General features: G+C 39.2%; 1 protein-coding gene and 1 long non-coding RNA gene across 18 annotated transcripts; one reads left to right on the top strand and one right to left on the bottom strand.

Annotated features, from left to right (window-relative positions):
• The first annotated feature begins 5,536 nt into the window (after positions 1-5,536).
• On the top strand, positions 5,537-106,593 carry Caap1 (caspase activity and apoptosis inhibitor 1). 14 transcript variants are annotated; one of them, XR_010066455.1, is made up of 10 exons: positions 5,539-5,871; positions 13,279-13,479; positions 14,240-14,324; positions 15,901-15,976; positions 37,699-37,772; positions 95,665-95,733; positions 102,052-102,141; positions 103,026-103,152; positions 105,133-105,207; positions 105,780-106,593. XR_010066455.1 is itself a non-coding variant. In NM_001034154.4 (6 exons), exons 2-6 carry the CDS (start codon positions 13,411-13,413, stop codon positions 57,389-57,391), a joined length of 702 nt encoding a protein of 233 aa, NP_001029326.2. In that variant the 5' UTR covers positions 5,537-5,737; positions 13,279-13,410; the 3' UTR covers positions 57,392-58,343. The 14 variants fall into 14 exon arrangements, 3 of the variants coding, with proteins under 3 accessions (NP_001029326.2, NP_001402884.1, XP_063144304.1); XR_010066456.1 differs by having other exon boundaries at positions 103,009-103,152; XR_005504514.2 differs by having other exon boundaries at positions 101,897-102,141.
• On the bottom strand, positions 81,013-89,743 carry LOC120102920 (uncharacterized). Of its 4 annotated transcripts, XR_005504856.2 has the most exons (5): positions 89,388-89,743; positions 89,265-89,307; positions 86,447-86,501; positions 81,349-81,447; positions 81,013-81,222 (listed from the first exon to the last, which is right to left on the bottom strand). It is a non-coding gene; the product is annotated as an uncharacterized LOC120102920 (long non-coding RNA). The 4 variants fall into 4 exon arrangements; XR_005504858.2 differs by lacking the exon at positions 89,265-89,307; XR_005504857.2 differs by lacking the exons at positions 81,013-81,222; positions 81,349-81,447 and adding an exon at positions 84,815-85,748.
• Positions 106,594-121,896: the final 15,303 nt, after the last annotated feature.

Raw genomic sequence — 121,896 nt, 5'->3', positions numbered from 1 at the left:
CATCTCTTTATGGCTTATCTGAATCATGGATTCCTGATTTCAGATCAGTACCAGGTGTTTGCTGCTGTTGCTTTTCCCAGTCATAACTCTTTGCACCTTGGCAATATAGTACTGGAGAGGTGGAAGTTGGAAGAACATGAAAACCATGTCACTCAAGCTGCCTAGTAAGATTAGTGTGACTACATGGGATCCTGACTCAAAAAAAAAAAAAAAAATCAAAGGAATCCTCAGAGCAAAGCCAAACCCACCTTAGCAACAGGCTAGGAGATTATTGGCCTTTGAGTGTCTGAGGATAACAAACATCTCCCTCAGTTTATGAATGTCTGGGCTCATTGCGAACGAGACAATCTCTTGTAGAATACCTAACCAAACCTCTCACTGTCTTTTTCTTTAACTTATTATCCGAAGTTCTCTTCATAATCAATCACTAACAAAGAAACTTCTAAAATTACTAGGAAAATATTGATGAAGATCCTTCTGAAATATGAGGCCTAAGACATTTCCAGAAAAATCAAACAATTATGTTAAAAGATTCCACATGGCTTATCAGAACTCCATGACTGTGGAGAGTTGAAATATTGGCAGTCCAGAGCCAAGTTATCTCTATTATAATTCGCTCCCTTAATAGTTATTTCATGGCAACTTCTGTGTCTGACCTAACAACCTTATAAGTATCAGGTTGGAATGATAGTTTCCATCTGAACATTTGAAAAATGTTGATTAATGAAACTGTTTTATTCTGAGATAATAAATATTCATTTAACTGGCACCTTGAGGGACATATTATGTGGAGCAGCTTGGGATCTTGCCCCTGTACACTGGTCACTCACATTTGACTCATAATAAGCAACCCTTATTATTGTTTAGGTAAGAGTTATGTTTTGCATTGACAGGATAACAGGTCTGGACACTCCCAGGAATAGGACTCACTAGTATGTATCTAGACATTTGGCAAGTACTGGCAAAATGTTCGAATCATGGATAAGAATGGCCTCATTGGAAATGAAATATATGACTAGAAATTTCTCTTCAAGCATTAAAATCACTTCTTTTTTTAATTTTTTATTTTATTATATTGTACTGTATTGTATTTGTTTTTTATTAGATATAATTCTTTATTTACACTTCAAATGTTATTCCCCTTCCCAGTTTCCTGTCCATAAGCCTCCATCCCCTCCTCTCCCCCTCCCCATACAGGTATTCCCCCCTCATACATCCCCCCTACTGCCCCCCCATATTCCCCTGCACTGGGGGTCCAACCTTGGCAGGACCAAGGTTTCCCCTTCCACTGGTGCCCCAACAAGGCTATTCTCTGCTACATATGCAGTTGGAGTCCTGTATAGTCTTTCTAGAATCACTTCTTTTGCCAGAGCTACCTGGGTCCAAGGAATCCTGTGACTCTTCATCTAGTACAGTTTTGGTTTGTTTTTGACAAGGAGTGTCATTGAACCTGGAACTTAGTAATTAAGCCAAATTCAAAGGCCAGCAATTCCCAGAGATGTTCCCATCTTTTTCCCTGAGGATGGGATTATAGGCACAAGCCATTGGACTCCTGTTCAGGCTATGCTTCCCTACCCATAGCATCGGGCTGTGATCACAACTGGTGGGTCCTGAGTGGAGAGTTGAGCCAGAACAGAGACTGAGAGGCCTCAGGCAGCAGTGAGCTTGATGAGAATGGACTCTCGGGAGGCAGCTTCAGTAAGACAGCTCATTTTAATCGGGGGCACAAAGGCTATTTAAATCTTTGGGAGGTGAGTAGGGATATGGGGGTGAGTGTACATCATTAGCTGGGACCAGGGGCCTGGGTATTCCTCATTTGCATAAGGAGGAATTCCAGGTGCTGCTGGACATGGCCTTATAAGGGAAGAGGAAGTTTAACCTGGTGTGACCTCCTCCGGTAGGGCAAAGGTGGGGGCGTAGGGCTATGTGCCAGGTCTTGTAGGGCCTGGGAAGGGACATCAATACCACTTCTGCTTATCTCAGGATGAGATGTCTAGGCTTTGGACATGCTGCAGGCACCTCCTCCCCTCCCCATGACTCCCTGGCCTCACAAACTTGACTGTTGATTTTGTGAACTTAGGTCCTCATGATGCATTACCCCAAAACAGATTGTGCTAGTTACAAAGACACTTATTTTTCATGCTGTGTGTGGTTAAATGCTCCTCAGGTCCAGTGTGAAACTGCAAAGATATTTGAGCTTACCAAAGTTGACAAAAGGTCATACTAACTTTCCAGCTGGCTTGAATTCAAGCTTTGTGACACCGGTAGCTGGTTACCCTAGGAACTGGATCTCTTTTCAGATACATAGCTCAGCATTTACTCATTTGTTTGCTTGTTGTCCTTCACAAATTATTATTGTCTTTCTTGATATCTTAGAACCACACATAAACCTACTAGAATTATGGATACTCAACAGCTGAACATGATTCAGGAATTTTTTGTATTACATGACTGAAGCCCTCACTCAGGAGACCCTTGCTATCTTAAAATTTAGTTCAGGACTTGTAACTGCAGCTTTGTGGGACAACTACATAGGAACAAGCCTTTCTAGCAACATGGTACATTCAGTTCTTAACTCTTGAGAACTATCAGTTGATTATCCCTACTTCCTAGAGAAAGATTTTGGTCAAAATGGGTAACAAAGAGAACCTGGAAAACATCACAAAATATGAGATCAGAATTCTTTAGCTCAGGGAAAACGTGAGGAATAACTGTAGTTACCTAGAATACTAGCAAGGCAGGTTTCTCCCTAGTGATGCCATAAAAGCAATAAACAACCTCAGGAAAGGCCGTTTTCCTATCACATTCCTTAGAATGGTTTCAAACATATTTTTTAAAGATTTATTTTTAAAATTGTATGATTTATATATGTTTATGTGGAAGAATGGTGGAAGTATGTGTACAAGAGTGCAGGTGCCTATGGAGGCCAGAAGAGGGTGTTGGACAACGGAAATAGCAGTGTATTATTAACCACTGAGCTATCTTGTCATGGTGAAATGAAACAAAATTCTCCTATTATCCTTGTCAGTACATGAAACTGAGACAGTTGTTTTGTTGTAACGTAATTTTTGCTTTGTAAAAAGAAGCCAATACTGTGTGGCTCCTTTAAAAAGAAGTCAATGCTGTGTGGCTCCCTTAACACATAGTGCTTGCTCAGTATGCACAAACCCCTGGGTTTGATGTCAGCATAACATAAATTAGGCAAGGGGTTACATGCCAATAATATCAATACTAGGGAAGGGGAAGCAGGAGGATCAAGCGTTCAAGCCTGGGGCTGGAAAGATGGCTCAGCAGTTCAGAGCAATTATTGCTTTGCTGGAGTTTCTGGGTTCCACTCCCAGCAACCATGTGGTTTGCAGCCATCAGTAATTTCATTTTTCAGAGATCCAAGGTCCTCTCTTGATCTCTGAGGGGACCAGGCAGTGTTGTGGTACATATGTCTATATGCAGGCAAAACATTCATATACACAAAATAAATATATCAATCTAAAAACAAATGAACAAACAAACCAAAAAACAAGAGAAATACTTCAAGGCCATCCTTAGCTGTACAGTGTTGCAGGCCAGTCTAGACTCTGAAAGACCCTGTCAAAAAACAACTGTGAACAAACACTTTTGAAAAGACCTGTCTGGCTGTGGACAACAACAACAACAACAACAACAACAACAACAACAACGACAAAAAACCTGGAAAAAAACAAAACAAAACAAAAATCTGGAATGAATCTTTGTCTAAAGAGACTGATGGATGAATCGGAATTTCAGTACTGTGAAGAGGTTGAAATTTTCTAAGTTCATAGCCTAATTACTTTATCTTGGGCTAGTTTTAGCCTTCAGGAACAGCCAGCCGTTCTTGCTCCACTGTGTATCTGTGATAAAACTGACATGACTGCTCCATGGTGTGGTTAAGATGAAGGTTTGTAATATATAGAGAGAACAGCCAGAGGCATCTGTAAGAGTTCACAGGAAAGAAAGCCTGAAGTTGGTCAGGGCTATCTGTGAGAGAGGGAAGAATAGCAGGGGTCAGAGAATAGGGAAAATGGTGAGAGAAGCAGGAATAGCACATAGGGAAACATAGTGAGAATCCCAGGGCTATAAGGAGACTGAGTATCTGGGGAAAGAGAAACCTGGAGCCGAAGGGAGTTTGGCATGGGGCAGAGGTGAGAAGGGTTAGGATGCTAGTTTTGATTTTGAAATGTGTAACAGGCATGCTGATAGGCATCACAGGTAGGCATATGTGCCTTCTGCCAGAGGTAACGAAAATGACTCCTTTTGGTAAATGGGAACCAGCCTCACAAGTTTCTGAGGAATGCTGGCATTTATCTAACTGCTAGAAACCCTCCTCTAATCCATGTTGAATTCATTTCTGGATATTTGGATTGCTTTCTGGAGTTGGGAATTTGAGTTTCCTTTGGATGTGACAATTTGAACTAACATCATGTGATAGTAACAGTAAAAGCCTCTTAGAAGCTATTAACTTAGCAGAACATTACCTTATTACTAATCCATGAGTTGAGAATGTCATCAGATAAGATCTTGGGCCTATAGAATAGTCTCCCTTCCCATCTCAATGTATCTGTCTCTTGGGTATACTCATTAATGTTCTTTAAAAGTTTCCTTGATTTATTTTTATTTTGTAAAACTATAAAAAATAAATAAAAACTTCAGGAAACTGCTTCCACATTTGGAACATAGAATTTGGGGTAACTAAAATCCAAGTTTCTTGGGCTATAGCCACTCAAAGCAGCACCAAAATAAACTCTGATTCCGTTTAATATGAGAACTGTGGTTTTTACTTCACACAGCAACAACAAAAACACACAAATTCACAAACATGAATTCAAGTTCAGGCTTCACAAGGTATATGGTGTGTGTTTCTATTTTCACCTACTTCAGAGGCAGACAGGATGATCTCAGAAACAAAAACCGAACAAAGGAATCCATCTCCCTAGGCCATTTGAGAAAGTTTTACTGTAGGCAGCTAGAACTCATCTCCACGTGGCCATCATGCAGACTCTTAATAAACTCTAAACTCACATTTTTGAACACTGTGAAATAATACCACAGGAAAGTGTCTTTTTTCCCCCTTTCTTTCCATTCCTTTAAAAGTAACAAGTAATCATGCCTCGAAATTAGTTTTAATGATACAAAATACGGAGACAGAAGACTGTAATTTTTGTAGAAGTCCTTGAAGTGAACTTAAAAAAAAAAATGCTCAAATGAGATCGTAGTGAGACGAAACATTTTTTTTTTTATTCTGAAATTCTTTTCATAGTTATATCGTATCACACGCGGAAATTGGAGGCAAAGGAAATTGGAGACTCAGCAATTTTAATTTTACCTTTCCACTTACTTGTACACTGAGATACACTAAAAAGAACTAGATCTCAGCAGAGGTTGGAAAAAAGCAATCAGCTCTGTTGGACTACACGTCACCTTTTAAACTCCAGAAAACCTCAGCAGCTGGCCTGGCGCATCCGAGCCCCTCCTCTTGAAACGATACGTAGTGAAACGCGCCGCAACCGGAAGTGACGCCAAGCCTGCGACACCAGCTCCGGCCGCTACGGAAGTGGGGTTCTGTTGCTGCAGAGACGGCCGGCTGTCGCTGATGGTTGCAGCGCGAGGACCATGACGGGGAAGAAGTCTTCCCGGGAGAAGAGGCGCAAGCGGAGTGGGCAGGAGGCAGCCGCGGCGCTCGCGGCCCCGGACCTGGTGCCCGTGCTGAGCGGGAGCGCGGGTGGGTGCGGGAGCGTTGGCTGCTGCGGGGTCGCTGGCGGCGGGACGAGTGTGGCGGGCGGCGCGGAACGAAGTGAGCGCCGAAAGCGGAGGAGCACCGATTCGTCCTCCAGCGTCTCGGGCTCCCTGCAGCAGGTGCGTGCCTCGCCTCGCGCCGCCTCCCGGAGCTGTGGCCCCTCAGAAGAGCCGGGCTGCAGAGCCGCGCGGGCGCGGGCAGAAGCTCATTGTTAGTGCCGGGGTCCCTTGGGCCGCCGGAACGCTTCTGAATCCGTTTGAACCTGTCCCCATGTATTGAACTTACACGTTTCTGGATTTACTGATCAGTACCCCTTCCCCATTAAACTTTCGCGGTTTCTTTTACTTGTGGTTTTCCCAATTTCCCTAGAGGATTTGAGGGTCGGGAAGTGGTTACGAATGCCGGTGTAAGCACTGATCATCTTTACCTATTTAATGAATTCCGATTATTTTCACATTACACACATATTAAAAAAAAACCCACAACAACAAACACCTGAGACCCAAGTTCAGGAGTTTTACCCAGTTACAATCGCAAGAATTTCAGTTTCTGCAGTTGAATTCAACACCTGGGACCAAAATGTGTTTCTTATGCATCATGAACCTTCCGCGATACCACTATTTAAAACTGTAGTTTGTAACTTACTATAAAGCAAATGAATGTGTTTTTAAAATTCATTGAACACAGAAGTAAAGACGGGTTAAAAGCCCTTCGTACTGCCACTTGGTATGCACGACTTCTGTGGCTATATAGCCACTTTTCATTGTTTACTTTTACGTATGTAATTGGTTATATGCTCACATTGAATGGGCCACCTACCATACATGGTGTGTTTTAGGTGTCCCAGTATCCACGTATCTTTATTGATGAATATTTAGGTTTTTAGTTTTATTGATTTTACATACAATACCAAATGGAACACACTGTTCATAGATCTTGGTACTTACATAGGCTTGGACTTATAGAAGTGAAATTGCAGTGTCAAAAGGTATATGCATTTAAAAAGCGATGAATTCCTCTTTCTCTGCATACTGGCACCATCTGCTATATTGACCAAATGCTTCATGCTCCCGCTACTTGGGCTTCACAACCCAAATGAACTAAACCCTAGATATGTAAACCCAAACTTTTAACATAAAGCAGACGTGTTGAAATAGAACCAAATGCTTAAAGCAAGACTTAACTGATTTATAGTTGAGATAGTATGGATGTACATCTCTGCCAGTCTTCACAAGCGTGTTATCTTCCTAAGTCACCTCCTCATCCCCCTCCCATCCCCCCACCCCCCGGTCCTGGCTAGTCTAGAACTTGCTATATGTATGCTCCATAGACCTCGCCTGCCTCAGACTTAGCATCCACCCTCCTGCCTCTGGCCTTGGAATGCTGACATTACAGGTGTGCTGACATCCCCCCCACCCCCAATCTCTGTTTTTTTCTTTTCTTTTTCTTTTTAGAGTTCTTTTTAGAAAGCTGTCAGACTGACAGACCAAGTAATTGTTTCATCTTTTTTTTTTTTTTTTTTTTTTTGAGCCAGGGCCTCACTGGTTTGGAACTCAAAAAAAAAAATTTTTTTTTTTTGCCTGCCTTTGTCTTCTGAGTACTGAGATTAAAGGCATCCACCACCGCACTTGGCTAAAATTGTTGTAAAATGTATTTTCCTGATGAATAGTTGTACTGAATATTTTTCCATTTTATTTACCCTTTGACTCTTTGTGTAGTTGTATAGATTCTTTGCTTGTTTTTTCTTTTATTCAGTGTTTCACTGAGAATTCACATACATATTTCAAATAAGTGTTAGTTTTTAACTTTTGTGTAGAGCATACAGCAAATGTTAATATAACTTGGTTTAAAGCAGTGCTTTTACTGTCCTAATGCTGGGACCCTTTAATACAGTTCCTCATGTTGTGACTCACAACCATAAAATTCTTTCCTTTGCTATTATTGATAACTGTAACTTTGTTATTGTTACTGTAAGTATCTGTGTTTCCCTATGGTATTAGGTAACCCTGTGAAAAGGTCACAGTCTACCCCCCCAGGTGTCTTGACCCACAGGTTGAGAACTGCTGGTTTAAGGTGTGATTTTTTTTTTTTTTTTTTTTTTTGGTTCTTTTTTTTGGAGCTGGGGACCGAACCCAGGGCCTTGCGCTTCCTAGGCAAGCGCTCTACCACTGAGCTAAATCCCCAGCCCCGATTTTTTTTTTTAATTTTTATTTTTTTTGTAGTGAGAGCTGTGTCCTTTTGCCTTCTAGATTTTGTGTTTTGGAGGTTCGTAAAATTTATAAAAATTCTGTATTTTTAAAAGACGTAACACATTTCACATTTATTCATTTAATCACACGCATACCCATGAGGAGTTGGAGGACAACTCTCACAGGTATTCTTTCCAACACTTGGGTTCCAAAGGATTGAGCTCTCATATTAGGGTAGTGACAAGGACCCTTCCTGCTGATTCTACTCACATACCTGCACTTATAGATTATGCATTTAAAAGAGCTTAGTTTTTAAAAATTTATTTACCTTTATTTTACGTGCTTTGATGTTTTGTTTGCATGTATGTCCGTGTGTGAGACTGTCAGATCTTGGAGTTACAGACAATGTGAGGTACCATGTGGGTGTTGGGATTTGAACCTAGGTACTTTGGAAGAGCACTCAGTACCCTTAACCACTTAACTGCTAAGCCGTCTCTCTAGACTCATACTTTTTTTTTTTTTTTAGATTTATTTTATGTTTTCAGACACACCAGAATAGGTCATTAAGATTCCATTACAGATAGTTGTGAGCCACCATGTAGTTGCTGGGAATTGAACTCAGAACCTCTAGAAGAGCAGACAGTGCTCTTTTTTTTTTTTTTTTTTTTGTTTTGTTTTAAAGATTTATTTATTTATTATATATAAGTACACTGTAGCTGTCTTCAGATACACCAGAAGAGGGCATCAGATCTCTTTACAGATGGTTGTGAGCCACCATGTGGTTGCTGGGAATTGAACTCATGACCTCTGGAAGAGCAGTCGGGTGCTCTTAACCGCTGAGCCATCTCTCCAGCCCGAAGGAGGGAACCAACTTTTTTTTTTTTTTTTGGTTCTTTTTTTTTTCGGAGCTGGGGACCGAACCCAGGGCTTCCTAGGTAAGCGCTCTACCACTGAGCTAAATCCCCAGCCCCAAGAAAGTCTTTTTTTTTTTTTTTTTTTTGGAGCTGGGGACCGAACCCAGGGCCTTGCGCTTCCTAGGCAAGCGCTCTACCACTGAGCTAAATCCCCAACCCCAGACAGTGCTCTTAACTGCTGAGTCATCTCTCCAGCCTTAGACTCATACTTTTTAACATATTACAACTTTAAATTAGGGCTCATGGATTCAATTACTTATATGATTTTCTCCTACCTAATCACATTATTTATTATTAGTCCTTTTCTGTAGTATTTCTGCTCATACCAAATTTTGACATTTTTAGCAGTTTTCTGTTGTTCATTTTGTATTATCAGAGCCTAGTATAGTATTAGAGCAGTGATAATGGGCATTCTCTTCCCATTTTGTTTTTAAAATAAGACTCTGTCCTCCCTTCTTCCTCCTCTTTTTTCTTCCCTTCTATATTGAACACAGGGCCTTGAACCTGTTAGGCAAGTGCTCTAGCACTGAGCTACACATCCAGCTCTAGTGGGAGCAGTTATAATTTTGTACTGATAAGTGTATTTGTGATAGAATGTGAAGGTGACTTTGCTCAGGTCAGGAACATTTCTTCAACTTTTAGTTCTGTGGGTTTGACTTTCTCATGTGGCTTCCTGGTCTGGTGTTGATGTGATTGTATATCTAGTTAGTATAATTTTGTTAAGTATTGGTCAGTTAGTTGATAGTAAACTATATGTGCTGTCTTGGGAGAAGCCCTGCTTGGTGTGTTGGACTTAGGAGCTGTAGAAGTATTTTTACTTTGGGGTAGGTGTTTTTGTTTATTTTTTGAGACAGGGCCTCTGCTTGTGTTGCTGGCTGTGCTCACTATCTGCCTTTCTTTGCTTCCTGAGTGCTGGTACATCATAAGCTAGGTTAGCCTATAGTTTCAGTTTTTGTAGTGAATTGAGTTTGGGAGGTTTACGTATATTTGATAGCAGTTCATAATTTTTCCTCATATGCTTATCAAGGCGTCACAGGCTTAATCTGTTTTTGTTTTGTTTTTGTTTTCAGTCAGGGTGTCACTATAAACCCCTGACTATCCTGGAACTCATTCCATAGGTTAGCCTGGCCTTGACCTCACAGAGATGGGTCTGCCTCTCCCTCTCAAGTGCTGGGATTAAAGGTGTACGTCTTCAAGCCTACCCTAAAAAGAAGTTTTTTTTTTTTTTTTTTAATTAACTTGAGTATTTCTTATTTACATTTCGAGTGTTATTCCCTTTCCCGGTTTCCGGGCAAACCTCTCCCTAATCCCTCCCCCTCCCCTTCTTTATAGGTGTTCCCCTCCCCATCCTCCCCCCATCGCCACCCTCCCCCCAACAATCTGGTTCACTGGGGGTTCAGTCTTAGCAGGACCCAGGGCTTCCCCTTCCACTGGTGCTCTTACTAGGATATTCATTGCTACCTATGAGGTCAGAGTCCAGGGTCAGTCCATGTATAGTCTTTAGGTAGTGGATTAGTCCCTGGAAGCTCTGGTTGCTTGGCATTGTTGTTCATAAGGGAGTCTCGAGCCCCTTCGAGCTCTTCCAGTTCTTTCTCTGATTCCTTCAATGGGGTCCTAGTCTCAGTTCAGTGGTTTGCTGCTGGCATTTGCCTCTGTATTTGCTGTATTCTGGCTGTGTCTCTCAGGAGAGATCTACATCCGGTTTCTGTCAGCCTGCCCTTCTTTGCTTCATCCATCTTGTCTAATTGGATGGCTGTATATGTATGGGCCACATGTGGGGCAGGCTCTGAATGGGTGTTCCTTCTGTGTCTGTTTTAATCTTTTCCTCTCTATTCCCTGTCAAGGGTATTCTTGTTCCCCTTTTAAAGAAGGAGTGAAGCATTCACATTTTGATCATCCGTCTTGAGTTTCATTTGTTCTAGGCATTTGGGTAATTCAAGCATTTGGGCTAATAGCCACTTATCAATGAGTGCATACCATGTGTGTTTTTCTGTGATTGGGTTACCTCACTCAGGATGATATTTTCCAGTTCCAACCATTTGCCTACAAATTTCATAAAGTCATTGTTTTTGATAGCTGAGTAATATTCCATTGTGTAGATGTACCACATTTTCTGTATCCATTCCTCTGTTGAAGGGCATCTGGGTTCTTTCCAGCTTCTGGCTATTATAAATAAGGCTGCGATGAACATAGTGGAGTACGTGTCTCTTTTATATGTTGGGGCATCTTTTGGGTATATGCCCAAGAGAGGTATAGCTGGATCCTCAGGCAGTTCAATGTCCAATTTTCTAAGGAACCTCCAGACTGATTTCCAGAATGGTTGTACCAGTCTGCAATCCCACCAACAATGGAGGAGTGTTCCTCTTTCTCCACATCCTCACCAGCATTTGCTGTCACTTGAGTTTTTGATCTTAGCCATTCTCACTGGTGTGAGGTGAAATCTCAGGGTTGTTTTGATTTGCATTTCCCTTATGACTAAAGATGTTGAACATTTCTTTAGGTGTTTCTCAGCTATTCAGCATTCCTCAGCTGTGAATTCTTTGTTTAGCTCTGAACCCCATTTTTTCATAGGGTTGTTTGTCTCCCTTCGGTCTAACTTCTTGAGTTCTTTGTATATTTTGGATATAAGGCCTCTATCTGTTGTAGGATTGGTAAAGATCTTTTCCCAATCTGTTGGTTGCTGTTTTGTCCTAACCACGGTGTCCTTTGCCTTACAGAAGCTTTGCAGTTTTATGAGATCCCATTTGTCGATTCTTGATCTTAGAGCATAAGCCATTGGTGTTTTGTTCAGGAAATTTTTTCCATTGCCCATGTGTTCCAGATGCTTCCCTAGTTTTTCTTCTATTCGTTTGAGTGTATCTGGTTTGATGTGAAGGTCCTTGATCCACTTGGACTTAAGCTTTGTACAGGGTGATAAGCATGGATCGATCTGCATTCTTCTACATGTTGACCTCCAGTTGAACCAGCACCATTTGCTGAAAATGCTATCTTTTTTCCATTGGATGGTTTTGGCTCCTTTGTCAAAAATCAAGTGCCCATAGGTATGTGGGTTCATTTCTGGGTCTTCAATTCTGTTCCACTGGTCTATCTGTCTGTCTCTGTACCAATACCATGCAGTTTTTATCACTATTGCTCTGTAATACTGCTTGAGTTCAGGGATAGTGATTTCCCCGGAAGTCCTTTTATTGTTGAGGATAGTTTTAGCTATCCTGGGTTTTTTGTTATTCCAGATGAATTTGCAAATTGTTCTGTCTAACTCTTTGAAGAATTGGATTGGTATTTTGATGAGGATTGCATTGAATCTGTAGATCGCTTTTGGTAAAATGGCCATTTTTACTATATTAATCCTGCCAATCCATGAGCATGGGAGATGTTTCCATCTTCTGAGGTCTTCTTCAGTTTCTTTCTTCAGAGTCTTGAAGTTCTTATTGTACAGATCTTTTACTTGGTAAAAGAAGTTTTAAGAGCCTGCGAGATGGCTCAGTGGGACTACACAAGCCTTACACTCAAGTTCCATCCTCGAAGCTGTTGGGAAAGGAGAAAACCTACTCTCAAAAGTTGTCCTTCAACCTCTACATGTATAAACTCACACACGTTATACTCACCTAATAGCAATAAACAAAATCTTAAATTGAAAAAAGAAAATTAAAATTCTTAATCTTTACTGCTTTCCCACCCCATTTGGACTTTCAAATTTGTATCTGATAAGCACGTGCACTTGTTAATAGTGTGATATGGTGTAGTGTAGGGGAAGGGAAGCAGAGAGACTATCTTACACAGAATGTATACAACATGAGGCCTAGTCTATAAAATTATTCTTGCTGACATAAACAAAACCAAAATCTTATTCTGGGTGTAGAGATCCTAGCTCCATGGCTGTTCTAATCTAGGAAGAATTATGGCCAGTGTTTTGGCAGTAGATTTGGAAGACTGACTAGTTATGGGAAATAGAAGTAAAATTGTCAGAAATGCCTTAAATTGTTGAAACTACTTGAACCTTTTGATATATGATTAAATCATGTAACAGTTTGAAACTGATAGCTTGTGGTTTGTAACATTTGCTGCTGTTTTGTTTCCTTATATGAATTTAAGTAGAATGACAAAGCATTTCTAGCTTTTGGATGAATGACCCTTGAAGCAGTTTCCTAATTCTTCAAGTCTAAAATTTTAGGAAGTGGTACATTTTGATTTGTATCTTCTGAGATAGGATTTTCTTTTATTACAATTCCTAACTGACATATGGAGAATAACATTAAAGAGTGAGGAACAACTAAATTTTCTTCTGACCTCAGACAGTTGTGCAAGTAAAAGAATTTAAAAGTGTTTAATGAAGAATGAAGAAGTGACAATAGAGTATGTCATGCATGCATTCTAAGTATTTTAAATAATGTTATTTAATAATTCCTTATTTCTTTACTTGTAGGAAACCAAGTATCTTTTACCAAGTCTGGAAAAAGAGTTAATCTTGGCAGAGCACAGTGATCTTGAAGAAGGTGGCCTGGATCTGACTGTCTCGTTAAAACCTGTTAGTTTCTATATATCAGACAAAAAGGAAATGCTGCAGCAGTGCTTCTGTATAATAGGAGAGCAGAAGTTACAGAAGATGCTCCCCGATGTGCTGAAGGTACTTTCCTGCAGTAGTAGGCCGCACACACGGACAAACAGTCTTCCTTTGTAGCAGTCATTTCACTGAATGTAGTGTGTGATTGGGTGTTCTAATCTGAAACAAGTTACTTGAAAGAATTCAAGGAAGAAAATTTAGAGAACCTTAAATAGCCTTATATATTTAAACATTTTTTTTTTAGAGAAAAATGTTTAGGCAAGACGTTTATTGACCCCATGGAAATAATTCAGTTATTTCCCAGCGGTGGTACTAATTGGAGTTACAAAGAATAATATGCTGCTGTGTAACAATCCACAGGAGTTTGTAGTAGCTTATGTTTCATCATGTTTATAGGGCTTTTTTACGTATATATTTCTATAAACTTCAGGGAACTATGTGATACTCTGATTTTACTCTGGTTATACAAAGCCCAGGCAAAGCCTAAGGACAAATATCTCATATGGTCACGCCCTGCAGAGTTACAGGAATTAAACGGGTAAATAGACTACATTTAAAGGTATCTGGAACACTGACTTTTATTTAGTTCAGTTTCTGCTTCTAATAAACATGATTTTATGCATTCCTTCAAATCTCTGAAATATTCATGTCATCTGACAACTTTTCAGATTTTATCCCATAAATTCATGTGAATATTCTTGAAGCTTTTATTTGTTTGATTATAAGATTTTGCTAATTCAAATTTTTTTATAATTGCAGTTTTCCAGTTTACATTGGAGCTATAGTACATAAATGCAATTTTTTTAAATGTCATTTTCTTTAGAACTGTTCAGTAGAAGAAATTAAAAAACTATGCCAGGAACAATTAGAGCTCCTGTCTGAAAAAAAAATCTTGAAGATTCTTGAGGGTAAGAATGAATATTTCTATCTTCTGCAAACTTAATAAGTGGTTCTCTGCATAAATACTGAGGTTTTCTTTCTCTTGCTTGAATGTGATTTTAATTTCTTTATTGAGGAATCACTGAAGAATATCTTTGCTTCTGTCTGTACTGGAAAATATAATTTACATATCAGAATAGAATTTCTAAGAAAACCCCAGATTTGGTATATACCTTTACCTTAACCAAGAAATAATGTAGATGAATCTGTTTATATAATATAATAAAATAAAAATTAAAGAAATTATAGAAGTACTGTAAAAAAACACTGAGAAGTTACATATTCTTTAAAATAAGATATTTTCTGCTTTTTTTCTTTATAACCTGTAATAAGCTATTGAGTATTTCTCCTGTTCCACCAACACCTAGATGCAATGTTAGAATTGTTTGTAGTTGGGTTGGGGATTTAGCTCAGTGGTAGAGCACTTGCCTAGCAAGCGCAAGGCCCTGGGTTCGGTCCCCAGCTCAGAAAAAAAAAAAAGAATTGTTTGTAGTTTTCAAGCATTTATTTCTTCCAAAATAAGATTATTATTTGATACTGCTAACTTTTAGAGTATTTAATTTTCAAGTATTTTTTTGGTTTGATTTGGCATATTGAGAGGATTTTCTCATTTGCATCAGTGAAGAAACAAAAAGCAAATATATTGAATTTCCAGACTGAATTTTTTTCTTCCTTTTTTTTTTTTTTTTTTTTTTTTGGTCTGGAGCTGAGGACCGAACCCAGGGCCTTGCGCTTGCTAGTCAAGCGCTCTACCACTGAGCTAAATCCCCAACCCCCCTTTTGTTTTTTTTTTAATTACTGCAAAGTAGTGGGGTTGGAGAGATTGATCAGTAGTTAAGATTGAAGTTTGGATCCCAGCATCAACATAACTCCAGCTTCACGAGATCTGCTATCATCTTCTAGACTCTGAGGGCATCCTCTCCACTGTACACAAACACATACAAATAAAAGCAATAAGTGATTTAATGGAATTTGTTATTCTGGAAAAATATTCATATACACATATACGTATATAGTCTGTTAATTACGTTCATACACATTCTTATATGTATGTAATAGGTAAAGGGAAGATAATGAAAAAACATTTAAGGGCCAGAGAGATGGCTCAGTAGTTAAGAACACTGACTGCCCTTCCAGAGGTCCTGAGTTCAAATTTCAGCAACCACATGGTGACTCACAACTATTTGTAATGGGATCTGTTGCCCTCTTCTGGTGTGTCTGAAGACAGCTACAGTGTACTTATATATAATAAATACATCTTTAAAAAACAACATTTAGAATCTAACACTTGAGGCTGGAGAGATGACTTAGGGATTAAGATAATTACTGCTCTTGTAGAGTATCTGAGACTGGTTTCTAGCACCCACATTGGATGTGTACCTATTTATACACAGATTCACACATACATACACATAAACAAAATCAATCTTAAAAAAATACAAGTAGTAGAAAATACCTTGTAAGTTTTTTTTAACTTTGCCATTTTTTTGTATACTGATAAGTAATTTTATAAACGTGTTTTCAGTAGTTCATTTTTTTTATAAGGTGACAATGGTTTGGACTCTGATATGGAAGAGGAGGCAGATCGTGGCTCTAAGGTGGCACCTGATTTAATCAGTCAGTAAGTTAAAGCACAAACACTTTCATTTTCATTACAATTTTTCTTTTTTGCTATTCCTTTGACGATCCCTGTTTTGAAAAGAAAATTGTGTGTGTGTTTGTGCGTATGTGTGTGTATACATTTGTGTGTGTATGCATGTGTGTGTAAATATATTGTCACATGTGGGTAAGAGGAGGCTAGAGGAGGACATCAGATTTCCTGGAGCTGTAGTTACAAGTGGTTGTGAGCTGCCTGAAGTGGATGCTGGGAGCCAAACTCAGATCCTTTGGAAGAACAAGAAATGTTCCTAACTGCTAAGCTGTCTCTCCAGCCTCTCTTTGAAGATTGTGATTGTTTTTCTACGTGTGTGTGTGTGTGTGTGTGTGTGTGTGTGTGTGTGTGTGTTTCTGTGTGCTATATAAAAGTTCATTTGTCCTTTTTATTTTACATGTCTGTTTATATGTGTATTGCTATAAATATGTATAATTGGAATATTTTGATGATAAAAAGTACTTGAAAGTTTGGGAACCATTGCCAATGGGCAATGACATAAATAATATATAAATAAGGTGAAGTCTAAGAAAGTAAAGCCTAAGAAAACCTAAGAAAAACATTTTTAGAGTGTAGAGAGAGCATCAAATCTATGTGGCTTGGCTGCCTTGAGAGAGACAGTCTTAGTCATGTTGTACATCTTGCTTTAAGTCATTCAACAACATAGAACATGTTCCCATTTTAAATAAGTAGTTGTAGTAGCTTTTCTTTTAAAATACTTAGTGTTAATCTTTAATGTACTATAGAAATGCACATTACTCAGCTTATTTAGCTTACGTATTTATCAAGCCTGTTACTTTAGGTTTCTTTCCCCATACCCCCTTTTCTTTCCTCCTCTTCTACCTTCCTCTTCTGTTCCCCGTTTTTTAAAATTTTAGTGCCAGGAATTGACACTAGACCCTCACACATCCTAAGAATCTGTGTACCACCAAGGGATATTCCTAGCCCTCAGTTTCTTTGGTTGTTTTGTTTCTTGATGTTACTTTTAGAACCTTGAATTTAGCCTTTGCTTGATTGCTTTTGCTTTCCCCTCCATTTCAAAGGTACTATTAAGGTGTAATTCTTTGCTGTCTCATACCTGAACACTGGTGTTCCATTTTTTTTAGTGTGGAAGCCATTTAATGGTTGCCTAGTTATAAAAGAAACTTAATTCTCTTTAAAATTACAAGGGGTTAGAGAGATGGCTCAGTGCTTAGAAGCACGGGCTGCTCTCCTAGAAGACCTAGGTTTGAATCCTGGCTCCATGGGGTCCAACATCCTCTTCTAACCTCTATGAATACTTGTTGGGTCCTACCTTGGGGTGTTTCCCTTCCCGCTCGCTGAACCTTTTAGCCTGCTATAGCAAGAAGTTGTTTACACCCTTGGCAGCTGCTCTTAGCCCCTGATTTGGGGCCGGGATTTTCCATGGCACCCTTCCTCCCCACCAAGCCTTCTAGTTTGTTGTTGTTAAGTTGTTTATGCCCCTGATTGGGCCTGAAACTTTCCACCACACAGACTTTTCCTGTTTTCCTGGTTGGGGATTTTCACCTGCCTTGTTGTTTTCCACGGCTTTTGCTCTGGTATATAAGGAGATCTCAGTAAAGCCTTGGTGACACTCTCTGAAAACGGGTGATCCGTGTATGTGTTTTCTTTCAATCCTGCAGATCTACGCCCGATTTCACACACTGGCGGTGCAGGTGCTGACAAATACTAGTCATGCATGTGGTGCACAGATATGTATGCATGCAGATCACTTATACACACAAAAGAAACCAAACACAAAACTGGAAGAAGGGCTAGCTGTGAGTTTTAGCCTTGCTTACTATGAAATATACCTGCAGTGTAACCCCTAGAACCAAAACAAAATTTAGTACTTTTGAATTATTATAATGGAAAAGTTTTACATAGCTACAAAGCCAGAGTCATAAAGGATACATTGTATCCTTGTGTGATCTACAGATAACATAGACTTTTTGTTATGTGCTGTCAGATAAACCAAGCAATTGTAAACACAGGCAGAACACCTCTAACTTAGAAATCTCAAATCCAGGATCTAGAACTTTTATGTTGGCACTCAAAAAAGTTATAATTTCTGGCTTGAGAATTTTAGTTTAGAGGTTTTCAGCAGGTGAATTGTATATAACTGTTATTTTATACAGAAACCTCCGAAGCCTGGAATTTTGCTGTTCTGAGCAGTGTTGATAGGGGACACTATACCTGTATTTGCACACATTGTCAGTATAGCCAGCAGTGGAGCTGATAAGGGCCAGATTATTGAGTTCTTTAATATTACTGGTGAATTACAGTTTTTATTTTTATTATTTCTTTAATGACTTCTTTTTTCAGATTTATTTATATTTGTGTGTGTGTTTGTGCTTATGTGAATGTATCTGTCTGCTGTGTGTATACCATATGTAGATGGGTGTCTATAGAGGCGGGAAGAGGGTGTCAGATGGTCTGGAAGCGGAGTAGTAGACTGTCTGATATGGGTGCTGGGATCTAAGCTTGGGTCCTCTAGTAAAGTTTTATATTTTACACTGATTCATCTATCACTCTAGCCCCTTTATTATTCTTGATTTATTTTCAGATGGGTTCTCATTATGTGACCAGTCTGGTTCTGAACTCTAGGACTCAAGAGTTCTGACTTCTGCCTCAGCCTCTTAAATAGCCAAGTCCCCAGTTCTATGCTACCACATCCAGCTAGGTACATTTAATTAAGTCAGTTTATCAGTGCTATGTCAAAGCCTTTGTGCATGCTAGGCAAATGCTCTGAAGCCCAGTAGTCCCCGCTTTAGTCAAACTTCCAAGCTACAGTGAACCAGAATTAACACTAATAACTAACATTGGAACAATCCAGTATTCTTCATGTGTCATCATTCATCCATTAGCTTTGAATAACAACTTTACAGCATACATAGTATCATTTTATGTGTGGGAATGAGGCCAGTTAAATTTGTGTGCCTTGGATTATAGAAATACCTATGAAAGTTAGTCGCAGTGTCTCTTAAATAGCTATAGACTTTTTGATTTAAGTGTTCTTGCCTTGGTGGCTTTGAGATACTTAATCTTCCATAATAGTCATTGTGTTCATTTGTAAAGTGAAGATAACCTTCCATAAAACTAATATTAAATGAGCTAATGTGGCTAGTTTTTAATTAAGAATGATGTAGGGCCAGTGAGATCATTCACTTGAAGACACTTGCCATCAAGTCTTATGACCTGAGTTCAATCTCCAGGTCTTATATATTGGAAAGAGAGAACTAACTCTCCAAAACCGTCTTTTGACCTCTCCACAGGTACTCACCGCAACTCTACATGCATACCTGCAAAAATAAATGCATGATCTCTCCTCTCTCTCTCTCTCTCTCTCTCTCTCTCTCTCTCTCTCTCTCTCCCTCCCTTCTTCCCTCTCTCCTCTCTCTCTCTTTCTCTCTCTCTCCCGATATGTGAGTATCAGTTGTGAATGAGGAAACATCTTAGAGTGTAAAGCAAAGGAACCAGGAAAGGAATGGAAATGTAGAGAACACTACTGTTAGCTCCTGATGCCGACTTTCCTTTCCTCCTGCTTCAGGAGCAGAATAACGTAAATAAGCAAACCTGCAGAGATAAGAAAGGAAACAGGTTTTCAGACAGAATGCATATTGGGCGTTTCATTTTCCTTCCTGCTGAACAAAGTCAGAGGCACAGAATAAAGATATATTTTCCTTTTTTCAAAGCTTGTAAAATCAGTTCAATAGGCTTTTACTGATACTATCCTTGTGGATATTACTTGGTGCTTAGAAGGTCAATTTATCTTAGAGGCAGTGAGCTGGTTGGTAGATTCATGTCACTATTTTTTTCTGGACTTCAATAAAAGAGTCAGTTTGGCGTATTTGGTACTTAAACTTCGCCTGTCCTATAATCTGCTGATAGTCTCTTTGATGAGTGCTTGTCATCTAACCAGGCTGCATGCTTGGCAATATTTAGTCATGAGCAGACAAAAAAGGCTGAAAGGAACTTAGTAGCTTCTATTGAGTACCGAATTAATAGACCACAGGAAAGAAACTTCTACAAGATAGTGAGACTGCTGCAGGAAGTAGAGCACAGATGTGATTTTGGAGCTAATGCTGTTCTGCATCTCCTATTCACTAGGCTGATGATAAAAAGATTGGTTATGCCTGGGAACTGAATCATTGCCCTGAACAGCCAACATGGGCAGATAAACATAGATCATTATGAAAAACCTCAAAAAAATGTAGCTCACAATTTTAGAAGACCTATCATGGATCTATTGGGCAAACAAAAAGCTATACATTTTGAATTTAAAAATTGCCTTAAGACCCTATAGAAAAGAATAATAAGAAAAAAATCTTATAGGGTAAATTATGTCCTGGGGATTTTATTTCTTGAGGTCTTACCCAACAATGGCTTAGAGTATATCCTTTAGCTGGGTGCTCATCAGATCTGACTGTGTCTTGATAATAAGTGAGTTGAATACACTGGAAGACAGGAGAGACTAAGCTTTGTATTCATACACATTCTAAGTAATGAAGGGACTAGAATTGACTAGGGAAACTTCTGCCTGGTGCTGGTTTCTTTCAGGGGATGCGATTAGGTAAAGGGTTTGAGTCAAGCAGCTCGTGGTTACCAGACCGAAGAGAAGGGAAGAAGAGGCAGCTCTTCTCTTGATTCTGAGTCTTCCTGTTGTACCTCCTCTTCACCTAATCTAGCAAGAAGCAAGCTGAGAGAGTGACTTCCGTTGTTAATACCACAAACCCCAGTTTAAAAGGAACATTTTGGACATGAGAGAAAAAAACACTTAAAATTAGCCTAAGAACTTCCTTCATATTTAAGAGAAATTAAAAATAACAAACTAAAAGAACTTTGAGAAAATGAAACAGCAAAGATAAAAGCTCAAAATTTAAAGAGATAGAAGACACAGAGAGCTTTAGCAATTTAGGAACTTGGTCTTTGTTCAGGCCACACATAGAGATCTTTTTGAGTTGAAGGAAGTGAAGGGCAGTTTTCTTGCAAAATACAAGTAAATCCCACAGAAGTGGGAACATAGAAAGTCGAATAAAGTTCTGTTGAAGACACACCACAGTAAGATGGGTGCGTTCATACTTGAACTGCCTCTTGTATAGTGAGCATGTTTAATGTATTCACACCCAACGAAATGTTCTATTAATGCCAACGGCTACTATTCATAGGCAGGTATATCTGTGCTATTATAAGTAATATAATACTCAGAAAAATATGAAAAGATTTCTCACTTACTTATGAATTCTGTATACTCTTAATATACAAAATCTTCTAAGTAGTGCCAGAAAAGTATATGGGATTTAGGCCATTTCACTTGTGCATATATGTTTGTGACTGTAAACAAATAGAAATATTAGCATGTAGATTCAGCTGTGTATCAAGTGAGTAACTGCACTGCTGACCATGTAGGATTTCTTTCAGGAGTTTTATAAGAAACCTTAATTAGAATATCTATTAGGATAATTTATATCACTAAATTGAAAGATAAAAATTATATTTCTATATAAGTATGTATAGGAAAGGCCTTTGGTACTGTTCAGTGATCACTTATATGTAAGGTGTAGAACACTCTGTTTTGATCCATTATGAAATGACTTTCAGGTGAGCAATAAGCCTGTCCATCACCTTGAATGCTTGGTTTTTGTGTTTTGGAACAGCATCTAAAATCCAGTTCAGTAAACTTCCTATTATATTGTTTTAACTACAGTCCTTATATTATGCATTTGATTTCTGGACTTAGTCATTCTCTATAACCTCAGCCTTGCTCACTTTGACCCTTATCCCCTTTCCTCTTTACTCTGGTAAATACTGTTTTATTCTGTTTCAGTGTAGTTGATTTTTTTAAAGATTTGTTTTTATTTAATGAGTGTTTTACCTACATGTATGCCTGTTCCATGTGCATGCAGTGCCTGAAGAGGCCAGAAGACGGTGTCAGAAATTCTAGAACTGGATTCTAGACAAAATTCTAGACAGTTGTGAGCCATCATGTAGGTGCTCTTCAAGAGTAGTACATGTGTAACTGCTGAGCCGTCCCTTCAGCTCTGTGTTGGCGGCTTCTAAGATCTCCAGTGTAATTGAAATCATGGTGCTTCTTGGCTTTCTTGTTTGTTTTGGTTTCCTTCCTTCCTTCCTTCCTTCCTTCCTTCCTTCCTTCCTTTCCTTCTTTCCTTCTTTCCTTCCTCATTCCTTTCTTTCAATATGGTCTCACTCTGACTGTCCTGGAACTCACCATGTAGACCAGGCTGACCTTGAACTCACAGAGTTCTCTAGAACTCACAGGGTGCAAGGATTGAAAGATCAGGTTCATCCATGTGGTTACAAATGCTAGGATCTCATTTTTTTGAAAACTGAATATATACATGCATACATTTATGTGTGCATCTGCATATGGTGTGGGTGGGAATGTATGTATGTGTGTATGTGTAGTAAGTATAAATATACTATTATATACTACAGTTTTTGTCCATTATTTACTGTAAGACTCATACATAGTTACTATACCTTGGCTGTAGTGAATAATATGGCAATGTAAACAAGATGTGAATGCATCTATGAGGTGCTGATTTCATTTGTTTTTTGGTATATATAGAGTTTTTTCTTTTTTAAAAAAAAAAAACAAAACTTTTTTTGGGAATGTCCATACTATTTTCTGCAGTAGTTGCATAATTTATATTCCTCCCAGCTGCTCTCAAGGCCTTCTCATTTCTTCATATTCCCACTAAGCCTTATCTTTGTTATTTTTAAATATATAATTTAATGTTATTATGTAGTGTGTGTGTGTGTGTGTGTGTGTGTGTTTTCTCTCCTTCACATTGTAGGTTGTTGTAGGGATTGTGTGTACTCGGTTAAGCCTGGAAGTGTGGGATTCTTAAATAAGTCCAAAACTCCAGAGAGGAACATTTGTATGAAAATATTAAAAATGGTTGTTTTGATTCAGTAGGTAAAAGCACTAGCTACACAAGCCAACCAATGAGGGGCTGATTCCCAGAACCCAAACAAAAATCTGGCTGCAGTACAGACAGTGAGGTAGGAAGTGGAGACCAGAGAATCACTTGTAAACTCATGACCAGCGAGCCAGAGGACACAGCACAGCAGCAGAAACATCAAAGTCTAGGCTTTAGTAGAGTGGTAACCAAGAACTGACTCCTGAAAGTTGTCCTTTAATCTCCACATGTGTACTATGTCATATGCGGGGTGTGTGTGTGTGTGTGTGTGTGTGTGTGTGTGTGCACATAAACTTTAAAAAGTAGTTGAATGTCCAGATATGTCAGAAAGCCAGTAACCTGGAAGACGTACACATAATCTCTAACTTAGTGTCAGCCCAACTTTATTGTGGGACAATTGTTTACCCATATTACTACTTTGTATTATGGGTACTTCACTGCAGTATTCAGTAACTTACTTGAGATATTCAATATTAATGTGAAAAGAGGAGGGAGAGATAAGTGGATGCTGATAAATAGATACTAAGTTACATATAAATAGGAGGAAGAAGTTCTGATGTGTTATTACACACTAGGGACTGTCTTAGTAACTGCTTTGCTGCTGTGATGAAAGACTATGACCAAGGCAACTCTTACTTATGAAAGAAAGTGTTTAACTGGGGACTTGATTATAGTTTAGACGGTTAGTCCATGACCATCATGGCAGGAAGCAGACAGGCACATTGCTAGAGCAGTATCTGAGAGCTTTATATCTTGATCTGCAAGCAGTAGGCAGTGAGAGAGACACTTGGCCAAGCATGGGCCTTTGAAACCTCCATGCCCTCTCCCCGTGACACGTCTACTTCTTCCCAAATGGTTCCACTAATTGGTGACTAAGCATTCAAGTGTGTGTACCTATGGGGGCCTTTTCATTCACACTACCACAGTGATATAGACAAGTCGATATTGTACAGTTCAAAAAATAAAAAGGTCATGTTTCCCTCCTTAGGGTTTCTCTGTGTAGCCTTTGCTCTTTGTAGGCTGGGCTGACCTCAAACTCAAGAGTTCTGCCTGTTTCTGCTTCCCAAGTGCTGGGATTAAAGTCATGAGCCAGCACCACCTGGCTGAATTATGAATATTTTTACCACAAAAAAATGACAAGGGCTAGAGAGGTGACTTAGCAGTTAAGAGCACTTGTTTTTCCAGAGGGCCTGAGTTTAGTTCCCAGCACCCATATAAGGCAGCTCATAACTGCCTCTAATTCCAGCCCTCGGGGGATCTGATGCCTCTAGTCTCCACAGACATGCTTTGCCACATATATGCATGCACAGGCATAATTAAAAGTAAAATAAATACTGATAAATGTTTGCAGAGATAGTTTAACCTGATTTAAATATTACCTGTTGGTTGTATATATGGAAATTTTATATAGTACACTATTAATGATGTTTTTGGTTATCAACTAAATACAGGCTTTGTAGATTATTTTGCTCAACTATTAACTAATGTGAATACTCTGAGCTTAGTTAAGGTAGACTAGTATAAGCTGTGATGTTCAGTTGGTTAGGTGTACTGAGTACAGTTTGAATTAATTTTTTATTTTGCCTTGTGTTTTTTGAGACAGTGTCTCATGTAGCCTTGTGTGGCATCCCATTCTATGTGGTGAGGTTGATTGTGTATTCCTGATCCTCCTGCTTCTACCTTGTAGGTTCTTGTTTTATAGTTATGCACCATCATGCCATCCCAGTATTTTCAGTTTAAATTGGAATTAAAACCATCAATACTTGACAAACAAGGGTTAACATCCTTATACCAGGCAAAGATAGACTGCACAACAAACAAGGGCTAACATCCTTATACCAGGCAAAGATAGACTGCACAACAAACAAGGGCTAACATCCTTATACCAGGCAAAGATAGACTGCACAACAAACAAGGGCTAACATCCTTATACCAGGCAAAGATAGACTGCACAACAAACAAGGGTTAACATCCTTATACCAGGCAAAGATAGACTGCACAACAAACAAGGGTTAACATCCTTATACCAGGCAAAGATAGACTGCACAACAAATGGGGAGGTTATTGATGTGCTTTGAAGCTGGAAGAAACAAGCATAAGCTGAGAAACATAAATGACCTTGTAGGGGGGACGAGTAAACAGACTTGAGCAAAGGTGTGCAGCAGTGTTTTCAATGCAGTTCCAGTCCCCTGAGGTTCTGTTTGCATTGCCGGCCTGCAGCGCTGTTTGGGAGTAGATGTATCTTGTTTTAATTTCCTAAATTCTTTGCTACAGGAGCAACAGGAAACTAATGCAGTATACTTGCTAAAACCTGGGCAATAAGCCAAAAGTTATATATAACATTTTTTTGAAATGGTTTCTTAGTTAGGGTTTTTATTGCTGTGTAGAGACACTGTGACCACGGCAACTCTTACAAAGGAAAACATTTAATTGGGACTGGCTTATAGTTCAGAGGTTTAGTCCATTGTAATCATGGCAGGAAGCATGGAAGCATGCAGACAGACACAGTGCACAGAAGGAGCTGAACGATCTACATCTTGATCTGTAGACAGCAGGGAAAGAGAATGCCATACTGCACCTAGTTTGAGCACCTGAGATCTCAAAACCCACCTCATGTAACCGCTTCTTCCAACAAAGCCACACCTACTATATCAAGGCTACACCTCCAATAGTGCTACTCCCTCTGAGCCTATAGGGCCATTTTCACTCCAACTATCACCATTCTACACCCTGGTCCCATAGGCTCATAGCTATATCATAATGCAAAATATATTTAGTCCAACTTCAAAAGTTCCCATAGTCTATAATAGTTTCAAACTTGTTTTAAAGTACAAAGTCTCTTTGAAGACTCTTGCCAATCTTTTAACTTTAATCTCTATAAAGCCAAAATGAGAAAGCAATTCACATACCTCCAACATGTAATGGCACAGGATATACATAAACATTTAAAAGTGGAGGAAAGGGAGCATGGTAGGGACAAATTGCGTCTCCATGTCTCTCTTGAGATCTCTTAACTCCTCAGCTTGTTGACTGCCATACATTTATTTCCCTTGGGCTGGTTCCAATCCCTTTTAGCAGTTTTCTTTGGCAGGTAACTCATGGCTTTTGCATCTCCAACATTTGGGGTCTCCAAGGAAGTCCAGGTTTCATTGTCACAGCTTCACGCATGCAGGAACAGTCCTGATACACACCTGGCCTCAGCAGCTTTCCTCAGTCCTGAGGGAGATTCCGTAGCCCCTTTCATCTATCCTTGACTCTGAAGTCAGAGCCATGTGGCTGACCGGGGACCCCCTCATTCAATTACATATTGACCAGCTTTCTGCTTTTGATGGTTTACTTCAAGGCCTAAGCTTGGCTGTCTTAGAATTTGCTCTGTAGATCAGACTGGCCACTGCTTTCCCAACCCAAAGTCCACATAACTCCAAAAGCAAACACCATGCCAACTTCTTTTTTTAAAGAATTAATTTTTTTAATATTTACTTTTATGTATATGAGTGCAGAAGTACGCCAGTGTGAAGTTCTTGCTAGATCTTCATGAGACCCATGGTTCATTCCCCAGAACTAGGAGAAAAGAGAAGAACTACAAACAACAAAAACCAAAAAAACATCACCACCACCACCACCAACAACAACAAAACCCCCCAAAAAACCAAACCCAAAACAAAGGAAACCCTAACTTGAAAAGCAGTTGTGTTGTCTTTTTTTTTTTTTTGAGCTGGGGACCGAACCCAGGGCCTTGTGCTTGCTAGGCAAGCGCTCTGTCACTGAAACAAATCCCCAGCCCTTGTGTTGTCTTTAAATGGGCAGCAGCACATCTTCCTTTTTTTTTTTTAAGATTTATTTATTTTATGTATATGAATACATTGTAACTCTAGAAGCGTTAGTTCCCCTGGATTTGGAGCTACAGGCCATTGTGAGTAGTCCCATATGGGTTCTGGGATTAGAACTTATCCTCTGGAAGAACAAAAAGTGCTCCTAACCTCCCATCCCTTTCTCCAGTCCTGCTTACTTTAAAGTGGGTTTATTTTACTTCCAAAGTAACAGCAAACTAGGTAATTAGGAGGTGGTTTGACACTTGGCTACTTTGATATTCATGAAAATTGGAAGTTGGTAACTTAGATTTTGTTGTTTTGGTCAACTTGGCAGAAGCTCAAGTTATCTGGGCAGAGAAACCTCAGTTGAGAAACTGCTACCATCAGATTGGCCTGTTGGCAAGTCTGAGGGCCATTTGTTCTTTGGTTATATGGGAGGCCTTTGCTCACTGATGGTGGTACTACTGCCTGGTTGTGGGTTATATAAGAAAGCAGACAAAGCAAGCCATGGGGAGCAAGCCACTACACAGCACTCCTCCATTGTGTGCTTCAAGGCCTGCCTTGACTTCCCTTCACGATGCACTGTATGCAACGAACCTAAAGCTGAAGTCAACCCTTCCTCTCCAAGTTGTTTTGGGTATAGTGTTTTTTCAGAGCAATCCAAACCTAATCGGACAGTTGAGTTTAATGGCAAATGTTCATAATTCTGGTTCTTAGGAATCTGAAACAGGAAGGTAATACATTCAGGGATACTCTGGGCAAAGTGTGTAAGACCCTACCTCAAAAAAAAAAAATAGTAACAATGTGTAGGAACTCTGAGTATCTAATATCCATAGTTTCTAAATCACTGAAAGGAAGCAAACAAGCTAACTTATATTGCAGATAGTCTAAAGTTTACCATTTCAACTTTTCTAATTAAGAATTGTATCAAAACTTATGAAATTTACAGATTAAGATAAATTGCAGAGCCCAGGAATTAGCATGGTATATCCATTTGGGGATTGACTAGAAGAAAAGCTTTATTACAGTTAAAATCACACTAAAGATGAGAATAGTTGTTTGGCCTATAATGTAATATGATTATGCTCTAAAGAATGTGTTTGTAATGAAATTTAAGTCTTGAATAGTACAGTAAAATAATCAGAATGGAGATTTTTATGTGTAAAGGATAAAAATACAAACACTTTAGGGAAATCAAAACCTAGTTTCAGAATTGTTATTGCAAAATACCTTTTTATGAATTTTAAATGAATGTGTTTTTATTGCAGAATATGTCAGTGGAAATGGATTTGTATTTCCCTATAGATAATGAGCTATGTGGAAATAGTATTGTAGTTTTAGAGAAAAGGAAAATTTGAAATTCTCAGAATAAGTTACACTGCTGGAGATATATATAAAATATTCATTCTAAAACCGTTTCATCCACTCCTCACATTCTTTTAGCAGAGGGTGATTAACTATCAAATTCAATTTTTAATTTTAACTTTAATACACAACATACACTTAAACTTTGGATATACATATACCGAATTGAACCTTTTTACAAATTAGAATTTATAAAAAGACTTGTTTTTTTCTCTTATTGGATAGTTTATTTATGTTACCCGCTTTCCTGGTTTTCCCTCTGTAAATCCCCTATCCCATCCCCCCTCCCTGCTTCTATGAGGGTGCTCACTCACCCCACTCCCACCCCACCACCCTGGCATTACCCTACACTGGGGCATCAAGCCTTCACAGAACCAAGGGCTTCTCCTCCCACTGATGCCAGACAAGGCCATTCTCTGCTACATATGCAGCTGGAGCCATGGGTCCCTCCTCCATGTGTACTCTTTGGTTGGTTGTTTAGTCCCTGGGAGCTCCGGGGGGCCTCTTAGGAGACAGCTATATCAGGCTCCTGTCAACAAGCACTTCTTGGCATCAGCAATAGTGTCTGGGTTTGGTGTTTGTATATGGGATGGATCCCCTGGTGGGGCAATCTCTGGATGGCCTTTCCTTCAGTCTCTGATCCACACTTTGTCTCCGTATTTTCTTTAGACAGGAGCAGTTCTGGGTTAAAAATTTGGAAATGAGTGAATGGCCCCATACCCCGTTTGGGGGCCTTGCCTAACCTCTGGATATGGTCTCTACACATTCTCTCTCCCCTTTGTTGGGCTTTTCAGCTAATCTCTTCCCCATTGGGTCCTGGGAGCCTTTTGCTTTCCTGGCATCTAGTAGCTATCCCCAGTTCCCCATCCCCCATGGCTACACACCTCTGTTTAATTCCTGACCTTCTGTATATCATCACTGTCTCCTGTCATACCTGATCTTACCCACTCTTTTCCCCTCTCCCTCTCCTTTCTTTCTCCCAAGTCCCTCCCTACCCTCTACTTCCTGTATTTTGTTCCCCTAAGAGACTTGATCTTTTTACAGGTTACTTTATTGGCCATTGAGAGGCCTCAGAGGATAAAGGCCTCTGCTTGTCAAACTTCATTACCTGAGTTTAGTCTCTGGGACCCACAAGGTAGAGAGAGTTGAGTGCTATACGGTTAACTCTGAACTCTACATGAGCATTGAGGCAGATGCACGACCCCTCCCACACAAGAAGAAGGACCTCAAAAGTCTTCTTTGGGTAAGATGGTTCAGTGGGTAAAGGCCTCTGAAGCCAAGTCTAGAGGCTTGAGTTTGGTCCCAGAGTCCACATGGTAGAAGTAAGACAGCTGACTCCTACAAATTGTCTCTGACTTACTTGCTATCTTTCATACATGTAGTCAAAAGAAGATACTGTAAAAAGTAAATTAAAAAAGAGCTTTATGTCTTTAATTCCAGGAGTGAGATACTATTTCAAAACAAAACAAACAAAAGTGTTATAACAACAATTAAAATACATGGTGCATTAGTGTCCTTTCTTGTTGATGTGACAGTGATAAAATAGCCAATTAAAGCAGCTTCAGAAGGGCGTGTTATTTGGCTCACACATAAGAAGTGCAGTCTGTGGGATAGGAGGGAAGGCAGGGCAACAATAGCAGGAGGCAGCTGGTCACATAGTCAGGATGCAGACAGATACTGCTGCTTTTCTCTGTCATTAAGTCAGGGAACCAGCATGTGGAATGGTGCGAACTCTTAGTGTGGGACTTCCTTCCCAACTTAAACTGCAAATACCCTCATCCACACACTCAGAAGTGAGTTCCATCTCGATTCTAATTTAGTCAAGTTGACAATATGGATTAACTATGACATAGAAATCCTCTCTCCCTCCCTCCCTTTCTTCTCCCCTCATTCTCTTCCTCCTCATTTTAGTTTTTTGTTGTTGTTTCAGTAGTTACTTAAAAATTTATTTCTGTTCTTGGTATCATTGAAATCTAATTATTATACTAGATTGCCATTTTTCTTTTGTCAGCATAATGTATGTCTATTCCTGTCACCTAGTTCTAATATTTGATGCATTTTCATAATCAGTTCACCTATTTTCTTACAGTTTTAATAAATTAGATATTTTGTTGAAAGTAATATTTTAATTCCCACAAAACTCTCTTTCTTTTATAAAACAAATATTGGGATAGTTTTCAATATCTAGGACAACCATTTCATTTTCTCTCTTTTTTAAAAAAAATATTACACACACACACACACACACCCAGTAGTTATTTTCAGACACACCAGAAGAGGGCATCAGATCTCATTACAGATGGTTGTGAGCCACCATGTGGTTGCTGGGAATTGAACTCTGGGCCTCTGGAAGAGCAGTCAACGCTTTTAACCACTGAGCCATCTCTCCAGCCCCCATTTCATATTCTCATTTTTCTACTTACAAGACCATTTAGAAATGCCTACTACTTTTCTCATTAATAATATATTGGGGAAAAGTAATTTATATTATGTATTGTCTTACCTGAATTTATCTACTTGTTCCTTCATGGTTTTGACTGACTTGTTCCTGTGTTCCTTGAATGTTCTCATAAGGTGGAACTTATTAGTACTGCATGTATTAGCTTCCTATTGCCAGTATTACAAGTTACAGATGGGATGGTTTAAAATAAAACGGATTCATTATCTCCTTCAGTGTGCTTTGTTTTGTGTTGTTTTGTGGAGGCAGGGTCTCACTGTGTATTCAAAGCTGACCTGCAAATCACAATCTTCTGCCACCTCCTGGCTGCTAGGTCTGCTGGCTTGACTGCAGGCGAGTACTATCACACCGGGGTTGTCCTTTTATCCTCCAGTTCTGGACTCAGATTTACTGGGCTAATGCTGTGTCAGCAGGTTAGCTATTTCCTTGACTTCATGGCTATTAGGTACTGCCTATCCCCTTTGGCTCATGAACCCTCCTTTATCTTCTAAGCATATGACGTTGCCTTCTTTTCTGTCTCTGACTCTTCTTGGTCTCCTCTTATGATAATTGCTGTAATTAGGTACATCAGAGCAATACATGAAACTATATTTCAGCATTTTTAAGAACATCTACAAAGTCCTCTTCTCCATGTAAACAACATTTATATATGTTTTAGAGATTAGAAAGTAGGTGTTTATTGGCCCCTATCAAAAACAAAAACAAGGAGTATATGCATATATGTGTCTATGCACATAATATACAGTGTCCAGGAGTATAATATGATAGTAAGAACCATTTTTTAAAGATATTTATTATATATGAGTACACTGTGGCTGTCTTCAGACACACCAGAAGAGGGCATCAGATCTCATTACAGATGGTTGTGAGTCACCATGTGGTTGCTGGAATTTGAACTCAGGACCTCTGGAAGAGCAGTCAGTGCTCTTAACCACTGAGCCAATCTCTCCAGCCCCAGAACCATTGTTTTTTTATCTTCTCTTGGAGTATAAAAATACTACAACAGGTGTGCAGTTAGAAATATGTTGTTTTGCCAACTTTTTACTCCAATCTTTGAAAGTATTTTGGCTTTTTGATTTTGGTCATACACTTCCTTTAGTGAAAATTTCCACTTTTAAAATAGTAAATCCATTTTGACTTGAGCATACACTACTTTTTATAATAAGAAAGAAACATTTTATTGCCTTGTAGTAAATTCTGGATAAAGCTAGGTATGGTAGTGCAAGTTGAGAGACTTAAGGCAAAAGGACTCAGTCGTAAGCTACTGTGGGCAGTATAGCAAAAATGTGCTTAAAAGAAAACAAAACAAACTTGTGAATGATAGCTGATTTTCTACTCTGACATACGTAGAGCTGTTTAATGTGGTACATTATTTTTGGTGTTATTACTTAAAAGACTATTTCTGTAAGCTGTAGAGTTTGTATAATGATACAAGTGGGAGCTCACAAGTTTAAGGGGGCCAGGCCTCATTTTAAAGAGACACTCACAGTTTACTACTAGCCTGACATTTGGCAGACTGTTCAATTTTTTGGACTCAATTTCCTCATCTGAAGAATAAAATTCTACCTCATAGAACATTATGATAATCAAATGGGGAAAGAATTGGACGTCCTTAAAATTGCCATATGGTAAACATTGAAAAATATTACTGTATTACTGTACAGTTCTTTATTATGAATCTATCACAGTAACTTTTAAAATTCCAGTTTACATTGATGAATATTGGAAACTTCCCCAATTCCTTTTGTTATGAAACCTAAAGAAAGCTGTTAAATATCTTTTTATTTTTTATGATTTTATAAAAAACAGTTCATTGCTTATGTGTCTTTTCTTCCACTTATAAAACAATGCAGCTGTGACTGGGTATGGTAGTACATGCCTTTAATGTCCAGTTTGGCAAGCATATTTTACATAATAGATGGCCATCAGCCTGTGAGAAGTAGAATATTATGTTCTAAATGTGAAGTGTCTCCCGTACATTTACATATGAATACATGGTTCTTAGCTGGTGGTGGGCTGAGGCACCTTTAGCTAGATTCTAACTAGAGAGAAGTGGTCACTTGGTGTTGGGTTCTAGGGTTATAGACTGGCCCTGCTTCCATTTTCACACACCTCCACCATCAGTTGTTACCTAATAAACACCTACTATTTGGTTCTGCTACTGTAGCCATGAGTCAATTCTGCTGCCTATCTTCCTTGCCATGATGGACAGGGTTTTTTGTTTGTTTGTTTGGTTGGTTGGTTGGTTTTGTTGTTGTTGTTGTTGTTTTGTTGTTTTTTTTTAAATCATCAGATATTTGATAACAGCAGGGAGAAAAGTAGTACCAAAGGCTCTATTTATTACATTTACAATAATACATCTTTTCCTCACAAAGGAGACCACAGCCTTCTCTGAGCTTAATTCTTCATATATGGAATAAAGAACTGACTATGCTTTTATGCAGCAAAGACTAATGAGCTGGTTATTTGTACACATTTGTGTTTACATGTACTTTAAAAATTGTTTTTAAGTCTAAAAATTAGTCTACCTACCATAGTTTACCCTGAAAAAAACAGAGTAATGTGTTAAAAAAAACCTTTAGGGAAAGTTTTATGGAACCATTGACAACATCATGATTTATAGTGTTACTTTCTATTTAGAGTATTGCCTGTTACAAAAACTTGACTTGCAAGCAGTGATTTAATGCAACATATTTTCAGAGAATCATAGGCCTGAGAAAGAACTGGCATGTGTTAACTCTTGACTCTGTGAAGTATATTATGTGGGAAAAGTGGATGGAAATGAGCTTCCCTTTGGTTAGGTAGGATTGAATGTTGGTAACTTTTGTGGAAGGGATGCAGTAGAGATAAAACTTGACTTGTTACTTGGAAAAGCTTTGTTAAAAAAATTTGGTTGTTTTGCTTCTTTGTACAGTGTTTGAAGGTTACATTTGATTGCCACTTTGCAAGACTGATGAGGATGCTCTGTCTGAACTCTGGTACCTCATAGAACAATGAGCACTAATTTACTAATCCCTGAATCATTTCTTTAGCTCCGTACATAGTGTTTTGAGGCTGGCTTTATTACCGAAGTGTATTTGGGACTCAAACATGTTTTGAATTGTAGCAGTTTCTTCTCATTGCTGAGTCATTAGTCCGTCATTCTGTGGGTGACTCAGCTTTTAATTCCCCAGGCAAGTACTTTAGAATAATGGCTTCGCAGTAGCATTCACACATTAGTCTCCAAACCACGAGAATATAATGCTTTATACAGCAAAGTAAATAGGCTTTAGATGTTAGATTAAGGACTTTGAGAGGGTTCTTATCCTAGATTATCCTTGTGGACCTGCTGTAATCATCTGAACCCTTCTTAAAAGTTGAAGAGAGAAAGAAGAGTAAGAAAAACATGATATCAAAGGTTGAGGCTTTTTAAACAAGGAAACAAATTTTGGCTCGACAACTTGAAGGAGCATGGATCTGTCCAACACCTAGAAAACAGAAAATGGATCCTTATCTAGCCCTCCAGATCCTTTCGATTGTAGTCCAGCAAGATTCATACCTCACATAAACACTTTATGGGTATTTGTTGTTGTTTTGAGACAAGGTTTCTCTGTATAATAGACCTGGCTGTCCTGGAACTTGCTCTGTAGAGCAGGCTGGCCTCAGACTCACAGAGATCCATCAGCCTCTGCCTGTTGTGTGAGGGGTCAAAGGTGTGTGCCACTGCACCCAGCAAATTTATGCTCTCTGAACCATCAGCTTTCTCGTGATTTGTTATGGCAATGATAAAAAAACTAATGAGGGCATAAGGTGGTTTCTCATTTTTAATGATTTTAAACAAAGCCCTAAGTAACATTTAAATGCAAGCTTTTGTGCTAACAAACCTGTTATTTTGTTATTAAAGGAAGCATGTAGGATCAGGATTGCTGTGTCATTTCTGTGTCCTTGCTTGTCAACATTGAGAGTTCCATTTGTTGGTCGTTTTGCTTTTAGCCTTCCTAATATGTGCAGTGTATTACATTGCAGTTTTAATGTGTATTTTGCTATTAACAAAAGATGCTGGATTCCAGTTGTTTTGTTTATGTACTATCTACATGTCTTCCTCAATTGAAGGCATTTTAATATTTTATTGTTTTCTATTATGATTTGATTTCTTTATTTTTATTTTTGCTTTTTGTATACCGTAGCCATTTTCAGGGACCTTAAAGACTTCAGCTGTTCTTTTTTTGAGTGGTGGGGGGGAGTTTAAATTTGTCATTTAAAAATTTTTTTTTATTAGATATATTTCTTTACTTACATTTCAAAGGTTATTCCCCTTCCTTGTTTCCTGTCCATAAGCCCCCATCCCCTCCCCTCATCCTCCCCCATAAGGGTATTCCTCCCATACACCCCCCTTACTGCCCCCCATATTCACCTGCACTGGGGGTCCAACCTTGGCAGGACCAAGGGCTTCCCCTTCCACTGGTGCCCCAACAAGGCTATTCTCTGCTACATATGCAGTTGGAGTCCTGGGTCAGTCCAGGTATAGTCTTTCGATAGTGGTTTAGTCCTTGGAAGCTCTGGTTGGTTGCTTGTGTATTTTTAGACAAGGTCTCTGTAGTTCAGGCTGATCTCAAACTTAGAGATCTTTCCCTGCCTCTTTGAGAACTGGGTTCTGTGTCACCATCCCCTGTTTAATTTTGATTTTTAAATTTTAAATCATTCAAAAGCTACTTTTGGACTGAAAAAAATTGTGTCTTTTCATTTTTCTGCCACAGGGTGGCGTGCTGTGCCTACTTCTAGAAATTCTGTTTTGTGACTTCAACAGCCTGATCAAACCTAACTTAAAGTAGAATTTTATACATGCAAATAAATTGTTTATAACAGTAGATAATCTTTATAGAAACTTAGCTGAAGGATATTTACGGGGCTTTGATCAGTTTTTATTGCATTTTTACTTAAACATTTTATTTGGAAGTAATTTTAGTCTTAATACATTGTAAAAATCAGACTAGTAAAGGAGAAATCTTTATAGCCTATGTCTAGATTTACTTATTAGCATTTGATCCTTTTACACACTATGTATGTATATATGTATGCTTACTTTGGAAAACTTTAATATTATTGTGTATGTGCCTGATGAGTCCATGCCTGCACACATGTGGACGTCAGAGGACAAGTCTTTCCTCTCCTCTGTTTACATTGGTTCCAGGGATTGAACTCAGACTGTCAGGCTTGGGTGGCAAACACCTTTACCTATTACACTGTCTCTCAGGCCCTACCTGTGCAGTTTTTTCTGTGTGAGTAAACATTTGAGGCTTAAGTCACAGTATGATGTGACACATTATTCCTAAATGCTACATTGTTTTTTCAAAAGAACAAACATCGTCTTTCTATAACCACAAGTATCAGTTTCAGAAAACTTAGCTTTTACAAAAGGCCTTTATTCAGCTTACCATCAGTATTTCAGTTTCTTTTTTGATTTAACTCTGTGTTTGGCCTTTACTCCCCCTCCAGTCAGGCCAACTATTATATATAATTGCCATGGCTTTTTAGATTCCTTTGACGTGAAATATTTCCAATAGCCTTTTGTATTTTATAATAATTGACATTGAACTCACCTTACTAAAAAGCATCACTCATTTTCGTGATGGTTTTGTTTGATGCTCTGTGGTAACAGAGGCTACACATTCTCAGCTGGATTGCACAGATTTTGTTGTGTTGTCTTTGGAGTCTGATATATGTCCTATATGCCTTTTACTAGTGGTACTATATTGTCCTGTGTTGCTGATAGTTTGGAGTACATTGATATTAGCTCATTTTAACTGATACCTAACACTAAAATTACAGCATTTAATGGAAGACTGTCATATTTTGGTACAAAGTGCATACTTTTTGTGATTTTAGGTGCAGGTGTGTGTAGATAAATAATTATATACCATTTGAGGATACATAGAGCATATGTTTCTTTAAATGTTGATCAGTGTTCAGAGTATATAATATTGGAGTTTTCTGGAATGCTTGAGGTAGAACATTTTAACTGTATTCCTAGTAAGCTCTGTATTTTGTCCCTGGATTACCTGGAGAATTTTTGATACCCTTCTTGGGACATGCTAGTCATTGTAGTGAAATGAAAGAATAAACTCTGAGTAGGTGACATTAGATAGCAAATAAACACTAAAAAGTGGAGTCAGGGAACTACAGAACTCACAGAAATTATTATTAGTACCAAAGCCAAATGAATTTCTTAAGATGGATATTGCTATTTCTGTTTCCTTTTCCTGTGTGGTAGAATTACTGATGTACATCACCCTGCCTGGCTCCAAGGACATGATCTTATAGTCCTTGAACTTGGGTTTGTATTAGTGATTTTTTTAAAATACAAAATAAACATATAGTTGCCAAGTACATTGGTTGTAAAGAATAAACTTGGCAAAGAAATATTTGCAATTCCATTTTAGTCTTAGGTTACTTGAAAGACTCGTTACTCTTAACTGGATGAGATAGGCTTGTGACTAGCAACAGGACAGGGATAAAGTTCTCAGAGGGAACTAAGGTTATCTTGAGAAGTCATTGCTTATCTCGCCTGAGTATTCGCAGATTTCCTCTTGACACTGAGAAGGAGCACTGAGATGGTACAGCTCTGTGCAGCTCTGCTGCCGGTGTGCTGAGACTTCTTGCCGCTCTTACACTTAATCTGTTTACTTTGATTACACATGTATATTACATATCAAATGTACTTTCCATGTATAGTAGACACCAAAGGATTTGAGGTATGAAATTAGATGAATATAAAGTGATTTGAATGTTAAAATGCCCATTACGTTTAACTGTGAAGACGGAAAGATTATCGGATACTGCTGTGAGTTATGATTTCCTCCATCAGCTACCCTACAGCGCTTTGGGAGAAAAAAATTGTCTCCGAGTTCCCCTAGGTTTTCCCCTTGATTTTGCAAAGAAGTACATTGTATAAATTAAGAACGAGTTTATAATTGCTTCTTCTGACATATGTATACATGGTTCTGAGTCTCCCTAGTACTAAATTATACCCTGGAGCTGGGAATTCATTGTCTCCCTGGCACCTAACATAATTCTAAGAACTTGGACATTAAATGATTGAATACTATTTTAAAAGTTTTTATTTTTATTGCTTAGGCAAGATACCTGTGTAGATTCTACTTCATCCCTGAGAGAGAACAAACAACCAGAAGGTTTGGAATCAAAGCAAGGTATGGATAAAATATTTAATTTTATATAGCTTTTACCAATGGCAAATTTCCAGAAATTCTGAAAATCCACCCTATTTTACATAGAGGTAAATGAAGTACCATATTTGTCCGTGATCTTCCTAGCCACTTGGTGACCTGAGTGTTGTATGATTGGTTACAGGTGCCACCAGAAGGTTTTACCATCTTGAATAGTTTTATTTCCGTGATTTCTATTATGTGTTTTAGGTTGCAAAATGGAGGTGAGTTAGTTGGGTACCTTTGGGTTATATGTGCAGCAAAGATGCTAACTTTGTAGGATAACTACCCCTAATTCCTGAGACCAGATAATTTTCCTTATTTACTTTCTTCCTTAGAGAAGAAATTCTTCAAGTCAGTTCGACATAACCATCTAGTATATATAAAGTGGTAATTTTAATTTAAGTTTTATAGACCAATGGGGCTAATTATTTAAATGCTTTAAAAATTCTCATCTTTACTAGGAAAAATTGGAAGTATTAATTTTTATTATTCAAATGTCATCTCATGTTTTTTTAAAATGATGACTTAAAGTTTCTGTTAAACTTGAGCTGTAGGAACTTTTCAGGGGAAGCAGATTTTTATTTCTTTTAGGCAGAAGTACTAAAGCGATACTTTGTTACTAATAATTGATAACAAAGTAGAATAGGTATAATTTTGTAATTTGTTATATATATTTAACACATATGTATATATAATCTAGAATTTTGAAATGCAATCATGTTTATTAATATTCCTGATGCTGTTGGAAATTCTCCAGTGTTTTTAGAAATTCTCTGGTATTAGGCTCTTAAGTTGCCAGGAGAAAATTATATATTTGTGCTGTACTATTGAGTATCCTCACATATAGAAACAGATTTGCTTCATCAGCATTTCTTTGTCATAAAAATACAAGTCATTGTTTTCAGTTAGTATAATTATTATCATTTCACTCTCTCTACATTTCACATAAAATTAGACCACAGTGAGATTGTGGCTTTTTCTTTTCTTTTTATTTTGAGACAGGGGTCCCACTTTGTAGCCAGGCTGGCTTTGAACACGTGACTCTCTTGCCTCTGCCTCTGTGAGTAGGTAGATAACTACCACATCAGCCTGCTTTTATCACTTTCCTTTGTTCCTAAAGTTCTTGGTATTGACTGGGCAGAGTATGTGAGTATGCTATTAGGTTATCTAGGGGAAGATAATATTGTATGAAGAATAGAAAAAGCTAGAATGAAGCAGGTTGATTCTGATTCCAGTAGAAAAGAAGCCAGAAACTGCACTGCACAATTTATGCTAAGGCTAATTTTCTAAGGGAAGATGTTTTGTGGCTCAGAAACAGAGTTCTTAAAAACTCCATTGCAGTATCAATAGCCTATTTTGTTGTAATTTTTGTATTAGTAACTTTAATCATTTGAAAACCAGCTATGGAAAAGCCAAGAGGAAGAAAAAAGACCCAAGTAGCCATATGCCAGAAAATGTATGCATTTTGTATTTAGGAGCCTGTAGACTACACTGAGTTTCCCCCATAAGTGTGGGAAGCACAGTGTTGTCAATAGGCAGACATAAGAAAAGTGAGGTTGGAGCATAAAAGGACTGCTGTGCAAGCTGTGCTCAGATTGTACTAACCTGTAGGAAAGAGTTTTATTCTCACCAGGTTTTTGATGTTGCTGTTTTGTTTTCTCATGGATAAGGATGGAACTCAAGAAGGAATTCCTATATGCTAAGCAATGAATTAATCTAGTTCCACCCCCTCTTAAAAGAAAACAATAAATTTTTGTTAAAGAAAATGTTCTTAAGTAAAATATAAAATTCTTTGCTGCCTAGTAAGATGAGAATGACTTATCTGGAAGTTTTATTTATGCAGAATATCTTTCAGTTAAATTGTAAATGAACAAATTGTTTTCTATTTGTAATTTGCAAAACTCTGAGGATGTAATATTGTTTGTATAACAGACCCATTCTGCTCACCATAGTTCTAAAGTTCAGTAGACCAAAATATAAAGTGGCACAGAATTTTCTGTTCGTTCTTTCAGTATGAGTCTTATTATGACCTATTGTTTCTGTATGGAACAGACTGTTAACTTAAATTTCCTTTTCAATTCTTTCCTTCCAGTTTATAAAAGGCTCAAGTATGATTTGAGTAGTTACACAGGTAGGACTCAGGTGTCCACTGTCAGTTAACGTGATGTTTCTTTGTCAGATACTGATGGGAAATAGCATGTCTGAAACTAGCAGTAGTAAGGATAAATATTGAGTTTATAAACTAACCTTTATCTTACTGATGTGAATAACTAAAGATCTACTTTTGATCTATTTTTACCATGAAAATATTTAAATACAGGCATAATATTGTTTCATTGATTGGAATGGAAACAAAATTAAAACTCTTGTGTTAGAAATCATTCATTTTCAACTAGAGGGTAGTTATATGGGCAATATGAGTTATAGTTTTTTTTTTTACCACAGTTGCGTGTATGTGTATACACGTGTGCACATGTTAATGAAATTAAACTACACCTGTATAGGCTTGTTATGAGCTTGGGACCTCAAGGTTTGCCAGAATACCAGTGATTATACTGTTGAAAACACTTAGAGCTGCTCTTAAAGTAGTTCTTTAAAATATGGGTCATTTGTGCTGGAGATTGAAAAATGAAAACTTGTGTTTGCTGAAGGTAATGCGTAGGAAACATTTTTAAATGTTAAAATCCATTTCTTGTTAGTGTATAATCAGTTAATTTTTCTTCAGACTTATGTATGAAGACATTTAGCAATATTAAAATGGAGATCTGGATGTGTAGCTTACAAATTATTGTAACTTAAAAATTAATTTAAAATTTATGTTTGCATTACATCTTTAAAGTTGTAATGTTAATGAAATTAAACCACACTGGAGAAAGTTGTTTGGGTATTTAGGTTAAGAGAAGAATTGAGAGACTTATTGTTATTTTGAGACATTTGAAAAGTTGTTAAATAGAAAAGTGACTTTTGTATTGCTCATAGGATGAAAACAGAGTAGATGGTTATCATTAGATAGAACTTCGGAGGAGTTTAATTTCTTCTTTCAGAGGTATCAGCAGGTGCACTGGATTGCCCCCAGTTCCCTTATGGAAGGTGCTTGATTGAAGATCGCGTAAGCAACCACCTGGTGGTGCTGTTGTACAGCAGACTCGAGCAATGCTTGACTGTTTGGCTTTGATAGTGAAGGTTCTTTGAAATTGTCACGCTTTGTAAAGACTAGTGTCCACTGCATTTTTTTGTACTTGGGCAAAGTGTTTAATGTGGTCTCTTACTTTTGGTTTTTTTGTTACATTAAAAAAAGGATACTTGATTTAGTCTTTAGTTTGTTTGAGGGTTCTTTGTAATATATTCACTGGCTCATCAGGATCAGTAAGGCATTTGCTGTATTTTACTTGGAATCTTATATATTCATGTTCTTCACATGAAATTAGAGATATGCATATGCACATAAAATATGTACATAATATTTTTACCTTGGTTAGGCTCATATCATAACATTAAAAGTTAGCTAGTTGACTCATATAGCTAGTTTAGCCTTTGAATGCGTGAATTAATGAATCCTACCCAGCACTAAGGATTGCTTAGATGTGCTAGGATTGTGGCTCAGCAGTAGAGCCCTAGTCTAGCATTTGTAAGGGCCTAGGTTTGATCCCCAACACTGCAAAAAAAAAAAAAAAAGTTAAATAAGAGCTTTGTAAGAGCTTCAAGAATTTGAAAGATAGGTTTGAATAGGAATATGTAAGGAAGGCTCTACTAGGAACAAATGTCAGTGGTTAAGCTATGTGAGAAGAGCTTTTATTTTAAAATAAGCTTTCAGCCATTCAGACCACCAATGCATGCTAGTCATATTTCCAGGGTTATGCTGGCAAATGCCACAATTTATAAAGTAAATCAAAACATAAGCTCATTATGTTTTAATTTTTTCTCAATCTTTTTGATTATATATCTACATATAAAATACCTACATAATTATAGTAGTATAAACCAGTTTATAAGAGTATAAAATATATGTGTTGTATAGGTGTTTAAAGACGAATTCCTTTACAGGCAGGCTAGCAGGCTGTAGAGTGTCAGAGAGCTGCAGGGACTAGAGGAGGAGAGATGCTAGCAGTGGTCCTCAACCTTCCTAATGCTGCAACCCTCATGTTGTGCTGATCCCCAACCATGAAGTTACTCTATTGCTACTTGATGACTGTAATTTTGTTACTGTTATGAATTGTAATGTAAATATCTACTGTGCAGGAATCTGGCCCCTAAGGGGTCACAACCCACACGTTGAGAAGCAGATGTCTAGCCTCTAGACAAAGGGAGAGAAAGTGTCACAGCAGCAGTTTGAATCTTAGAGTGAGTTCTGTAGTTCTTTAGGGTAGCATCATGATTTTATATCAGTGTGTTGATTGGACTGTTGCAACGACTGGGAAAATAGATCTCAAATGTATATGTGGGGTATGATAGTGGTTAGTTTAACTTATGCCACAGTTCATAGGTATAGCAAATACGATACTGTTACGTCACCTTTACTTGCCAGTCATACCTTAAAACTGGACGAAAATAATTGATAATGGCTTATTTTGTATTTCTAACATTTTGAAGTTATATAAGATATTTTTGTTTAGCAGAAGAATTAAATATGAATCTTGGTGAGGTCCTTTGAATTGTTAAGATGAGAAGGTAGTTAGAAAAGCCCAACTAATTCTTGTTGTTATTGTTGAGCTAATGTATCCTGCATTGAGAGAAACTAAAATAGGTAGAGGGGATTAAGGTTAAAGTAATGAAGAAGTGAATTTGCAGCTACAGTGGCATTCAGGAATCAGCTGAAGCAGTGCATGTCTGTTATCCCAATACCAGGCTGAGTCTGGAGGAGAATAAATTTCAGTCCAGCTTGGGCTAACTAGTGGGACCCTATCTCGGATGCCACCAGAGGCATTTATTACTTAGGAAGAGAAGGGTCATTAGCTAATGAAGTAGCATTTGTTGCCTGTAATTTTAGATATCTTCCTTGTATGTACTGCCACAGAAATCTCTGGATGGGCAAATGACGCCTTCATTCTACCTGCATGTGTTTGTGGTATGAATGTTAGAGAGTCCGGGAGACTAAGAAGAAAGTTATACAAAGAAGTCTGGAGTTGGGAGCACAGGAGAGAGAGAGAGAGTGTGTGTGTGTGTGTGTGTGTGTGTGTGTGTGTGTGTGTGTGTGTGTGTGTGTGTGTGTACTATGCCATTTTTTTAAAGCTGCTCTAATTCCTTTTCTTCTGAGGTCTTGTTTTACCCAGCTTTAACAAGTAAGTAGCAGATTCTGAATGTGAATCAATGTCTTTAAAGGTTTGATTCAGGGAGAAGAGATTTGCTGTGTAGACCAGCCTGGCAAGACCCTGTTCCTTCCTACCACCAGAAAAACAAACAAACCAACCAACTCTTATTTTCTCATGTCTTTGAGGGTTTTTTGTTTGTTTGTTTGTTTTTCGTTTTTTTAATTCCATAGCTAGTTTTTTATTCAGATAGCAGTCTCATTACACATGGTCCAAAAACATTCAAATAAGAACTCAAATTGGAAGTTAAAGATTGATCTTCAAACATCATAGCCAACAATGCCATGTTTGCCTATGATCTCTCCGATATAAAAACCACATCCACACCTCAGTAGCCACCAAACCATTCAGCCCAGCTTCCTTAACTGTAAGGTGTTTGAGGCTACCAGTTTCAGCACTGTGAATTATTTTTTTTTTTTAAAGATTTATTTATTTATTATATATAAGTACACTGTAGCTGTCTTCAGATACACCAGAAGAGGGCATCGGATCTCTTTACAGATGGTTGTGAACCACCATGTGGTTGCTGGGAATTGAACTCATGACCTCTGGAAGAGCAGTCAGGTGCTCTTAACCGCTGAGCCATCTCTCCAGCCCGTGAATTATTTTTTTAACACTCTGAATAGCTGTAGGGATTTCACCAGGGGTTGAGGAACCAGCTCAACCTTGGCTTAGTGCCAAAATGTGGCCAGTCCAGGCAGGCTTCAAGTAAGTTACGGCAGTGGCCACCATCAACAGTACCTTCTCCCCAAAGTTACAGATGAATTTGGCCATGGTCTAAGGTGTAAGGTATGTCTCTCCGAGCCAGCAGCTGAATGTCACCCCTATAAGGCTTCTGAGGGAACTGTATGTAGATGAGGCTAGCATAATATTCATATAGATCTAACTTCTTTAGCTGTCCAGATGCTAGGATTAAAAGCTTATGCCACCATGCCCAATCTCCAAATTACTTTTTATTCATTTTTGGTATATTATATGTGCATATGTGTATGTACAGTGCATGCATGCATCCACATGTGGGTGTTCACATGTGTATATACTAGTGTTTGCATTCTTTTTTGTTTGGTTTTGTTTTTTAAAGAATAACTTATTTATATGAGTACGCTATAGCTGCCTTCAGACACACCAGAAGAGGGCATCTGATCCCCATTACAGATGATTGTGAGCCACCATGTGGTTGGTGGGAATTGAACTCAGGACCTCTGGAAGAGCAGCCAGTGCTCTTAACCACCGAGCCATCTCTCCAGCCCTAGTGTCTGCATTCTTGCCTGTGTGTGCCTGCATATGTGGAGGCCCAGAGTTGATGTCTTGGTTATTTCTCTATCACTTTTCACATCTAGTTGAACCTGGAACTCACTGATTGGTTAGACTAGCCAGCCAGCTTGTTCTGGCGATTGATTCTCTCTGTTCCCTGTGTGGTTGCCATGAGTGGCTGCCAGGTTAGCCTGGCTTTTACATGGTTTCTGATGATCCAAACTTTGGTCTTTATACTTATTTGGTAAGTGCCTTTTTCCTGGCCCCATCTTCCACTTTGTAATTCATCTCTTTCTATGGTTAATAGCCGAACGAAATAATGAAAATTGCAGTTCGTATAGTTTATCAGGACTTTTTTTTAATCATTTGAAGTTTAAGAATTTTCTACATTATAAAAAAGGTAAATTGTCAAGAATTTTGGAAGCATAATGCTTTATCTTTTAATACAGGAGGCAGGGTTATGATATGTAGCTCAGGTTGGCCTTCACTATAGTCCTCCTATTTTTAGCCTCTCAATACAGGGATGACAGGATTGGACCACTATGCCTGGTGTAGTGGTTTGAGTATGTTTGGCCCAGGGAGTGGCACTATTTGGAGGTGTAGCCTTAGAGTAGGTGTGTCACTGTGGGCCTGGACTTTAAGACCCTCTTCCTAGCTGCCTGGATGCTAGTCTTTTTCTGTTGCCTTTGGATGAAGATGTAGAACTCTCAGCTGCTGTACCATGCCTGTCTGGACACTGCTATGCACCTGCCATGATGATAATGGACTGAAGTTCTGAACCTGTAAGACTTCCCAATTAAATGTTGTTTGTATGAGCGTTGGCTTGGTCATGATATCTGTTTGAAAGACCCCCCAGAGTGGGGAGACCCTCACTCAAGTCTCGGGATGACGTGACCCCCCCCCCCAAGAACTCACACAAGACCTTGTTGTAATCACATGAGGTTTATCGATAGGAACCAGTGCACTGGGGTCGAGACTCATATCCCACCCAGGGGCAGAGGAGTTCGACCCTGAGAGGCTGGGAGAAGAGGTATTTAAAGGAAGAAACCACAACCCAAGGGGCAGGGATGGCATCACCTGAAAGTGTGGAGAATACCAGTGAAAAATCACAAGGAGAAACTCTGTTTCTCAAGATTGTTTAACTTTATGGTCCGCTAGTTCCTGGGAGAAGCTTCCTGCTTCTCAAGATTGTTCTCTAAGATTTTAATCTAGATTTATGGTCAGCTAGTTCCTGGGAGAGAGTTGCCAAACCAGCTGGTATAATTGCAATTTCAGGGCCCAACCAGTTTTTTCTTCTGCTCTAAACTTTTGTCTAGGGGGGCAACCTTAAAACTTCTCTATCTTTCATGTTCACAGCAGTAAAATCCAAACTAAGACAGAAGTTGGTACCAGGGAAAGGGATATTGCTGATATAGGACTGATCATGCTTTTGTTTGGAAGAATGTGGATTTGGGGACTTTGGATTTGGAAAGCTATTGTACTGGCTGGTTTTGTGTTCCAACTTGACACAACTCAAGTTATCACAGAGAAAGAAGCCTCAGTTGAGAAAATGCCTTCATGAGATCCAGCTGTAAGGGATTTTCTCAACTCGTGATCAAGGCGGGAGGATCCAGCCCATTGTGGGTGGTGGTCTTGGGTTCTATAAGAGAGCAAGCTGAGCAATCCAAGGGAAGTAAACCAGTAAGTAACATCCCTCCACGGCCTCTGCATCAGCTCCTACTTCCTGATCTGCTTGAGTTCCAGTCCTGACTTCCTTTGGTAATGAACAGCAATGTGGAAGTGTAAGCTGAATAAACCCTTTCCTCCCCAACTTGCTTCTTGGTCATGATGTTTGTTCAGGAATGGAAACCCTGACTAAGACAGCCATGGAAATGTTTTATGTGGGACTTAATGAGCCATCCTAGTAGTAATACGGTAGACTTTGTTTCTGTGAGTGATTTGAACTGTACAGATCTGGCCCAAGAGGTTTCAGTGGAGAACTTCAGTATGTGACCTAGAGACTTTTTGTGGTATTTTGGTGAAGAGCACGGCCTTTTGCCTTTGTCTGAAGAGTTTGCCTGAGACTAAGGTGAAGAGACTCAGATTAATTTCATTGTTAAAGGAAGCCTCAGAAATAGACTTTGCTCTCTGGTTAAGTCTCATGAAGATCAGTTTGAATAAGGATAACAGGCTTAGAAAGGAAAAATATAAATACATGGCTTGAGTATTAAAGGGGCACCAGGAAATGAAATGGAGTTGAATCCTGCATCAAGGTTATTACATTGAATTAAGGGAGTGATGACCTTGGCAAGATCCTACCCAGCTAAGTTTAGGACCAGGCATGGTGTTGAATGAATTTAATCCCAGTATTCAAGAGACAGTCATGCAGATCTCTGAGTTCAAGGCCACCTTGGGTAAGAGCAAGTTCTTGGTGAGGAAAACTTAATTTTAGGAGACAGAGCCATGAAGATCTCTGAGTTCAGTGTCAGTCTACAGAGCAAGTTCCAGGACAGCCAAGCTTAGGCAGTGAGGGAGTTGGAAACAGAAATCTGGTAATAGAATAAGGGGACCATATTCTAGTCACAACAAGGGGCAGGATATGGCAGCTTTGGCCACATGGCTCTGGTGTTAGAGTCAAGAATAGAAGGGACTATGGGACAATTGATGCTGCTTAGCTAGAGCTAGGAAACTAGCGGTGATGAAGAAGAGACCAGCATCACTGAGGTGAAATCTTCTGGGAAGTGTTTTCTGAGAGCACAAAGAAACTGTGTTCCAGAGTTAGCCGAGGTTGCTGCAGCTGTACTAGGTAATTTCTAAGAGTCGTACTGGTTTTGAGGTCGTGAAGAGAGCACTTGAGGCTCTGCACTGTGACAGGCCTTGGAAGGCTATTGGTGAAGATGCAGGACTGAAAGGGTCGTGCAAAGGAGTTGAGGCTTAGCACCATGAAGAGAGCTTAAGAGAGGCTTTTGGGGAAGTCTAGTTCCAACAGACAACCCTAGCATATTGGATAACCAGTACCATAGTCTCACTTCCAAGAATGGCGGCCGCAGTGGGGTGGAGTCAATCTGAGCCTAGAGTGCTACAGATTGTAGATATGGAGAAGTGAGCCAAGTCCTTTGGAGGAAGTGTAGATCTCAGACTTTAAAACAAGAAGCTGTAAAATTGAAGTCAACTTGGAGAATCTATGATGTTAAAGAAGCCAGAGCCTTGGGCTATCTGCTGAGGAATGCTGCTAATAGGGAGAGGAGCTAGCCCAGGAGAAAGAAGTTTGTTGTAGATGAAAAAGGAGTGGAGATCTGAAGACTGCTTTTAAATCAGACATGGAGATGCAGAGTCTAGAGTTTGCTTATTTGGTTTCCTATCTTGCTTTGGGGATTTACAGTTAAGTGATTGGATGAATCTCAGAAGAGACTCTGTACTTTGGTCTTCTAACATTATTGAGACTGTTATAGACTATGGGGACTTTTAAACTGGACTAAATGCTTTAGCACTATGCTATGTTTAGGTATGGCCCCCATAGACTCATGTACTTGAACAAGCCTTTGGGGGCCAGAGAGTGGAATGTAGTGGTTTGAGTATGTTTGGCCCAGGGAGTGGCACTATTTGGAGGTGTAGCCTTGGAGTAGGTGTGTCACTGTGGGCCTAGGCTTTAAGACCCTCTTCCTAGCTGCCTGGAAGGAAGATATAGAACTCTCAGCTCCTGCTGCACCATGCCTGCTTGAATGCTGCCACGCTCTTGCTTTGATGATAGTGGAACTAAACCTCTGAACATGTAAGCCAGCCTCAGTTTAATGTTTTTATAAGAGTTGCCTTAGTCATGGTGTCTGATCACAGCAGTAAAACCCTAACTAAGGTACCTATCTTGTTTCATGGAGAATGAAATTATAGAATGTTTGGTTCAGTATTTTGAAAAATGTCTAAAGTCTTTGTTTTATTCAGTAATGTACCCTTTACACATTTGGTTCTGGGCTATGTTTTGTAGGATAAAGGCCATATGCTTACAGCACTTATTTCAGAGGCTGTACAGCATGATTTTCCGGCAGATATTTGGATCTTGTTTGGTACACTAGGTACTTTTAAGTCAGTAAGTATTTCCTGCCTCCTGAATCCATAGGACTACAGATGTATGCATTGCACCTGTCTTAGAGGTTCTTGGAGTGTGTACACAGGTACATGTGTGCGTGTCTGAGGTAAGAGGTCAACTTCCGGTGTGTTGTTTTTCAGGTGCCATCCGCCTTGTTTTATTATGAAACAAGGTCTTACTTGAAATGGCGCTTGTCAGTTAGGTTAGGTTGACTGGACAGGAAGCCCCCAGGGATTCCCCTTCTCTGCCTCCTGGTACTGGAATCATAGGTGGATGTGTTACCATGAAGAAGAAGAACTGATCTCTTCTTCTAGCACATTGTTGTTTAGTACTAGGCACTAGGACGAAAGAGACAAATAAAATAAACCTGGCCTGGAAAGAACCTAGGAAAAAGAAACAGCTCTGTCCTTTTTTTCTCCCGTGTTCACCTGTTCCTGACTCTGTATGTGCCCTTTTCTCCTGTTGAGACTGATGAGCTCTGCACTGTCAGCATCAGCCTTCTGTTCGTGTACTGTCTGTCACGACAATTATTGTCTCTGACAATATACATTTTTTCCATCTCCTACTAAACCATTCTCTCCCATTCTCGTGAACTGTTGCTAAAGCGGAGTCACCGTTGACTGCTCATCCTGACCTCCTATCTGCATTTGACCCTTGATGATTTTCCTTTTCTTGGAATTATCCTCCTTTACTCCTCCTTCTCAGTCTCCTCTTTGACCTCTAAAGAGTGTGTGGTCCAGGACTTAATCTTTGAACTTTCAACATTCTGTAGACGGTGATCTTGAGTGGAAGAAAGCCTGGCTTGCTTTCAGCACTCCAAGTGATCTTTTCTCTGATGTTGGTTTTTGCTTTCTAGTTCATAATGGGACTTTTATATGCCAATTTTATCTTGATCAAATGTTACCTGACCTGTCCAAGCTAGGTGCCACTCTCCATTTTCCAGAGCTTGTCGTAGCCCTCAGCTCGTACCTCAGCTTTCCTAGGAATTGGTGTTATGTTTGCTGGGCTGTGGTTTTAAAGAAATCATCATTTGATAACTGGCACTACACTGTTCTCTTAGTTCTAGTGCACAGCCTGTGTGATACTGATGGGAAGCTCTCAGCTGTGACTGGGTTTCAATGCTTGGCATCCAGTGTCTACATCTGAGATTTTAAGTTCATCAGTGAGAGTAGAAGACTGTAGGTAAAACCAAAACCAAACAGTTCCAAATCCGTGATGCTGCCCTGGACTTCTCTTGTCTCACCTCTTCTTGACACAGAAGTGTTAAGCACTTGATTCCTACCACCCCTGTCTAAGTAACACCTGCTAGTTACTGTTAATAACTTGACAACCAGTTAGGGGTTCTCAGGTCTTAACTGGACATGATCTTTACTCTTATTGCCTATCTCGTAGTATTTTTTATTTATGTCTGACTATCTTCTTTAAACAGAGTGTTTCATTAGATAAAGGGTTATATGTCTTTGGTTCCTTTGAGTCTTTGATACTAGTCCATAGAAATTGGACTTAAGTCAATTATTTTGGGTAAGTAAGGCGATAGATGGATAAAAGTGGTGTGTGTGTACACATTTCTGTGTGTACATGCACCATTGTGTATATGTGGGTTAAAGGGCAGCTTGTAGGTGCCTGTTGTCTCCTGTGAATATTGGGGATTAACCTCAGATCATCAGCCTTAATGAAAGCATCTGTGATGGTTTGTATATGCTTGGCCCAGGGAGTGGCACTATTAGGAGGTGAGGCCTTGTTGGAGTAGGTGTGGCCGTGTTGAAGTAGGTGTGGCCAGGTGTGTCACCGTGGGCTGGGGCTTTAATATCCTCTTCCTAGCTGCCTGGAAGTCAATATTCTGTTAGCAGCTTTCAGAATAAGATGTAGAACTCTCAGTGACTCCTGTACCATGCCTACCTGGGTGTTGCCATGCTCCTGCCCTTAGGATGGTGCACTGAACCTCTGAACCTGTAAGCCAGCCCTAATTAAATGTTGTTCTTATAAGAGTTGCCTTGGGCATGGTGACTGTTCATAGCAGTCAAACCCTAAGACAGCATCTTTACTGACTAACCGCTGGCTGGTAGTCAGTACATTGTTCTTTATACAGAAACGTAAGCAAAAATACTCTAGCATTTTCGCCAGCTGTCCCAGTGCCTCCTCAGAAAATTACATTGTTTCTGAGCTTAGTTTCTCTTTCTGTCCTCACCAAGATGATGCCATTTGTTGTTTATTGTCGTAGTCTTTGTCTTTACTGCCTATGTGATATGGCTTCATTACTAGTCTGCTATGCTGATGAATGATTATGGCTGCTTTAAAATGTGGTCAAAATAGTCACTTCTTTGTAGGTCATGTTTCTCTTGATATTTTATAATTTGGGTAATTATTGTGTTTCTTAAGTTTTATATAGAGCCTCTTTTACACCCCTAAGCTGTTGATTTCTCCACAAGAGATATGCTTTTTCTCTGACCAGTCTGGAAAACACCAACAAAAAGCTGTAGCCTATGGAATGCTTTTGTGATTTTTAACGTATTTTAAGGTGATAATTCCTTAACCAGTTCTTGTTTTTTGTCTCTTGAGGGAAAAATGAAGGTAGAAAGAACTGACCGTGGTCATTGTTTTTACTACTTCTTCATCAGAATATTCTTAGTTTGAAGAATGATTTGTGCATATTCATCAAAGTATTCGGCCAATTTTTAGCATGTTGATAATGATTGAGCTTCTTTAGGAGTTTATGAAAAGTACTTATATATTTTATTATCTTTTTCTTAGCGTCTATATATTTAAGCAAAAGCAATGCTGTAGGCAGCATGTCATGTTGAAATGGTGGAGCTGAGCACAGGTTCTCTGGACAGATTGTGTAGTACTGAGATGTTACTAGGAGCGGGTAGGAGTGTAAAGCCTGTTAGTGTTGTTCAGACACAGGGCACAGGGCTGACCGCTTGAGCAGGAGCAGCCCATGGGGGCTTGTCCCTGAAGAAAACACTCTCTCTTAGAGGTGGCTGCCTGTAGTTTTTCAACTGGGGATGGGACCTTATGAGCCCTTCCCCAGTTCATGTTGGGACGCAAACTGGTGTGGTCTTGTGCAGACAACCATATTATTTCTAGCAACAGTCATGTCCAGAAGACACAAGAGAGGTATTTTACAGCAGTTCTCCTGATCCTTAGCCTCTTAGAATATTTCCATCTCCTCTTCCTTGATGTTCCTGGATGTATCCTTAAGATAGTGGTGGTTTTTATAGATGTCCCACTTTAGAGATAGGTACCCCATAGTTATGTACACTTTGTACCTTGACCACTTGTGGGTTTCTCTAATACTTTCTATTAGTTGCAAAACTCCCTGCTTTTCTTTACTTTATTGAGATGAGGTCTTACCATTGGCATTGAACTCGAGATCTTCCCTCACTTCCCAAATTCTGAATTAGATGTTTCCCACCACTCCTTACTAAAAAGACATTTTTTTGGTTAGATTTAAAAATTTTTTGTATGTATTACATGTATGTCTGCTCCCCATGGAGATTAGAAGAGGACATCAGATCTCCTGCAACTGGACTTAAGGGTGGTTGTGAGCCACAGTGTCAGTGTTGGGAACTGAACCCAGCCCCTCTGCAGGAGCAAGCAGTAACCACTCAATCTCTAGCTCTGTTCCTTCCCTTACTTTTGTAAAATTTCTATTTGTCAATGTGCTGTATTCCCTCCTGCCCTGCAGAAAAGTCCTAGGTTTTACCAGTCAGTAAGACATAGGACTTTTGTTTGTTGTTTTTTTGTTTTTTTTAAAGACAGATTTGTAGGTGAGGTTGGCCTCGAACTCCTGAGTGTTTCAGTTAAAGGCATGTACTACCTACCATGTCTGTCTTAAAAAGCAGTATCTTTTAAATTTATGTTAATTAGAAAATATGTTGAAAAACATTTATTGTGGTTCTTAATTTGTAAAATGCCTGACCTGTTGCTTGCTATCCTTTGTTCTTATGTCTGGTTGTTTCTGAGTATACATACATACATACATACGTACGTACATATATATATTACATATATATATATACACCCAGTATACATACATATATATGTATTTCTATATTTTTCTATTTATAAAAATATTTTGGTAGTGTTTTCCTGAGTTCTGTCCCTATCTAAGAAATCTTAACTTTTTTCTTTTTCCTCTCCTCTCCTCTTCTCTTCTTTTTACAGTATCAGGGATCTACCCAGGACCTTGCATGGGCTAGGCCAGTACCTGATACTGAGCTGTAATTCTATCCTTGGATTTTGATCAAAAAACTTCATTGTTGTTTCTCTGTGGGTTTTTCATTTTTCTTTTTGCTTAGGAATGACTCATATTTACTCGTCTTCTCTTCAGTTAATTTACATTTTCGTGCTATTATCTTTTAGGTATTTCTCTCCTGTGTGACTGGTTGCCTTTTGCAGGCATTTGCACAGCTGTGTAAATACTCCCTCTCCTAGGCTTGTCTCTAGTCTTTATGTAATGTACTATCAGAAGGTTTCACAAGCAGGCTAGCTTTTTGTGTTACACATAAGAACTTAACTAACTAGAATATTATAAGCCCTTATAGGTGTTAAATACACTAATGTAACTTAAAGTGGCTTTTTAGCCTTGATGAGCTACATTGTGATGTCATCAGTGTTTTTATGTTTACTTGCTTGTATTAGCTGTCCTGTCTAAAACACATTTAAAAAAAAGTCAAGTTTATGACATGAAATATTTTCCCCTTCCCTAATTTATGGAACCTTGAAACTTTCAAGCAGTAAAATTTGTTGCAGATTATAGTAAAAGATATTGCATTTTTGCTTTTTTTTTTATTTACACCCTTGGTGTGTTACTTGTGTGTGTCTCTCAGTGCATGCACAGTGTTGGAAATTGAACCTGTAACCCTTGGTCCAGATGTTTATTTTAAAGTGAATGGATATTGGTTAGTTTTCCTCTCCTTGGCAGTAAACTGTTTGAAGAACATAAGATTTTCTGTTTAGTTGTCAGATATTTAGCCTTTATGCTCTTGTCCCATGCTCATATGTGTAGCTCATCAGATAATGTAAACACACACTTCTCTGTTAAATCAGACTATTCACTTGTGTCAGCGGTCAATTTGAGTAATGATTGATTCATATGTCTGTCTAGATATTGAGTCTAGATGGATTGGTTTATTATTTAAAACTCTTTAGTACTTGTGTTCAGAGTTTGGGATATGAATCGGTAGGACAGAAAGAAGATAGCAAGAAAATGAACAAGAGAGAAATGGTGTGGTCAGAGGACAGTGCACTAGAATGTCACCGGTATGGGTTGGCTACAGCATTAGCTGTCAGAGAAAATGCTTAGGGAGTCGCGTACTCTTTAGTACTTTTCATTCCTCCACTTTACTTTGTCTTCCTATCATTACAGCCTAGCCAAGCTCTTAAGGTCCTTTCATCCTTTCCCACAGTCAGTTAGCTCCACTTCTGTTTATACTGCTTCTCTCTGAAGTGCGCTATATGGTCTGTAATATGAGGCATCACCCATCTTACTGGAGGAGCAGAGTTAATATAAGGAATATATCACAGACTCCTGTTTCCTGTGAATAAAGTTACTTTAATTATTTTGAAGCTCCATAACATCAGCAACTTGGGTCCAGTTTTATTCTTGATTTCTTTCTGGCACTGTTTTTGATTATTAGCCTTTAAGAGTTTGAATTTTTATTCTCATTATTTTAATTGCATATTTGATATTTTAACTCAGACTAAATTTTATTTTATTTTTCTTATTGGATTTTAATATCATTGGTTTATATCATGCATACATCAAAGATTTTTTTAAAAGATCTTTAATAAAACCTGAGTAATTAACTAGACTTAAGTACTAGTGCTTTTATAAAGTCCAAATATGTGTTTAGCTTACAAACTGAGTTTTGGGATTCTTAAAGAAATTCAGGGTACATGAATGTCTTCATTATGAAAAAAGTTTGAATGTAAATTTCTGAAAAGTAATTATAAAGCCTTATTAACACATCTGTTCAAGCTCTTCCTACTAACTAGAATTTTTTTCTTTTCTTTTTTCTTTGAGACACACACACACACACACACACACACACACACACACCCACCCACCCACCCACACACCCACCCACACCCTCATCCTTACCCCCACTCCCCATCATCCCTCTTCCAGGGGCCTCAAGTCTCTAAAGGATTAGGCACATCCTCTCCCACTGAGGCCAGGCAAGGCAGTCCTCTGCTATATATGTGCTGGGGCCATGGGTTAACCACTTCTTTGAAAAGAATGTATAACTTTGCCTTTTCTGCTTTGTGAGACATAAGAAAAATTCTAAAAAAAGTCTTCATTCACTGTTGAGAAACCATGGGAGCAAATTATCTTGGAAATGTGCTCTCATGTTTATAGGGGGTGATTTTAAAAAGTTGAGTTACTGAAATGTTGAAACTTAACAGTAGAGAGGCTATTCACATAATGACTTCTACAAGATACTTGCTTTTAATTTGGTAGAAAAGTACACATGTCAAATAATTTCAGGTTTGGTAACAGATGTAACCTAGGAATGCCTCCAGCAATATTGTGTTGTAGAGAACTCAAGTTACTTGAATTTAATAATTTTGAATGTGAATAGAGAGCACATTTCTTTAGTGATAGATGCACTGTTGTTGATAGAAAAGCAGAGGTATAAAGCAGCATCTTTTTTCTGTTTATGTTTGAAATACATTTTCTTGGTTTTTGTCCTTTGAGATATTCCTGTTTGCCATGTAACCATGAACTGGAAGCTAATTCCTCTCATAAGTTGTTTCAGGTGTTCTGTCATAGTCTGGTAGACTTAGTTCCATGTTTCCAGGTCTGCCTGCTGTGAGACAGAGCATTGTGGCATTGGGAACATATGGCAGAAACTGTTCGTGTGGTGGCAAGGCAGGAAGCGAAAAGGGGAGGGGGGTAGGAACAAACAAAGACAAAACAAAGAATTGAACCGAGGGGTAGGGTAAGATACCCCCCTGCAGCATCCACCTTTGCAAACCATTCCCTTGGCCCAGCACTGTGTCTACTCTTTCTCATAATGATAGCATCCCCCGCTGGAAGGTCTGTAGCATTTTATATTCACTACTTAACGCCTTCTCTTTCATGGCCATTGTATAATGCAAAACATACTTAGTTCATTTTCGGACCTCCCAAAGTCTGAATGGTTTGAACATTATCCAAAAATTTAAGCCCAGCCCCTCTGAGGGGCCGTTCAGTGGGATCCTAACCCTGCTACACAGTCCCTGGCTGTTCAGACCTCTCTTGGTGGAAGCCTTCATGACAGTGAAATTCATGTGTCCTGCACAGATGTAAAACCATGATATCTGTTTGATTATAAATGACCCCAGATCTTCTACCCGAACATTGACTTTTGAGGCCCGAACAACACAGCACATGCTTTCTTAGTTTTTTTTTTTTTTAAATCTCAAGATAGAATAATTTTATCAAACATTTTGTACAACAGAAGGATTATACATTTTGCTGTAATTATTTTCTTCATGATTGTAAATTTTTACTTTTGGGGGAGATACATGAAATGCTCTTTAGAATCTACTAAAATCGGAACCTTTTTACATATTTTATTTGTGGCAACAAAAATAATATATTGATTTTTCTACTTTAATTTTGGAACTGGAAGTGGCTTACTAATTAAAATGATTTAGAGTAAGGTCAATAGAGTATCTGCTATAAAGCAAATGAGGTAGAATTGTTTTTTTCCTGTTCATTCTGTTAACAGTTGTTTCCATTTGCCAATCAATTTCTTAAATAAGTTTTCACCACTACAGGAAAGGTATGAAAGCCAAAGGTTTGAGAATTAACTTTTAAATAATAACTTAAGATAAAATAAATTAGAATAATAAATGAGTACTGAGAATTGTAAGTGATATGTGAAGTTAGGTAATGCTCAGTGCCAAGGCCAAGATGGTTACTAGAACATCACAAGCTTCATTTAGATTAAATTCTTGACATCAGAGTTCTGCAATTATTAGTAAAATAATTGTATACCAACCTTATTAATTTAAAATGAAGACCTGTTTTTAGTCTTCGTTATTAGTAGCTTTAGATAGACTTTGATTTGTTGATTCAGAACCAAGTGCTTGAATAAGTATGTAAGAAGATTTAGGATATGTGCTGCACAGAATATCCAGCTTCTGATATTTTCCCTTTTTCTAGCCTACAAAGCAAGGTGTTTTAACTATCTTCTTGGATGACATTGTATTTTCCCAATAATGCTTGACTAAAAGGATTTTCATATGAGCCTTGATTTTGCATTGTGTAAACTTCATTGTGGTATAAGATATTATAACATTTTAATTAGGATCAAGGGAACTCCATATGATGGATTAAGTTTCCCAGTGGTCTGTGTTTCATGAAGTTAGAATGAAAACTAGTCTTGAATTTACATGAAATATACTTTGTTTTTCAAGTTGAAGAGTCAGGAAAGAAGAGAGTGCAATAAGGATTACAGATGAACTTGGGCCTTTATAGTGGGGGGTAGGTTAGGGCAGCCCCTTCATCATAAGAAAGAGGAAGCGTTGACCCAGGGCTTTGGGTTACATGGTTCTCCCCCACCCCCCTTTTTTTGTTTGTTTCAGGAAAAGGGGAAGATAGTGATGTACTCAGTATAAACGCAGATGCTTATGACAGCGATATAGAAGGCCCAAGCAATGAAGAAGCTGCTGCCTCTGCCACCGCCGCCCCTACTGCTACTGCTGTTGCTACTGCTGCTTCTGCTTCTGAGGTCCCAGGAGGTACAGTCCAGAGTGAAGCTGCTCAGATAGATGACCTGGAGCGAGATATTGAAAAAAGTGTGAATGAGATTTTGGGACTGGTAGAGTCTAGCCCAAAGGAACCCAAAGCGGCCATCCTGACTGTTCCTCCACCAGAAGACGTTCAGCCTTCTGCACAGCAACTGGAACTTCTAGAACTTGAAATGAGGGCAAGAGCGATTAAGGCTCTCATGAAAGCTGGCGATATAAAAAAGCCAGTCTAGTTTTCTGACTTGAATATTATGTGTGTTTGAATGAAGCCATGTCATATAATTTTGTATCTGATGTTTATTTGGGTATCATGTGATATTTCTCATGTAAAACTTATTAGGTAAACTCATCTTAGGCTGAAAGTATATATATTTTTTACTTTTATATTATAGATTATAGATGGATATTTAAATTCATGACAAATATAGTTGGATACCCTGGATATTTCTTTTAGTTAATGTCTGTAAATTGGTATCTTAGAAGCCAACAGGAAGGAGACAACATTTTTCCTTTGTTTTTAAAAGTTTGGGCAACAAACTCAAAAGCTTTAAGAAAGATTGATGAAGCATGTTTCTCTTAAGGCTACCTGTATTTTTCAATAGAATATTAAATTATTGCTCCTAGATTTGTTAGCAGTTTAAGAACTTTATTTAGTTTTGTGTATAATACTTTTAAGATATGTGCTGATGGAGGACGCCTCTTTGTGGATGTGAGTTTCCTAGTTAAAACTAACGGACTGTTTTGTTGTCAGGCTCAGAGATCGAACTTGCTTTACAAGCTTTTTTAATAAAGAAAAAAAATCAACTTAAGGCTATTTTTTTAACAATGTAAAGTTAATTTGTTCATGTTAAATTCCAGCAACAAGCCATTCTGGCATATGTTTGGTCTTTTGTTCACATTTTTTTCCTTCAATAAAACAAAACAAAACAAAACAAAACACATTTTCATTTACATTCCAAGCTATCAGGAAAGGGATAATATGATACAGGGTTCCGTTTGATGTCATTGTTAGAAGATCTGATATATAGTTCCATAAATCAAGATAATAAAAGGCTGTTATTCTGGATATGAAGACTTGATACTTTTCCAAAAGCAAAATTGACTTTAAGAACCTTTGATAAGTTGATGTTGTAATTAAGCTAATTTTGTATACTTTTTAATAAACAAATTAGCATCTTGCCACAATTACAAATATCTTTTGCTTCATTACTAGTTATACTTGTTTGATAACAAAATACATTTTGGTAGGGTTCCTTAAAATAAATGACTTCTTTCTAAAATAGAAATTTGAGCTGTTTATATTTGGTAACAAATGCTATGGTTAGTTTATTTATAAACACGCTCTAGAGATGGAATATGGAAAGTGTCTTTTCACACAGTTTTTAGGGATTGTGTTTCACTAGCTGACTTAATTATATGTTGATTTTGAGATGTTTTAGGCACACAGAAGACATATTTATGAGTTATTGGTATTACAGATATATTTATTGCTCCTAAACACGCCTTTAAATAATCCTCTCCTTTTTTTGCCCTCTCTGAATTTAGTGAAGCATGGAAACCTTTGTCACATGAACCCTTAGGCAGGAAGCGTGGATATGATTTTAGCCCTCAGTGCTCATTCTTAGTGCTTCAGTATGAGCAAACATTGGTTGTAGTGAGATAATTTTTCTACTCTAGCGTAAATGTTAAAATAACGAAGCAGTACAGAATAACTATTACTACTTACCAATTATAAACACAGCAGATTACATTTGTATGACTACACAAGAGGAGAAAAGGCTCTGGTTTCAGTCACCGCTATAAAGCCTTGGGTGCTCTATTTGCTATATTTGCTATAGCGGAAGTTTGAAGTAGAATATGTGTGAGAGAGAATGAACTGGACATATTAAAGATTGTTACATGCCTGATTTAAAAAAGAAACTTCTTTTTTTATGTTGAAATCTTGAGCTTCCTGAAAATGATTGAAAATAGGAATTTTGTGTTAGAAATCTGTTGTAATGAAAACATGTAATTCTACTGCTACCACATGACCTCCAATTCAGGGACAGTCACCGAATGTCTCTAGGATGTTGAGCATGAAGATGAGGGTACAATATCTTTATGTGAGTAATTCTTTTGTTAAAGTGAGGGAAATCCTTGGGTGATATTTAACTAATAATTAAGGTTTTTTTTTTTTTTTTTTTTTTCGGAGCTGGGGACTGAACCCAGGGCCTCTAACACTGAGCTAAATCCCCAACCCAGTAGTTAAGTTTTTAAAAGACCAAATTCTCCACCGAATGTCAAATAGTTCTACCATGATTAGAAAAGTGACTCAAATGTGGGTTTTATTGGGGGTGGTGTTTCTATTATGGGGACATTACCTGGCTTGTAGTCCAGGCCGGCCTCCATCTAACTTGCATTCTGCCTCTAGTTATACACTTAAGCCTCCAGGGATTAATGGTGTGTGCCACCAAGTCCGGCTTGACCCAGAACTTGAATGCTGTGTGGCAGCTGATAATGGGTTCTCAGCATTAATGAGCCATGGTCCTAAGTACAGTGTCTATAGAATGCCACCAATTCCATAGGGTTTCTAGGCTGGATAGTATAGATCTTTTGTCAGAACTTGTTTTCAGTTGAACATTAGACCCTAGGTTAGGATCTGACTAGAGGAATTCTCCACAGTTTGAACAGTATTACAGATATAAATACAGTAAAATATGCACTTTTTATTTCCATTCTCAAGCTGGACAACAAATGATTGATTGTATAATTTGAGTAGACTAAAGATGTTAAAATTTCTCAGTTCAGTTTTTTTTTTTATAAAATGTAGGAAAAGAAACTTCAGTTACTCATTTTCTTGATTGTGCCTGTTGTCTTACAAACTAAAAGATCAGTGCTTTAACTAAAATTTTATATTATTCCTCCCCCCTCCCCCATTTTACCTGTCAATTTATGCCAAGACAGTATAAGAAGTTACAAGGGTAAATATCTATAGCGTGGTCATTTTAGTCAGACAGCAAGTTGCTGCAAATCATTCAAAACCAACCAACTTCAGATGCAAAACAAGGATCAGAAAACCTGACTGGACAGTGGGTTTAAGCCATTCAGTGAATCATTGTAACTTCACTAGCCATCGGTACAGCAGATATTGTCACACAGACCAGTTCTCATTTAGTCTCACAAGATAGAGACCTGGCACTTAACAGTTCCTCATATTCTTCGCCTAGTCTGTCACATATTCTTGATTCCTTTGCCACATCATGTCCTGTCCAGAAATATGGTAGTCTAGGTGATTCTTTCCCTCCTGTCCTGTGTAGCCCATGTACTGATACCCTATGAAGCTATTGCCAGTAAGTGACCTCCAAGACTATGGTGAGGTCATTTTTCTAAATGTCAGAGGCAGTCCTGCTTCTGAATTAATGCCAGCTGCACCTTCTCTATGTCAGTTATATTCCTTTCATGGTCATTTGCCTTACTTCTAGTTGAGCAAGTTTTGGCTCACTAAGTTTATCAATAAATTCCCCCATAGAGTTACTATAATTTTTAATCCTGTAATCAACCTTACTACTGATATGGTAGAAAAGGTCTCTGGATTAATTACATTTATTTCTTTGGATAGAAAATATAAGATAAGCCCAGGTCTAAGCATATAAGGTCTTGTTACACTAGTTTTAGGATAAAGGAAAGGGAAGAATTCCTCAGGGATCTGCTTTTTCTTCATATTCAAGAAGGGGTAGTAGAGAAGCAATACACCTGGCCCTATAAGATGGCTGTGTTCTTCAGACACTGGTGGCAGACAGTACCACTCACAGCAGCATAGTCAGTCAGGTTGGCAGCCATCTTCTTAGTTTTACATTGTCATCTTATATTCAAGTAGACCTTAAAAAAATGATTTTCTGTTTTCAGTTTGTGTGTGTGTGTGTGTGTGTGTGTGTGTGTGTGTGTGTGTGTGTGTGTGAATGCAGATTCCTCTGGAGCCGCTGGAGCTAGAGTTAACAGCAGTTGTGAGCAGCTTTCTGAGTACTGGGAACCCAACTGCGATCCCTTTAAAGGGCAGTAGATATTTTACTCACTCTACCAGCTCCAGTAGACTTTTTGAGATGAACGTTTTTAAGTAAAAGTCAATTTTACTTATTTTTGCATGTGTGGCCTCACATTTGTGTGTGTGTGTGTGTGTGTGTGTGTGTGTGTGTGTGAGTGATCTGCGAAGTTGGAGACAGTTGATCACCAGAGCAAGCTGGCTACTTAGCCCAGGTACAGGTGAGATCTTGGTTCAATTGGAGAGGTCTTCCTCAGTGAGAGAGCAATGGAAGAGTTCGAGTGTCATCCTCCAGCCTCACATGTGTGAACTTGAATACACCTACTCATAATCTCACATATAACACTGTAAAATAGATGCACTGTGATGTAATGAACATGAGGGTTAAAAACAAAGCATTCAGATTCTGCACTGAGCAGCTGTGTAATCTTGTCCAAATAGCCATAAATGAGGGAAATAGCCACGTGTATAATTTTTTTACAGCTCCTATAGTCTGTAATTCTAATATAGGAGACCCTACAATTTATGAAACAGAGCCCTTAGGTTCAATTGTTCCTTAGCTCCTCCAAAGTGGTTGCTATCCTTTGTTTCTTGCTACTCCTTGGTGTGAGCTGTGGTCTAGTTGTGATTTTTTTCTTTACCCAATTAATGTCCTCAATGTCAGAATTTCTTAGTATGTATACTGCTATAATTATTCATGTTTTACCATAAACAGATTATTTTAACATATCATTTTATTGTAAGTAATCTCAAGTTGAGGTTTTTTATTTAAGTGAAATTTCTTTCTCATGCAATATATTCTGGTCAGTTTCCCTTCCCACAACTCCTCTTAGATCCTTCCTATCCAGCAAACTCCACATCAGAAAACAAACAGGCAAAGAACAACAAAAACAGGGCAGAATGTAGGAAAAAACAGAACACGTGGACACACATAGAACAGAACTCAAAAACACAAAATTGGAAACTACAATGTACATGGTGTTGGTTTTCCTCCCAATGCTTACAGTGGGAAGAACAGTTTCATTTTATCCCTGGCCTTTGCTACTCAGAGATAACCACTTTCAAGTCTTCCGCTGTCCTGCAGCATTTGCCTCTACATCACCAGATACCACGATCCTTATACTGTTCTCTGATATTTCTGCCCTAGATGGTACCTGTTCCTCTACGATGGACTATGGAGATTAAACCAGTTCCTGTACCTTTTCCCTAAATGCACACCTCCCTTCACCCTCATACAGAAGGGCTCACCTTTTCTGCTAAAGTTAGCTTTTGGTATTTGCATTAGTTTGTCTGTATAATTACTCTCCAGCAGGATTTGTGACTTGCGTATGGGACCTTCTTTGGTCCTGTTTTTGCAGTTATTCTGGAGTAATGTGATTGATTGCCTTATTGCCTCAGTTTCTGAGGGTTCTGTATAGCAGACACTAACTGAGACCTAAATATAAATCTGAATTGGATTCAGAGACACATTGGATTGTGTTCCTTCTTTTCCGTTTTCTTTTTGGCACTTTGAATGACTCACTATTGGGAGATGATCTTGATTGGTTGGTTATACCTCTCACATTGGATCTCCATTTTGAGAGCAATCTGTCTTCCTCTTTAGCTTTTGCTCCCATTTTGATGACACGCCTATTCTGGTAGCTTCCTTTTTTTTTTTTTTTTTTTTTTTTTTTTTTTATTAACTTGAGTATTTCTTATATACATTTCAAGTGTTATTCCCTTTCCCGGTTTCCGGGCAAAATCCCCCTCCCCCCTCCCCTTCCTTATGGGTGTTCCCCTCCCAACCCTCCCCCCATTGCCGCCCTCCCCCCATAGTCTAGTTCACTGGGGGTTCAGTCTTAGCAGGACCCAGGGCTTCCCCTTCCACTGGTGCTCTTACTAGGATATTCATTGCTACCTATGGGGTCAGAGTCCAGATCAGTCCATATATAGTCTTTAGGTAGTGGCTTAGTCCCTGGAAGCTCTGGTTGCTTGACATTGTTGTACTTTTGGGGTCTCGAGCCCCTTCAAGCTCTTCCAGTTCTTTCTCTGATTCCTTCAACGGGGGACCTATTCTCAGTTCAGTGGTTTGCTGCTGGCATTCGCCTCTGTATTTGCTGTATTCTGGCTGTGTCTCTCAGGAGCGATCTACATCCGGCTCCTGTCGGTCTGCACTTCTTTGCTTCATCCATCTTGTCTAATTGGGTGGCTGTATATGTATGGGCCACATGTGGGGCAGGCTCTGATTGGGTGTTCCTTCAGTCTCTGTTTTAATTTTTGCCTCTCCCTTCCCTGCCAAGGGTATTCTTTTTCCTCATTTAAAGAAGGAGTGAAGCATTCACATTTTGATCATCCATCTTGAGTTTCGTTTGTTCTAGGGATCTAGGGTAATTCAAGCATTTGGGCTAATAGCCACTTATCAATGAGTGCATACCATGTATGTCTTTCTGTGATTGGGTTAGCTCACTCAGGATGATATTTTCCAGTTCCAACCATTTGCCTACGAATTTCATAAACTCGTTGTTTTTGATAGCTGAGTAATATTCCATTGTGTAGATGTACCACATTTTCTGTATCCATTCCTCTGTTGAAGGGCATCTCGGTTCTTTCCATTTTCTGGCTATTATAAATAAGGCTGCGATGAACATAGTGGAGCACGTGTCTCTTTTATATGTTGAGGCATCTTTTGGGTATATGCCCAAGAGAGGTATAGCTGGATCCTCAGGCAGTTCAATGTCCAATTTTCTGAGGAACCTCCAGACTGATTTCCAGAATGGTTTTACCAGTCTGCAATCCCACCAACAATGGAGGAGTGTTCCTCTTTCTCCACATCCTCGCCAGCATCTGCTGTCACCTGAGTTTTTGATCTTAGCCATTCTGACTGGTGTGAGGTGAAATCTCTGGGTTGTTTTGATTTGCATTTCCCTTATGACTAAAGATGTTGAACATTTCTTTAGGTGTTTCTCAGCCATTCGGCATTCCTCAGCTGTGAATTCTTTGTTTAGCTCTGAACCCCATTTTTTAATAGGGTTATTTGTTTCCCTGCGGTCTAACTTCTTGAGTTCTTTGTATATTTTGGATATAAGGCCTCTATCTGTTGTAGGATTGGTAAAGATCTTTTCCCAATCTGTTGGTTGCCGTTTTATCCTAACCACCGTGTCCTTTGCCTTACAGAAGCTTTGCAGTTTTATGAGATCCCATTTGTCAATTCTTGATCTTAGAGCATAAGCCATTGGTGTTTTGTTCAGGAAATTTTTTCCAGTGCCCATGTGTTCCAGATGCTTCCCTAGTTTTTCTTCTATTAGTTTGAGTGTGTCTGGTTTGATGTGGAGGTCCTTGATCCACTTGGACTTAAGCTTTGTACAGGGTGATAAGCATGGATCGATCTGCATTCTTCTACATGTTGCCCTCCAGTTGAACCAGCACCATTTGCTGAAAATGCTATCTTTTTTCCATTGGATGGTTTTGGCTCCTTTGTCAAAAATCAAGTGACCATAGGTGTGTGGGTTCATTTCTGGGTCTTCAATTCTATTCCATTGGTCTATCTGTCTGTCTCTGTACCAATACCATGCAGTTTTTATCACTATTGCTCTGTAATACTGCTTGAGTTCAGGGATAGTGATTCCCCCTGAAGTCCTTTTATTGTTGAGGATAGCTTTAGCTATCCTGGGTTTTTTGTTATTCCAGATGAATTTGCAAATTGTTCTGTCTAACTCTTTGAAGAATTGGATTGGTATTTTGATGGGGATTGCATTGAATCTGTAGATTGCTTTTGGTAAAATGGCCATTTTTACTATATTAATCCTGCCAATCCATGAGCATGGGAGATCTTTCCATCTTCTGAGGTCTTCTTCAATTTCTTTCCTCAGTGTCTTGAAGTTCTTATTGTACAGATCTTTTACTTGCTTGGTTAAAGTCACACCGAGGTACTTTATATTATTTGGGTCTATTATGAAGGGTGTCGTTTCCCTAATTTCTTTCTCGGCTTGTTTCTCTTTTGTATAGAGGAAGGCAACTGATTTATTTGAGTTAATTTTATACCCAGCCACTTTGCTGAAGTTGTTTATCAGCTTTAGTAGTTCTCTGGTGGAACTTTTGGGATCACTTAAATATACTATCATGTCATCTGCAAATAGTGATATTTTGACTTCTTCTTTTCCGATCTGTATCCCCTTGATCTCCTTTTGTTGTCTGATTGCTCTGGCTAGAACTTCTAGAACTATATTGAATAAGTAGGGAGAGAGTGGGCAGCCTTGTCTAGTCCCTGATTTTAGTGGGATTGCTTCAAGTTTCTCTCCATTTAGTTTAATGTTAGCAACTGGTTTGCTGTATATGGCTTTTACTATGTTTAGGTATGGTCCTTGAATTCCTATTCTTTCCAGGACTTTTATCATGAAGGGGTGTTGAATTTTGTCAAATGCTTTCTCAGCATCTAATGAAATGATCATGTGGTTTTGTTCTTTCAGTTTGTTTATATGATGGATCACGTTGATGGTTTTCCGTATATTAAACCATCCCTGCATGCCTGGGATGAAGCCTACTTGATCATGGTGGATGATTGTTTTAATGTGCTCTTGAATTCGGTTTGCCAGAATTTTATTGAGTATTTTTGCGTCGATATTCATAAGGGAAATTGGTCTGAAGTTCTCTTTCTTTGTTGTGTCTTTGTGTGGTTTAGGTATAAGAGTAATTGTGGCTTCGTAGAAGGAATTCGGTAGGGCTCCATCTGTTTCAATTTTGTGGAATAGTTTGGATAATATTGGTATGAGGTCTTCTATGAAGGTTTGATAGAATTCTGCACTAAACCCGTCTGGACCTGGGCTCTTTTTGGTTGGAAGACCTTTAATGACTGCTTCTATTTCCTTAGGAGTTATGGGGTTGTTTAACTGGTTTATCTGTTCCTGATTTAACTTCGATACCTGGTATCTGTCTAGGAAATTGTCCATTTCCTGAAGATTTTCAAATTTTGTTGAATATAGGTTTTTATAGTAAGATCTGATGATTTTTTGAATTTCTTCTGAATCTGTAGTTATGTCTCCCTTTTCATTTCTAATTTTGTTAATTTGGACGCACTCTCTGTGTCCTCTCGTTAGTCTGGCTAAGGGTTTATCTATCTTGTTGATTTTCTCAAAGAACCAACTTTTGGTTCTGTTGATTCTTTCTATGGTCCTTTTTGTTTCTACTTGGTTGATTTCAGCTCTGAGTTTGATTATTTCCTGCCTTCTACTCCTCCTGGGTGTATTTGCTTCTTTTTGTTCTAGAGCTTTTAGGTGTGCTGTCAAGCTGCTGACATATGCTCTTTCCTGTTTCTTTCTGCAGGCACTCAGCGCTATGAGTTTTCCTCTTAGCACAGCTTTCATTGTGTCCCATAAGTTTGGGTATGTTGTATCTTCATTTTCATTAAATTCTAAAAAGTTTTTAATTTCTTTTTTTATTTCTTCCTTGACCAGGTTATCATTGAGTAGAGCATTGTTCAATTTCCACGTATACGTGGGCATTCTTCCCTTATTGTTATTGAAGACCAGTTTTAGGCCGTGGTGGTCCGATAGCACGCATGGGATTATCTCTATCTTTCTGTACCTGTTGAGGCCCGTTTTTTGACCAATTATATGGTCAATTTTGGAGAAAGTACCATGAGGAGCTGAGAAGAAGGTATATCCTTTTGCTTTAGGATAGAATGTTCTATAAATATCCGTTAAGTCCATTTGGCTCATGACTTCTCTTAGTCTGTCGACATCACTGTTTAATTTCTGTTTCCATGATCTGTCCATTGATGAGAGTGGGGTGTTGAAGTCTCCCACTATTATTGTGTGAGGTGCAATGTGTGTTTTGAGCTTTAGTAAGGTTTCTTTTACGTATGTAGGTGCCCTTGTATTTGGGGCATAGACATTTAGGATTGAGAGTTCATCTTGGTGGATTTTTCCTTTGATGAATATGAAGTGTCCTTCCTTATCTTTTTTGATGACTTTTAGTTGGAAATTGATTTTATTTGATATTAGAATGGCTACTCCAGCTTGCTTCTTCTGACCATTTGCTTGGAAAGTTGTTTTCCAGCCTTTCACTCTGAGGTAGTGTCTGTCTTTGTCTCTGAGGTGTGTTTCCTGTAGGCAGCAGAATGCAGGGTCCTCATTGTGTATCCAGTTTGTTAATCTATGTCTTTTTATTGGGGAGTTGAGGCCATTGATATTGAGAGATATTAAGGAATAGTGATTATTGCTTCCCTTTATATTCATATTTGGATGTGAGGTTATGTTTGTGTGCTTTCATTCTCTTTGTTTTGTTGCCAAGACGATTAGTTTCTTGCTTCTTCTAGGGTATAGCTTGCCTCCTTATGTTGGGCTTTACCATTTATTATCCTTTGTAGTGCTGGATTTGTAGAAAGATATTGTGTAAATTTGGTTTTGTCATGGAATATCTTGGTTTCTCCATCAATGTTAATTGAGAGTTTTGCTGGATACAGTAACCTGGGCTGGCATTTGTGTTCTCTTAGGGTCTGTATGACATCAGTCCAGGATCTTCTGGCCTTCATAGTTTCTGGCGAGAAGTCTGGTGTGATTCTGATAGGTCTCCCTTTATATGTTACTTGACCTTTTTCCCTTACTGCTTTTAATATTCTTTCTTTATTTTGTGCGTTTGGTGTTTTGACAATTATGTGACGGGAGGTGTTTCTTTTCTGGTCCAATCTATTTGGAGTTCTGTAGGCTTCTTGTATGTCTATGGGTATCTCTTTTTTTAGGTTAGGGAAGTTTTCTTCTATGATTTTGTTGAAGATATTTACTGGTCCTTTGAGCTGGGAGTCTTCACTCTCTTCTATACCTATTATCCTTAGGTTTGATCTTCTCATTGAGTCCTGGATTTCCTGTATGTTTTGGACCAGTAGCTTTTTCCGCTTTACATTATCTTTAACAGTTGAGTCAATGATTTCTATGGAATCTTCTGCTCCTGAGATTCTCTCTTCTATCTCTTGTATTCTGTTGGTGAAGCTTGTATCTACAGCTCCTTGTCTCTTCTTTTGGTTTTCTATATCCAGGGTTGTTTCCATGTGTTCTTTCTTGATTGCTTCTATTTCCATTTTTAATTCCTTCAACTGTTTGATTGTGTTTTCCTGGAATTCTTTCAGGGATTTTTGTGATTCCTCTCTGTAGGCTTTTACTTGTTTATTAATGTTTTCCTGTGCTTCCCTAAGTGTGTTCATGTCTTTCTTGAAGTCCTCCAGCATCATGATCAAATATGATTTTGAAACTAGATCTTGCTTTTCTGGTGTGTTTGGATATTCCATGTTTGTTTTGGTGGGAGAATTGGGCTCCGATGATGGCATGTAGTCTTGGTTTCTGTTGCTTGGGTTCCTGCGCTTGCCTCTCGCCATCACATTATCTCTAGTGTTACTTTGTTCTGCTATTTCTGACAGTGGCTAGACTGTCCTATAAGCCTGTGTGTCAGGAATGCTGTAGACCTGTTTTCCTCTCTTTCAGTCAGTTATGGGGACAGAGTGTTCTGCTTTCGGGTGTGTAGTTTTTCCTCTCTACAGGTCTTCAGCTGTTCCTGTGGGCCTGTGTCTTGAGTTCACCAGGCAGCTTTCTTGCAGCAGAAAATTTGGTCTTACCTGTGGTCCCGAGGCTCAGGTTCGCTCGTGGGGTGCTGCCCACGGGCTCTCTGCAGCGGCAGCAACCAGGAAGACCTGTGCCGCCCCTTCCGGGAACTTCAGTGCACCAGGGTTCCAGATGGTCTTTGGCTTTTTCCTCTGGCGTCCGAGATGTGTGTGCAGGGAGCAGTCACTTCTGGTTTCCCAGGCTTGTCTGCCTCTCTGAAGGTTTAGCTCTCCCTCCCCCTGGTAGCTTCCTTTTAAAGACAGCATGAGCAATATAATGTTTTGGGTCATTGACGTAACTCATTCTGGCCCAGTTCTGAACAAGCCTTACCAACAAAACTTTATGAGGAAAGGAATATAAACTTCAAGTCATCAGAAGCACCATGCCATGCCTGTCAGCTTAACTCTGAAGCTCTTAAGAGTCCATTTGTCACCGATTTTTGATCCTTAATGTGTATTGTCTCTCTTCCTTTGGAAGCTTTCAGAGTCTGATCTTTTGTCCTCTGTTCTGCAATTGCCTGATGAAGTGTCAGGGTGTGGATTTTCATGCCATTCAGCTTTGGGAAGCTTTTAAAGTATTACTTCTTGGGTAAGTGTTCTCTGTTGTGGCTTTATGTCTTACTGGGTTATCTGATTTAAAATTCATTTTTTTTTTCAGTTTTCAACTTTTTCCTTCCTCTTTCTCACATACTTTCTCAATTTTCTTTCCCAGTATTCTCTGTAGTAAAGAAAGATTACATTTTTAACTTCCTAGAGATCTTGCTGCTCTTACCTTGTGAATATTTCCTTTTAAACCTGACATGAAATATTTGTGTCTAGAAGGTAGTGGTTCCAGGATGGAACTTATGTCCTGGTCAGCCGTGTTGGTCAAGCTTGGACCTCAGACTGACCTTCATCTTAGTAGGGCAACCTCTGATCCTCTCAGGAGACAGTCATATGAGGTACATGTATGCAGTCAGCGTCATGGTCCTTTGTTTATTCTGTGCTTTTAATGTTTTAACTGTAATATGTTGTGGGGAATTTCTTCTCTGGTCCAGTCTTATTCAGAACTCTGTAGGTCTCTGGTACCTAAAGGCGTCTCTCTGAATTTTCTTTGATTTTCCTGAAAATGTCTCTACATCTTCACTGTGGTCTTAGTGTCCTTTTTTATGTACCTACTTTGAAGGTTAGGTCTTTTTATGGTATCCCAGAGCTCTTTTGTGTCCCATTCATATTTTAAAAAAATGTTTAAATCAGGCTTTACTGAATGGTCTGGTTCCCCACATTGTCTTTCAGTAATGTTTCTCACGTAATCCTTCTGTTGGTGAGGCCATCCACCCAAGTTCCTATTTACCTGACATCTTCATTTCCAGCACCCTTTCAGTTTGGCTTTTCTTCAGCAGCTCTACCTATCTTTACTGAATTCTGTTTTTCTACCCTGGAGTGGCCTCCACATTTCTGGGCTCATTGTTTGAAGTGTCTTTGTAAACTCTCTGAGTTGTCTGAACGTAGTTAAAATCATCCTTTCAAGGTCTGTCTGGAAGATCTTCCACAGTATTACTTGGGAGTGACTTTTGGGTGTGACAGTTTTTATACATGTTCCTGGGCCTGTTCATGCGTGTTTGTGTGTGCTTGTGTGTCTCTCTGTGTGTGTATATGTGTGTTTGTGAGTTATTTTTTTCCACCCTGAGACTTGTGTATCTGAACTACTTTGTTAAGTGCATCTTTCTTTTGCTCTAATAACATTTCTTCTTGCAATGTAGGCATAAACGGTGTTCGGGAGAGGGATTATGTTGTAAGAGGGCTGAGCTGTTGTGTTTTCTTGTGGAACTGGTACTGCAGGCTGCAGGGTGTAGCCCTAGTTTTGTTGTGAGAATCGACTACTGACTTCACATACTGTCCAAGAGTAGGCACACTCTTGACTGTTTTCTTCTGCCTTCTGATGTGCTCTCCAAGTAAGTTGGCAGTTGGTGCAAGGAGTTTATGGGAAGCTAGTAAGGAAAGCCTTGGATCCAGAGGTGCAGGGCCTGTCTGGGAGATCTGAAAAGCAAGCTTCTGGAGAAGGAAAAGGCAGCTTATAGGGAAGGAAGGAATAGGGATAGGAGACTCAACAGTAGTGAGGCAGCAAGCAGGTGTTTTGATTATAAAAGTAGAAAGTGCTTCAGATTTAAAACCTATAACTATAGATTTAAAAGGACTAATATTTTAATATTCCTTTAAAATATTAAATGAATGAATAGAATTAAAAGTACATTATTTTTATACTTGTTTATTTAGCATATCTTCTCTATATAGAATATGTTTTTTTTTATCAAAGTTCAAAAAAGATCAAGAAATCTTGTAATAGGTCTGCCCAAAGTAAACACTTTTAGTGTGAAATTTTAAAACAAGGTTTGATTTCTTATGTAATATTCAGGATCACCAGATATATTTATATTGCTTCCTTTAATGTTTGTAGGCATATGATAACATAGTTGGAAAACTAAAAACCAAACAAAACCTTCTCTGACTGAAGAGGAAAGTGTGACATACTTTTTTTTTTTTTTTGGTTCTTTTTTTTCGGAGCTGGGGACCGAACCCAGAGCCTTGCGCTTCCTAGGTAAGCGCTCTACCACTGAGCTAAATCCCCAGCCCCTGACATATTTTTTAAAATCTCTCTCTCTTAGTGAAAAAGATATCTTCAGAGTGATTATTTTATTGATAAACATTGATATAATAGCTTTTTGCAAGACTTTGCTAATAGTTAATGTAGAAGAAAATAATATATCAATAACACTAAGATAGCAAATTATAATTTGAGTATGGGGACTTTTACTTATGATATTAACCCTTTTTATTTCTACAAAAACTTTGGAATGTATAGAAAGAGAAAAGGCATTTATTGTGTTCCCTTAGTTGCAGCTAAATTTAAACATTAAAATACTGTATATTCTTATCAAATTTCATATTTATAGTTCTTCCCTGCTATTAACATTAAACTATGTAAACTGAGTACTTATGCAGTGTGTAAGAAAAAGTTTTTGTTTGACACTAGTTTATCAGATTGCTGCTCGAGTCAATGGAGAGAAAGACTAACTGTTGCATGGTTACATGTGGAGGTCAGCCTCTGATTGATGTAATGCCTGTTCATACAGTTAACATCACTACCCACTTTAAGATTCATCTTTCCCCTTCAGTCTGTAGATGGAAAATTGACTTGAAAATCTGTTTTGTCAGACATGAATTTTAGTCTGTGTCAAAAAAATCTCTCATGTAGCTTACAAGTTTCTCTGTTGAGTAAATGAAATGCACCTCTACCAGTTGCAGACTGGGGACAAGACAATTGACAATCTAAGGTCTTGGTTTTCATGACTCTACTGCTTCACGGACCAATGCTAATTGTTTTCTAAAGCTTGCTAGTCCTTAATGAAGGATAAACATGTTGTTGATGTAGTTTTGAACCTTCAAAATTAACTTCTAATTAAGCATATTGTTGTGAAATCCAGGAACTTTCAAATTATAGTTTCTCTAACAGTAAATCTGTAAATCGTCAGTGTTGAACACATTTTATTGCTAATTGGTTTGAAATTACTTGCCTTTTATTTCTGAGCAGTTGTTAGAAAACAAAATTTTGACTGGTATGTCAGAGTATAGAGCTTATCGAACTTAGGAACAGAAATTTAGGGTGAGTAGTTAGCCACTAGCCTACTTTGAAGCCGCCCTCTCTGAATAGCCATTTTATGTGCTTTTCCCCCTTTCCTCACTCCACTAGTAACTCCTTCCTTCTGAGTTTTCTTATCTTTCACTTTTCTTTTTCACTGAGACAGGGTTTCTCTCTACAGCTTTTGCTGTCCTGGAACTCACCCTGTAGATAAGGCTGGCCTCAAGCTCAGAGATTCCCGCTCTGACTCCTTGGTGCTGGGATCAAAGGCATATACCACCACCGCTGCTGCTGCTACCACCACCACCACCACCAGGCTCACCTTTTCTGTTTAATTGGTCATTGAAAAAAAAACTTAATATCTACTTATAAGTGAATACATACCATGCATATCCTTTCGGGTTACTCAGGCTAATCTAGTTCTATCCATTTCTGCAAATTTCATGTTTTTTAATAGTTGAGTAGCATGCCATTGTGTAAATAAACCACATTTTCTTTATCTACTCTTCAGTTGAGGGATCCAGTTTCTAGCTATTACAAATAGAGTTACAATGAACATAGTGGAACAAATGTCCTTGTGGGATGGCGGAGCACCTTTTGGGTCTCTGACCAGGGGCGGTATAGCTGGGTCTTGAGGTACAGCTATTCCCAATTTTCAGATTGATTTTTAGAGTGTTTGTATAAGTTTGCACTCCCACCAGCAATGGTGTAGTATTCTCCTTGCTTCATATCCTCACTAGCATGGGCTGTCTCTTTAAGTTTTTGGTCTTAGCCATTTTGGTTGGTGTAAAGTGAAATCTTAGTGTTGTTTTGATTTGCATTTCCTTGATGACTAAGGACATTGAACATTTCTTTACATGCTTCTCAGCCATTAAAGATTCCTCTGTTGAGAATTCTCTAGCTCCGTACCTCATTTTTTAATTGGGTTATTTGGTTTGTTGACTGTCTAACTTCTGGGAGCTAGGGGGAACTTTTGGAAGAGTTGGGGGAAGAATTGTGGGACCTGGAGGGGATAGGAATTCCACAGGAAGACCAACCGAGTCAGTTAACCTGAACCCTTGGGGACTCCCAGAGACAGAACCACCAACCAAAGAGCATACATGGGCTGGACCTAGGTCCCCAGCACATATGTAGCAGATGTGCAGCTTGGTCATTCGAGTTTTTCCCAACAGCTAGAGCGGGGCTGACCCTGACTCTGTTACCTGCCTGTGGATCCTGTTCCCCTAACTAGGCTGCCTTGTCTGGCTTCTGTGCGAGAGAATGTGCCTAGTCCTGCAGAGACTTGATGTGACCGGTGGATTTGTACCTAGAGCGTGCCTCCCCCTTCTTAGAGAAGAAGTGAAGGGGGATGGAGGGTTATGGGGGGGTGGCAGGGAGGAGGGGCTGCAATCGGGATGTAAAGTGAATAAAGAATGGATAAAAACTTAAAAAACTTCATTGTATTCCCAATTTGTAAATATTAAGAAAGGGGCTGGGAGTTAGCTCAGTCAGGATGAGGATCTGAGTTAGCTTCCCAAAGCCCATATTTTAAAAGCTGATGCAGGTTGTAATCTCAGTGTTGGGGAGGCAAAACTAGAGGTCAGCCTAAGGGACTAGCCAGCCTAGCCTAACCTAGTCTAATTGGCAATCCCTAGGCCTATGAGTGATTTTGTGTTTCAAAACATGGTGAATGTGTGACCTCTGGCTTCCACATTCCTGAAAATATATGTGCATGTTTACCCAGACCCACATGTGCATCCACAAGGACCTTTATATCCTTGTTAAGAAGAATATAATTAAAAACATGTAAAGTTTTATGAATTTAAAAACTTGCCTTTTAATTTTATACAGAAATTTTATAATCATAGAACCAAAATGAGATTTAAAAAATTAATTAATTATATTTATTTGTGTCTGTGGAGTCAGAGGACAGCTGGTAGGAATTGGTTCTCTCCTTCAACCCCAGGGGATTTCTCATCAGACTTAGTGGCAGGTGCCTTTACCTACTGAGATATCTCATAGACTTTGGGCCCAGGAATTCTTTTTCCTTTTTTATATTATATGTGTTAATGTCTGAGTGTGGATCTGAGCACTTGAGCGCAGTGCCCACAGAGGCCAGGAGAAGGTTTGATCCCCACAGAGCTGGAGTTACAGGCAGTTGTGCATCTAAGTCTGGTCCTCTGCAAAAGCAGGCTGTGCTCCTGACCATTGAGCCATCTCTCCAGCACTCACATTTGTTTTGTTTGTTTGTTTATTTTATTAGATGAGATCTAGTTTCAAATGTTGCATTTAATTGGCTTGTGTTAACAGACTACACTCATTTTTAATATTTATTTGAATCTAAGGGTTTTTCAGCCCACAATCATTTCAATACATGTAATTACTCAAATGTAGTTCTCTTCCTTGTATCTACCTTCCACAAATGGGTTTCAGTTATCAAAAGTGCATGAATATTCACTTATCTTGAAGTGGAAGATTTTTATTTTTTGGAAAAGCTTTGTTTCATTAATTTCTAATTTTTTTTGAAATATTGTGGATTTTTGTAACTTACATGGACAAAAGAGAATACTATTGGGCAGAGCCCTATCTAGATATAATAATTTGATAGCTGTAATGCTTTTCTTATTTCTAAGTTATACTGTTACTTAAATTAATGGTATGCACACTTTTTCCCTATGCAAATTATCCAACGACATGTATCCACACACATATGGATACATATATGAGACTCCATTTTCCAAGTACATAAGAAATAAAACAAAAAAGGAATGCTACAATCTGGAGAGAAAACATTTTCACAAATAAGAGAACCACGGGGCTGGTTGATATCCTTAAGGTATCAAGATATCCTGCATATAGTTAAGACATTACAAAGTCTTAGTATCCTAAAACACTTGCTGACTGTGGTTGCTTAATCCTCCGGTTCAGTGAATGTGGAAGGTGAGAGGTGTTGGGAGATCCACAGAGGAAACACCCACAGCAGGGAGAAGTGACATTTGGTAGTGAAAGCCACGCCAGTATGATGATGATGGCTCTTGGAAAGAAGGGCAGACAGCATTCACAGGAGTGCTGTTCACTGCAAGTATCATAACATGTACTGGATGATAATTGGTGTTTCTGATGAAGTAAGTGGGAGCAATTTTGGCAAATAGATTTTGTTATAAAAGTGTATTGTTGGGGTTGGGGATCTAGCTCAGTGGTAGAGCGCTTGCCTAGCAAGCGAAAGGCCCTGGGTTCAGTCTCCAGCTCCGAAAAAAAGAAAAGAAAAAAAAAAGTGTATTGTTGGGGAGACTTCTTCATTCAAGCTTCTGTTCTTGATTTACTAGGTAAAAGCCTCATGTTCAGGCAACTATTTGAAAACACATTATCATACACATTTACATGTTTTGGATTTGAATTGAGTCTTGGTGGCAACCACCCTCTCTGAGTTTGCTGCAAACAATGGGATTCTGAAACAACAGCACAAAAGAAAGGGATTGTGCACTTTTGGTACTTAGTCATTTCATGAACATGTTTATCACTGGAAGCTCCTAGAGGCCCAGAACTAGTCAGCTGGATTTGGTGCTTTTCAGGTATTAACTAAGACAAACATAATGTTAACTTCAGCACTCAGGAGGTAGGTAGGGACAGGTGAATCTAAGTTCAAGGCCAGTGTGGTCTACATAATGAGCTCCAAGAAAGTCAGGCCAAATAATGAGACCCTATCTCAAAAACAAAACAGAAAACGGTTGAGGAGGTGGCTTAGTGGTTAAGAGCACTTGCTACTCTTGTAGAGGACCCAAGGTTGGTTGCCAACACCTACGTGGTGCTTTACAAACCATTGTAGCTTCTGTTCCAAGGAATATGATGCCCTTTTCTCACTTTCTTAGGTACCAGGGACACATGTGACGTACACATATACATGCAGCCAGAACATTTGTATGCATAAAATCTAAAAAGAAAATCAATTCTCCCTTTTACAAAAACTCCAGCTAGGTGGGGTGAGGAGGTTGGAATGGGAGGATCTGCACGAGGGGACACTGGGAGGAGAAGGGGAGCCTGATATTGGGATATAAAGTGAATAAATAAATCTTGAAAAATTCCAAATAAATAAAGGTATAAATTCAATGAGGAACATCAGCAGGAATGACAGGCTGTTAAATCTGGCAGCTAAGTGACAGAGTTAACAAATATTGCTTACAACTCTCTTGCTCTACTTAAAGATTTCCCATGGAAATAGTTGCTATTATAGGTCTGGTCTTTATGATATAAATAAGATTTTTGTGTATGCGTGAATGATTTGGAGGCCTAGACAAAGTGGAATTTCATAATGTGCTTTTCACATAGTAAGTATGGGCAAATACTTTATTTGCAAGAGTTTGTTCACGCAGTGTTAAGTAACCATATTTTTCCTTAGCCATCAGTTTGCTGTTCGGGCTTTCAATGAGGATTCTACCAGTTTTAAATTTGAGGGCTTGTGTTATCTTGAAGTGGACAGTGCTTGTGTATGTTTTCACAGTCATCTCTGTAAGCATTTAAATCTAGAAAGTCAAAGCAGAGGCTATCTCAGGTGTACGAGAGCACCACAGCAAAATAACAAAAGCACAAGGAACTCAAAATACGAGTTCCATGTTCTAAATTTGTCTATTCTTTTAAAAAGGGTGGGGTTATAGAGAGGAGAGAATTTCAGATTTCGATGTTTAATTGCACTAACAGCATGTGTTGACAAGTCATAAATAACCTGCTCAGAGGGACTAAATAAATTGGTTTCCCCCAGCAGTGATTCATCTTCTGTCTTTCTTTGTCATCAGCCAAGAGACAGCTTCTTTCTATCAGCTGGTAGGGAAGTATGTGAGAGTTTAACAATAGCTGTCGAACCTTCTGTAGCAGTTACATTTAAAACATTTAAATGCAGTTCTTTTACTTATAACTTTGCAAATTTATAACTTCTCAGTCTGGTATTTTTACAATATCCTGGTGGAGTCAAAGTGCGTTGGGCTAGCAGAGCTCCTCGGTGTATCTCTGTTGCTTTAATCCTTCCTCGACGTTTTGTTGCTATGCCATCCACGTAAGTAAAGTTCACCCTTTAAAGGTGTACAGTTCAGTAGCCCTTACAGATTTATGGTTTGTCTTTGAGTCCAGAAAATCATCATAATCTGAAAAAGATGCATTTTCCTCATGAACATTCCTTCCTCCTTACTTTTCTCCGCCCCCGGCAACACTGATGCAATGTTTATACTTAGACTTGCCTACCTGGAGTAGCTCATATGAATGGAGCCTGTAATAGGCTCCTGACTTTGTGTCTGGCTTTTTGATTTATTGTTCAAATGTTCATATTGTCACATGTATCCGTACTTCATAGTATCTAGCCCCAGTCAGTACCGCATCATCTAGAAACACTAACATCTCACTAATTCATTACTAATTTGGATAAGTTGACTGCACTGTGGCTTGCTGCGTTTTCTTTCATTTGGGGTCACTGAGATTCTTAGGTTTGTCACCTTATTTCTTAGGTCACATTTGGAAGATTTGCGGCTATCATTTCTGCAATTCTGGGTTTTGGTTGTTTTTGAGGATGAGCAAATCCATTTCCTGTTACTCCGTTTTGCCCAGAAGTAGAACTTCCTTCATTTTTGGTATTTCCACTTAGAATAAAGTCCCGAGTAGCCTCCTTTTAGCACTGGGATGCCGTTCTACTGTCGTCTGGCCTTCATAGTTCCTAACTACATTGGTATATAAGCTGCTACTCTCTTGTGGACGTATGCCATGTTTTTTACTGCCATAATATTGGGTTTATTTTTGGTCTCTTTGTGTTCTGCAACTCTAGCTACTTGTGCATTAGTCCTTTTGACATTGTCACAAAGATCCCCAAGGCTTTGTTGAAAATAAAAAGGTTTCTCTTGTTCTGATTAGATAATTTGCTAGATTATCTTAAAAACTTGACTAATTCCTCTCAATTTTATCTCAGTCTTTCTGTTAATCCCATACGGTATCCTTTAAAGTATTTCAAATTGTATAATTCAATTATTAAATCTCCATTTGGCTCTTTTTTCTCTAATGTTTTTATTGAGATACCTGTCACTTCATTTATCCAGATAAATTCATTAAGCATGCTCAGAATAGCTGTCCTTATATCTTTACTAGTTCTAATGTCCAGGTACTGTAAATTGAACAGATATCTTACTACCATCTCTGTTACACAATAGGCATGGTTAGCCCTCCAGAAACTCCAGGGTTATTTGCATTCTGTTTATTTATCTTCTTGTATTGATTTTTGGATTCGAGAATGAGAATATTTAGGTTATATTTGGAAGGGAGATACATCGTCAGGTTTTGAAACAGAAGAGAAGCAATGAGATTCTGGATCACGGTAGTCGTCACAGCTTCACAAATTAAATTTCCCCTGAAGCGCCTGTAAACCGCCATCAGAATGCAGATCTCCAACGTCCGCCTAGGACCCGTGGGGAGATGGGTGTTTGGGAGCCATCTCAGAAGCTGTCACACTGGCTTTTGTATGTAGCCAAGAGAATAATGTGTGTAACTTTGCTTTAGACTACACACCAGAGTTTGTCTTCAATGCAGATTTTCTTGATTTTTTTTTTAAATTTCTGATTTAAAGGAGGTTATTCCAATCTTAAAATGTTTGAGCCAAGCTCACTCTTTTCAGATCTGGAGATTCCATTTACCCTGGTTTTGTCCTGATCCCCATAGCAAAGAATTGTTTTCAAATTTAGGTTTCAATCATTTTTTTCATACAATATATTTTGACCATGTCCCTCTCAACTCCCCCCAATCTCTCTATCCACCCAACTTCAGGTTCTCTGCGCTCTCTCTCTCTCTCTCTCTCTCTCTCTCTCTCTCTCTCTCTCCAAACCAGCCCACACGTTGAAAAACAAACAAAAGATTAATATAACAAAAATAAAACAAAATAAAACAAAAGCATCCACTGCTCCCTCCCCTCTCCTCTCCTCCCCCCACCAAAAACCCAAAACCATGGAGTCTGTGTTGTGGGGGTCCATTAATTATCGCTGGGCGTGGGACCTGGCCTGCAGTGTGGTTGATATAACTAACCAGTGACACTCCATTGGAGAAAACTGATTTTCCCTTTCCCAACAGCTATCAATTTGCAAATAAAATACCTTCTGGGTTAGGAGTGGGACTTTGTACTCACCTCCTCTTCTTCATGCTAGGACTTTGAACCTGTACAGGTCTGTCTTGGTTACAGTTTCATTGCTGTGAAGAGACGCTATGACCAAGGCAAATCTTACAAAGGACATCATTTAATTGGGGCTGGCCTACACTTTCAGAGGTTCAGTCCATTATCATCATGGTAGGAATCATGGCAGCCGGCAGGCAGACATGGCACTGGAGTTGCTGAGAGCTAGACTGTCTCCCAGGCAGCTAGGAGGAGGATTTCAAAGCCTCCCCAACCCCTACAGTGACACGCTTGCTCCCACAAGGCCACAGCCACTCCAACAAGGCCACACCTCCTAATAGCCCCACTCCCCGAGCCAAGTATACTCAAACCGTCCCAAGGTCTCATGTGCTCTGTCCCAGTGTCTGTGCATGAATATGTTTATCAGTCCTGTTGTCTGGAAGACACTGTTTCCTTGGAGTCACTCACCGTCTCTGGCTCTTGTAATCGTTCTGCCTCCTCTTTTAGTTAGATCCCAGAGCCTCTAGGCGAGGGTTTGATGAAGACATCTTTTAGAACTGAATGCTCCAAACTTCCTCGTCCTGCACATTGTCTGCCTGTGGATCTCCTTGTTAATTTACATGTTTCAAGAAGAATCTCTTCTGATGGGGGTTGAATGATGCACTGATCACCTATAATCAATGATTTCTCCTGCGGTGCAACACAAGTTCAAGCCGGGAGTCTCAGCAAACCAAAGGCCACTTTATTTGCTTGATAGAATGCATTGCTTATTACAATTCTTTATTCATTTATACTTCGTCTTTATGCAAGAAAATGTTTACCCTCGTTAAAACTGTCAGTGGCCCGTTACCTAACAGCTACTTGGCCACCCCTGTTTCTTTTAATAGAGTGTTTTCCCTATTCAATAGTTTTTCAAAAAGAGGTAGTTTATATTGGTATAACATTTAAAAATTTCTTTTGGGACTTCTTTACTGATGATAACATAGTATACTAACATCCTGGGTTTTTTTTTAAGTATTAAATAAGATTTGATATGCTTGTAATAGTAACAACTTTTGGCCCTTATTAAACAGCAAAAAAAAAAAAGAAGAAAAAATAGAAAATGAATGTACAGTTCTGTTTTATGCTTTGAAATAATGTTTATATGATGGTTTGATAATACAAAGGCAGATGCTAGTAAGGTCTACCATAAAGTATAAAAGTATAGTAAGTAAGTTCATTTAAAGTAGAGGTTCTCAGCCTGTGGGTTGTGACACCTCTGGGAGGGTCACATATCAGATATTTACATTATTATTCATAACAGTACAAAATAATTTTATGGTTGGGGGTCACCACAGCATAAGAAACTGTATTAAAGGGTCACAGCATCAGGAGAGTTGAGAACCACAGATTTAAAGTTTATTTTATTTTTTAATCAAATGGACAGGTAGGCAATGATCTACTACCATCTTCCTGTAAAAATTAATTGAATTAAAATAATTGAAGAGTATTCAGGGACAGTTTCTAGTCATGAAACACTTTATTTTTTTTCACATTTTCTTATTTTAATTCTCATGTGTCATGAATTTTTCATTGTAGCTTAGGCTAGCCTGGAACACTCTCTGTAGCTAAAGGCTAGCCTCAGACACATGAGCCTCCTGCCAAAGCCTCCCAGATGTTGGGATTGAAACATGAGTGCTTGTCTGATCCTGGAAACTCAGAGGTGTTGAAGTCTTCTCATCTTTAACAGGTGGTATTTCCTTCTACCTGTGAACAGATTCTATAGCCAATCAATAATGCAGCAGTTGTTTTCACTTTAAATGAAAGAGATAACATTCCTAAGAATTTATTATGTATGTTTCTCGCCACCGAGTGAGCAAGATAAATACATACCCATCCGTGCTGACTGGTTGGTAATTTCTGAAACATGAAGGCACGGCCTCTCATAAATAACAGAGTAACAGAATCATGGAGAATTTGGCGGAGATCAATCTGGAGATGGATGAGTTAGTCTGTAAGCAAATAGCGGCTCAACTTATAACTTTTAAGGATGCCCTTGTCTCTAACCTAGACGCTTGGATATCAGTAAATGTGGTAGGCTTTTTACATCAAAGGCTAATAGTTCAGCAGCTGAGCACTGTATAGGAAGACATATTGTACTATAAGTGGGGAGCAGGGAGGAGCATCCTACGCTGTTAGGTAAAAAAAAAAATCACCTTTCCATGCCATCATACACGTTAGCTATGACTGTTCAAGTGAATTGAATTTGACGTGCTGTCTTGGGATGAGAACTTGCTAAAGGCTTTGTTGATGACCCTCAAAACGCTGCCATTAAAACATTTGTCAGTAGCTGAGCATGGTGGAGCACACCTTTAGTCCCAGCTCCAGAGGCAGAGGTAGAGGCAGGCGGATCTATGTGAGTTCGAGGCCAGAGTGGTCTACCAAGCAAGTTTGGAACATCCAGGGCTACACAGAGAAACCATGTCTTGAAAAACTAAACCAAAACGCCCAAAAACCAAAAGTAAACCAAACCAAACCAAACCAAAACACCCCAAACCAAAACCAAACAACAACAACAACAACAGAAACACCAAAAAAAGAGTTGGCAGTCTCATGACATTTTTAGCCATATTTATAAGGCTATGTTCTGTGACATGTCCTATGTGTATATCAGCTAATGTGTATAAAAGCATACATACATAAAAGCATACACATGAGCTTTTGTTGTTCAACACTATTACTGGGCAGATGTGACAGCAAACCAAAGTACTGATCCCAGTAAGATCTAGTGAACTAGTAAGTCTTATTGGGGTTATGTACAGAAATATGCATGAGGGGTTACTTGAAGAAGAAATGACAAAGACAGTTGCATCATCAAGAGCCTACCTCAGCATGGTTACAAACCTAAAAACCTGGAGCAGGTTGCACAACTTGCAGGCAGCTTCGTGGGTAGGAGAGTGTTTTTTCCAGGTAGCTCAGCTGACCTGACTCTCTTCTAGGCAGCTCGTCTTGTCTGATAGTGTCTCTAAACTGCCTTTACTATTTAATTTGCTCTCAGAGTCAAGGGCAGATCTCCAACGTCCGCCAAGGACCCGTGGGGAGATGGGTGTGCATCTTGTCAGTTTCAGGGACTTCCTGAATTTTCAGAATCATTTACTTCCTGAAACTCAACAAGCTTCTTGCATGAAGGAATTTTAAACCTCTTTACCCTCCTTCTGTCTGTCCCTCCTCCCCTCCCTGCCTGCCGGCCTGCTTCCTTCCTTCGTTTCTTCCTTCCTTTCTTCCTTCCTTTCTTTTTTCTTTCTTTCTTTTCTTCCTTCCTTCCTTCCTTCCTTCCTTCCTTCCTTCCTTCCTTTCTCTCTCTCTCTCTCTCTCTCTCTCTCTTTCTTTCTTTCTTTCTTTCTTTCTTTCTTTCTTTCTTTCTTTTATGTGTATGGTGTTTTGCCTGCATAAATGTCTCTATATCACATGTATAGCTGGTAGCCTGTGGAAGCCAGAAGGGATTGGACACCCTGTAGCTGTGTTTGCTACGTATGGCTATGAGCCAGCATGTAGGTGATGGGACTGGGACCTGGATCCTCTGAAAGAGAAGCGGTGCTCTTAACTGTGGAGTCATCTCTCTCATTCCTCACCTCTCTTTGGAACAGTCTTAATAAGCTTCACTCTAACATGGGCTGTTATAGCATTTTAGCAGTCCCTCCTGCCCTGCCCCATTCCTCTGGTAAGTGCTCCACAGAAACTCCAACTTAATAGTGTTAAGACTTCCTGTTTCCTTCCCTGGAACCTGCCCACATTTCCAATTCGGAGTAAACAAGGAGGTGATCCAAAATGGAGTTAGTGTGATTGAACTTTCAAGTGAAATTCAGATGCAAATGATTTCTTTTCTATGTCCAAAGACAGTGAATGAAATGTCAGGAGATACCTATATGATCAGTGATTGGCTCTTTGGCAGGTGTCGTCAAGGAAGAAAGAAAAGTTTAAATAGTTAAACATTTGTGTCACATTTTGCATATGTATGTGTACGTGTGTGTGTGTGTGTGTGTGTGTGTGTGTGTGTGTGTGTGTGTGTGTGTGTGTTGTACACACTTCACATGTAAAGGTCAGAGGAGAACATCTGTGTGTCTTATTGCTTCCTGCCTTACTGGTAGCTTTGAGAGAGGATCTCTCATTGAACCAGAAGCTGGCAGGGTTTTGCTACATTGAGTAGGCCTTGAGTTCCTGGGAGTAGTTTGTCTCTCTTCCACTATGCTAAGGGTACAGGTATGCACAGCCATGTCCAGGCGTCTACATGGGTACTGGGGATTCAAAACAAGTCCCCATCCTTTGATGAGCTACCTCCCCAGACACCGTGTGTCCCATTTTTAAGTGTTTAACAGCAGTTTCCTCCTTGTAGTGCTTTTTCTAGATATTTTTGTGTGTTTGGAAAACCCTTTACATTTGGATAATTTTTATATCTTTTTACATTTAGACTGTTTATTGGGAATATCACTTCACAGGGGCAAAAAGTGAGTTGGGAAATAGTGTGATGGATGGCCTCACAGCACTATAAAGTGAGCTAAGTATCTTTCTGATAGTGTACAGCTTTCCCTTAAGCACCATCCCTCCTGAAAGAATTTGTTTTATCAGGAAGAAGGTAGAAACATTGGCTTCTTTTATTTGGACTGGACGTTTCTTGTGTTTGTTAATGAAAACACCATTCAGGCTATTAGAGCAGATTTGGGCTATATACACAGTAGATGTGTTCTGAAGAAGTATCTAGAAACAAAAGAGGAAAATTTGACACTGAAAAAGAACTAGATAGTGGAAGCTGATCTTTATGCATTAAGTTGAGTGTGCAAGGATAAGAAATATGAGCTACGTCTCCCTTTTGTTTTTGGACAAGGTCTCATGTACCCAGGCTGGCTTTGAATTGTTATATAGCAGAAATGACCTTGAACTTCTTCTGTTCCTCTTGCTTTCTAAGTGCTGGGATTGGAGATATTTACCATCACACCCGATTGAGGTAATTCTGAGTACTGCTTTATGCATGCAAGGAAAACACTTTACCAGTTGAGCCCCATCTCAGCCTCCCGACTGCCTTGCACATAACTGCGTGCATTGAGCACTTTGCAGACACAACTGAGATACAAAATAGAATCCTCCCGGGGTTCCAAATCCCTGGTGTGGAGTCCCGTGATAAACAATCTCTCTTCAAATGGCTGCCTCCTAATTCTAGATATCCTAACCACGACCCTGACTCTGTGTATAACAATATGAAGCACAGAATACTTTTTTTTGCATATATCAAGCTGTATTATAATAAGCACAGTGGTTGCCAAACCTAAAGAGGAGCATGAAAGAACCAGTGCCCAGATGCTTTCTCTTCGAAATCCAGGGAGAGGTCGTAAGGTTTTGTTTACTTTGAACCAAGAATCCTTTATTCTAGAAACTAGACAAATGACAGTTTGATTCAGATGTGTTTTAGATATACTGTTCTTAACTGTGAATGTGAGAGAAGAAAGCAATATTCAGTCTGGAACCCTCAGCTAGAAAAGCCTGGGGATCTAGAGTAGAATAATCTAGGTTCAGATAATGCTAGGGACAGCAAACCACTGAACTGAGAACAGGATCCCCGTTGAAGGAATCAGAGAAAGGACTGAAAGAGCTTGAAGGGGCTTGAGACCCCATATGAACAACATTGCCAACCAACCAGAGCTTCCAGGGACTAAGCCACTACCCAAAGACTATACATGGACTGACCCTGGACTCTGACCTCATAGGTAGCCTAGTAAGGGCACCAGTGGAAGGGGAAGCCCTTGGTCCTGCCAAGACTGAACCCCGAGTGAACGTAATTGTTGGGGGGAGGGCGGTAATGGGGGGAGGATGGGGAGGGGAGCACCCACATAGAGGGGGAGGGGGAGGGGCTAGGGGGATGTTTGCCCGGAAACCGGGAAAGGGAATAACATTCGTAATGTAAATAAGAAATACTCAAGTTAATAATAATAATAAAAAAAAAAAAGAAAGAAAGAAAATGCTAGGGAACAAAACTGTAGAAGTGTATCTTTCTCTTTTAGTGTATTTCTCACCTTTCCACTTGGTTTTAATTTACATTTCCCCAATGTGCTTTTATGTGGTCACTGGTGAATATATATTTTTGATTCTGAGTTTTCTCCATTTTAAGTGGGCCACTTGTCTTTCTGTTGTGTTATCACAGCTCTTTCCCATCTGGACAGCACTCATTTACCAGATACGCCTTCGCCAGCGTTTCAGAGCTTCTGTGTCTCTGCAGTCCTCCTTCATCTTCATCATGGTGTCTTTTGATGAGCAGAAATTTTACACTTTAATGTCTTTTGTGACTTAGGCATACATTCCCCTTTGCTAAAAAATTATAGCTTTAATGTTTGGACATAGCTCTTTTCTTCCTCATTTCTGTCTCACTGATTTTCATGATTTTTGAGAATAGATATTCTAAAAAGTATAAAATCATACCCAGTTAAAATTATTTTTATTTAGGAGCAAATATTTTAACAAGATCACAAAAATCCTATTAAATATCTCTCTTGAGAAAATGTATGCCGGTATGTAATTGTTGAAAAGACCAGACTATCTTCTAAAGATACATTCTGCCTTCTGGCATGTAGTTTAATAATATTAAGATGTTTTTGATCAAAAGGCAACCTTCACTTGCTTTAACATAGTTGGTTCAGGTAAGGTTATGGCCTGCGCATTTCTGGGTAACAGCCAGCACTTGCACAGGAGCCTCTTCACACAGGCAGCCTTGGAGGAAAATGAACAGGTGACCTTCCTCCTCATGGTCCCAGTGGTCCTCATACTTGTCGTCTCTACCTCCAGATCTGAAACAATGTGACTGGCTCACTCTTTCAGGCTAAGACTATAGCTTGTGTCCTAGGAAGCATGATGCTTGATCTTAGTTGTCAACATGATTGATTTTGAAATCATCTGGAATCAGACCTCCGAATGTGTCTAGATGGGTGTTTCCAGAGAGGCTTACCTGAATGGAGAGACCTGTCCTGAGTGAGAGTAGCATTATTTCATGAGCAGGGGCCCTGAAATAAACAAAAAGGAAGAGAAGAGAAACCAAGTCAAGTGCCAGCCTTTCTTGCTTTATTTCCTGTTTCGTTCTAGTGTGGAGAGTAAGGAGTCACAGCTGAGGAACACCTCCACCACTTTGCCTGTCCCACGTGATGGACTATACCCTCACACAGTGAACCAAAGCAAACCCTCCACTGAGTTGCCTTTCAGCTTTATGGTTGGGTTTTGCAATTCTGAGAATCCAGCCAGCCCAACATTGAGCCATACTCTCAGGCCTTTAGTAGCCTTTTGTCACGTTGTCAGTGAAAGGGTGAGAAGGTAAGGAATGTGGCGGTGGCCACTGCTACGTCTCCCATCTGCTGTATGAGGGGAGGAGCAGGCCACCGGATATTCTCTTCACCAGAGGGCAGCAGTTCATTTCAGCTCTCACATCACATCTGTTCTGAAAATAGATTTCCTGAAACTCAAGTGACTGTAGATTAAGTTTTGGCAAGACTGTTACAGTGGGAGCTGAGCAGAGCTTGTCACCTCAGAGCATTGGAAGTCAGACGTTGCCTCAGTTCTGCCACAGTTCTCTGCATATTGCTTCCTTTGAAATTTGCAGCCAGATTCTAAGTTTCTCACCTTTTAATGTCTGAAAATGCTGGCACCATTTGGCCATTGTTCGTGATGTCCAGGCAACACATCCAAATAAGAATGTATTTGACAAATCAAAGAACGTTCCTCTAAAAGCTTAGACCGGTGCACTAGCAGTGTTCTCCTAACTCAGTTAAACCACGGATTGTTACTAGTTTTGTGCCATTTCCACTGGTGACAGTATCCCATGGTGTGATGTCTTCCCAGAAGATTTTTCTTCCTAACTTAAAAAAGTTTCTAATATAAAGGTTGTATTATCAACAAACGCTAGTTTGAAAGAACCAAATAGGATTTTGAAGATTACCTTTCTTTAACAATGCCTTAAATTTTTATCTCCGTATCCATTCCACGTTGCTTTCTTTCTCAAGACATTATGGTTTATTGTGTCTCCAGCAGGTACCTTGCATGTGATTTACACAGTGAATGGCCCTGCTTTCAGAGCAAGTTAATGATATAATATCCCCATTTATATTCAGAGCAGTCAACACTCTCTAGCTCTCAGAATAATAAAAGCACCTGCATTTAATATACATGGAAGAATGGGAAGGCAAATAGCAGATAAGGCACAATCAGGTAAGTGTAATCAGATAAAATATCACAATATTATAGTAGATCAGCATCTGGTAATGACTTGAATTTTGAAAGACTGACAATCAGCATGGCCTAAAGCAGCCAGGCGTACTCGTTCCCAGCAACTCTTTGCAGAGCTGATTGCTCCTCTCGTGTGTTTTCTGGCAGATTAAGCAGGTAGTTTCTTATTTTAACTCTTCTAGGACTACAATGTCACACAGTAAAACATCAGCAATGTTCCTTTTGAGACCATATCAGAAACAAAAACAAGTGACATATCTGAAAGGGGAATGTTCCCTTCCCGGCAGTTATCTCAAACTGATCCAAATCAATTTTATTAAAAAAAAAAAGAATAAATATTGGAGGCAGAGGCAGAACTTTTATTTCTACCTCAATCTCTGCCTGTATGAAATTGACATTTTCTCCTTCCTCCTCTTCTTTTAAACATCAGAGAATGCTTAGGTGACCAGAACCTGTTCACTCTTGATCATAGCCATCTGGTAAACCTAGCTGTGCATACTAGGCTACTTGTGTGTACTCCATGAGCCCTTGTGTATCAGACTGCCGTGGGTTCCAGTAGAAAGTGTTGAATTTGCCAAAGTCACGACTGAAAAAAAAAAAACTAGCTTGCAGGGTGTGGTGTCACAGTTCTCTTAGGCTTTTAAGTTACTCTATGTTGGAAGCCATGGGTCTTTTTATGTAATTGCTTTCACCTTTCCAGGTGTTCCTGAGACATAGGAAGTGTAGGTTGTGAGATACGGGAGAGCCCAGGTACAGAGGGGCTGCAGTAAACATATGTCCAGCTAAGAGTTTGCCCTGATGTTGGTGCCCTTTACTGCCACAAGGCCTGACTGCCTCCTCATTTGCTGCAATTAAAAGTTATTATATGCATAAACTGAACTGCCATGTCCATCTTCTGACAAGGGCTCTGCTCACTTTCTTGTTCCTACTCTAAGGGTAGTAACCTCAGACACTGGGAAAACAGTGTCACATGAAACTTGCATAAATCTGAGTGTGGATGAGATGAAATAACCATCTGTTGCACTTAGAATCGAGACAGCCAAGTGTAGGGAAACCTTTGACTCTGCTACATAAACATCCCTTCTGGCAAGGCACATAGCAACCTGGCAGATGCCATACATATAGACCTTTACAGCCTCCACCAAGACGCCTCCACTTGCTTGAGCCAGCAAGCCCAGAAAGAGGGTCACTCCAGTCCTGTCCCTTAAGCTGTGGATGATCTACTCCTGAGTTCCACAGTCTCTCAAAGGAAACTGCAGCCTCCTCTTGGCATGCTCTTACAATCTACTGCATAGTGCTTCACCAACCCAAAGGCGAGAGTTCATGAGGAACATCTCAGTCCTGTTGTAGAGACTGCGCTGTCGGGATGATCTACTTGTCTGTGTCCATATGTGTTTAGGCCCTGCTTTATAATATCCTTTGTTCTATTGCTTACTACAGAAGAAACTTCATAAAATCAATAGCTACTTAGGAATTTGGGATAACCTAAATCTGTGGGTTTTGACCAGATTCACTCATGATTAACTCTACAATAACTATATACCCCTTACCTTTTAGGGTCTTCCCACAGTGAATTCTCAGGAAAAGGAAAAACTAGATAAATAAAATGAAAAAGAGGTGATCTTTTTTTTCTACCGGAAAATAAGCAAACACAAGCACACATACAAACACACCTCACTGGAAATCTCCATGTGGATCTAGCGATTCCAGGCTCTTTGAGTGTTGTTCAAGGACTAAAGAAACACAAGTGGCAAGGCATTTTCCCCAGAAGCCGAGTGAGGTAAAGGTTATGTATACTACAAAGGAGCAGTGAATTCTAATGCAGAGTGCTCCAGAGATGAATAGTGCTTTGGGCTCCCTTCTCTGTGGTCCAGGAGGAGGAGAGATAAGTCGCTAGGGGTTGGGTACGGGTAGCCTCTTAATTTTAATTGGTGTTCTTTCCACATCAGACATAGCCCGAAGCTTATCCAGGAACTGCAGGCAATGGGCTGGCCCAGCTAGGACTGGTTTTAGATACACCCACAGTAAGGTAAACTATGTCCTCTGTGTGAACTTTTACCATCTTATGCCTGTGCATGATTGGGAATGCATATGATTGAAATTATATATATCATGGTAAAGGATGTGTGCAATGAACTAAGGCTTACAGAACCCAAGCCTATCAATCAAAATCAGATCACTTACACCCTCCCCCTAGCAACCAACCCGTTTCTCCTAGACTCTCAAAAGGAATAGCCAGGCGTCAGTGACCGACACTCTTTTAAGTTGCAAGCCTGCTCAGATCACACTTCTTGCAGCCCATTTAACCTATATTTAATCTTTGCTTTGGGATCGAACCTCTGCTGCTTTAATTTGATTCTTCAACTCTTTGAACAAGATCCTAAACCCTGGAAACACCTGCTCAGACAGAGACTACCAGTAAAAAGACTGCTCTATTTTCTGTGGATACAAAGTCTCCGAAGAGCAAGCGTGTCTGACTGTCCACCTATCTGGTTTTGGATTGCTGTAACAAAATGTCTTTTTCTGGCCATGGTAAAGACTGAAGTCTAAGATTAGGGAACCAGCAACGGCCAGGCTCTGGAGGGTTCTGTTCCTGGTTTCTAGTCAGCAATCATCTTACGGTGTGTTTCCACAACCTTTTTTTGTGTGTGCCCAAGGACAGAGAAAGTCAGATCTTTGGTTTCTTTTTAGAGTTATAATCTCACTGTGACTAGGTCTGTGCCTGTTACAAATCTCCAACTCCAACTATCATCACAATGGGGGTTATGACTTCAACGAGTGAATTTTGAGGGAGTCACAGTTTGGTCTTTCCACAGTGCTACCCAGTTGTATCATTTTGGTAAAGTTGGTAAGGTTGAAACAGAACCGCTTTCTTCAGCAAAAGGGAGTCTTGAAGACTGTCAGTTCAGTGCATGATGGTACAAGTACCAGTTTCCCAGGAGTCCTGGCAGCCCTGAATATCTTCCATCCTCATCCACACCCACCCTGGCCCCTGCATTTACTCATCCACGATGCGATGCACCCACTTTAGTCTAATAGAGGGAGATCAGTCAAAGAGAAAGTATTTATGTTAATAATTAAAAGGAAACATGGCAGCTTTCAGGGTGGTTAGTGGTCCCATCAGTCCCTTGTATATCTGTTATTCTTTCTGCCCTTTGTTATTACTTTCTGCACAGTAACATGGACCAATTAGAATTTGGTATTGAATTAATGCAGAGGAGTAAATTAATCTATGCAAGAAATTTTCCATTATAGTTTCCATTGTATTATTACAGGTGTAAAAGGACCACGTTTCAGGTTTTGAATGATTAGAATAGAAAGCATAGAGGAGTTTGGAGAATCAGGGATTATTACCCTGCCTTCTAAGCACTCTGTTTTGTATATTTGTTTCCATATAATCCATTATTGAATGCTTTGGGGAGATGGGTTGAGATTTGCATTTTACAATTGAAATAGCGAGTCTCTTCAAGGTCAGAAGATGAGATCTAGATTATCAATTTAAACATGAATTGTACAATACTGGAGGTTGAAAAGGCACCCCCCTCTTTTCATTTTACTTCTTTGAGGCTTACAGGGAAGAATCAAAGAAGCCTATTGTTATTATTTTAAGTTGTCATTGTCTGAGTCTGGGCTGTGACAAGCAATGCTAACCATGTTTAAAAAAGACATATCACCGCTCTGGTATAGAGGAGTCATCTTAGACAAAATGTGATGGATATTATTTCATCTTTCAGATTGAAAACATTTCTGTTTCTGCTTGAAGCCACATTAACAAGTACTTTGTATACAGTGATGGTAATAGTGCAGCCAGCATTGTTTTCTGGTTACACTGGCAGGTCTCACACTCACAACCATCCTCTTGAAGGCCTGGGGAGCTACAGTAAGGAATTATCAAGCTATCTAAGGTGTGGCCCGATCATTGATCATCCTGGTTATTTAGAATGGACTGTTCTATTGCACGGCACATCTGGGTTGCATTGGGGTACGAAACATGCACTTTTATAACTGAAGACTTTGGCTTATACAAATCAGTTTGGAATATGAAGTCCTGACTTTTTTTGTTTTTTAGTCAAGGTCACATGTACTTGGGCTGGCCTCAAACTTCCTATGTAACTGAGGATGACCTTGGGTTCCTTATCCTGCCCCCGGCACTGAGTGTAATGCTTACAAACATTTACTGCCATGCCCAGTTTATATGCTGCTAGGATCAAACTTAGGGTTTCATGCTTGCTAGGCCAGCACTCAGTCAGCTGAGCCACGTCCTCTGCCCTGATGTCCTGAGCTTCTGAAAATGACAAAAGAATAAAATGTCTGTGAAAACATATGGTGTGAGGACTCCCTCAGAACTGCATGCAGTTTCCCTTTTCTATAGTTTTGGGCTAAAGATTTTTGGTGACAAAAAATACTTTCAAATTTCATTTTCAGTGATATTTGAGTCCTATTACACCCAGTGTAAAGGTGGCCCCCTTCAAGTTCTGGCAGTCAGAGATGGTGCGGTCTTCTTGTGTGTCAGGTTTTGTTGCTCATCTCGAGGAAGACATTGAACTTTTGACTTTAGTTTTCTCATGTGAGGTGGTGTCTTGCTTTTGTTTTTGAACATAGCTCAGATCTTAGAATAGCTGAGTCAGAGTTTCTAATTGTCATTAATGCGAGAAAGTTGCTCCTTCCCCAAAGCCTCAGACTGAGGCCACGGGTGCTAAAAGCTCACCCCTGAAGCAGGTGTGGGGGCAGCCCTTTTGAGCCGCAGGCGTAGAATGCCACTGCCATCACTGGAAGGACCCATGTCCTGAGCAATTGTTCCCGAGACTTGCTAGCTTTATCCTAGGCCAAGATATGATAAAAAATAAATAAAAGATAAAAGGAAAATATTATTTTTGTGACATTTTAAATTATTTCATTTAATAACTTTAGATAAATTTCAGAAATTTTTGTTATCGTGTGATAACACAATTGTCTAATAACAAAACATTAAAAACACATACATAGAATTCTTTTTATACACATAAATGTATATATATATGAAAGGTTTGTGTGCATGTGTATGAAAGTTCAACACAGTCATTCTCCCCTCCCCTCCTCTAAGGACTATGTTTCATTGGAGAGAAAAATGACTAAATATAAAAAATGATCAGTGGAGAAAAACCGTCTGAGAAAATAGTAACTTAGCTGACTAATGAGCATTACGATTAGCATATTCTACACATCTATCAATACCAGTGTTCAGTATGCCTCTGTTCCTCTCCAAAATTAATAATCACAGGTACCAGGACCTCGCTACTATTTGAATAGTTGAATAGGCATAGGCAAGTGCATAGCAGAGAGGAACGTGGTCTTCCTTCTGCGGATCAGCAGTTTCCCTGGGAGTCTTTCCTCGCCTCAGCTCTCTGGGAGGGTTTCTCTTCCCTCTCTCATTGCGTGGGCCAGTTAAATTCTCTTCTCCTTGTTTCCAAGACACTCTGAACAAAGTGTGTTTACTGGATTATGTGGATTTGCAGATGTGCTCTGTGTAGCTAAGTGTATTCGCAGGCTTCTTGATGAGAGCATCTGTACTATTTCTTCTCATGTACCTGACACATAGTAGGCACCGATGGGGCATTTGCTGAACAAATGTTCAATGAATTCTCTTCTGTTAGCAAACAGCAAACGGTCTTCAAGTCAAAGGGAGCTCTCGATGGAAAAAAATATTGTGCTTGCATTTTATAGTGTGTTTTCTTTTCTTTTCTTTTCTTTCTTTTTTTGTTTTTCTCGGAGCTGGGGACCGAACCCAGGGCCTTGCACTTGCTAGGCAAGTGCTCTACCACTGAGCTAAATCCCCAACCCCTTTATAGTGTGTAGAGTTTGCCTTGAGCTGCAGAGAGGTTTGAACACAGTGTGCTATTGGTTGGAATTCCCATTCTTCCCACAGTGGCCTTGCTCACCTCTCCACTGCTCACTCAAGATGCTCCCTATGTCCGTACTCAGAACTCTTGACCCATCGCCTGCCCCTTACGTGCAGCTGACCCACAAGAACCTCTAAAGCCTTTTGCCCTGTTTTCACTTCCTGTCCATTTAGTATCTGAGACCTTCTCACCACGGGTTTCTCTTGCCCACCTCTACTTTCATGGGATGCTTCCGCCTTCTACATGAGGATAGCTCTAAGTACCGCACTTGGAGCGCTCATTATGTATCTGTGTTATTGCAGGCATTTGTTCATACCACCTTCAAGTCTTTGCTCTGTCCCTAAAGGGTGGCCGCATTAATTTCATAGCATCCTCGGGTGGTTTAAAGAACTTGTCCATATTGTCAAAGATCACACCTGATGCAATTTATGGTGTAGCAAGATACGTGTCAGCCTCTGCACTCAGGCAGCTCTTCGTTAATCCTTCATGTCAGCCTTTTGTTTCAGAAACGATGCAGTATCACCAAGTGATAAACATGCCACAGTCTTTACACATACCGCTGCGATGTTTTATTGAACATGATTTGTTTATATTCATACCAACTTAAACTCTCAGAACAGTGTGCTTCCAGTCCTCGTTCTAACAGGCTGGCTACGAGCATTTTTGTTGTTTTAGTCTTTAATGTTGTCATTTTAATTACTAAGTAATTTTCATCAGATCGATTTATCATAATTATATGAGGTTTAATTTTTATTGCTACTGCAGAGCATTGAGAGTATTTTCATTTTGTGCTGAGATAAATGGTAATATTTATGTGCCCTTTGAAGAAAGATGCTAATATGTTGGCTTTTCACAGAAAATTTTTAATTTTCAAAGAACTCCCATGTATCTGTTTCTAGTCTAGTAACAACTAACATTTTTTACATACTGTTTTAACTAATCCTCCTTTATTTCTTGAGAATATTAGAGAAATATTAGAGAAATTTTCAGATGTCTTACCATTAACTACAATATACTTCTAGATAGGCTCCTTAACGCTTAAAGGACTTCTCTGAGGTCATCTAATGCTCTGTAACTGCCATCTCCAGTCCACGTTTAAATTTGCACGATAATAATAGATAACTTCTCATATTTGTTCTGTGCAAATTCCAGGGGTGGCCACGTACTGCACTGGGTTTGTGCATCGTTCTGCAAGGTAACAAACACATCCGTGGAGTCTCCCTACGTACCAGACCTTCACCTTTCGAGCCTCTTGTCCCAGCCTCCGAGGTGCTGAGATTGTAGGTGTTCACCATCCCCATATACCGACATTTCACACCCCCAGCTTGTTAGAGAGAAAGCAGTCCTGTACAGCATCTCAGCATCTTAACATTAACTGTCTTTTCCAGTCTGAAACTTCCCTAGCCACTGTATGTGTCTCATTGCTAGTTAAATAGAATGGATTTAATAAGATTATAGCTCGCTTTTTAAGAAAGACTAGGTAAATGTATTTTTTAAGCTGAGGCTAAGCTTAGCGGACCTCTCAGCCCATTTAACCAGATCATATGCTTTCCTCTTTCTTCCCCTAAAACCAGAGACCTAGTCACACGCGTCCCCAGGAAGGAGCATTAATGTTGAGGACCTGCAGACTCTGTGAGGAAGAGCGTCAGGGGACATGATTTCACTGGGTGGCTTTTCACTGGGAACCACATTCAAATATCTGAATTTTTCTATTTCAGTCTCTGGGATAGACTGTGAGCTGGAGATGTTGAATTTAACCTTGAGCTGTAAATACATCATTTCCTAATTCTTTAATTTCTCAGCGTTCATTTGTTCATTGCCATGGTGTAGTATAGGCAGCATCGCTAGCAGGTTAGTCACAGCAGAAGATCTGAAATGCAGAAAAGAAGACTCTGCATGAAACTTTCCTACCAGTGTCTTGGTTTACATTATTTTTGATCCCTAAATATTTGCTTAATTTAAGCTTGACTGTTAACCATTTCTCTTTTCATTTCTCTTAAGAAATGACTTTGCTATACTTTCACTATTACTAAGAATACAGTTTTTTCTCTCTCTCTTTTTCTGTCTCCAGATGACTCTTTAGACCTGAGAAGCAATTCTCTTTTATTTAAAATATCTGCAAGTGTTTGAATTGATACTGGTAAGTTATGCCCTTTTTCAGTATTCCTTCATTGATCGTATGGTACTTGTCCCTGCTGTGATAATCCTCTAATGTTTTTACCATGCATATAAGTGCTACGTGTGCCAGGAGTGATATGATGCAGTGTGTGTGTGTGTGTGTGTGTGTGTGTGTGTGTGTGTGTCTGTGTCTGTGTCTGTGTCTCTGTGTGTGTGTGTGTGTGTCTGTGTGTGTGTCTGTGTCTGTGTGTCTGTGGTATGTGTGTGCACGCACACCTGCGCAGTGTTGGTGAACTACAGTAACTGGGAGGAGGGGAGAAAACAGCATCATGCTATCAGCTTTGTTTGTTGTTGTTTTTATGTGGAACAATAAAGAGAAAAGTGAAATGGAAAGGAGGATTTGCTGTAGGCTTGAGTTGATATAGAAAACTATGATGGTTTTAAAGATCTCCTTAAATGTTCTCATTCTACATTTCTTAGGGGTAAAAAAACCCAAGTTGAAAGCACACTGTTTTATTAGACAGCCAGGCTCCTTTGAATATATATTTAGTTCTTGGTGGAACTGAAACCTTTGAGTTTTAGGCTTTGTTTGTTGTTTTTTCTATATCATATAGATATTTAATTGTTACTCTGTTTCAGTTTTTCCTCAACTTCTCCTTTTTTCTTAAATTTAGTATTTAATAACGAATATTTAATATAAGAATAACAAGAGCTGGAGAGATGGCTCAGTGGTTAAGAGCACTGACTGCTCTTCCAGAGGTCTTGAGTTCAAATACCAGCAACCACATGGTGGCTCACAACTATATGTAATGAGATCTGACGCCCTCTTCTGGTGTGACAGAAGACAGCTACAGAGTACTTATATAGAATAAATAAATAAATCTTAACAAAAAAAGAATAATGAACATTTAATATAAGATGATTAAACTAGCCCTTCCGGTTTGAACCAGTGCCCTAGCAGACCTTGGGCACTGGTTCCACACCCAGTCCCATAACACCCAGAGGGAGCCAAACTCCCAGGTGCTCCTACATGCCCCGGATCAGAGGTACTCTGAAACACCCAGGATCACAGGATCACATAGGAAGCTTGACTCCCAGGAGACCTGACACAACCAAAATCTAAGGATCACAGGATCTCAGAATTATAGAATTACAGAGACAGCTGGACTCTGAGGAATTCTGACAGGACCAGGATCACAGGAGGGACAGGCTGCAGTCAGAGACAGTAAACACAGGTAACACTAGAAATAACCAGATGGTGAGAGGCAAGCACAAGAACATAAGAAACAGAAGCCAAGACTACTTGGCATGATCAGAGCCCAGTTCTCCCACTAGAGCAAGTCCTGGATACCCCACCACACCGGAAAAGCGAGATTTGGATTTAAAAATCACATCTCATGATGACAATTGAAGACTTTAGGAAGGACATAAATAACTCCCTTAAAGGAATACAGTAAAACACAGGTAAACAGGTAGAAGCCCTTAAGGAGGAAACACAAAAACTCCTTAAAGAATTATAGGAAAATACAACCAAACAGGTGAAGGAATTAAACAAAACCATCTAGGATCTAAAAATGGAAATAAACAATAAAGAAATCACAAAGGGAGACAACCTTGGAGATAGAAAACCTAGGAAAGAGATCAGGAGTCATAGATGCAAACATCATCAACAGAGTATAAGAGATTGAAGAGAGAATCTCAGGGGTAGAAGATACCATTGAAAACATTGACACAACCTTCAAAGATAATGTAAAATGAAATAAAATTCTCAAAAACTGAATCCAAGAACAGATCAAAATGATCATCCGTCATGATCAAGTAGGCTTCATCCCAGGGATGCAGGAATGGTTCAATATATGGAAATCCATCAACATAATCTGCTATATAAATAAACTCAAAGAAAAAGCCACATGACCATCTCTGCTGAGGAAGCATTTGACAAAATTCAGCACCCCTTCATGATAAAAGTCTTGGAACGATCATAAATTCAAGGCCCATGCCTAAACATAGTAAAAGCAATATACAGCAAACCAGTAGCCAACATTAAACTAAATGGAGAGAAACTTGAAGCAACCCCAGTAAAATCGGACTAGACAAGGCTGCCCACTCTCTCCCTGTCTATTCAATATAGTCCTCGAAGTCCTAGCCAGAGCAATCAGACAACAAAAGGAAGTCAAAGGGATACAAATAGGAAGAAGAAGTCAAAATATCACAATATTTGCAGATGATATGATAGTATACTTAAGTGACCCCAAAAATTCCACCAGAAACTCCTAAACTCCTAAAATGTGGCTGGTTATAAAATTAACTCAAATAAATCAGTTGGCTTCCTCTACTCAAAGGATAAACAGGCTGAGAAAGAAGTTAGGGAAATGATACCCTTCATAGTTTGTGACTACAAATAACATAAAATACCTCGGTGTGACTCTAACCAAGCAAGTGAAAGATCTGTATGACAAGAACTTTAAGTCTCTGGAGAAAGAAATCCAAAAAGATCTCAGAAGATGGAAAGATCTCCCATGCTCATGGATTGGCAGGATTAATATACTCAAAATTGCTCAATGCAATTCCCATCAAAATTCCAACTCAATTCTTCATAGACTTAGAAAGAGCAATTTGAAAATTCATTTGGAATAACAGAAAACAAACAAAAAAAAAACAAACAAAAAACCCCAAGATAGCAAAAAATATTCTCAACAATAAAAGTACTTCTGGAGGAATCACCATTCCTGACCTCAAACTGTATTCCAGAACAATGGTGATAAAGACTATATGGTGTTGGTACAGAGACAGGTAGGTAGACCAGTGGAATAGAATTGAAGACCTAGAAATGGAGCTAAAACCATTCAGTGGGAAAAAGATAGCATTTTCAACAAATGGTGCTAGTGGTCAGTTTGTAGAAGAATGCAAATCAATCCATTCTTATTGACTTATACAAAGCTCAAGTCCAAGTGGATCTTGGACCTCCACATAAAACCAGATACATTCAAACTAATAGAAGAGAAAGTGGGCAAGAGCCCCGAACACATGGGCACAGGGGAAAATTTCCTGAACAGAACACCAATGGTTTGTGCTCTAAGATCAAGAATTGACAAATGGGACCGCATAGAATTGCAAAGCTTCTGTAAGGCAAAGGACACTGTCATTAGGACAAAACAGCAACCAACAGATTGGGAAAAGATCTTTACCAATCCTACATCTGATAGAGGACTATTATCCAAAATATACAAAGAACTCAAGAAGTTAGACTCCAAACAGCCAAATAACCCGTTAAAAAATGGGGTACAGAGCTAAACAAAGAATTCTCAGCTGAGGAATATTGAATGGTTGAGAAGCACCTAAAGAAATGTTCATTAGTCATTAGGGAAATGCAAATCAAAATGACCCTGAGATTCCACCTCACACCAGTCAGAATGGCTAAGATCAAAATTGCAGGAGATAGTAGATGCTGGCAAGGATGTGGAGAAAGAGGAACACTCCTTCACTGTTGGTGGGATTGCATGCTGGTACAACCACTCTCAAAATCATTCTGGAGGTTCCTCAGAAAATTGGACCTGAAGACCCAGCTATACCTCTCTTGGGCATATACCCAAAAGATGCTCCAACATATAACAAGGACACATGCTCCACTATATTCATAGCAGCCTCATTTATAATAGCCAGAAGCTGGAAAGAACCCAGATGCCCTTCAACAGAGGAATGGCTAAAGAAAACATCTTACATTTACACAGTGGAGTACTACTCAGCTATTAAAAACAATGACTTCATTAAATTCTTAGGCAAATGGATGAACTAGAAAATATCATCCTGAGTGAGGTAACCCAATCACAAAAGAACACACATGGTATGCATTCACTGATAAATGGATATTAGCCCCAAAGCTTGGAATACTCAAGATACAACTTATAGACCACATGAAGTTCAAGAAGGAGGAGGACCAAAGTGTGGATGCTTCAGTACTTCTTAGAAGGAGGAACAAAATACAGGAAGAAATATGGAGACAAAGTGTGGAACAGACTGAAGGAAAGGTCATCTAGAGACTGTCACACATGAGGATCCATGCCACCTGCAATCACCAAACCCAGTCACTATTGGGGAGGCCAAGAGGTGTACGCTGGCAGGAGCCTGATATATCTGTTTTTCTGAGAGGCTCTGCCAGAGCCTGACAAATTCAGAGGTGGATGCTTACAGCCATCAGTCAACTATTGGACTAAGAGTGGAGTCTTCAATGGAGGAGTTAGAGAAAGAACTGATTCACTAAGGGGGTTTACAACTTCATAGGAAGAACAACAATATCAGCCATCCAGACCACCCAGAGCTCCCAGGGGCTAAACCACCAATGAAAGAGTACACATGGGGGGACCCATGGCTCCAGCTACATATGTAGCAGAGGATGGGCTTGTCGGGCATCAATGGGAGGAGAGGCTCAGTACCCCAGTGTAAGTGGGGAATTCCAGGGTGGGGAGGCAGGAGGGAGTGTGTGTGGTTGGGTAGGGCAGCACCATCGTGGAGTCAGGGAGTGGAGGGGTGGGATGGGGTGTCTGGAGGGGAAACTAGGATAGGGGATAGCATTTGGAATGTAAAAAATAAAATATCCAATAAAAAAGAGAATGATTAAACTAATTTTCATTTGCATTTCTCACTTTCTGCCATTGACTGTAGTCTCATTTTGTAATGACTCTTAGTTCAACATTGTCACAACATTATTTTTTTGGGTAAATGGTAAAAAGTCATCACATTGAAGCCTTAGAACATCATACCAGAGAATGAATTTTATTGCTGTCTAATTTAAAATGCACAAAAAGAACCTTCACTATGTGACTTTTCCGTGAATTATTTTTCTCTTTCAAAACACACACATACACACACACACACACACACACACACACACACACACACACACACACACTGTAGCAAGGACAGAAATTAATCATATATAAGTGAATAAAGTTAGCACTTTTTTTCTCAGATGAGTTTGAACTCTATGATTCTTGGACTGAGTGTATGGAAACTGTAAGTTAGCTTCTAAAGTTGTGAATCTCGAGTTCTCGAGTGAAGACCTAGCATGGGCATAGTTCTTAGAAGAGGAGAAAATCTTTTCCATTCTTTTGTTTGATTATGAAGATTTTGACCCTTTCAAGATCGTCCTTAGAGTTTGATGCTTTGTGTGAGGTAAGATCTTCTATGTATCCCTTGTGGACCTAGACTTCCCTGTCACCCAGGATGATCTTGAACTCGTGGTCCTCCTGCCTCTTTCTCCCAAAGGGAATTACAGGAATAATTATATCTGCTGCATGAGCTGAGGTCTTACGTGTGTGTGAAGTTCTAACTCCAGAATGAGTTTTTCTGTGCTCCAGGGACACAATTTTATCTTTGTTAACACATGTCAAGTATATCTAATAATGTTTTCCTTTTGATGTATGTAATTTGTAAGCTGTGGACTCCCGAGCAGTATTTAGTCTGTATTCACTTCTTCCTACTGCATAGCAGTCTGGCTTTTAGGCTAAAAGGGAGTAAATTTTTCTCTATTTAAATAAAGTTAAAATATGAAACCTTGACTGTCCAATATGAACCATAGTATCACTTAGACTAGTCTACTATTTAATTATACCAAAAGCTACATGAATTAATCTTAATCATTCCTATTTTTAAAAATATCAGCAATTAAAAATTGCACATTTTATTAATTTTTATTGGCTTTTTTATTGGCTATTTTATCTATTTACATTTCAAATGTTATCCCCTCCCCCATTTTCCCCTCTGGAGTCCCGCTGTCCCTTCCCCTCTCCTCCTGCCTCTATGAGAGTGTTCCTCCACCCACCCACCAACTCCCTTCCATCTCCCCAAATATCTTATTATTAAAAATGGTTTTGAGCGGAGATGAAATCTCCCAAATGAAGGAATTAAAAATAAGAACAGGATAAGGCAGAGAACCATTTTTCTTCCTAAAAACTTGCAATAAATTGAGATCAAGAAATATAACACATTGTGAAATAAATCAGAAGTCTTATGACATCTCTTAATCTTTTATAACATGTTTTTGGACTTGATTTATATATTTAAAATAACTATCAAGGTATTCTTTAAATGTTAAAATATAAATCACAGACAAAGGCTTGATTTATATTAGTGGATGTGAGGGATGTGTCAAATGATTGCTGATTTTTGTAACATTCCCTGGACAGGGCGACAGATCCACAGAGCACAGGAGGAACGGCTGCTTCATGCGCCATCTGCTGACTTGTAGGTGCAGGCTGTCTCCGAAGACATGGTAGAAGCTTGATAGGAACTCGTACTTCTCTTTCGGATCTCTCCAGCTTTATTGAAATCTTCTGTGCAGGTCCCAGCCACTCCATGTCTCCATGGCAGATCAGATGCGGGTGGCTGTCTGCGAGGAGAGTATAGAACATGGAGCAGATTGTCTTCTTAGGTAAACCTTGGTTCTCTGATATTTCCCAATAATGACTACATCACCTGGCCATTAAGGCACCGCTGCAAACAGACAAACAAACAAACAAAAACAACAACAAAAAAACCACCGCCACCACCAACAACAACCAAAAAGGGCACCACTGCTCCATATTTTCCTCTTCCAATCTGAGGACCTTTTGTTGGTTTTGTGAACCATATCCATCCTCCTGGTCCTTTTGCATGGCTGTTGTCCTCCTCCTCTTCTGATCCTCCCGGTCTCCCCTTAAATATCACTGCCTTAAGAATCCTTTCTGATCTCCTTTCCTACAGAGATCCCCTTACCCACTGCCCTGTTCATTTCCTGACACTTTAAAAATAGTTCTTCCTAGAGTGTTCACTTCATTATTTGCAACAGTAGTGTGCTCTTAAAGGCAAGCAGTATGCACTCTAGAAAATTATTAGATAAGCAAATAAAGATCTGTAAGATTGCATTTGAAAAAAATTACCTGAATTTTAAAAAGTATGAGAAGCATTGCTTTAAATCAATGATTCTCATTCTTCCTTAATGCTGTGACCTTTTAATGCAAGTTTCTCATGTTGTGATTACCCCAATGAGATTATCTTCATTGCTACTTCATAACTGTAATTTTGCTGCTATTATTAATCACAATATAAATATCTGATATGCAAATGGACTTAGGCAATCCCTGTAAAATGGTTGTTTAATTCCCCAAACGGGTTGTGACCCACAGGTTGAGAACCACTGCTTTAAATGAAAATGTCCATAAACCCAGGAGATATTGTTACACATATAAGCTCCTTGTGATGGTTCAGTAAGCTGGCTGTAGGGTTCTGCACTAGAACTCACACTCATGGATGTTCTCAGTCTCCCTTTGTTTGCAGGTGCACACGGGCTGACACTCTGCAGATGCAAACGTGCCGTTGAAACAAAGCAAGAGTGCTGTGTGGCTCCCAGAGCCTTGCCTGGGCCTGCGTTTCCTCCTCTTCCACTCAAGACTCACGTTAGCAGGTAAGCTAGTGAAAGTGCGTGTAAGGCATGATAGGGACTTCCTTAAATAACACACATTTATATTAAAAGGCAAACAAATGAACCGATTATAAATATTAGACTTCTTGTGGCAGTGAATTGTGGTGCATAAGACACTGTGTTTATTCAGACACTGTCACATACCATGTTTTTAATTTATGTTTTAGCAATTGGTCTCAAACTTCTGTGGAACATTTTATTGTTTATGTAACATTTAGGGAAGAACACAGTACATGTAGTCAAGCGTCTAAATGACAGTGTGGAAAAGAAAGCTCAGAAATAATTGCAGTAGAGCCTCTACTGATGCGAGATAGATATTGCTTCAGAATGATTAACATAATGATTATTAATATTTAAGCTGCGCCATATAAATGTAAATGTCACACATTTTCCCCTTACAATGCAATCTCATTCAGTTAAAACTAATTAATTTGTTAATATTTTCTACTAGTCATCTACCATTTATCTAAAACACACTTGAAATAATTTCTAAACCTCATAAGAAGGAGGAAAGTAACTCACAATGAATCTTTTGTGTTTCTCTTGAGTCTTTTTCCTAAGACAAGTCAGTCAGTCAGTCAGTTTTGTCACCTTGCTGGCACAGTGTTAGTCTGCACTGGCATCTGTGTTATCTAGAGAGGACACTGACACACTCCAGGATAGCTTCCGCCCATAGAAGTTACCCACTAGTTGGAAGAACAAGAGACATATAGAAAAAAAAGCTGCCTGCATATGCTACATCGTTCAGTTCCTATTGTGTCTATGTGCCATACAGACACAGAGACACATTCATTTCTAGAAGAACAACAGTGTTAGCACACCAAGAGTTTCCATGTTCCTTTTGCTCAGTTTTCCCTAATCTTAATATCTTACATAGCCATAGTTACTAAACTGAGGTGTTACCGTTGGTACATTAACTAAATTGCATGTCTTTTCAGATGTAATGAGCTCTTTAAATAACGGGTATGTTTTCTTTCTGTTCCAGGGCCTAATATTATATTTAGCAAATATGTTTTCAAAATAGGATAAAATAGAATAAACACAGGATAAAATAGAAAAGAAAGATGGAGAGAATTTTATGAGCACTCAGCATCAGTACCATTAGTATTTAGTGTGTCCTCTTCCTTCTCCCGTGCACATTAACAAACACATTTTTAAGATCAGTTTTGACACCTACCTTTAAATATTTTTTTTGTATGTGTGTGACAGCATCTAACTGTGTAGCCTAAGCTGGCCTAGAACTTGTGTCATCGTACCAAAGCCTTTCAAGTGTCAGAATTACAGGAAGGTACTATTTTATATCGTCACCCACCTGCTTTTGAAACCTTTCAACGTGTGGATTCCAGGGGCGAACTTAGGTCATCACCTATAGTCGCAGATAAACTTCTCCACTGAACCATCTCAGCAACCTTCTATCTTTAATCATTTAGAAAATGACAGGGTCACCCTCTGTAGTTTTAGTTTGAAACACTTTTATGTGCGCAGCTTTTTAAAATATGGATATTCTTTTGGTTAACATTACTCATTCATTGTTCATTTCAATTTTTCTTTCTTGCAAATGATATATATCATGGTGATTTTTAGTACATGTCTATATTTTAACAGATCAAAAGGAAGAATATATCATGTGAGAATCTAGGAACCACCGCCCACTTGTTTTGTTTGATTTCAGACTTGACTAATATATTTAAGCTAAACTGAAAGCTGTGAAGTTGAAATGAACCTCCCTGCTCTTGGAGACCTGTTTCCCTGAGGGAAGGGAAGCGCCCTGAGGTCTTTAGCCTGAGGCAGCACAATGGGAATCTTTAGCATACACGTGCAGCTTCCAGCCTAAGCTTTCAGAGGTCTTCCAAGTGAGCTCTTGGAAGATTATCACAACTGATAGGTTTTAATATGTTTTGTCCTGTGACTAGGGATACCACTGCTTGGGCATTTCCTATGATTGGATATTTTTGCTTTCAGGGTTTTCCTGTTTCTAGACAACAGTCATCAGCATCAGAGAAGAAGGACTTGAATTGTCTCTGACTTTCAGAACAGGTAGTTCCTCTGCTCCTAGGCCCCTAGCCCTGTAGTGTTGAGATCTCTCCAGCTGTAGTCAGAGGCCATTCTGTCACACATGAAAGAAGCAGAATTGAGGCAAACATCTGGGATTCCTCCCACCGCCACTGCCACCTCAACCCCTCACTTCCAAGCCACAGGTCACAGTGGCTGGACATTGTGAGCTCACTCTTGCTATAAGGGGATACCCTTCCTGGACAAAAATGTGGAGAGTAGAGAAGTATTTGAAGTTAATTAAGCAGGCTTCGCCCATCCTGAATCCAGTACCAACCAGAAACCCTTTGACATTAAGTAACGCAGGCTCCATAGCCTGAGCTTTCTTGACGTTAAATGTAAGACGGCTATAGAGGTCAATCTGTCATTTGAATGATGTGAAAATGTCTGGTGTGGTCTCTGGCATACAGTGCACATTTGGATGAAAGTTTATTCAATGAAGGAGGGATGGATGGATGTACTTTCTAGCTGTTTGAACACCCCATGACTATTTGTGATAGGAAATATGATGAATATCAGAGAAATGAATTAAATATCCATTTGTTTCTCCCTCTCAGGGTTACAGACAACATAGACAAACTCCGGGGAGAATTTATTGGATGAATAGTCAAAGCCTGAGATCTAGGAGCTGGAGCAGTGAGCAGGTTGATGCTACAAACTGGATCCCGGGGCTCCCGAAGCCGAGTCTAAGGACCTTTCCTCTGCAGCTGACGCCTTCACGCCTGGTCTTTGGTGACTTGTCATCAGCCCTCAGGAAGACAGGGCTGTGCCCTACAGCACGGACACCGATATCATCATTTCTCTGTATCAGGCACTTCTCAGGCAAAGGGAATGTTGGGAGAGGAATGCAGTTTTTAAAGTTTTTTTTTAAATTGATATATTTTATTTGAACTGTTATATAGTATAGAAACATTTTGTAGAACAGCAAATGTTATTAATTTAGAAAGCGGTTTACCATAAAAGAGAGACATGGAAAATATTCATGTGCTGGGCTGGAGGAGTGCTTGGCTGGTATGTGTGAGGTCCTGGGTTCAATCCCGAGGAAACCTCCTCCCCACAAAGGAAAAAAAAAAGCAGAAAATGTTACATGATGACATTTCAGAATTCACTGCAAGTTTTTGAAGGTTCTGTGGAGGATGATTGACATAAACTCCACATATTTGAAGGACATGGTTTGGTATATTTTGGCACATATTGTACACATCTGGAAAACTGCCACCTTGATGAAGATAATGAGTTTACCTCACCCCTGGATGTCTCCTTGTGCCTTTGCCTTTGTATTCCTTCCCTGGCCTTGCTGTTCCTAAGCGCCTACTGTTTATGTCCCCTGGATTGGCTTGCATTCTTTAGAGTAAATAGGATCATACAATGCATAGTTCTCTGTGTGGCTTTTCTAATCAGCACAGCTACTTGGAGACTCACCCATGCTGCAATGCATAGCACTGCTGTTTCTTTGTATGGATGACTAACGCTGAACGGAATATATGGCTTGCTTATCTGTTTACTAGTTGGCAGGCATTTTACTTATTTCTCTTTGGGGCTGTTACCATAAAAATGTTATGAGAATTTATGTGCAGGTGTTTACACACACACACACACACACACACACACACACACACACACACCTTTTGTGTAAACTAGAAGTAGAATGACTAAGTCATACTGTAGATGTGTATTTAATGTTTTTATAAATTGCCTAGCAGTAGCGATTGCACCATTTTATATTCCTACCAGAAATGTCTGATATCTGCACTTGTTCCATATCTCCACAAACACATAGTATATGCCCAGCATTTACTTGGATAACAGTACTTTAGAAAGGGAAACAAGACAATTTAAAAAACAAAACAAAACAATGGAAACAGATGGAGAGGCTTACAGCCAAACATTAGATGGAGCTCAGGCACTTTTGTGGAAGAGATGGGGGAAGGATTGAGGGACTTGCAGAGGATAGGAACTCCACAGAAAGACCAACAGTGCCAACTAACCTGGATCCTTAGAGGCTCCCAGAGACTGAACCACCAACCAAAGAGCAATCGTGGGCTGGACCTAGGACCCTTGCACATATGTATCAGAAGTGCAACTCAGTCTTCATGCCGGTCCCTCAACAACTGGATCCAGGGCTGTCCCTGACTCTGTTGCCTGCCTGTGGATCCCATTCTGCTAACTGGGCTGTCCTTTCTGGCTTGTGAGAGGGTGCACCTCGTCCTGCTGTGACTTGATGAGCCAGGGTGGAAGGTGATGGTGGGGGGTATCTCTTCTCAGAGGAGACTGTGGGGGGGGGACTGGCAGGAGGGGGGGAACTTTTATTGGGATGTAAAGTGAGTATGTTAATTAATTAATTAAATTTAAATAACTTACCAAAGAAGATAAACAAATGGTGACAAACATATTTAAAGTATTTAGGTACCAAAGAAATGGGAAATTAAAACCGCAATGCTATGCTTATTCAAATGGTGATATGAAAATATAACTAATAATTTTATATTATTATGCTCAGATTATAGATGGAAAACTGGGTTCCGCAGAGTTAACTTAATCAAAACAGAATATTATGTTGCAGTCACTTAAAAGCTTTATAATCTCAGGTTTGAAAAGTGGGAATTTCCTTATTATTTAACTATTCCCTTTTCTGGGAAGCTAGGCTGCTCTAGTCACAGTGAATATTATGAAAGTTTTGCTATCCGTTAGGATAACACTGTTGCACACTGTAAAGATTGCCTTTGCATTGTTCAAATGCTGGTGGCAGATATGATCATGCCTTGCCTGGGTATTTTGTAAACACTCCCTGTCTCACCGTCTGATTGGTTTACTAAACCGCTGACACCTGTAGCAAAGGAGGAGAGAATAGGCAGGACTTCCAGCAGAGAGAGGAATGCTGGGAAAGACCAAAAGGCGGGAGATTTCTGCAGCCGGACACTGAGGAGAAGGAAAAGTGCCAAGGCTAGAGACTGAAAGATAATGTGCCACGTAACAGAATGTAGATTAGTATAATGGGATAATATAAGTGAGTTGGGAACAAGAGTAAGCTAATGCCTAAAGCTATTGTAAATGCCTTAGGGTTTTACTGCTGTGAACAGACACCATGACCAAAACAGCTCTTATAAGGACAACATTTAATTGGAGCTCGCTTAAGGGTTCAGAGGTTCAGTCAAGTATCATCAAGGCAGGAGTAGGCAGCGTCCAGGAAGGTATGGTGCAGGAAGAGCTTTAGGCTGCTAGAAGACTGGCTCCCACGTGGTTAAGAGGAGGGTCTCATTGCCCAGCCCCACAGTGACACACTTCCTCCAACAAGGGCACCCCTCCTAAGTGCCACTCCCTGGGCCAAGCATATTCAAACCACCACAATAAATAAATGTAAGTCTCTGTCATTATTCAAGAATGGGGCAGGCATGTTATAGCTGTCTAGTTATCCTGTCCAACATTCTTTGTCTGGATTCCTCTTGGAGAACTAGTCAGATTTGGGAAATATATGAAAATTTCACTGGTCCAACAAAGGTACCTAGTCTCCTTAAAACTATGACCCCTAAAAATCAAGTTTTTCTAAAGAGTCTTATGTAGCCCAGGCTAGCATCTACAGCTTTATACCTAAAAATTCTCTTGAACTCCTAATCCTTCTGGCTTCATATTCTGGCTGCACCGTCACCCAGTTTTATGTAGAATAAGGAGTTTAATACAAGACTTTGTGCATGCCAAGGTAACACTACCATGTGAAGTGCACCCTCAACTACTGTTTGTGTTTTTTAAATTGGATATTTTAAAATTTACTTACATTTCAAATGTTATCCCCTTTCATGGTTTCCCATCTATAAACTCCCTATCCAATCCCTCTTTCCCTTTCTTCTATGAGGGTGTTCCCCCACCCATCCACCCACCCCTTCTTACCTTCCTGCCCTGACATTCTCCTACACTGGGGGATCCAGGCTTGGCAGGACCCAGGGCTTCTCCTTCCAATGGTGCCCAACATGGCTATCCTCTGCTACATATGCAGCTGGAGTCATGTGTCTGTCCATGTGTAGCTTTTGGATGGTGGTTTAGTCCCTGGGAGCTCTGGTTAGTTGGTATTGTTTTTCTTATAGGGTTGCAAGCCACTTCAGTTCCTTCAATCCTTTCTCTAATTCCTCCAATGTGTACCCCAATTTTTAATAGGGTTATTTCATTCTCTGGAGTCTAACTTCTTGAGTTCTTTCTATATATTGGATATGTAGCCCTCTATTAGATGTGGGGTTGGTAAAGATCTTTCCCAATCTGTTGGTTGCTGTTTTGTCCTATTGACAGTGTCCTTTGCCTTAAAATTGCTTTCCAATTTTATGAGGTCCCATTAGTCGATTCCTGATGTTAGAGCATAAGCCATTGGTGTTTTGTTCAGGAGCATTCCCCCTGTGTCCATGAGTTTGAGGCTCTTCCCTATTTTCTCTTCAATTAGGCTAAGTATATCTGGTTTTATGTGGAGGTTCTTGATCCACTTGGACCTGAGCTTTGTGCAAAGAAGTAAGAATAGATCGATTTGCATTCTTCTACAGATGCCCTTAGTTGAACCAGCACCATTTGTTGAAAATGCTGTCTTTTTTTCACTAGATGGTTTCAGCTCCTTTGACAAAGATGAAGTGACCATATGTGTGTGGGCTTATTTCTGGGTCTTCAATTCTATTCTGTTGATATACCTGCCTCTCTCTGTATCAATACCATGCAATTTTTTTTTCATGAATGTTCTGTAATACTGCTTAAGTTCAGGGATGGCGATTTCCTCAGAAGTTCTTTTATTGTTGAGGATAGTTTTCACTATCCTGGGATTTTTGTTATTCCAAATGAATTTGCAAATTGCTCTTTCTATCTCTATGAAGAGTTGAATTGGAATATTGATGGGGATTGCATTGAATCTGTAGATTGCGTTTGGCAATGGATATTTTTACTGTATTAATCCTGCCAATCCATGAGCATGGGAGATCTTTCCATTGTCTGAGATCTTCTTTAACTTCTTTCATCAGAGACTTGAAATTTTTTTCATACAAATCTTTTACTTGCTTTCTAATTTTATGAGGTCCTATTTGTCGACTGTTGACCTTAGAGCATAAACCATTCGTGTTCTGTTCAGGGAAATTTTCCCCTGTGTGCATGTGTTCGGGGCTCTTTTTCACTCTCTCTTCTATTAGTTTGAGTGTATCTGTTTCTTTTTTTTTTTTTTTTTTTTTTTGGTTCTTTTTTTCGGAGCTGGGGACCGAACCCAGGGCCTTGCACTTCCTAGGTAAGCGCTCTACCACTGAGCTAAATCCCCAGCCCTGAGTGTATCTGGTTTTATGCGGAGGTCCTTGAGCCAGTTGGACTTGATGTTTGTATAATGTGATAAGAATGGATCAATTTGCATTCTTCTACATGCTGACCTCTAGTTGAACCAGCATCATTTGTTGAAAATGCTATCTTTTTTCCACTGGATGGTTTTTGCTCCTTTGTCAAAGATCAAGTGACCATAGGTGTGTGGGTTCATTTCTGGGTCTTCAATTCTATTCTGTAGGATAATGTCATTATGCAGGTGAAGGCAGGTACAAAATAGAACAAGGCCTGTCATTAGACGAGAAGGAAGGATGGGCGGAAGAAAAGTTTTAGAGAGAAGGAGACAAATCCAGGGAGGCATAGCAGCCGAGAGAACATGGAGGTGAATGTTAAGATTCCTCTCTGCACCTTTACAGATTGTTATGAATATTCTTAAGGGATGGATATGTACAGGGCTTTATATGTCTAGGTGAGCAATTATATCTTATCAACTGGATCAGAAGTTATTGTGTTCTTTCATGTGGCGATTTAATTGATTTTAAGAGAGTGTATGGTGGCTGGAGATACTGGGCTGCCATGGAATTGGGATGCATATTTCTGACATGGTGGCAACCTGCCTTTGGAACTAGATGGGTGGAAAGATTGTTGCCAGGCTCAGAGAGTACCCATTGACAATGTGATATGGGATGGAACAAAGCAGGTGAGATCCTTTGCTGACTGAGATGAAGATATCTAACAGATGTCTCGGGGCACTACGGTTCTGGCACTAGTGCTGGAAACCTCATTTATTATAATTTTACCACAACACTATTCCATTGATCTACCTGCCTGTCTCTGTACCAATACCATACAGTCTGTAATACAGTTTGAGGTCAGGGATGGTGATTCCCCCAGAAGGTCTTTTATTGTTGAGGATAGTTTTCACTATCCTGGGTTTTTTTGTTATTTTAAATGAATTTGCAAATTACTCTTTCTAGTCTATGAAGAATTGAGTTGGAATTTTGATGGGGTTGCATTGAATCTGTAGATTACTTTTGGCACGATGACCATTTTAAGTTTTTGAGTATGTTAATCCTGCCAATCCATGTGCATGGGAGATCTTTCCATCTTCTGAGATCTTCTCGGATTTCTTTCTCCAAAGACTTGAAGTTCTTGTCATATAGATCTTTTGCTTGCTTGGTTAGTTATTTGTGTTTTTATATGACAGATTTTAACTTGACTCATGCTCTACTCATTCTCAGCCATTTGATCTTGGGCAGATTTTTAAGTAAACAATTTTCAATTTGCTCCTTTGTAGATTGGAAATAGCTATCCTGATGTTGATGTTTTTAGGGCTAGAGGATCTTTCACATTTATATACATTTACTGCTATGTCCTATAGTTACTAGTCTCCCAGTGCTGATGTTACCACACCAATACTAATATATAAGCAGCATAAGAATATGTATGTTAAGCTTTGTACTTACTATCAAGCTCAAAACACCAATTCATTAGCTAATATCTTGCATATAAATGACTTTTTCTCTCCTTTAGGAAATGGTAATCTCTAGACAGACTATGACAATTCACTTTACAATAGTTACTGAGAAGTAAAGGAAATGTTCTTTTGAGGATAGCTATAGTTTCTATTGAGCCACATCCTTTGAGTTTTGGAGTTCAAGGATCAGACACATCGGAGTCACAGATTGCAGAGAATTCAAAGACAGCATGATACAGAACTGTGGAGCACTGCCCCTTATGCTCAGAAGACTGAAACCTGGTTGTAATTTTGTGGCCTTATCCTTCTCATCAGGCGTTCGCCCTTGGTAGATGTGCTTGCTTCATCCTCCACTTGCTGTACTACCACTGGCTCTTTCCCAGGCCTCTGGGAATGTTGCTATAGCTACCAGGAATACATTTTCTCCATTCTATTAGTTTTCTTGGAAATATGGCCAATGCTTTTGGTCAGTACTTGGGGACTGAAGTGAGGCTTCCTCCACACATCTGGATGTAAGATTATGAAAAGAGACAAATACACATCTTTAGTGGCTACCTCCAACAACTCAAGTAATCCATTTATGAGTTGGTCCTACAGAGCGCCTGAAATTCTGTTGTTTGGCACTACTGTTCTTATGCAAACCTCTCAAAACTGAGACTAATTGCTTTGCCACATTGCAAAACTGCCCTGTTTTCAAAACAACCTGGTCAGGAGATCTGTTAATGTCCCAGCTATGCATATATGAATAGAAAGTTATTGTTTGTCTCTCATGCAGTACAATTTATGTAGCATTTGACTGTGCTGGTTTAAGCATCCCCAACTTGACACTTGAATGTCGAAGGAGTGGAGATTATGATCTTCATCATACATCTTGTTCCTTAAACTCAAAGTGTTGACACATGTCTTTTTTGTGTAGCATTTTTTAATGCTGTCACTTTGCAGTACAACAAAATTATTTCTCTCACAATTTCACTTCAGAGTAAATGCATAACACTTTAGAGTAAAGATACTTAGCAACTTTGACGTTTTTCAAAGTGTGTCCACAGTCCACCCATTTTTTCATTTACTAAAAATGTGGTAAAATATGTATAACAATGTATATAACATTTTTTCACATTTGAAGTGGGTATTTCAGCATATTCAATAATTCATATTTTTATATAATCATGAACTTATTCCATATTATAACAACTTAAAGTCTATACCTACCTAGCAATAATTGCCACTTTTTTTGGCCACAGCTCCCACAATCCCTGTTCCACTTTATGTAATTGACTTTCTTTTTATTTCATTCAGTCGGTTCATTCAGATCTGCCTTTTTAGTTTCCGTTTCAATTCATGTTGACAAATCAGAAACAGTGTGGAAAACAGAAAAAGGAACCTATGTACACTGTTGGTGGGAATGTGAACTAGAAAGATTATGGAGATGGTAACTAACACTATATGCGTTTAAAAAAACAGTTCAAAACTTACTATTATAGAAGTAAGAAATATTTAAATCAAGTTACCATTTACTGGGAGAGACAGTATCTCAAGTAGACATCATATGCTATCAAATGAAACCCCCAGCACCAGGAACAGGTTAAAAACATTTTTTTTGAGTTGTTGTCCAACTGGATCCCATAGATTCCTCCTCAAACATTATAGATCATTGCCAATTATTAGTTACCCTCTGCAACTTGAAAGTAAGACCCAGTTACTAAAGACGCCACATACTGATGTCATCTAACATAGATAAATTGAGCTGGTACTCAACCAGAAGCTTTATTCATACTGAGGAGCATCTATAATGCTGGAAAGTACTATCCATGCTCATAGAGGAGAAAAGTAACATCAATTTCGCCCAGCTATGAACCCTGCTACCTACAATAGTGACCTGCCTGCAAAGTATGCCCACTGGTGTAATAGTACACAAATGTTATGGGAGTAACTGGTGTTTTGCATGAGAATGTCTCCTATAGGCTCGCATGTTTGAATACTTGGTTCCCAGTTAGTGAAACTGTTTTGGAAGTATTTGGAGGTGTGGTCTTGTTGAAGGAGGTGTGTCCCTGGGAGTGAGCTTGAGGTTTCTAAAGGTCTCAGTCTCTCTCTCTCTCTCTCTCTCTCTCTCTCTCTCTCTCTCTCTCTCTCTCTCTCTCTCTCTCTCTCTGTCTCTCTCTCTCCTCTGTTTACCTGTAACTTGTGGATCAGTTTGAGTTCTCAGTTTCTGCTCTAGTGCCTGCCTACCTGCTGCCATGTTCCTTACCATGATGTTCATGGACTAATCCTCTGAAACTGTAAGACCTCAACTAAATGCTTTCTTTTGTAAGTTATCTTGTTTATGCTGTCTCTTCCCAGTAATAGAACAGTTACTAAGATAGTAACTAACCATTTTTTTAAAATTGAATTTAGGCTTACTCCATGAGATAAAACTTATATTTGACACTGTAAATAGTGCCAGGATAGTGCCAGGAACCTGCTACTATTATTCTGCTAAAGAAATATAAAAATAAAATGAGCTCTAATAACATATTACTATACCTGTAGATCATTGCATTGTTCAACCCTTACCAGAGAGGCTTCTTGCAGTAGATAGGATTTAACATAGGAGCCTACAACTGGCCAATGTGTAAAGCGTGACTCAGCCCTTAATGAGACATCTTTACCAGACCCCTGCCCTCAAAGCTCAGGAATTTATGCAGAAGTGAAGGTGGAAAATTTCAGAGCCAGAGATGACTCCAAGGAACAGCATCTTCCAGGCAGAATAGGGTTCTTACAGAAATAAACTGATAATTTGACAGTATGCACAAGACCTTCATACTTCAAGCCAGACAAAAATCCTAGCACAAAGGATGAAGTGAATACAAAGCCTCACCCCTATAGGAAGCTATTTGCCACTGATAGCTAATGGGAGAGGGGAAATAAGTTTTTTCTTTTTTCATTTCTTTTTGTTTTGTTTTTCATAATTTATTAATTTGCTTTACAGGCCTTCCTCCTCCTAGCACCCCCCCCCCCACACACACACTTGGGCCCCTTCCTACCCCTCCTCCCCTTCATCTCTGAGAAAGGTGAGGTCCCTCTGGATACCTATGCACCCTGGCACCACAAGTCACTGCAGGAATAGGTATATCCTCTCCCACTGAGTCCAGTCAAGATAGCTTAATTAGGGGGACAGGCAGTCAACAGAGTCAGGGTAAGCCCCGACTCCATTGTTGGCAGATCTACATGAGGACCAAGCTTCATGTCTGCTGCATATGTGTAGGGGGCTTAGGTTGAGCCCTTGTATATTCTTTCATTGGTGGTTCAATCTCTAGGAGCCTCTGGCCCAGGTTTGTTGACTCTGTTGGTCTTCTTGTGGAGTTCCTATCCCCTCCAGGTTCCTCAATCCTTCTCCCAACTTTTCCACAAGACTCCCCAGTCTCTGTCCAATGTTTGGCTGTGAACTCTGCATCTGTTTTGGTCAGCTGCTGGGAGGAGCCTCTCAGAAGACAGGTACCTAGTCTTCTGTCTGCAGGCATAACAGTATCAATAATATTGTCAGGTTTGGTTTTTGCCCATGGGGTGTATATCAAGTTGGGCCAGTTATTAGTTGACCATTCTCGTAGTCTCTATGAACCATATATCTTTATTCATTCTTCACTTGAGGGGCATCTAAGTTGTTTCCAGTTGCTTTATTTTACAAATAAAGCTGCTATGAACATAGTGGAGCAAGTGTCTTTGTAGCATGGTGGAACATCTTTTGGGAATATGCCCAGGAGTGGTATAGCTGGGACTTGAGGTAAAACTATTCTTAATTTTCTGAGAAACTGTCAAATTGATTTCTAGAGTGGTTGTACAAGTTTACACTCACTCCACGAAAGTAGCTGGATACAAAATTAACTAAAAAGAATCAGTAGCCCTCTGTTATACAAATGATAAACAGGCTAAGCAAGAGATCAGGGAAATCATACCCTTTACAATAGCCACAAATAATGTAAAATATCTTGGTATAACTCTAACCAAACAAATGAAAGATCTGTATGACAAGAATTTCAAGTATCTGAAGAAAGAAATTGAATATATCTGAAAATGGAAAGATCTTCCAGGCACATGGATTGGTAGGATTAACATTAGAGAAAATGGCCATCCAAAAGCAATCTACAGATTTAATGCAATTCTCATAAAAATTCCAACACAGTTCTTTACAGACCTTAAGAGAACAACTTGCAACTTCATATGGAAAATGAAAAACCCAGAATAACTAAAACAACCTTGTACAATAAAACGACTTCTAGATGTATCAACATCTCTGACTTCAAGCTGTACTACAGAGTAATAGTAATAAAAACTGCCTGGTATTGGTGTAGAAACAGATTGATCAATGGAATCAAATAGAAGACCCTGTAATAAATCCACACACCTATGAATGCTTGATTTTTTACATAGAAGCCAAAACCATACAATGAAAGAAAGAAAGCATCTTTAACAAATCGTGCTGGTCTAACTGGATGTCTGCCTGTAGAAATCAGTTTGTTTGATGGAATAACACCAGACATGCCAATCATACTCCATGGCAGGCCTAATAAGTGCTCAGAAATAGTTGACCAACACAAAATAGACTTGTTTTGTTTGGTTGTTTTTGTTTTTTTGCCTGTGGTGGTGGTTGTTGTATTTTTTGGTTTTTGTCTTGTTTTGTTTTTTAGGAGAGAGAAAGAACATGAAGTTGCAGGTAGGGAGATAAAGAGAATTGGGAAGTGTCAAGGGTGGGGAAAGAACATATTCAAAATATGTTGCATGAAAAAAAAAACTAGAACAGCCATGATGGAGTCAGTGTGAAGGTTTCTCAGAAAACTAAAGCTAGAACTACTATATGATTGAGTTACACCACACCAGGATATATACCTGAAAGAGTCTAAGTCAACCTACAGCTTGTAACCAGCCAGGAAGACAAACATCACACTTTTGCTCATATACAAAATGTACATTAAATAGAAATAATGTTTTAAAGATACAAAAGGTGAACTATTTCAGTTTTCATGAGGATTACCAGTTCTATCCATTTTCCTACAAATGTTATAATTTCATTCTTTTACGTGGCTGAAAAAATTCCACTGTGTATATATGCCCCATATTTTCCTTATTTATTCATCTGTTGATGGGCACAAGGCTGATCCTTAACTTGTCTATTATCAAAAGTGCCACAGAAAACATGGAGGTACCAATTATCTGTTGTACGCTCACTTAGTCTTATATGGGTGTGATTATGCTAAAATTATAAAATATGTCTATGAAAATGCCAAATGATACTATTATTTTATATAACATATATACATAATAACAGAAAATTAAAAACAGAAACACACAAAAAAGTTATCTAGTTCCCTGACCGAGTGCTGAGTTGTGCATGGCTCGGAAGGGATGGTATGACATGGTTTCCCACTCCTAGAGAAGTCAGCAGAGTGTGGGCCTCTACAAGAGTTGATGGTTAAGGTTATCGAGGAATGACCTCTCTGCCAAGGTAAATGACTCTATGATAATCAAGACAGCAGGAGCCTGGGAGGCCAGGGAGTGTCTAATGTCTCAGCAAAATGATAGAAGGCTGTGAGTTTCAGGACAGCCTTTAAGGCTGTGGGAAGGAACTCTGAAAACATGAGTTCAAAAATATATAATTTTTCAACTCTGCAAAATATAAGGAAACTATTAATTATATGAGGAGCTTCCTAGACGTAAAAGAACAGGGACAGCTACTCTATGAGCCAACTTGTCAGAAAGTTACAAAGGCAGGGAGATACAAAGGCAGGCAGATACAAAGGTAGGCAGGTTTCTGTTCAAGATCAACCTGGAACAGAGCTAGTTTGGGCCCAGGCATGGTGGGAATGGTAATCTCAGGATGTTATCCTAACCAGTTAGTTTATTGTCTGTGCTTACAAAGTCAGGCAGATCTCTGAATTCATTTGCTATGCATTAAAAGAAATATGTGTTGCTGTCTTTTTCTAAGAATCAAGGGACTGTGGTTATGGAATGCTGGTTGGTGGGATAATCAAAAGGGTACCTGGAGTAAATGCCTGAATTGATACGTAAATAAAAGACTGGGCATTGGTTTTTATCTGTCTGAGCTGTCTGGAGATCTCCAGAGAAAGCTGTCTTGAGCAGAGCACAGGTCATTAGCTTGTACCCAATGATTTGATGTCGAGTTGGTTTTTCTTTCACCACTCTCAAACACCCCTTCTCTAAGACCCTCAATCAAGCTGAGGCTGGTCTTTGGCAGCTGAACAAAAAAAATCTACTCCGAGTGTTGGGTGAGTCCTGATCTTAATGTCATGCAAGCGTTTGCCTGCTTTGCTTTGTTCCGATTCCACAATAATAAATCAACCCTCTGGTTTTAGTGTGCTTTTCTAACTTACATTCATCTAATTATTTCCAAGCCTCCATCCCATGTTGGTTATGCTACATAATGTTACATTTAGGTTTGAGGTGGGTAATATAATTCCTTAACTCCAGAGAGAGATAAGTCATAAGCTCATTTTTATAACCAATAACCACATATGTTTTGTCACAATGTTTACAGATGGATGCTAACTTAGGCCTAACCCAGTTCTCTGACTATAATGATTAGTTCGTGGGCAGGTATATAGGTGTGATTGCTAATCTCAATGGTCATCCTGACACACCCTAAAATTACCTGGGAAAAGAGTCTCCCCACCCCTCCCTCACCCCCTCCCTGCCCCCCAGTGTTCTGGAACTCACTCTATAGACCAGGCTGGCCTCCAATTCAAGAGATCTTCTTACCACTGCCTCCCAAATGCTGGAAGTAAGGCACGTGCCACCATCACCTGGCTTGGAAAGAGAATTTTAATTAGAGTTGTCAAGATCAAGTTAACCTATGGACATGTCTGTCAGGAACTGTCTTGATTGTGTTTATTGATGTGGGAAGACTCAGCCTACTATAGACAGCACCATTCCCTTGCTTTCTGGTTTCTGGGTGCTGAAGTATATAAATGTAGAAAATTAGATAAGCACTAGAAGCATGAATGCATTTGTTTTTGTTTGTTCTTGACTGGATGTGATGTGACTCTTTCAAGTTTGTGCAGACATGAATTTTTCGTAGTCATGAACTGTACTATGGAACTGTGAGCTAGAACAAACTCTTTCTCTATTGTCAGGACGTTTAATCACAGAAACAGAAATGACGCTAGGACAATGGATACTTAAGTTGTTCAATCAGACTCAAGTTTAGGACTTTTGTTTGGTAATTAGGCAGAAGCCTTTCTCCTCTTATTGAATTTCAACCACAAAAAGTAAAAGAGTGCCAATGCAATGGAGAAATAAAGGAAATAGATGGATCACAATTTAATTCTTGGTGATGCTGGATCAAGTCTTGCCTCAAGCTTCCCTACAACAATCTTTTGAGTTATATAAGTCAATCTATTCTTTTTTATTATTACTTAACCAAACTTGAATTAGCTTTTCCCAATTACTTGTTTTTAAGTACATTCTAACTAACCATCTGTGAAATTCTTTGTAAAGGGTCATAAAAGAGTGATTAAATGGAATTTAGTGCTCCCTTCCCCCTCCCTTTGATATTGATTTCTCATTGAAGAAAATATAACATTTTCAAGTCTTGCATACTAATTCTCCTAGCTTGTTTAATGTCATGGATTCATTGCCAGGATCCTGACAGAATTAGCTTTTAAGTTTGTGGGACTACTTAGTGTGGACCTTCAGGGTGATGGATATCATCCCATGGGGTACAGTGGGAAAAGTTCTTGATGAGTTTGTTCTTGATGGTTCTCTCAGAATGGTTCCTTTTCCTAGTTTCGGTGGTTTCTCTAAACATCAGTTTCTCTAACATTTAGTTCTACTCCCACCTGATCAGTGACAAATGACATCTTAGAACTAGTCACATTCTGTAGCTCAGCTCCTTTCCTCTAAAGTCTCTAGTCTTTCCATGTTGTTGTAATGGAAGCCATATTGGCCAACATAGTACTTAGCATATAATGGGTTGACTTTAAATGTAAGGAGACTAATTATGACTTTGACATCAGAGAATATCAGAAGATGCTTTTGAAGGCTAACATTTTACTAGTTTTATTTCACCAGTCTTATTCAACTTGCTATTTATATTACAGATATTACACATTAGTTAATTTTTAGAAATAGATGGTCCTAGTGGTGTCAATCTATAATCTCAGCCACATGGGGATTTGAGGGGAGGACCACAAGATCTGCCTAGACTACAGGTGAATCCAAGGCTAGTCTGTCAATCTAGTAAGACTTTATCTTAAAAAGTAAAAAGAAGTCTGGGGATATAGCTGCATAGCACTTGCCTAGCATGTCTTGTATCCTAGGTTCAATCCCTAGTAACACTAAAACACACACACACACACACACACACACACACACACGCATGCACACACACACACGTGCACAGACACACACAACTTTTCACAGTGTGGAAGTCTAGTTTCAGGCACTATATATAGTTTTCTACTATATCCTTGTCTTAGGGTTTCCATTACTGTAAAGAGACACTATGTAATTCTTATAAAAGAAAACAATTAATTGGGGCTGGTTTACAGTGTCAGAGGTTTAGTCAATTATCATCATGGTGGGAAGCATGGCAGCATCCAGGCAGATAGGTGTTGGAGAAGGAGCTGAGAGTTCCATATCTTGATCCTCAGACAGCAAGGAGGAGGCAGGATGTGTTTCACACTGGGCATAGTGTGAAAGCCCCACCTCCACAGTAACACACTTCCTCTAACAAGGTCACACCTCCTAATAGGGCCACTCCCTGTGGCCAAGCATTCAAACACATGAATCTATGGGTGGCCATACCTATTCAAACCACCAGTCCTCACATGGTGAAAGGTAAAAAGATGAGTGGGAAGAGGACTGGTTTCTTCCTCCTCCCCCTTTTCTTCCTCCTATTCTTCCTCTTCCTCTCTCTCCTCTTCCTCCTTTTCCTCCTCCTCTTCTTCTTCCTCTTCTTTTTGGTGCTAGTTATTGAATCCAGAGCCTTATAAACGGAAAACACTTTTTTTTACCACTGATCTCATCTTTTTTTTTTTAAATTAGGAGTCCACTTCTGTGACAAATAACACACTCTTCCAAGAACAACTTTAACTCACCCATAAGGAAAGAAGCCTTACAACCTTCTCCCATCTTAAAGGTGCCATCACTTTCCATGGTTGCAATGGGACTCAAATTTCTAACACTTGAGTGCTGGGTATATATTCAGACCATATCAAGCACTCTTCCCATTTAACTTACTTTGGGTAAGAACTTACTTCCCATTTCTTATTTTGGGTAATAACTTTCTGGTAATGCTGTGTGTCTTCCTATTTTCTGCTTCATGTTCCCTTTAAGAAATCTATGTGCCAGGTGTGGTGGCATACATCTTTAATTCTAGCACTCAGAACACAGATGCAGGCAGATCTCTTTGAGTTTGAGGCCCTCTTGGTCTACATAGTGAGCTCCAGGATAGCCAGAGCTACACAATGAGACCCTGTCTCAAAAAAAAAAAAAAAACAAAAATAAAACAGGGCAAAGCAAAACAAAACAAGTAATCTATGCATTTGTCCTCTTTCCTCTGCTGGCCCTAGGTAAATGTACTAAGCATGGAATTGGATTATCACATTAATAGTACAATTGTTCTCAGATGGGTTGCTTATGTAGCATTCTTTTAAGACTTAAGGTGCTTGAAAAGCCAACAAGAGGTTGCAATCATTCAGAAATCCTGAGTGTTTATTGTTTCTAATTTTATTCTAGAGGTTCCAGGGTCCTCTGATACAAGAAGAGTTATAGATGAAACTATATTCACCTATCTTTGGGGGATTAGTCATGGACACATACTTCATCAATTGCTCCTAAATGAGGAGCAGTCTGCCTTGTCATCACCAAGATAACTTGGGATTCTAATTCACAAACATTTAAATACCGTTACTCTAAACTCGCTATGGCCTTGACTT

The sequence above is a fragment of the Rattus norvegicus genome, chromosome 5 (genome assembly GCF_036323735.1).
Source record: "Rattus norvegicus strain BN/NHsdMcwi chromosome 5, GRCr8, whole genome shotgun sequence".
NCBI lineage: Eukaryota > Metazoa > Chordata > Mammalia > Rodentia > Muridae > Rattus > Rattus norvegicus.
This window is presented reverse-complemented; position numbering and strand designations above follow the sequence as displayed.

Bases quoted from the DNA above. Each gene is read 5' to 3' on its own strand.
- Caap1 (NM_001415955.1), top strand. From the start codon at position 5,629: ATGACGGGGAAGAAGTCTTCCCGGGAGAAGAGGCGCAAGCGGAGTGGG. The intron at 14,325-15,900 runs GTAAGAATGAAT...TTTTTTTATAAG, and splicing joins AATCTTGAAGATTCTTGAGG to GTGACAATGGTTTGGACTCT. The intron at 15,977-37,698 runs GTAAGTTAAAGC...TTTATTGCTTAG, and splicing joins GCACCTGATTTAATCAGTCA to GCAAGATACCTGTGTAGATT.